General features: G+C 44.7%; 9 protein-coding genes, 1 long non-coding RNA gene and 1 pseudogene across 14 annotated transcripts; 6 read left to right on the top strand and 5 right to left on the bottom strand.

The window, feature by feature from the left end:
• Positions 1–28,132: 28,132 nt before the first annotated feature.
• Positions 28,133–31,792, top strand: LOC136520498 (signal peptide peptidase-like 5). Its single transcript, XM_066514040.1, has 14 exons — positions 28,133–28,441; positions 28,563–28,721; positions 28,818–28,929; positions 29,112–29,231; positions 29,393–29,544; positions 29,627–29,809; positions 30,060–30,094; positions 30,216–30,372; positions 30,452–30,505; positions 30,610–30,702; positions 30,790–30,932; positions 31,011–31,081; positions 31,193–31,276; positions 31,395–31,792. Exons 1-14 carry the CDS (start codon positions 28,313–28,315, stop codon positions 31,511–31,513), a joined length of 1,611 nt encoding a protein of 536 aa, XP_066370137.1. The 5' UTR covers positions 28,133–28,312; the 3' UTR covers positions 31,514–31,792.
• A 193-nt stretch (positions 31,793–31,985) lies between these two features.
• LOC136520499 (zinc finger protein ZAT5-like) lies at positions 31,986–33,264 on the bottom strand. The gene has a single exon (XM_066514041.1). It carries the CDS (start codon positions 33,203–33,205, stop codon positions 32,282–32,284), a length of 924 nt encoding a protein of 307 aa, XP_066370138.1. The 5' UTR covers positions 33,206–33,264; the 3' UTR covers positions 31,986–32,281.
• Positions 33,265–34,841: 1,577 nt separating this feature from the next.
• On the bottom strand, positions 34,842–51,457 carry LOC136524866 (lysine-specific demethylase JMJ17-like). The gene is made up of 33 exons (XM_066518112.1): positions 49,843–51,457; positions 48,063–48,120; positions 46,859–46,981; positions 46,015–46,072; positions 45,798–45,934; positions 43,922–44,080; positions 43,746–43,832; positions 43,318–43,488; positions 42,867–43,019; positions 42,589–42,774; positions 42,442–42,507; positions 42,210–42,305; positions 41,993–42,079; positions 41,743–41,859; positions 40,889–41,096; positions 40,732–40,796; positions 40,576–40,634; positions 40,359–40,490; positions 40,118–40,274; positions 39,710–40,039; positions 39,279–39,461; positions 39,136–39,197; positions 38,857–38,932; positions 38,602–38,748; positions 38,395–38,522; positions 37,932–38,052; positions 37,783–37,856; positions 37,557–37,701; positions 36,933–37,082; positions 36,164–36,259; positions 35,987–36,082; positions 35,685–35,896; positions 34,842–35,486 (listed from the first exon to the last, which is right to left on the bottom strand). The coding sequence occupies exons 1-33, from the start codon at positions 51,384–51,386 to the stop codon at positions 35,258–35,260; spliced, it is 5,712 nt and encodes a 1,903-aa protein (XP_066374209.1). The 5' UTR covers positions 51,387–51,457; the 3' UTR covers positions 34,842–35,257.
• Positions 51,458–53,071: 1,614 nt separating this feature from the next.
• On the top strand, positions 53,072–54,884 carry LOC136522013 (uncharacterized). Its single transcript, XM_066515796.1, has 2 exons — positions 53,072–53,352; positions 54,316–54,884. The coding sequence occupies exons 1-2, from the start codon at positions 53,148–53,150 to the stop codon at positions 54,627–54,629; spliced, it is 519 nt and encodes a 172-aa protein (XP_066371893.1). The 5' UTR covers positions 53,072–53,147; the 3' UTR covers positions 54,630–54,884.
• Positions 54,885–55,033: 149 nt separating this feature from the next.
• On the bottom strand, positions 55,034–57,840 carry LOC136519871 (uncharacterized; annotated as a pseudogene).
• A 380-nt stretch (positions 57,841–58,220) lies between these two features.
• Positions 58,221–60,495, bottom strand: LOC136519872 (clathrin light chain 2-like). Its single transcript, XM_066513264.1, has 3 exons — positions 60,139–60,495; positions 59,064–59,217; positions 58,221–58,967 (listed from the first exon to the last, which is right to left on the bottom strand). The coding sequence occupies exons 1-3, from the start codon at positions 60,417–60,419 to the stop codon at positions 58,539–58,541; spliced, it is 864 nt and encodes a 287-aa protein (XP_066369361.1). The 5' UTR covers positions 60,420–60,495; the 3' UTR covers positions 58,221–58,538.
• Positions 60,496–65,391: 4,896 nt separating this feature from the next.
• LOC136522370 (uncharacterized) lies at positions 65,392–77,956 on the top strand. Of its 4 annotated transcripts, XR_010775873.1 has the most exons (12): positions 65,392–65,964; positions 66,711–66,747; positions 67,331–67,492; positions 71,038–71,334; positions 74,209–74,362; positions 74,724–74,804; positions 74,882–75,018; positions 75,287–75,396; positions 75,513–75,578; positions 75,830–75,955; positions 76,069–76,119; positions 77,070–77,956. It is a non-coding gene; the product is annotated as an uncharacterized lncRNA (long non-coding RNA). The 4 variants fall into 4 exon arrangements; XR_010775872.1 differs by lacking the exon at positions 71,038–71,334; XR_010775874.1 differs by lacking the exons at positions 71,038–71,334; positions 74,209–74,362.
• Positions 77,957–92,574: 14,618 nt separating this feature from the next.
• LOC136524782 (predicted GPI-anchored protein 58) lies at positions 92,575–93,423 on the bottom strand. The gene has a single exon (XM_066518029.1). The coding sequence runs from the start codon at positions 93,421–93,423 to the stop codon at positions 92,575–92,577; it is 849 nt and encodes a 282-aa protein (XP_066374126.1).
• Positions 93,424–97,543: 4,120 nt separating this feature from the next.
• On the top strand, positions 97,544–101,948 carry LOC136519980 (uncharacterized). Its single transcript, XM_066513383.1, has 17 exons — positions 97,544–97,855; positions 97,973–98,092; positions 98,179–98,367; positions 98,483–98,590; positions 99,111–99,188; positions 99,331–99,423; positions 99,760–99,846; positions 99,942–100,043; positions 100,131–100,250; positions 100,348–100,410; positions 100,502–100,644; positions 100,776–100,869; positions 100,954–101,012; positions 101,092–101,134; positions 101,239–101,330; positions 101,446–101,515; positions 101,614–101,948. The coding sequence occupies exons 1-17, from the start codon at positions 97,634–97,636 to the stop codon at positions 101,680–101,682; spliced, it is 1,752 nt and encodes a 583-aa protein (XP_066369480.1). The 5' UTR covers positions 97,544–97,633; the 3' UTR covers positions 101,683–101,948.
• A 1,262-nt stretch (positions 101,949–103,210) lies between these two features.
• Positions 103,211–107,673, top strand: LOC136522991 (uncharacterized). Of its 2 annotated transcripts, XM_066516779.1 has the most exons (12): positions 103,211–103,541; positions 103,696–103,896; positions 104,654–104,737; positions 104,849–104,967; positions 105,102–105,203; positions 105,577–105,696; positions 105,794–105,859; positions 106,120–106,186; positions 106,341–106,394; positions 106,548–106,640; positions 106,856–106,888; positions 106,968–107,673. In XM_066516779.1, exons 1-12 carry the CDS (start codon positions 103,437–103,439, stop codon positions 107,064–107,066), a joined length of 1,143 nt encoding a protein of 380 aa, XP_066372876.1. In that variant the 5' UTR covers positions 103,211–103,436; the 3' UTR covers positions 107,067–107,673. The 2 variants fall into 2 exon arrangements, with proteins under 2 accessions (XP_066372876.1, XP_066372877.1); XM_066516780.1 differs by lacking the exons at positions 106,856–106,888; positions 106,968–107,673 and having other exon boundaries at positions 106,469–106,603.
• Positions 107,674–108,151: 478 nt separating this feature from the next.
• On the top strand, positions 108,152–112,893 carry LOC136522990 (uncharacterized). The gene is made up of 10 exons (XM_066516778.1): positions 108,152–109,006; positions 109,124–109,201; positions 109,324–109,416; positions 109,623–109,718; positions 110,205–110,258; positions 110,334–110,537; positions 110,780–110,911; positions 111,014–111,079; positions 111,797–112,099; positions 112,266–112,893. The coding sequence occupies exons 1-10, from the start codon at positions 108,401–108,403 to the stop codon at positions 112,734–112,736; spliced, it is 2,103 nt and encodes a 700-aa protein (XP_066372875.1). The 5' UTR covers positions 108,152–108,400; the 3' UTR covers positions 112,737–112,893.
• Positions 112,894–115,565: the final 2,672 nt, after the last annotated feature.

The following is a 115,565-nucleotide window of genomic DNA, read 5'->3' as shown; positions in this document are numbered from 1 at the left end:
GTCGAGCTCAACGCCGATGGCGCCGAGCATGGAGCGTGCGCCAGTACCTGACTGCAGGTCTCCATCGGGAGCGCGGGCAGTGCAATGATGGCGCCAGGGCAGGCACTAATGCACTATTGCACTATTGACTATTCTATCTCCATCCGTGTTGCGCGGAGAGAACTGCTCCTGCTCAGGGCCTAGCCTCGGCTGCCTGTGAGGCGTCAGTGTATTGGTTGTACCCCACTGCACAGTACGGTGCTATTAGGGCATGATTGGTTGGCCGAACCAGGCCGTCCTTATACCGTTTAGTTGTCTGACCTTATTCATATGGCGTGTTTGGTTGCTCTGCTCGTACCTTTCGCCTGTATCCTTTCATTCATCTGCCCTCCTCCATCCCGCACGACTTCGTCTTCTGGATTTCTCATTCCCTCATGGTGCAGGATGACTTTATTCACTCAGGATACATGGACCCATGCGTCAGACACCAAAAAAAACTGATGCATGCATGCAACCAAACACAACCCTGTCTCGTACTGAACCAACAACAAAGACAACCAAACACGACCACCTGCGCGAGCTCAACCCGACTTCTTCGGTCCTGCATGGCCTGGCCATCCTGGCTCAAGCCTTGCTCTGCAACCAATCACGCCCTTACTATACAGACGTGGCGCGAGTGTGAGTTGCGTCGTGTCGCCCTGCCCCGCCGCCATCATTGCATTGCCAGCGCTCCCGAGGTTAAAATATGTTGTAATGTTACATGCTGAGAATGGGAGTTGGTAACATCAAAATTAGACCTTGCAACTGCAGCTCATCTGCAATCAGTAACTTACTGATGCATTAGATTATCCAAGTAAATGCAGCTTATAATTTCCTCTATTTTTCACAACAGTGTTAACATTTTCCAATGAACATGTTTCAGGTCATAGCTGGTCTGATTGAGCATCGGCTAGGAGAGGATCTGATGGCCTACTATAACCAGCCACTTCTTGCTAGCCTGGTGTCCTTCGTTTGAAGGACAGTTAACTCATACTAGGGAACACAGGTTTACCACTTTTGCACTTTACATTAACCCTATAATGTTTTGGTATTTAAATTGCACTTTACATTAACCCTATAATGTTTTGGTAGTCAATAGTGCAATAGTGCATTAGTGCCTGCCTCCCTGGCGCGAGTGTGAGTTGCGTCGCGTCGCATCGCCTTGCCCCGGCGCCATCATTGCACTGTCAGCGCTCCCGATGGAGACATGCAGTCAGGCTAGGCACGGGAACACGCTCCATGCTCGGTGCCAGATGCCGAGGTCGGTGTCGGTGTCAAGACCTATGGCGCCGAGCTTGGCGCCATGTATTCTGATATCGAGGTATCGGCTACGTCAACGCCACCTATGATTCCCTACAGTGTACGATCAGGTACCTCGACGCCAAGATCTATAGCGTCGAGACATATTACCTTGGCGCCAGGACTTATGGCGCTGATCCCTAGGGTTCAAAGACGAGTTTAAGTCTCTCAGAAAGCTAAACGTAAATTTTCTTATGAAAAAAATGCTAAATAGTAAAAAATTGGGCACAAGGGAGTGTCAGTTGAGGTTTGGGCTAGACTAGACTGGACTGGGCTGGGTCTTTTTTCTTCCCTTCCTTCTCCATGGGAAAGCTGGTTTGGGCTGGCTGAGGCTGGGGCTGGGCTTTGCTTTAATTTATTTTATTTTATTTTTTTATGAGCAAAGTAAAACAACAATCTACGTACGGTACGTTCTCATATACATGCATCTTACCATATGAATCTTGCTACCAAAAGAGGGCCAGGCAGCGTGGCTACGTCGCTCGCTTTTTCCGACCATCGGATCGGTCGTGCAGACGGTCTAGATCGTGCGAGCCCCGATCTTTTTGCAAAACAAACCTCAAACTTTTGTCGAATCAACCCGCGGTCTAGGCCTCCTCTCAGTTTTGTTTTCAAAAAACCCCTCGAACTTTACTAAAATCAACCATCAATCCATGTCTTTACCGGAGCCATCACGAAGCTTCATGAGCGACGCTCGTCCCCTCTCCCCTCCGCCTCCTCCGCCAAACCGCCATCCCCACCCCTGCTCTCCACTCCACTCTTCGCTTGCAGGGTCACTAGAGCAGGCTTGAATCGCGGTCGCCGATGAGCTGGCGCGACGCACTGGCACCTCCTGCTTCATGTGATCTTACGGCTGCAATTCTTGCAGTTCAAGGTAAAAATTCTTTTCCTCTCTAATGTTTTGAGGATCATACAACATGCTATATATCCATTACTAAGAACCTTGCTATTCCCTTTCCTTTGTGTGTTGTAATCTAATATAGTCAGAATCTTCCTAGCCCTTCTGCTTCTCAATTTGATTAGCAAATGCAAATAGGATTAGGAAACAAGATGAGATACGCTAGCTAATTTTCACTCGTTATACAAGTATATAGACTTTCTTGCTGTTGAATTTATCATGTTTTTCGCAGGCTAGAAATTGTACAGCTAAATTGTTTTCAAATTACAAATTCAAAGAGCTATACAAGTATAGACAATCAAATTGTTTTCATGTACTATTAAACAAACTAATAGTTTACTGCATTTTAACATGCTATTACGTCTCTGATTACTATATTTCATCCTTCAAAAAATACCCACACTTCTACATATTGATTAGTTATACATTTGTTTCCAGATAGCTTACGGGTCATGACAGATTTTTTAGTCTAAAATAGTTCCATATCTCTTTAGTTGCGAGCTACTATTGAAGTCAAGGCATCAGACATCATTCACTTCACCTCTCATGGATGACCTACAAGATAAGAAATATATATGTCCATACCTATTTTTCTGTTATTGAACTCAATACTATTTAGTTCCAATGGTGTTGGAATCAAAGCTTACCATAGTTGTTGGTTGTAGCTATGTATGCATACCTATTTGGTAAGCTTACAATGGCTCCAATTTATATAATGACTATAAATTTTCATTGAGCTATGACATTTGGGAATATGCAGTGATGATTACCATCCATCTGTCTATTTTCTTTTCTAAACTAAGGTATATGGGAATAAGTAATGATGATTATCACTCTTTTATGATCTTTCTATTGTACTTTTTTTTTTAATTGAGGCATTTGGCACATGCAATGATGAGAACCATTAGATGTATATGGTCCCTTCTTCTATTCTGAATGAACTGAGGCCATTTGGCATATGCAATAATAACCATTGTAGTTCTGTTTGAAAGGATCAAGATGCCCAAGAGGGAGATGAATTAGGCTAATTCTAAATTTCTTTGCAATAATTAAATCATATTGTTAGGCCAATTAACCCCTTGTGCCTAGAAAGTGTTTCTAAAGTTCTATCGCATAAAAAGTCTTGCAACCTAAGTTCCAATCCTACTCTAGCATGGCAATTCTATGAATGTAAAGACACGTATTGAATTGCTGAAAGCTCTTGTTTGGTTTTGGTTAATTGATGAAACCCTAAGTGCTAACCTAGTTTATCAAAGTGATTATGAGATAGGTAGCACTACTCCAAGTGATGAAGCAATGACGAAGATCATGACAAAGGTGATAGCATGGTGATGATCAAATGCTTGAACTTGGAAAAGAAGAAAGAGAAAAACAAAAGGCTCAAGGCAAAAGTATAAAATGTAGGAGCCATGTTGTTTTAGTGATCAAGATACTTAGTGAGTGTGATCACATTTAGGATAGATAGCCGTACTATTAAAAGGAGTGAAACTCGTATCGGAATGCGGTTATCAAAGTGCCACTAGATGCTCTAACTCATTGCATATGCATTTAGGATCTAGTGGAGTGCTAACACCCTTGAAAATATTTGTGAAAATACGCTAACACATGTGCACAAGGTGTTTGCAGGGTTGAGATGGGTTTGGGTCCCTCTCTCCCTCCCGCCTCGCAAGCTCGGCGGGATTCGGCGCTTTTGGAAAAATGAAATGTCTATTTTCTATTGCGCCGGACGCAAAATTCTTGGTGGTTGGCACACTTGAGAAAGGGTGAAGAAGTTAGAGTTGAAATGGAGTTGGTCGAAATGATGCTGGCGTCGGTCTACTGACCGGACGCTGGGTCACTCAGCGACCAGACGCTGAAAGGCTGCGTCCGGTCGTGCTAGCAGAGAGGTCGCCAGTTTCGGTGTTGCACCGGACGCTGGACCTGAGATGCACCGGACGCTGGTTTCTGCGTCCGGTCAAACTGACGGGTCTGCATAGTCACTGGGGTTGAGCACCGGACGCTGGTCTGCGTCCGGTCAAGATGGACCGGACATGTCCGGTCGAAAAAACATGCCTCGGGGAGCTTACTGGAAACGACCGGACGCTGGGGCTTCAGCGTTCGGTCAGTTTTACCGAAGCATCCAGTCAGCTTCGTAGCCGTTGAAATCTGACGAACAGCGTTTGAAGCCGATGACGCGTGGCGTCCATCGGGCGACCGAACGCTGAGGGCCAGTGTCCGATCAGTATGACCGGAGCGTCTGGTCAGAGCCCGTTTTGCCCAGTGAAGGGGTATAACGGCTCTATTTGATGGGGGCTCTATTTATAGCCCCATGGCCGGCTCAAAGGATAACCCTTGCACATTTTCATTGACATAACAACCTTGTGAGCTTAGCCAAAGTTCTCCCACTCATCTCCATCATTGATCCATCATCATTGTGAGATTGGGAGAGAATCCAAGTGCATTGCTTGAGTGATTGCATCTAGAGGCACTTGGTATTCGTGTTGCGCTGCGGATTTCGCTTGTTTCTCTTGGTGGTTGCCACCACCTAGACGGTTGGAGCAGCGGTGAAGGATCGGCATGAGTTGGTGATTGTTCGTGGCCGCCTTCGGTGATTGTGAGGGGAGTTGTACCTTCCCCGGCGGAGCGCCGAAAGGTAACTCTAGTAAATTGCTCGTGTCATTGAGTTACCTCACTTGTGGGTCGGTTCTTGCGGTGTCCAATCGTATGGACGAGGTTTGTGAAACACCTCTTAGCCGCCGAACCACCAAGTGTTGGTCGACACAACGGGGACGTAGCGTGTTGGTAAGTACGTGAACCTCGGGAGAAAATCGATTGTCTCTTGTCTTTGGCATTCTCCCGGTGATTGGCTATATATATTCATCTTGTGATTGGTTCATCCCCTACACGTCGGTATAAATCACTCTACTCACTTATTTATATTCTTGCAAACTAGTTAACACAAGCTCTTTAGTGTAATTAGAATTGAGAGCTTGCTTTATTATTTATATTCATCTAGTTGAGCTCTTTAGAGTAGCAAGGTTGAGAGCTCTTAGTGAGTAATTACATAGCAAGTTTGTGTGCCTAAGTAATCATTGCAACTAGAATTGTTGGATAGGTGGCTTGCAACCCTTGTAGAGCTAGAGCAAGTTTGCATTATACTATTTGTCATACTAATCAAATTGCTCTAGTTGATTTGTAGATTTTTAAATAGGCTATTCACCCCCCCTCTAGCCATATTAGGACCTTTCAATTGCTCAAAGTAAATGTTCAAAGTAATGAGAGAAGGAGGAACGCTGTGATGTTTTGCTGAGATATCGGAGAGTCACCACTCTCCACTAGTCCTTGTTGGAGCACCCGTGCATGGGTGTAGCTCCCCCTTGATCCGCGCAAGGATCAAGTGCTCTCTACAGGTTGATTCTTCAACACTCTATCACGGTGAATCACCCACAAACGCTCACAACTTGAGTTGGTCATCCACAAGCTTCATCGAATAATCACCAAGCTTCCAATCACCACCAAGCCATCTAGATGATGATGATCACCAAGAGTAACAAGCATGAACTCTCACTTGACCACAATAAGTCTAAAGAGAAGGGTGGATACACACTTTGCTACTCGTGATCTTACTAATGAGGGCTCTCTTTGGGATTCTCAAATCTCAATCACCTCACTAGGACCTTGCTCTTGTTGGCACTCTCAAAGATGTTTCTCAGCTATTGAAATAAGCAAAAGTACCCCCACACACGACTGGAGAAAGTATTTATAACATGGGCTAAAAAACAAATCGTTATGTGCCTCTGCAGGGTGACCGAACGCGCCAGTCAGTTCACCCTGAACTCCAGTGTTTAAAGTGTGACCTGACGCTGGCCAGCATCCGGTCAGCACTGACCGGATGCGTCCGGTCATGATTTTCCCTCTCTAGAACCTTACTAAGTTACTAGAGTCAACCGGACGCTGGCCCTCAGCGTTCGGTCACTTCACCTCTTAGCATTCGGTCACTTCTAGACGACTTCACCTTGATCAAATTAATTGATCAGACTCTGCGCTAGCGTCCGATCACACCGAAGCTAGCGTCCGGTCAGTATTTGATCCTCCATTTAGTTCTAACTTTCGAACGTACGTGAATCCAACTTTCGAACGTATGTGAATGAAGTTTGCTCCAACGGATCTAAGGACATTTTAGGAGCTACCTAGTGCTAGGTTTAGCAAGTGTGCACCACACCTAACCCACTAGACTCACCTAGGTCAAGCTACCCATTCATACCCCCCTTAATAGTATGGCCAAAGGAAAAATAAAGTCATAAACTACTCTAAGTGTCTCTTCAACACCAAACGATACTTAGAACTAGTCCATCCTTAACCTTGTCGTCCATCCTTTGAAAACCAAAATGATTTCCATCGTAGGGGCATGACCACCATGATAGCCCAATTGATCTCCATTACCATGACCTAACTTAATTACCTCTGCAAAACACACGTTAGTTATAGTAATCATGTATTGTCATTAATCACCAAAACCCAACTAGGAGCCTAGATGCTTTCAATCTCCCCCTTTTTGGTGATTGATGACAAACCGCCTCAAGTATGTAAAAGAGTTGATGTTTTTAACATGCTTGGCTCATATAAGCTTTTGACAATAAGAACAAAAGAGTTAGGCAAGCTTATATGACCCAAGCCAACATGATATACTCAAAAGATATGAAATAAGCATGAGTACACGTAATAAAGCTCATTTGTATCGGAGTGAAATGCGGAAGCAAAGAAAATGAGCATAGCACAAGTGATATGACATATAAATAATTCAAAGTAGAGAGCACACATGTCATATATCACGGTCACGTAGATATCACTATCACATAAATATAGTTTGATGCATAAAAGTAAACATACGAATGCATAATAGTGTATCACACATAAAACTCCAAATGTAATAAATAGTCTAATAGATAAACTAAGCTCCCCCTAAGACTAACATACTCGATCCCTCTCCCCCTTTGGCGTCAAACACCAAAACCTAAGGGTCGGTCGGTGGGGCTACAACAGATGAGTCGGGCGCTGAGGTACGAGGAGCAAGCTAGAACTGAGTGCCATCATCATCTGAACCAGAGCTCTGAGCAGTCTGACCCTCTGTAGCTAGAAGCGACGCTGAAGCGGTCTGGGTCAGATCAACAACTGGAGCTACTGTAGACTGTGTAGGTATGACTAGAGCAACCGGCTCTGATGATGCCACTAAGGAAGAGAGCGTCTCTGTAGTCTCGGTAATAGGTGCAACTATAGAAGAACCTAGGACATGCAAATATGGTGGAGTAGACTGCCTTGTCAACTCACTAAAAGTCACTCCAAGACTCCTAGAGACTGAAGTGTCCGGCACTAATAGCGAGAAAGTCTGAGCCGGTGTGAAACCCGTCGGTAGAGGTGTGAACTGTGGGACTAACACAGGCGAAGCAAACCACTGGGACACCTTGAAAGATCCTAATGGCTAGAGGAGGGTAAATAGCCTATTAAAAATTCTACAACAACACTTAACAAACCGGTTAGATAATTATGAGGCGAAGCGAGAGTTGCGCTAGCCTACTAAAAATGCAAGCCACCTATCACAATTCTAGTTTATGTAGTTTCTATCCCCACAATAACTATGTCACTATACTAAGTTAGTGCGCCCTCAAAAGCTAACTAAAGAGCCACACTAACCAAACTAACAAGCTCTCACAACTAGCTACACTAAAGAGCTTGATAACTAGTCTGCGGTAATGTAAAGAGAGTGAGTAAAATAGTTATACCACCGAGTCAAGGAGTGGACCAATCAATCACAAGAATAAATACCAATAAAGACCAATCACCTCAGAATCAAATGATGACACAATGATTTTTTACCAAGGTTCACTTGCTTGCCAGTAAGCTAGTCCTCGTTGTGACGATTTACTCACTTAGAAGTTCACACGCTAATTGACATCACACGCCAAACCCTTAATAGGGTGCCACACAACCAACACAAGATGAGGATCACACAAGCCACAAGCAATTTACTAAAGTACCTTTTGGCTCTCAGTCGGGGAAAGGTCAAGAACCCCTCACAATCACCACGATCGGAGCCGGAGATAATCACCACTCTCCGCTCGATGATCCTCGCTGCTCCAAGCCATCTAGGTGGTGGCAACCACAAAGAGTAACAAGCGAAACCCGTAGTGAAACACGAACACCAAGTGCCTCTAGATGCAAACACTCAAGCAATACACTTGGATTCTCTCTTAATCTCACAAAGATGATGAATCTATGATGGAGATGAGTGGGAGGGCTTTGGCTAAGCTCATAAGATTGCTATGTCATTGTAAATGGCCAAGAGAGTGAGCTTGAGCTAGCTGTGGGGCTTAAATAGAAGCCTGCACGAAATAGAGTCGTTATACCCCTTCACTGGGCATAACTCGGGGTGACCGAACGCTCCGGTCAAATTGATCGGACGCTGGCCCTCAGTGTCCGGTCACGTGATACACGCCACGTGTCCCCTCTCTTTGAATACTGTTCACCCGATCTCAATAGTCAACAGTCGACCAGACGCTGTGGCATAAGTGACCGGACGCTGAGCCTCCAGCGTCCGATCGTTTCTAGTAAGGTTCTAGAAACGAATTTCTTCGACCAGACGCGTCCGGTCATGCTCGACTAGACACACCTAGCGTCCGGTCACTCAGTGACTCCTCTATGCATGACCATGTCAGTGTGACTGGACGCAGCTAGCCAGTGTCCGATCATTTTAGCTCCAGCGTCCGGTCGATGGCCGACGCTACACTTCTTCAGCTACTATTGACCGGATGCGTCGGTCCTACAGAGACCAGCGTCCGATCACTTATAGTGACCTCCGTCTTTTCTATCTAGGGCATCGGTGAAGTTCCTAACCCTTGCTCAAATGTGCCAACCACCAAGTGTATCACCTTGTGCACATGTGTTAGCATAGTTTCACAAACATTTTCAAGGGTGTTAGCACTCCACTAGATCCTAAATGCATATGCAATGAGTTAGAGCATCTATTGGCACTTTGATAACCGCATTTCGATACGAGTTTCACCCCTCTTAATAGTATGGCTATCAAACATAAATGTGATCATACTCTCTAAGTGTCATAATCACCAAAACAAAATAGCTCCAACCATTTATACCTTTGCCTTGAGCCTTTTGTTTTTCTCTTTCTTCTTTTCAAGTCCAAGCACTTGATCATCACCGTGGCATCACCATCATCATGTCATGATCTTCATTTGCATCACCACTTGGAATGTGCTACCTATGTCATGATCACTTGATAAACTAGGTTAGCACTTAAGGTTTCATCAATTTATCAAAACCAAACTAGAGCTTTCACACCTGCTCTATAGGTGAAGCAAACTATGCTGGTGGTTGTCCCTGACTCTAAAGTCCACTAGGCTGTAAAGCTAGAGTCATAGAAGTGGTGGTAGGCTGACCAAGTTGGGGTGAAGGCTGTTGTGGTAGAACCCCAATAGCTGTCACTACATGCTGCATAAATCTAAGGAGCTGCTGCTGCATGAAGAGCTACTGTTGATGCATGGCCTGCTGTTACTGCTGTATGGCCTGCTGCTGCCGCTAAAACTCATCCTGCCAAGTCTAAAACTATGCAAACATAGCAGCGGTCTCCTGAGCCTAGTGAGCCTGGTCCTGCCTCATCCGCTCAAGTATGGCAAGTAGAGTGGGGTCTGTCTACAGTACAGGTGGAGCTGAACTGGAGCTACCGGCCTTGTAGTCATGTCAATGTAGAGGCATCTGAGGAATATCCTGGTAGTCCTCATCTGAGATGTCACTAGGGCCGCTCTCGACCATCCCCTCCTACTGAGCATCAAGCTACTCCTCCTCTATGGCTGCTATACCCTTGATAGTCTCATCCTACTGAGCTACAGTCTCTGGTACCTCTGGTCATTGGCTCGGCTGGCTAGGTGTCCTCACTACACTATGTCGAATCATCTGAGTCATATTGTAAGCAGGGAACTCTATAGTGGCACCACTGTACTCTGCCAGCATCTCTGGTGGCCTCAAAGTAACTGTCCTGTGGATCAAAAATGTAATCCAGTGAGCATATGGCAGCTACCTGTGACCCCTGAACTCCTCTGCAATAGTATCCTCCATCTTTAATAGAAGAAGATCCCAAATATCAAACACTATCTACTACATCAGATAGTTTAGTAACCATAACTGTATGTGAGTCAAGCCCTTGCGATACCCCATCCTCAGAAGCAGTGTCCTCCTCATAATGGCATCAAGCACTCTAGCACTGGGAGTGAGATCACTGGGTGTCCTGCTAGACCCCTCGCTGAGTGACTCTATGAAGTAGTGGTGGACTAGATCTGTAGGGGGCACCATACTACCATGAGGGCGTCTGGGGGCGTTGTCTGTCCATAGCAAACCTCATGTAGCTGGACAGACTGTTCTTGAAGCTTGAGTATCTCTTTGACCCTAGTGCTAGTCAGCCTGTAATCTCTATCACTGAATGCAAAGTGTATGAATCTATGCTGTGGGTCAATCTAGAGAGAAGTATAGGACTGACAGACCCAAGATGGAACATATAAGCCTGTCCGTCTAAGTAAATTTATTAGCCCTAGCATGTAAGAAAGGTAGGGGCGAATGTGCTCTCCAGCTGCTGCAACAATAGTCTCAATGTTACACACCCTCTGAGATCTGAATACAGCCCCACTGTTAAGATATGCATTATAGAAATCTTCCTGCAGAGGTGTGTAGAAACCCTCTGAAGCACGCTCATCCTGCCTCAGTGGAACCCACTACTCAAAGTCCATGAATCTAAGCTGCTGAACCTGCTTGGCCATGGTAGCCCTCAAATCCAAGTGGGTCACTGGGGGCAGACCCTATGGTCTAGGCGGTGGACGTGAACCCCTCCGCTGAGTCTCAGACCTCGGAGTGACTGGCACAAGGGTACGTCTAGAGCGGTGAAGCTATGGCTAAGGTGCTTGCTCTGTCTCCACGGCCTGCTCTCCCTCCTGAGTCTACGCTGTTAGCAGTGGCTCCTGCTGTGACCCCCTAAGGCTGACTCTCATCCAAGACAACTTGTCGTCCCACAACCATGACAGTCCCAGCTGGACCACCATAACGGCGCTCAACCTGCTCTAGTGCAGCCCTCGTAGATGGAGAGAGCTGATCTATGATCTGGACTCCACTCCTAGCACCTCCTTCCTCTACACACTCTGCTGCTGCTGCGACTATGGCTGCTCTAGCTATATCTACATTTGGGTACTTTTGCTTCTTTGTTGCAAGTTTCTTCATCGCCTTGCCTTTTGGATCTGTAGGCAAGCGAGGCGGGTGTCTTGGATCCTCATCACCGGGACCACCTCCAACATTCTTGACATGAACCATCTGATGGATCTGAAAAGAACAACTGCTGCTGACGAAGATCAACTACCAACTGTCACTTCCAAGGCTTGGCCTCGATCCGTACTCGTGAGCTTGGCCTCAAGTGGACTAACAACTGCAAATAGGACCTCAATGGCACTGACTCACTGCACGATATAATAGAGGATATACAAATAATCTTAATTATTCATCTAGAGATACGCAACCCAAGGAAGCAAGCAATTAGGTATGAAATTGGAAATGAGGGCTTGCTACCTGATGAACCAGCGAAACGACGAGGAGAGAAACGGAACGGGGAACCAATGGGTTGGCAACTGGAGATTAGGGTTTGCTGGTCGACGAGGATCAACGACAGGGATTGTGGCGCTGAAACAGAGCAGGGAGGCGATGCTAGCATGGGAGTTGTGCTAGGGAAACAGTGGGGTGGTGGCTCAGCTCGGGTGCGGTAGCACAGGTAGGTTGTGGCGGCGTGGGCTATCAGCATAGCAGCGTGGGCAGGGCACAAGGAGCGGCGGCGCGGGCACAACGCGGGTAGGGCATAGGTGTGGCATAGGGAGCGGCGGCGTGGCAGAGAGTTGGTAGTTCTAGGGCAAGGTCATGGCGCTGTAGGGTTATAAGGGGTCCCTCGACCGTGATAGAAAAGGAAACAAGATAAGAAATTGAATCCCACACGTTTTCTACTGATCGGACACTCTGGTGGCAGTGACCGGACACTGCCACCTAGCATCTGGTCGATTCCAGAGATGTCCAAATCCCCTAGAATCGTGATCGAACACGTCCGGTGAACACTGATCGGACGCAGCCAGAGTCTAGTGCAAGCTACCATCGACCGGACACTGGATCGCCATCTGACCGGACGCTAGAAGAACACTATTTCAACGTCCGGTCACTCCTTCTCAATAGCAGTTCACCTCCTATGAACTGACCGAACGTTGGACATCAGAGTCCGGTGCAGCGTCTGGTCACCCTTTTTTCAGCAAATCTTCAAAGTCCTTCGTGCTGCATGTTCCCAATCAAGTCCCAACTCTATTAAGATCCAAATAAACACCAATTGGGACTGATATGAGTGATCTCTCTCAAACCCTCAAGTTTTTTAAAATATTTTGCCTTAGGCTATAATTTTTTAAGAAAATAGGCAATAAGAGGACAATTTAAGATAAACGACAAAGCAACATTCATGCATATGCAATGCAATACTTGAAAGTAAATCTAGTTGCTTATCAAGTTTGATCCAAGGTTATGCTTCTTCACACGCTTTACGGCGGTTGTCTTAACCATGTTAGACAAGCCCTATATGCATTACTAAAAATTAAACATGTTGTATATTACAATGTAATGCAAGGGACAATACAAGCTTATCTTCTAGTGAAGTTACTAAAATCAAGAACATTGAGCTCATTCCGCAATTGACAAAAAATCGCCTCATCTAGCGGTTTAGTGAAGATATCTGCCAGTTGATCCTCGGTCCTTACACCTTCTAATGATATATCATTTTTAACAATATGATCTCTAAGAAAGTGATGGCGGATATCTATGTGCTTGGTGCGAGAGTGTTGAACTGAATTTTTTGCAAGTTTTATGGCACTTTCATTGTCACACAAAAGAGGTACTTTTTCTAGAACTACACCATAGTCTAGCAAAGTTTGCTTCGTGTAAAGTATTTGTGCACAACAAGCACCCGCGGCAATGTATTCCGCTTCGGCGGTGGACAAGGCCACACTATTTTATTTCTTGGAGGTCCAAGACACAAGTGATCTACCAAGTAAATGGCACCCTCCGAATATGCTTTTTCTATCAACTTTGCAACTGACATAATCCAAATCAGAATAGCCAACTAATTCAAATATAGCTCCTTTGGGATACAAAAGGCCAATGCTTGGTGTGTGCTTAAGATACCTAAGGATTCTTTTTACGGTAATCAAATGAGTTTCCTTAGAATTAGCTTGAAATCTAGCACACATACACACACTAAACATGATGTTGGGCCTAGATGTGGTTAAATATAATAAGCTACCAATCATAGAGCGGTAGATAGTTTGATCAACCATGTTACCTCTCTCATCTAGGTCGAGATGTCCATTAGTTGGTATTGGTATCTTGATTGGCTTACATTCATTCATCTTGAATCTCTTAAGAAGATCATTTGTATATTTCTCTTGAGAGATGAAAATCCCTTCTCTTATTTGTTTGACTTGAAAACCAAGAAAGAATGTAAATTCTCCAATCATTGACATTTCGAACTCCTTTGACATCAATTCACCAAACTCTTTGCAAGAATCTTCATTTGATGATCCAAAGATGATATCATCAACATATACTTGACAAATGAAGATATGCCCATCAAGCTTCTTGGTGAATAGTGTGGTGTCGACCTTCCCGATGGTGAAACCCTTCTCAATGAGGAAGTCCCGAAGGCGCTCATATCAAGCTCTTGGGGCTTGCTTAAGCCCATATAATGCCTTGGATAACCTATAAACATGATTAGGATATCTAGGGTCTTCCAACCCGAGAGATTGATCAATATAGACTAGTTCATTAACAAAGCCATTTAAAAATGCACTTTTCATATCCATTTGATATAGTTTCATTTCATGATGTGATGCATATGCAAGGAGGATACGAATGGCTTCTAGTCTTGCAACCGGTGCAAATGTCTCTCCAAAATCCAATCCTTCAACTTGAGAGAACCCCTTTGTAACTAGTCTTGTCTTATTCCTTGTAACAGAACCGACCAAATCATAAGAACGTAAGTACAAAAACAATCACCGAAGTGATCAAATTCCTATACTTAAGCTCCCATAATCCCGATAGTCCGAAAATCATGAAGGATTTCAACCAACTCTCGACATACAAACCAAGACCATAGTGATTCAACACAACACATCATTCATTACAACATTTCACAAGTAGCATTTGGATTACATCCATCAGAGTTCAAATAAAATATTACAAACCAAGTTCAAATTTGCGGAAGCAACAAAGTTTAGTACATAACTTCATAGTTTCAAATACATTGCTAGATCTTAGTCATGTCCCACAAAAGCATCTTTAGGTACGAGAACTAGGAGAGACCGTGCCCAATGGTCTAGTCTTCATCCCCAGCCGGGAGAAGGCAATACTTGCAGCAACCAAAGTAGAACTAGTCATCTGCAACAGGTGGGAGATAAACCCTGAGTACAAGAAGGTACTCAGCTAGACTTACCCGTCAAAACCAGAAATAAAAGACACCAAGGGTCATGCAAGGCTTATGAGGTGGGCTAGCTGGACACAGTTGCATAAAAGAGCTTATGAACATAGTAACCAATTTAAACTTCACATCAAGTTTCTCATTATTTACCTGTCCACTAGATTTGCACTTGTACTAGAGCACTCACTTATTAGGAGCAAACAGTATTAACCATAGCAGGTATAATAAGGCTGTCATTATCATATCATCATTTCCGAACCATTATGTTATTTAGTGTATCTACTTTAGAGATAAGCCCATCAAGTTCTCACTAACCAGGAGAGACAGCGACTCGAATCGAATTACAACTCAGCTGAGGGGGTATTCCTAACTCTCACCCTGGCATACTTTGCAAGGGTAGCTATGGGTCACCTTTGGGACAACTCAGGAACTAAATTCGTAGGTTCGATCAGCGCCAACACTCTCAGGGATTACCCTTCTGCCAGGACGATCAGGACTTTTAAATTACCTGCCCTTGGACTCATGCCTACGGCTCCCTTCCGAGGCGCACTTTATACTTATCGACTCCCGGCCTAAGGTGAGCTACTCGGCTTCATGGTCGGTCATCGGACACGGCCAACTAAGAGAGAGGCATGCGTTCAACATGAATAGGAACAACTCCAAGATTCAGTCCTTAAACGACACAGACAGAGTCACTGCAAATTGACAAGCCTCCGTCCGATCTTCATTTCAAGTTAAGACAGGTTCTTTTTCACGATAGCAATTATAGCCAACCGTGCCATATGTATACTCCTATATCGCGTAGGTGACAGGAAATCACCTGACTTCTACCACGTTTAAGCAGGGCTAAGCAATATACGAACCAAAGCTACATAGGATTCAGGGTATCAATATCTGGACAAGGATTGGATAACCAATGCAGCAAGTGTTTGCATCCAACACCTAAACTTAATGCAACAATATATATATATATGTAACAATAATACTTTAACTGCATTTCGAAAATTAGGAGGCTTAATATGCTCCGGGGCTTGCCTTTCACAAAGTTGCACGGATGGTGCTTCGGGCACTCAACGGCGACCTTGTCTGGCACTTCTCCCGAGGGCTACACCTCCTGAACCTTCGGTGTTGGCTGCTGCTGCTCCCCGCTCAGTTCCTCGAATTCCAGCAGTGTCACACCTTCCGGTACACCTATTGCATGCCGATGCACAAGATAAATATCATGGATACATAAGGAATGACATAATGCTCATGATGAATGGATCACAGTAAGTGTTTTAACGAAAACATCACTGGACACTCGTTTACCGATTAAGAATAGCTCTATTCAAATCACTTTAAAACATGTATCTAACTTAACTTGAAGAACAAGATCAACTTACCTAACTTACATAACCTAAGATAAAGATGCTCATCTTCAGTTAAAGGCCTAACACCTAGGAATATTACCACAAGCTTAGGAATAGTAAAGGCATACTTAAATTAACAGTCAAAGTTTTATATGCAAACGAGCAGTTCCTTAATTCAATCACAACAAGAATTCTACAAATCCAAATGACTTGCAAGAGGACATTCTAGAAAGCTTATGAAATTCTCTACAAATCATTTGTAAACATCGAAGCATGATTCTTACGTTAACCAAATCGAATTCAAGTAAACCTAGAATCTGTCCAGAAATGACAGGTTTACTAAATTAATTATTTAGTGATGATGCAAAAGCATAATTGGACCAAACCAAGTTTACCAACTTGTTGCACATACCAGAGGAACATCAGAAAGTATAGTGTCAACTTCTAATTAGATTATTTAATGCCCTTTTCTAATTTATTTAGTTAATTAGGTGATTAAAGCAATATATAGTAAAACTATTCAGAAAAATCTACAAAAATTATAGTAGCTATCTCATGCTTCACATAGACTACCATAAAAATTTCAAAGCAATTGGACAAGCAGAACTTGCTGTATCAAAAATAACAGATGGCAGGGCTATTTCTAGCATAATTAGGAAACCCTATTGAAAAGTGTCAAGCAATAGATTTCTCATTTTTCCTAGTATCATTCTAGCATAAGAATAGCACTCACCAAATTTTACCTTTACTGGATCTATAGAAAAATTATGAAAATTCACACAAGTCGATCCATGCAAACAAGAGAATTTCCTAACTCCTACAAACAGTGTCCAAAATGTATGAAAATTTAACTATAGGCTGCTCATGATATGAGCAGTACACCATAAAAATTTCATGCCATTAGGAGCTACACAGAAAAGATATAATTACCCCTATTTTCCACATGATTAAAAGAGATAATTAGCAACTCCATTTTTCATAACAGAACATGGCATAAATTATATTTTTAATATAAACTAGACATTACCAGGAACTCAATAAAATTGGAACCACATCATTTGGATCTACCAACTAGGAGATACACATTTTTGAATATGTACTCAAATCTGTGAAAAAGAATAAAACAAAACAAATTTGAAACCCTAACCCTACTGCTGGGCCAGCCCGAAAGAACACGGCGGCCCACAACACATGCGCCAGCAAATGCCAGCGCGGCCCAGAAGCAGCGTGGCCTAGGTCAGGCTCCCGCCTCAGCTCGGCGACTGATGAGCGGGTCCCGCGAGTCAGTGAGACAGACAGGGGAGGAAGAAGGGACGACGGCGTAACTCATCGCCGGTGACAGCTCCGGCGAGGCCATCAGTGCCAATGTGTTCACCTCACTCGTGCGCACCTAGTGGAACCATCTATTATAATGATTGCAGCGGCTAGAGGGAGTGGCGACAGCCATGGCGGTGCATGACCACGGTTTGGCCGGCTCCGGCGAGGCCCGACCCCGTAGGGTGCGGCTAAGCTCGGTACGAGCTTCTAGAGTTCACTACCAAGCTAACCAAGCAAAGTGGAGGGGATGGGAAGGCCGCGGTGGCAATTGGCCGTGTGGAGCGCCAACTCCGGCGAGGTCCTGCCATGGCGGCGGTGGAGGAAATGGCGAATACGCCCTTACCAAGCCTCAAACGACACGATTGAAAGGTGGAGGAGGTAGAGGAGATCACGGTGAAGCTAGGGACGAGCTGGCCGATGTGTTTTTGTAATGGCGAGCAAGCATGAGCTCGTTGAAGTCGCTGCGGCGGTTGCTGCGGAGCTACGGGCGAGCGAAGGAAGCCGAGGAAATGGAAATTGAACTGGCGAGTGGTTGATAGGCGCGAGGGGGTGCTCAAGTCATGGCCAGCCATGCCAGGGCGTCCGCGGTGCATGGCAGTGCGAGCAGGAGACCGGCGACGAGTGTCACCCATGCAGCGCTCGTTTTCTGAATGTTGTCAATTACTGCAGCTCGCATTCAGTTAACGCGATCAGCCTGACAGGGCAACTTCGACGCGTTAAAACGGCTAAACCGTTGATCCATCGCAAAAACTGTGTACATGAAAATTGTAGGCCTACCTTCCATCTCCAACTTCTATTCAAGGATCATTGTCTAATTCGCCATGGATCAGAAGTTACATCAAGCCAAAGTTGGCTTGATCCAACTGAAACTGGACTTATGACTTAGCAAAATTTCTAAGTATGAAATCAGCAGGGAAATATGACTTGTGGGCCTTGTTTGAACATGTTCTAGCCATTTTCATGAGTTGATCATAAAACAACTTTTGTTCCTTGATAAATTGGCTACAACTTTGGTAAAGGGTGCATAGCCATGAAAGGTCTCTAGGTTGGTCTTTTGAATTAGTCAAATAGTGGCACTTTATAAGTCATTCTAAGTCAAACCTCCACTAGAGGGTATTTTTGTCATTTTGATCCACATAAACAATGTCCCATCAATTACCATAAGTGTAGTTAAGGTGTATTAGACCATGATTAACCACTCTACACAAGTGCTACCCCAACTTCTAATGATCACATGTGATGAAGCAACCAAAACAATCAATTTCACTCTAATGTTGCAATTCCATGTTTCACATGTTTCATGACTTGGTTGCAATTTTAAACTTGTCATATTACTACCATGTTGCCATGTTTCAAGGTATGAGAAACTCATGTTGCATTCACATGTTTCACTACTACCATTCACAAGCAATCAAGTATAAAACAAACATAATTGCGAATGTTGCATATGCATGTTTCAGTGACAATGGCATGATGAGATAGACGATGCACATGTTTATGAAATGAATTGAAATTTTGTGGAAGCCAAACACCTAGGGTGTTACAGCCCTCTCCCTTAGAAAAAAAATCTCATCCCGAGATTTGGAAAGCGTACCAATCAGTATAGAAAGCTGGGTAATTTTCCTTTAAATAATCTTCCCGCTCCCATGTTGTATCCTGATCACTATGATTACTCCAAACTACCTTGTATAACTTAACTACTCGCCTTTGAGTCACCCTTTCTTGAGTATCCAGGACTCGCACGGGCTTCTCCTCATAAGAAAGATCAGATTTCAAGTTGATTCTCCTCGTTGCTATTCTTTCCTCGGGAATACGGAGACACTTCTTCAGCTGAGACACATGGAATATCGGGAATATAGCTCCCATTTCACGTGGTAGATCGAGTTTATAGGCTACTCTTCCACTTTTCTTGATAATGCGGTAAGGTCCAACATATCGAGGCTCAAGCTTCCTTTTGATTCCAAACCGTTTTACTCCTTTTATAGGGGATACCTTTAGATAAACATGGTCACCTACTTCAAACTCAATAGGTTTTCTTCTCTTATCAGCGTAGCTCTTTTGTCTAGCCTGAGCGGCAGTCATATTTTTCTATATAGTTTGGACTTGCTCTTCGACTTCTTTTACAAAATCAATACCATAGAATCTTCTTTCTCCGGGTTCCACCTAGTTGAAAGGAGTCCTACACTTGTGGCCATAAAGAGCTTTAAAAGGAGCCATTTTGATACTCTCTTGATAACTGTTGTTATAAGAGAATTCAGCGAGAGGCAACCATTCCTCCCAAGAGCCTTTGCAAGAGATAAGACAAGCTCTAAGCATGTCTTCAAGAATTTGATTAACACGCTCAGTCTGTCCTAATGTTTGCGGATGATAAGCAGAACTGCGAATTAGATGAGTGCTAAGATTCTGATGTAAGCACTCCCAAAAGTGAGCCGTGAATTGCGGTCCTCTATCTAACACAATAGATTTGGGTACACCATGGAGACGTACCACTTGTTGAAAATAGATATCAGCATAATTATGAGGGTGATAGGTAGACTTGACCAGAATAAAGTGAGCATAATTCTTATTTTAGCTTGTTATGGCTAGTGATGAGCTCATTGTGTATCCTCTCAAGTTTATCATGTTTATCTCTAAGCTCTTTTTTAGAAGATTTGAGCTCCTTGAGTTTGGATGATATAACATCATTTGCTTCTCTAAGCTCAATACTAGTCTTTTCTGCCATATCACATTTTGCTAAAAGTGAATCATTCTTAGCTTCTAGCTTTTCATTCTTAGCTCTAGTCTTTATAATGATCTTAGTGTATTGTTTTAGCAATCTAGCAAGATCATCTTAAGAAGGTGATTCATATTCATCATCATCACTATCGCTATCATCATTACTAGTAAGTTCATCACCATTACTATCATCATCATTTGATACCTTGCGTTCACCCTTGGCCATAAGACATAGGTGTGTAGAGGATGATGATGATGGTGGCGGTGAAGATGATGAAGAGTCAATAATAATTGCGTCCACCTTCTCGTTGTCACTATCATCATTGGATGAGCCACTAGATGAATCAATGTTCGTCAGTCAATCACCGACGATGTATGCCTTTTCACTCGTCTTCTTCTTGTGGAAGTCCTTCTTCTTGCCATCTCTTCTCTTGTATGGCTTGTTTTTCTTCTTCTCATCTTCTTCTTCATTACTTGAGTCATCTTTCTTGCCCTTGTACTTGTTTTTGAACTTGTCTTTCTTGGGCTTGGTGCATTGGTGTGCTAGATGACCAAGTTCTTCACAATTGTAGCAATCTATCTCAGAGATTGGTTTCCTTCTAGAGCTAGTGAAGAACTTCTTCTTCTTGCCATCGAACTTGATGCCACTCTTGTTGAGCTTCTTTAGCATCTTGGCGGTTTTTCTCACCATGAGTGCAAGACTTGCATCATCAACTTCATCATCACTTGAGCTCTCATACTCAAGTCTTGCTTTGCCCTTCTCTTGACTAGCTTTGAATGCTAAGTCCTTGTCTTTCTTCTTGGTAGACGATGAGCCATCTTGTGGTGTGATATGCATATACATCTCATGAGCATTGATCTTTCCCAAGATTTGTGTCGGTGTAGTGGTGGAAAGATCACCTTGATGAAGCACATTCACAATATGCCCATATTTATCAATGGAGAGGACACTTAAGATCTTTCTTACAACATCGGATGGTTGTATTTAAGTGAGTCCAAGCCCATTGACTTCCTCTACAAGAACATTCAAGCGTGAGTATATTTCATTAGCACATTCTTTAGGAAGCATCTCAAAAGAGTTAAGCTTTTTCATGACAAGATGATAGCGTTCCTCACGCTCACTCTTTGTTCCCTCTTAGAGCGCACAAACGTCCGACTATAGTGCATGGGCGTCTTTGTGGTTCATCACCCGGTTAAACACATCTTTGCAAAGGCCTCTAAAGATGGTGTTTCGAGCCTTTACATTCCATTTCTCATAATTTACCTCATCGCCTTATAGGTGTGTAGCATCCTGAGGTTTTGGGAAGCCATGTGAGGCGGCTCTAAGTATTCCAACATCTAGAGCTTCTAAGTACACCTCCATGCGAATTTTCCAATATGGAAAATCATCCCCCTCAAAGATAGAAGGAGGTCCATCCCCGTGAGACATCTTTCTCTAGGCGGTTAAGCCTAAATATGTGAGCACGAGACTCTGATACTAATTGAAAGGATCAAGATGCCCAAGAGAGGGGTGAATTGGGCTAATTCTAAATTTCTTTGCAATAATTAAATCATATTGTTAGCCCAATTAACACCTTGTGCCTAGAAATTGTTTCTAAAGTTCTATCGCACAAAAAGTCTTGTAACCTAAGTTCCAATCCTACTCTAGCATGGCAATTCTATGAATATAAAGACAAGTATTGAATTGCTCAAAGTAAATGTTCAAAGTAAATGCTCAAAGTAACGAGAGAAGGAGGAACGCGGCGATGTTTTGCCGAGATATCGGAGAGTCGCCACTCCCCACTAATCCTCGTTGGAGCACCCGCGCAAGGGTGTAGCTCTCCCTTGATCCGCGCAAGGATCATGTGCTCTCTACGGGTTGATTCTTCGACACTCTGTCACAGTGAATCACCCACAACCACTCACAACTTAAGTTGGGTCATGCACAAGCTCCACCGGATGATCACCAAGCTCCCAATTACCACCAAGCCGTCTAGGTGATGACGATCACTAAGAGTAACAAGCACGAACTCTCACTTAACCACAACAAGCCTAATGAGAAGGGTGGATACATACTTTGCTACTCTTGATCTTACTAATGAGGGCTCTTTTTGGGATTCTCAAATCTCAATCACCTCACTAGGACATTGCTCTTGTTGGCATTCTTAAAGGTGTTTTTCAGTTGTTGAAATGAGCAAAAGTACCCCCACACACGAATGGAGGAAGTATTTATAACATGGGCTGAAAAATGAACCGTTATGTGTCTCTGCGGGGTGACCGGACGCTCTAGTCATGTTGACCGGACACGCCGGTCAGTTCACCCGGAACTCCAGTGTTTAAAGTGTGTCCGGATGTTGGTCAGCGTCCGGTCATGATTTTTCCTCTCTGGAACCTTACTGGAGTCAACCGGACACTGGCCCTCAGCGTCCGATCACTTCACCTCTCAGCGTCCGGTCACTTCCAGATGACTTCACCTTAATCAAATGAACTGATCGGACTCTGCACCAGTGTCCGATCAGTATTTGACCCTCCAATCACTTCTAACTTTCGAACGTACATGAATAAAGTTTACTCCAACGGATGTAAGGGCTTTTTAGGAGCTACCTAGTGCTAGGTTTAGCAAGTGTGCACCACACCTAACCCACTAGACTCACTTAGGTCAACCTACCCGTCCATATCCCCTTAATAGTACGGTCAAAGGAAAAACAAAGTCATAAACTACTCTAAGTGTCTCTTCAACATCAAACAACACTTAGAACTAGTCCATCCTTAACCTTGTCGTCCATCCTTTGAAAACCGAAATGATTTCCATCGTAGGGGCATGACCACCATGATAGCCCAATCGATCTCCATTTTCATGACCTAACTTAATTGCCTCTGTAAAACACACGTTAGTCATAGTAATCATGTATTGTCATTAATCACCGAAACCCAACTAGGGACCTAGATGCTTTCACTGTTGTTACTTTTATATGTAAGTTTCATTTAAAATAGCTATTAATTACGTTGGATATTAACAACATCACAATGATTAACGTTGTAAACAACATACTCATAGACATGTTCATTTAATTTCTTTTTTTTTATACCTATTTCAGCTCAGAATTATAAATTGTTGCTGCCTCGATTCAGTTTGAAGGAAGGAGTGAAGTGCTTATTTAGAAATAGACATGATCCTTACCATCAGCTAGGTGAAAATCGAAATGTTCTTTGATTTTGATGCTACTTCATTAGGGTAGCATAGCTTCAGTGCTTCACAAAATTCATTTCTCATAGTGATCGATGTTCCTGTAGCCAATTTTATTTTTGCAAGATCGAAAAATGCATATTTCAGCAAAGCATCCAATTCGAAATAGAAAATATCAATTTAGGTTGTGCCATGACCTGAGCATATCACTTATTAGCGATTATCGATTCTATTTCACTACATAATCTGAAAAGGGACAAAACCAAATGAATAAGTACTCCCTCCATTTCAAATTATAAGTCATTCAAAAAATTTTTGAGAGCTCAAGCATCTCAAGTTTGATAAAAAATTATATAGAAAATTAAACATCAAGCAATTTGGCTCCCGAACGATCAAGCAGGAACTGTTGGTATCTTTGCAGCACGATCGGCAATCCACTATTTCAGTCGGCATTTGGCTCTCGAACGGTGACCTATCAATTGGAGATAAGGCCACTACCAATAAGTCATATGTTATATTTTCCATCTCGATACATGGCCACCGCCAATACTACTCGCAGGTTCTCTACTGGAACAGCCCTAGCTGTCGCGGCAACGCCGCCACGCCTATGGTTTTCTAGTGTATGTGTAATTTTGGATCTGATGGAGTATTCTTCTATCTATCTATCTAATACATGAGAAAAAAATTACAAACTTTTGAAAAAAAAACCATGGACCAATAAAGATGTATGGCATGTGTATATGCATGTATTCCGTATGAAAATGAAAATGAAAATGATGACCATGACCACGCGATCGGCGTGGTACCGTACCTCCGCCGACGACGGACGGATTGATTGATGATGGATCGCCGGCCAGCCGGCCGGACACAGTACCAGCTGCTGCTGCTCTCGATCGATCTCTGTCTAGCTCATGCACCCGACGGAAAACCGTGCTGAGATATTATAGATGACGGCCGATCGGATCGGAGCGAGCTTACAGTAACAGCAGCAGCTTCCGATCGATCCATCCAACACCATGCATGCATGTACAGGTAGCTTGCTACTGCTAGCTAGTACTAGTACATACATGTACTCTACATGCATGCATGTATTAAACAAATAGGAGTATATGCATGCTTGCGCATACATGTACTCTACATGCATGCATGTATTAAACAAATAGGAGTATATGCATGCTTACCTTCTATGTGTTAGTGTCTCTATTCACTCCCGTCTCAGTCTCTCTAAATTTCCTATTTTTGTTTACCAATGACAAATTATCAGATAACGTATATAAAAATTACCTTCTCACAAGCACCCCTTCTAGGATTTTATATGTCTACTCCGTACTTATCAACTGTTGACACTATGTTATGTTGGGAACTACTATTTTGACTTTATGAGTTCGTAGATAACTTGTCTTCTAGGGTTGATCTAAAACTTTTTGTCATCACCAATAACTACACTACCTTCACTCTTAATAAAAACATTTAATAATCTATGCATACGATAGTGTTATTCTACACCCTAGGTGTATAGAATATTATTATCCATCTAGTAGCCAAAACTAACAATAAAATATTGAGTACTACTGAACCGCGTTTATTGACACGTGACTAATAAATACTACTAAATTTTGTTCAGTATAACAGTTTGGTTTAAAATATTACCTAGGGTGTAGAATAGCACATGTATCGATACCTATTTTGTTCACTATAACTTTTTATTTCATTTTTTTGGAGAGTCAAAATATCTAAGTTTGACCAAATTTATATAATAAAATAATAATATTTAGGATATCAACTAAGTATCATTAGATTCTTCATTAACTATATTTTTAAAGTACACCTATTTGATGTCATAAAATCTTTGTAATTCTTTTTATAATTTTGGTCAAACTTGAGATGCTTTGACTTTCTAGACTTATAATTTGAAATGTAGGGAGTAATTAAGTATCTTGAGTAATCCATAGCCGCCCTAGATACATATATGCTCTCCTTATACCCTAATTTTCTGGCCAACAAATAGTAGCGAATAAAAAGTTGATTTAATTTGTTTTTCGATGATGAGCATCACAGTGCATTTATATATTACATTATTATATTTTGCGATGAGCATATACACATGCATGCATGAATATATTCCCCCACTAGCTATGTCGTCTTTGCTATGGGGGTGTTGGTCGTAGATGGCTCTTTAAATTGTTGTAGTCGATCTTAGTTCACAGATATATGCCACATATTACATAAAGTTCACAGATACATTTTCATCATCAGAGTAGTGCTATCTAGGTTAACGCATGAAATCTTACTTAAGTGTTTGGTCATGAAAGGTGACCTTCATGAACAATGTCCTATTTGCTAACCCATGTGTTGTTAAATGTTTTTGTGACTCACATCCACCAAGTACATGTTTACACTCATGATCATTTGCATATGTACAAGGAAACATGCAATAACAAGCAAATGTTGCATATGTTTCAATCCAATGTTTCAATTGTAAATGCTTGTTTATGAATGCTTGATGCTCATGCTTATGCTATGCAAGTCAAGTTATGCAAGGCTAACACCTAGGGTGTTACATCGGTGACTCTTTTTCAAAGGTACCGGTAGGGTATCGGTGCATATATACCCAACAAAGCAATTTGCTTGTATACTCCCCATGTTCCGTGTCTCCTCTGTCCTAGGTAAAATGTAACGTGTATTTTGATTGGAAAAATTATACAAAATGGATTTTAACCTTCAACTTATGAAATGCTTTGTATTATTATTATTATACAATGCATTTATTATAAAATCCAACACATATGTGAAATTACATAGAATATAATGGTCCTTGAAGACAAATAATAAAAATCTGCAAATGCATGTAAATTTAACGTTTCCAAACTAAATAGTTAAGAGGTGATAGTAAGGTGTAGCTTTTCTAAAAGTACCTTCTGAAAAAGCTCGGGAAGCTGCTCTGAAGGAGTTTCTTTGCTTTTGGTACAAAATGCAGCTTTTGTTAACTTGAACAAACTACCCTGTTCGTGAGAGCTTATTTCTAGCTTTTTGGAGAAGTAAAAGCTAGAAGAAGCTCCCCCAAGGACTAGAATTTCTCTGCTTTTGTATAAAGTGCAGTTTTTGAAGCTTTTATTAGCTCGAAGAAGAAGCTACCCTAGTTGGGGAGCTTATAGCTTTTCGAGCTTCCTGGGGATGCAAAAGCTGCCTGAATCTCCCTTAAACAAGGCCAGAGTCATCAAAGGTTATAAAGTCTGGTTATTATATTGTTAAGCATAAAGCATGTGTGAGTGGAAGAAATATTTATTTGATCTTGATCATATGTATCCAGAAAAGATAGTAAAGCAGAAAAAACGACAATAAAGGTAAGGGGCGTATGTGATGTATTCATCTCCTACAACTAAAAAGAACAAAGTGTGGATATTTTTTGGTACAACATTTATTTTGGTTCGTCTGTCTGCCCACGCCTGCGATCCCACGATATCTTAATTACTGATTGATCGTGCCATTCTCCTTGATTGAATATTGCCTGTCATGTGATAGAGGAATCACGGTAAAATAGGAAGTAGAAAATTATTGTGCTATCCATATACACATTGCATGTTTGCATGCACCAGCATACATGACAACGAGCAAAAGAAAAGAGAATTAACACAAAAGAAAAGAGAATTAAGACAAAAGGAACCTCTTTGCATTTCTAATAACCTTGCCAAATCTGCCTAAATTTAGTTACTTCTCATCTTTGCATTTGCAAAAGGGACAACTTTTTTCTCCTTTTATTTGGTTTCACGCTCACGTGTTCCATCACCCTCGCTTGATGTTTCTTGCGTGAACCATAGTTGATGTCATCTGTCTTTCATGGCTCAGCCTCCCAATCCCAAGAGAAGGTCCCTACCTCTCTCGGACTGGTGATCCGGCCTGCTAGAGGATCTCATCGAGTCCATTGGACAGCGTCTCGTGTCAGGCCACGACGCGGCGTCCTTCCGATCCGCTTGTTCCTCATGGCGCGCCGCTGTCCCGTTCGCGACCTTCAGGCCGCTCCTGCTGCTCCCGTTCGACCCCGACTCGGACCGCGTCGGCTTCTACTGCGTCCCGGAGAAGAAGGTCTTGTCCAAGACGCTGCCCGACGTGCGCGACAAGGTGGCGTGCGGCTCCTCGTATGGGTGGCTGGCGCTCATGGATGAGGCGGCATCCGTGACGCTGCTGAATCCATTCGTCAGTGCCCGTGCCCCCCGCGTTGAGCTCCCGCCAGCAGACGAACACGTCGCGACGACGTCCTCATCGGAACACGTGTCTAGGGTCCACGGCCGGTGGGTCCTCCATCCCACCAACGGCTATGGGGACGCGGATGCCACAGACAGAGCCATCAAGCTAGAAGACATACGTACACTCATAATTTATTATTGGTAAAAACAGAAGGAGTGAATAGAGACAGCGACAGACATCAGGTATTTTTTTATGTCTGTTATCATGATAATTTATCATTGGTAAAAACAGGAGATGGGAGATGAGAAAGACTGAGGTTGGAGTGAACAAGACACAGACAGAGAGAGACAGTGGTGGAGTGGTGATAGACCGTGGAGTAGAAGGAACCCGATCTTAGGCCCGTTTAGATGTGAAAATTTTTAGCTTTGGATACTGTAGTACTTTCATTTATATTTGATAAAAATTGTTTAATTATAGACTATTTAGGTTTAAAAGATTTGTCTCGCTAATTATAGACAAACTATATAATTAATTATTCTTTTTATCTACATTTAATGCTCCATATATATACCATAAAATTTGATGTGACGAAGAATCTTGAAAAATTTTGGATTTTGGACTTACCCAAAAAGAAGGAAAGCGAGTCAACCCAACCCACCACCACCCCGAATCCCAAACGGAGGAGGGCACTGGGCGGGGCAGGTGGCGATTCGGCGATTCCCCTGTCACCGTCCGTCGTCCGTCGTCCGTCGTCTCCATCCCCTTCCATTTCCGGCGAGGGTCAAAGCAGGCTTCTTGCTCTTGCTCTTGGGGGTGGTTTGAGAGAGGGAGAGGAGATGGCCGCCGCGGCGGTCTTGGCGCTGCTCACGGTGTCGGCGCTGGCGGGGGCAGCTGCCGGCGGTGATATCGTCCACCACGACGACGAAGCACCCAAGATCCCTGGATGCTCCAACGATTTCATCCTGGTAAGATGAGAAAGTCTTCGTCTTTCCCCAACCCCAACCCACACCTAATTAAAGCAGCTGCACCCACCACTTCAGTTTAGTACTGAAATAGATTTTCGATTTCTTCCTGCTACTTGTCAAGGTAAAAGTGCAAAGCTGGGTCAATGGCAAAGAGGATGGCGAGTTTGTTGGTGTTGGTGCTCGCTTTGGTCCAAAAATCGTCTCCAAGGAGAAGCACGCAAACCGAACTAAACTCACGTTGGCAGACCCTATGGACTGCTGCTCTCGTCCAAAACACAAGGTGGTTTTTTTTATCCAACCACAACTTCAAGTTATTGCAGCCTGTCTTCCAACTGCCCAATGATTCCGTCCACTAAATGCTTCATCCTCGTTCTAGGTTTCTGGAGATGTTCTTTTGGTTCAAAGGGGCAAGTGCAAATTCACAAAGAAAGCAAAGTTTGCTGAAGCTGCTGGTGCTTCTGCTATAGTAATCATAAACCATGTCCACGGTGCGTTCAGCGTTGTCTTGTTTCCCTATCTATGACTTGTGGCATTGCTTCTTGTAAAAAATGTTATGTATCATCCTAGCCATGTTCCTTCAACATCACCTTGCATTACGTATTTAGGATATTAAAAACATCTTTGTATCAGTATTTGGTTTCACTAATTCTATCATGCATTTACTCTACAGAATTGTACAAGATGGTCTGTGAAAAGAATGAAACCGATCTTGACATAAATATACCTGCAGTTCTCCTGCCAAAAGATGCGGGTTCTGCTTTACATACACTTCTTACAGATGGTAACGCAGGTAAAATGTTAACTCACCATTATCACCAGCATTTTAATTTCCATGTGGAACATAAGGGTGTTAACACTTAACTGCCCCTTCCTTCACCTTTATGTATTTTGGTTGTTTGTTCTATCTGAAATAGCTTACCATGTACTGACTTATCCTTGTCTCTTCCTTAGTTTCTGTGCAGCTGTACTCTCCAGATCGTCCTGTAGTCGACACTGCAGAGGTGTTTCTATGGCTTATGGCTGTTGGCACAGTGCTTGGTGCTTCCTACTGGTCAGCATGGAGTGCTAGAGAAGCAGTTATTGAACAAGAGAAGCTCCTCAAGGTTCTGATCTCTACGCTGTGACACTTGCTCCAATATAGCTTCAACTAAAAATGATGTATTGACAAATGCACTTATTGTTAAGGATGGCCATGAAAGCCTACTGAATGTTGAGGCCGGAGGTTCTAGTGGCATGGTAGATATCAACGTGGCATCAGCGATAATGTTTGTGGTGGTTGCGTCATGCTTCTTAGTAATGCTTTACAAACTGATGTCTTACTGGTTTGTGGAGCTACTGGTGGTAATCTTCTGCATCGGAGGTGTAGAGGTGCATTTCTGACTATCAGTTTACTTACGGAAACATAATTTCGAAATACATGTTGTTATCAAATTAGTTGCTTTTACTCTCTATTTCATGGTACAAGTACCCTGAAGGAAACAGCCTAACAGGATGGTCTGCAGTTGGTTCACTGAACCAAAACTGCTTTGCTAGTTGATCGCTAAGCGAACTGTTGTTGGAGTTAATCCTTTACTACTTTTCCTTTCTTGAGGTAAAGCCTTTGTTTTTGTTTATGCAGGGTCTGCAAACATGCTTGGTGGCTCTGTTATCAAGGTACAGTGGATTGTCTTCGGGATTTGTTTCAGTCAACCATTCTGTTCAAGACCCTTGACAGCCAAGCTGAATTTTTCCACTAAACAAATACTAATGTTGACTAAATTGTGGAATCTTTCAGATGGTTTAAACCTGCTGCAGAATCTTTTGTGAAAGTACCATTCCTTGGAGCTGTTTCACATCTTACTCTGGCAGTTTGCCCATTTTGTGTTGCATTTGCTGTTCTGTGGACTGTTTTTCGCCAGCTTCCCTTTGCTTGGATTGGGCAAGACATTCTGGTGAGTGTCACCATCTGTAGTATTCGATGCCTCCCATTTTAGTTGTGAGATCAACTGATTCCAGACTCCGCACTTTCAGGGTATTGCATTGATAGTTACAGTCATCCAAATTGTCAGAGTACCTAACCTCAAGGTACTCAAACCGCTCTTGATTTTTGTCTTTCTGCTTTCTCTTGCTACAGCCTTTCTTGATAATAGTTGAGGTACGAGTTTTGTTTACCTTGTTGCCATGATCAGGTGGGTTCAGTTCTTCTCAGCTGTGCCTTCCTGTATGACATCTTCTGGGTGTTTATCTCCAAGAGGTGGTTTCATGAGAGTGTGATGATTGTGGTAAGCATGTGAAAGGGGATTCTGATATTTGGTGGGTCGATGGTATCCTGAATTTGCTGATTATAACATTTTGGTTTCTTCTGATAGGTTGCACGTGGCGACAAGACTGACGAGGATGGTGTGCCCATGCTGCTAAAAATCCCGCGAATGTTTGATCCATGGGGTGGATACAGCATCATTGGCTTTGGTGATATCCTTCTTCCTGGTCTTTTAGTTGCTTTCGCGCTAAGGTAAGTCTAGTCCGCAACCTGGCTTTTATTTCATGTGAATTCGGGTGATAAGTTTCTGTTGAATTGTTTGCTGTTCAGATACGATTTTGCTGCAAAGAAGGGCTTTCGGTCTGGTTACTTTTTATGGGCAATGGTGGCCTATGGCTCTGGTAGGTTTGAGTGGATGAGCGTTAGTCCACGCAGCAGGCAGAAGATTGAACCATGTTTTCTTTTCCCTTGTGGACATTAACTGGCTATTTCTTCTGTGGCCACATAATCAGGACTTTTAATCACATATGTTGCGCTGAACCTGATGGATGGGCATGGCCAACCTGCCCTTCTGTACATCGTGCCCTTCACTCTTGGTAATGGACATGGCTAGCTTGAGACTCTATTGGATTCATATATATGTAGATTATGAACGTCCAAGCAGGCCATCGCGTTGGGCTGATGTGTATGCGTGGATGTGTTTTGTTGGTACAGGCACCTTGATCGCACTTGGATGGAAGAGAGGGGAGCTGCCGAACCTGTGGGCAAGGGGAGAACCAGAGAGAGTGTGCACGCATCTGCATGTGCCGCTGCTGCTGACGACCCCAAACTAACCAGAGGCACTGCTGGGTCAGAATGCATGCTCCCTGACCCTGCGTCAACGGTCAGTAAAAACCAGCAAGGGTGCCCACTGCCGTGACCTCAGTTCCTTCCGGCAAATATACTAGTAACTAGTGACTAAATGTGTTGCCTGCTGGCAATATTGGTCAGTAAGAAGTTGTATTTTGGTCGAGACATTTGACTGATTTGTGAATTACTAGTGATTATGTAAGCAAGTTGTATTTGATGGAGATAGTTTGTTAGCTTGGTTTATATATCATCAGTTTGGGTTATCATGCCTGTGTCTGATCTGTGTGTGATGTGTATATATATAATAACTAGTGTAGATGGCAACATGCCAATAATGTTGGTTGCCATCTGTACTGTAGCAAGCAGTAATAAGTGCATGTACAAGTAAGACAAACAAAAGGATGGATAATATAATACACCCTTTGGTCCCAAAAAAAAACTGGATGTTTTAGTTTTGTCCTAGGTCAAGTTTTACCAAATCTATAGAGAAATTTGCTAACATTTATGACACTAGATAGGTATACCTTAATATTTGGGTGTATAAATTTGATCAAACTTTAGATAGTTTGAATTAAGACAAAACTAACTAAAAACAAAGTTTTTTTTTGGGGACAGAGCTAGTAATGTATAAATTCCAAAAATTAATATAATTACAGTAGTAAATTAGCTTGGCTCCGTCCCTCCCCATGTCGTCAACTGGAGTCAGCGTACGTCAGCAGCCATGGATATGATGGTTCGGTGAAGCTAGCTAGCTAGTGGCGAGACAAAGCATGCATCAACTGAACTGCTGGTTCATGGCATGGTGGCTTTGCCGGTGATGTCACCTCCTGCTCCGTCGACGGCGCTGGCAGCAGGTTGAGGTCCAGCTCCAGGTTGATGTTGCCCTCCTGCAGCAGCTTGCTACTGTCTTGCTCCCCCGTCCCCGTGGCGGTGACCACGCTCTCGGGCGTCGCTACGGCCGACGAGCTGGTGGTGAGCGGCCGGTGGCGCCTCATGTGCCCACCGAGCGCCTGCCCGGACGCGAACACCGCGCCGCATGACGAGCACTCGTGCGCCGGTCTCGTCGCCGCTGCAGCTGCTGCGTCGGTCCCCGCTGCAGCTGTGCGCAGGCTAAGCGTGGTGGTGACAGCAGCAGCCGCCTCCTCCGGCCGTCGCGGCTGCTGCTGCTGCTGCTTCTTATCATTGTTGTGGCTGGTGCGGTGTCCGCCGAGGGCCTGGAAGGAGGGGAAGCACTTGTTGCACGTCTTGCACTCGTACGACACGCACAAGCCACCTCCGGCCTCGGCGGCGGCGAAGAACCTGCGGCTCGTGCTCTTTGGCCTGCTGGCGGGTACCAGTGCCGGTGCCGGTGCCGGCATTACTCTTGCTGGCTCAACGGCGGCGGCGGGGCCCTGAGCGAGGAGGATGAGGCATTTGGCCATGTCCTCCTCCTCGTCTTCCTCCTCTTTCTGTGTGGTGGTGCTGCTGCTGCTGTGTGAGGAGGAGGATGAAGCGGCAGGCGACGAGCAGTGGTGTCGACGTCGCTTGCTGTTGCGCTGCGGCTTCAGCTTGGCGACGGAGGCGCAGGAGACGATGGCGCCGCCGGTGGAGTAGTCCGGGACCGACATCGGCGTGGTCGTCATGACAGATGAGCGCCTCTCTCTCCTCTCCTCCTCTTCCTCCTCCTCCTTGAGCATCTATTATATACCTATGTGCTTGCAAACAATAAAGGTAGGAGAGAGATGGATCGGAGATGCCGGCCGCTAGCTCCGATCCATCCACGACCAAAAATAACCCTGCTTTATAGGGATCAGGAACTGCATGCATGCAGATATAGCAGTGTCATGAATAGGGTTCTGGACGGCTCCTCTTCTCTTTTTATAGCAACAACCAAGAATTAACCAGAGGGAGAGAGAGCCCCGATCGCGCGCGCCATTCATTCCAACACAAATAATGACTACCTTTCACATATCTTAAACTAGTTGGATATCCCGCACATTGCTGCTGGAATCTCTTAGAAATAAAACTGTTGCATGTTTGAGTTGAATCATCTACACGTTCTTACATCTTTTTTTTTTTTAATTGTTGCATTAAGAGGTCGGAAGTAGCGGGATGACATGGCTATTAGTGAGAGATGATGTGGATGGCTTGCATATCGAGATAGAACTTGTAGTAGGGATTAGATTTATAAGAGATAGATTGACGGAATCAAACATTTCGTTATTGACAGGCACGTGCCATATACCACTGACGTTGTTCGTTATATGAAGACTTAAATCCGCATAGGCATATTCGAGTGCAAGGGATCTAACTAGTTAAAGCTAGAGTCGCTTCATGAATCCATTTCTACTTGATCACACAATTTAATACTCCCTCCGTTCCAAATTGTAAGACATTTTGGCTTTTCTTGATATATTGATTTTGCTATGTATTTAGATGTACACACTATATCTAGATTAAAAAAGGCAAAACGTCTTACTCCCTCCGTCTTAAGATATAAGGCACGATTTAACTTGGTGTGATCTTCAAGGTCATACTTTAACAGTTAATTTGTACTATTATATGTGATTTATGGCAACAACAAAGTATCATTAAAAAATATTTGTAAACACAAATCTAATGTTATCTATACTGTACTGTATTTTATTATTATTATTAGACTAATTATTGATAAAAAATAAGGAAGTTTGAATTCTGAAATACGTGCATGCCTTATATCCTTTGATGGAGAGAGTATAATTTAATTTTATAAGAAAACATAAGGCAAAGAACCAATCAACCTACCGAACCCTGATTTCTATTCATATTTTTAGCTTTCTATAGTCGTATAAGCCTTGCACAACCATCATCTCAATTGAATAACATCCATACATAAACATATGCTCCCTTTGTCTATTTTTAAATGTCGCTATAGTATTCGTAGAAAACATTTAGATCTCAAAATAAGTTCATCATGAAAATAAATCTAATAATCTATCTAGTGATAGTACCATAAATATTAATATTTTCTTATATATATTTGATCAAAGTTAAGTAAGTTTAACTTCTTACTTCTCAGGTAAAAATGGACGAAGTGAGTATATAATATTAAAGAAGGTCCTGCTTCTTGGGGACGGCAAGCTCGCTGAGTCCGGGCTGTGGCGGCTGCTGGAGATGGCAAGGACCTCGCCGGAGAGATGATTGATCCAGGCACTGGGGTGGGGTGCTTCCATCTCCAGCAATTGGGTCGTGAGTAATATACACACATTGACACATACATGCCCACCCATGCCACGGCTTGCGAGCTACTGCTGCCAATGTGCAACCATGCATGTATGTAACAGCACTCAACAATAAAAATTAGAAGTCAATGCTATTCAGCATAATAAGGATCTAACAAATATCAGTTACAATTCTTCCTTACTTTACTTGTCAGCAGCGAAATTACAAGAGTCAATGCTATTCAGCAACCGAAACCTCAAGAGTACCACAAGATCAATAACAATGTTAACATGACGGAACGAATGAATGAATGCTGGATTCCAAATTGCTACAGCTGCCTTGCTATCTCCTGGCAGTGGCTGTGGCGGGCTACAATTTTTTTGCTACAGCTACCTTGCTATTTCCTGGCAGTGGCTGTGGCAGGCTACAGATTAACGTACAACAACAGCAAATGGATTGTTATTGCTTCTAACCTAACTAAAAGAATCAATTCACAGTGTGAGGGAGCTAAGGCCTAGGCTGGACAGAGAGTATTGGTGCTTTGCACATCATAACAATCCGATGAAACTACTACGTCTTCTAGCTGTTCGATGCGGAACCCTTCTGCTCTCGCTCCACGGGCTACTATCAATCTCGTTATGGCAACTAAGAAGCTTTATTAAGTCTACCCTGGTCTGGGATTTCTCCTGTTGTCTCTTACACTTGTTAGCCTCCACCACCCTGTCCAATCTATCACAAGACGCTGGGGGAGTGTGAGCTCCGGCTCCTGTGCTTGATCTGCAGGTGCCAATGAAAAGTTGTCATTTTGGAGATGAGACAACCAAATATATATAGAAAGACGCACAAAAGCAACTGAATGTAACGGCGGCCTGCCATGCTAATGGAATATATATTTTTGTGTACCATGTGCATAATCATAAGCATGTGATCAAACAAATGGCAGGATGAAATGGCTACAAGTAATAATGCACATACCTATCCTCATCATGCTCTGAGCGTGCAAGTGATACAGATTTTTCACCATTATTTGGGTGGCAAGCAGGACAGAAGAAGGTTTCTGGAGGGGGTCCAAGCAAGTTGATGCAATCAAAATGGTACCACTCATCACATTGGTCGCATGCAATCATGGCCCTGTTATCATAGGGCTTACAGCAAATGCAGTAGAGGACACTGCGATCTCTCAGTAACTGCAATGAAATGTTGCAAGTGAGAAAATAACCCATCACCATGCATATGCTGAAGAAATAATGAGACCAGTATTATATAGGTGCATGCACCTTTAGTTCCTTCTCAAAATGAACAGAGAGATTTTCCCCTTCAGCTATAAGTCCATACACAAGATCCAGTGCAAGCTCACCACAATCACATGCAACCTGTATCACAACATAGTCAAGGGTATCAATAGTGTTATTTCCATCCTGGGAAACAAATTGTAGAAGAGACCGAAACCTCACCTTCTCTGCTTTAGCCAGCCACTGCAGGCTGGTTTCCTTTATTTTACTAATCTCCAACTTGAAGAAATCCTGATCGCATATTTCTAAATGTGAACCCTGAAAATATCAGTGCAGTCAGACATATATCAGGGAAGATAGATTCATATAAATTGATGGTACAGAAATATACTGTGCTGACAATGATCTCAGGTGAATGTTGGTACCAGATCAGCAATAGGACCAATCTTAAAATGCCAGCTGTTTTTTTTTTTCCCTTGAACAGGTCTAAGGGATTTAGGGTTCATTCCACATGTGGAACAAAATTTTGAACAGCATAATTCAATACTTTAATTTTCTCTGCATTTTTTTGATGGAAAATGGCAGGAGCTCTGCCTTACATTTAAGTAGCAATATAAGTAGAAAAACACAGTCTGATCAAGCAGAGATGCTGCAGCTATGTACAGAACTACCTTAGCCGAGGATAAGCAAAACAGACTCAACACTAGAAAAACTCGAAAGTCCCTATTACAGGTTTCGAAAAGCATGACGCCACTGTTCAATGTCTTCCTTTGCTTGTAGCGCCACCGTTAAAGGCGTGGAGCATTCATGTTGACCTAATATGTTTCCTCTGCATTTTAGTCCTCCACAATGGTATCAGGTATTACTCTCATTGGCGAAGGACCTAAAAGGGAAATTTCCACATCTCCCCACAACCCTACCCATTACTGAACACCTAGAGATGACCTTAAAAGACAACTCTAGTCTTTACACAAAATAAAAACTGTATTACCTCTTTATCAAGGCACAGTACTTCTTGCATCGATGTCTTTTTACCACCATACAAGAGTTTATGTATTTGTTTCTTCCACAAATATCTGCTCAACACAGACTCAATTCTGCAACTGATATAGTGATCATACAAGCCAGAAGCTGATGTCGCCTACCAAACACAATAGCCAAAAAAAATAGTTACTCATGGTAAACAGCAATAGCACATTTATTAGTTATTTTAACATGGAAATCAATTCACAATTGGAACCATGTAACATAATGTTTAAAAAAGCACTATAGGCACTATGCAGGTGGTTGGGCCTCCACCTTGTGCCTAGGCGTTGCAGGGTGTTTGTACTTTTTGTGGGCTCATAGAGTAATACCATAGCGTATCAGAACAGAAAAAAAGGAAGATATCAACATGCATCCATAAATAATATGATTGAAGTTTATCTTTCATCCTCTATAATTTTTCCAATTTTTTAGACATATATCAAGTCCAAAACATCTCTAAGCGGGAAAAAGCTAGACAAAACGCCTGTCAGGCAACGCAGTGCAGCACTGCCCAGCGCCTAGGCATCGCCTTTTTAAACAGACCAAGACCAATGGCTTTTCAAAATGAGAGAAGTTTGATAATGATCACCTTGAGAGCAACTAAAAGAGATTTGAATATGACAGTAAGATCTTCTCCATGATAAGAGTCTGAATCATCCAGAATTTGCATCAAGTAGGCATTCAAGTTACGAGCCTTCTCGACAATTTCTTTTAGTAAATTAATTTCCTCAATCCTGTAGAAGTGAGTTTTAGTTGACCAGAATAAGAAACCTGAATCACAATTAAATGTTCATTTTCAGGAGAAAAAAAATTACCCAGTGTATAAACCCTTTGCAGAAGAGATGAGTTCATTAAGTGCGGTAAGTGCAGGACGGTTTCCTTTAGACATCTGTATCATTTACACGAGTATTAGACTATAAGTGAAATCATCGCCGTAATGGGAATTATCAAAATAAACAGTTACCTTTACAGGTATTTGGTTCTCTAATTGGTCCTCACACTGCAAAAGTGAACAAAATGAACACATCCATTCAACTGTCATTTGTGTAATAGCAGGCAGGTTTTCCACGCAAGAATCATGGTACCTGAACAAAGAATCATATGTCACCACTTACCAAAAAAGGCAAAACAGAATTGTACAAAAACAAGTGGCAAAACAGAATTGTACAAAAACAAGTGCTAATAAAAAAGATATTAGCTTTGACTAAACTATTCAGCACTCTTGACTTAATGCTAGCAACTTGCATCTTTGAGCACTATCTTTTTCCATTTTAACATCATGACTTGAGCAGAGAAAGATCAGTGAGTGGCTCCTACAATCTTTTTTCTCTTTTTATAAAATTTATATAGATATATACCACAGTAGGGTTTTCTCCTCAAAAGTAAAAAATAATAATGGAACATCAACCCAAGCAGCAGGACTTTACCAGTCTTGACAAGTCACACATCTAGATGCGAGCCTATCTCCGATGTCGCATAAGCATAAGGCACATAATCTTTTCTTCATACAATCCTCAGCATATAATGTGCAAACATTAACCAATGATCCTCTTATCTGAAAGGAGAAATAAATTAGTCAAAAGTATTTTTCAAGAAAAAGAACTGACAGAGGAAACCTTGAAATAGAAACCAACCTTTACGAGTATGGAGACCAAAGAACTATTATTTCCATCTAGAAGTAGAGTACAGTGGCACTGATTGAGCCACTCTTCAACCTTTTTAACCTCAGCAACAACTTTATCCATCTCAGGGCAATCAAATGCAACAGACTGGCCATTGTCCTAACAAGATACAGTTTCAAAAAATAAGGACTAGCATGTAAGTGTCTTCGTAAGGCCAAAGCCCACTGTGTGGATGATATATTGCAAATCTAAAGTAATAGCACATACTCTGAGACTTCGCAGCCTAGCCCACGACTGGCCATCAGACAACATGAAGAAGGTGTTACATTGCTCTGTCCATAAACTGAAAGGAGGGAAGATTTACTATTACATGAGAAAAGTACAGATGACAACTGTAAATATGAAGTAAGTAGACTAGGAAGAATTTAATGACTCTAAAACATATCTGAACTGACAAGTCACACATACAGAAAGGCTCAAACTTCCATGTTTCTTCCAAAAATGCTGAGATGACTAGCATACACATTTTGGATAAAATTAGCTTACTTATGCTTGTTTACAGCATCCTCCAGCTTGGCAGTTATCATAGGATAAGGAACATCAACCTCCTGAGACAGGAAAAAATGATAAATAAATCATAAAACAAGTGCATGGAAAACAGAAAAGGCAGATCACTTCAAAACACTAACCTTGAATTCTGCTAAAATGCTTTCAACATCTTCCAATTTGGATTTTGCAGATGTCCCAGAACCACGAAGCAAAGTAAGTGCTTTTCTTAGACAACACAATGCCCTCATCAACAATGTAACCAAAGAACAATCTGATAAGCAAGCAGGAAGGTGGACTGCTTCTTCAATTAATCTATCAACATCCTGAAAGATCAAATTTAGCTCTTTGCAAACAAGGACAATAGTTGTTTGTGCTTTGCAGGTTCACAACACAATTGTGGCTATTGAAAAAGCATGTGTCAAAGCGAGAAATAATCTTGCGAAGATAACACAGCTTAAGACAGCAAACCAAACTTTAAATTTATAGTTAAACTCAAATAATGAGTAAGAATGGGACAGCTATTTTCCCAGAAACTCACGTATAAAAAGTCCTATATTGAATAACAAATTACCTGCAACAATGGAATCATACAGCACAGAGACAGTGCATCCAATATCCATCTTAGCATCAACAAAGAATCCTTCAGTTCCCGAAGAACCTTGAACTCAAAACCAAGAGATAATCCAATTTCTATTTCTGTGTTCATTTTACCTTGCAGCTCCTCCAATTTTCTTTGAAGTGTGTCAACTGTAGAGCCAATACCATTTAAATGAAGTAAGGTTCTAAAATTGTTGAGTAGACTTAGTGAACTGCGTTCCCATTTTTCAACATTGTTGAGAACAGAATTAAGTGCTGAAGTGTCAAGAATGACTTTCAAATTTGCAGGCTGATTGATTAAATCCTGTGATAGAATGAAGAACAAAGGTTAAGTATCCCACTACAAACAATTATTCATATTACTAAGACAGATTTTGTGAACCTTGATATCTTCAACTTTAAGAAAGTCTCCAAATGTAAGTTTATTGCAGCTTGGTCTCAAATAGGCCTGACATTTGTCTATCCACAATTTAGCAATATCAATCTCTGCTTTCACATGCAGTTTAGACGGAAGGATAACTCTTATTCCCTCTGAACACCTGCAATTCAAGAATATATTTGGTAGGGTGACATTCAATTCAAAAGCACACGAACATATCAATTCACTTCATGGCTACTAGTACCGCATATGGTCTTCAAACTCAGAGAGAGAAGCTGATTGCTCAAGAATAAGTCTAGCCTTCTCTTCCCAGGCAGTGGCCTCTTTGAGCATCCGAGACAGATCATCAAATGGTTGCTCCTCTTCAATAGTTAGCCTGGCAGGTAAGAAACTTAAGAGCGACACATAGCTAGATAATCATTCTAAGAATACTTATAGGCTAACAAAACAAGTAAACTTACATTGAAGCTTCTTTTAAAACTTCTTCAACCACCTCCATTGGCATTACTGTTGCAAGTGCCTATTACATGCATGAATGTATGATCAAATTCATAATCTGTCTAGGCATAAAAACATATGTTCACCCTAGACAATGGTGCAGAAACTACCAAACACACCTCAGATGCTTGCTTCCTACATAAGGACCTCTTTAGTTCTTTCTCCACAATAGGCAATTCATCAACTGCGTAGGATAATAGCTCTTGTGAAAATGATCAAAACAACCAAACATTTCAAATACAACAATATCCATGGGGGGAAAGTATTCAAGCATGCCTTTTACTCCTAGTAACTCTGCTTCCTTCAGAATGCCTGTCAACTCCTCAACAACATTGTGATAGTCACTCCTAGCATAAAGTTTTCCGAGTATGTTCTTAGCACGATTCACCCAAGAGCAACAATCTGAGTAACGTTGCTTAAGAACGTTCAGCTCTGGAATGCTAAACTTGGCACCATCCGCAGCAAGGAGGAAACCCTCCAGCTCCTGGAACATTCACAATACAGGAATAGAACATCTAAATTCATCCCAAAAAATATACTCCCTCCGTTCCTTAATATAAGCCATATAGTTTTTAGCATCAATATTAACGCACGGCTTGGGGAAGGATGTGAGACCGAGGAAAAAAAGGAAAATCAGGTCATCTTCTCTCTCCCAACCAGATTGCTTTCTAAATCTAAGGGATTGGTTGGGACATGTGCTATGTACGGTGGAAAGGTTTCTAAACTAATGGGTGTGGGAGCTAGGGATGAAAACGGATCGGATACGGACGGATACCACCGATATTACATTTGTTTTCATATTTCTGTCCGGATTCGGATTCGAATACGGATAGTGTCAACTATATCGGATAGGATACGATCGGATATCGACATCATAAATATGCGATTTGAGTATTCAGATACGGATATGGTATCGGATGTTGGATATCCAGACTCGGATACGGACAGATCTCAACCCCTCTAAACGGATTCGGTTTCGAATACGGTCGGAAAATATCCGTACCGTTTTCATCCCTAGTGGGAGCTAATACGTACCTATATTTTGGAATTTTCTTTAGAAATCTATATGGCTTATATTAAGGAACGGAGGGAGTATATAATAGAAGAAAGAAAAAAGGAGGAAAAGCCACCTTTAGATCAGGGAAGTCTTGGAGACATAATTGACAACGCGTTTGCCATGATTCCGCATCTTTCCACAGCTTTGAAATAAGATCAATCTCTGGGAGTAGAACTCGAAGTTGTATTATCTAGCCAGGTTTAGGAATTGTCAGATATACCAGTTCAGAGTATGAGTTTATGCAGAAACATATGAATGTCAGAGCAAATCAGATGAACTTCAAAAATCAAGTTGACAGCAAAAGGTTCCTGAAAAAGACAAACCTCTGATTTTAGTTTATTGAGGACATCTATGTCAATAATGCCCAGTTTATTCTGTTCAAGGCAATCCCTTGCTTTCTTCAACCAGGACTGCAGCCAAAATAAGATGTAAAAAAGTTACACTTGCTATTTTCTAAAATGAATGTGGGATAAAATGAAGAGTATGCCTCTAATAATGTAGAAAAATATGAAAGAGATTATCCATTTTTACACCATATACCTTTGCAGAAGATAACTCCCAAAACAAAGTCGATGATTCTGTTAGCTTAACTGGGAATTCTGAAACCCTCGAGTATAATGTTTCCAATTTGTCTACCTAAGGTAACATGACAAGAACCATTGTAAAAAGAGCTCCATGAAAGAGTTGACAGAAGAATACAGGATGCAAAATAACTGTGTTCTGTCAACTACAGAGAAAAGTGTATGGCTGTAAATTAGAACAAGGGGCTTACTGTTAAACGAGATGATAGCGCATTGTTTACTTCATTAATCAGCATTTTTCCTTCCTCTGCATACGCCTGCAGTAGGTAGGGGAAATTGAAACATCACAGTTATTTTAAGGCCAAGTACAAACTACAATTGTACCCAGGGTGGCATACCTGCAATTTTGTAAGACTAGGCTCATAGCACGGGGCACATTTCATAGCAACTAATTCTTCTATTTCCACATAATTTACTTTTTCAGAGCAACCATCTTTCAGAAAGTCCTCAATTTTGGAGAGACATTTTCTAACACCCAAGGCCCAGTTCATAGCTTCTGTTAGTCTTACTGTTATGTTCCGGACCTACGGCGTACACATTACTACAGTTAATATAAGTCATATAATACTTGAAGACATGTAAGCAAGTCACAGCATGCTTGGTCAAAAAATCATACAGAATCCATGGCATGGTCACTCCAAAGAAATTGTTTAGCTTCTTCTAAGGCAGTGGCATAAGATCTTTCCAGGAATGGCATCTGGAGAATATGTTCAGATTTCGAAACCCAATCTTCTGCAAGCTGTGCATATGATATGTAGCGACCTTTGACCTAGAAAAAAAACAAATAAAGCGTGCCTTAGAGAAAGGTACGAAGGAAAACACAACAACAACAACAACAACAACAACAACCCAGATGTGCATAATATTGATCCTTTACGAGGCATATTTCAAGACCAAAACATCAGACGACCATGCTTTCATGGTAAAAAGAAGCATGGATAATTGGATAATAAAATTATAAAAATGAGCAAATCACTCCAAGCATACTTTAGTCAATAGAGAACTAAATGCAAATACTCAAAATATATCTTCTTGACAGAGCCATTCTATTTTAGTCAATATCAAACCTTTTTAGACGGCACATAAACATCATTGAGCAAGTGTGGATTCTGCATAACATTGTCCCTTGGGGGACTAACCAAAGAGACCTGGCAAGCTAAATCCCCCAACTCTGCAAGGGTGTGTCGATAAAGTAAGCAATGCTTCTCTGGACTGCATTCACAAAGGTGCTTCCAGTGCTGGAAAAAGAAACAAATTCAATGATACTTAAAATACTTGACTTAGATCTAATAAAAAGAACATTTGACATCACTGCATACGAAATATGGCTCATTAAACATTGTTACAGGGAAAAAATCAGAAATACTGAGCTGAGTTGTTCAATATAAAAAAAATAATAATGAATGAGCACATAAATATGGCACGGTTAAGAACTGAATAGGCAAAACAGTTGCACGATAGCCTCCTAATTAATAACTCTGCAAGACAGACACACCTCAAGGCAAACATAAGAAGACACCCTACAGTTACAGGAGACTGCTGAAAGATACAGATACTGTCGACAAATAATGCATGTAGGGTCCTGCATGATAAAAAGTTTCACACTGATCAAAAGAAACAAAATGAACCTATCAGGACATAGGATGGAAATTTACGGTGCTGTACAGCTACCTCTTCACTTCCAATAAAGTTTGGATTGATCCTTGGCAACATTGGGCTAGATTTGACAATCCCATTAATCCAAAGCTCTACTCGACGTCTTCTCTCATTTATAAAAAGCCTTTCTATTTCTCCCTTCAAATGGGGAAGCGACTCAGCATCCACACCATTCTGTCCAACATAATGAACATGAATTTAGGGTTAAGAAGCTAGTATTACACATGTTATAGTTACTATAATAAGAACAATGTGCAGCAAATTAAAATACCATTGCAAAACCTATTCATTACAAAATACCTCAAGACGGTTTATGGACATTGGCTGGAGTGTTTTTTATGGAGATTCACCAAATTTGGCTTCGGTCTTAGTCACTGCTAGGGATGAGTTGAAGTTGTGGGTCTTGGCAGGAGCATGAGGTATTTCGTTCCTAGTAGCCCTGCCGCCCAAGACAGTTTAGGTCTGGTTGGTCTTGGGTCGGTTTGTTTCTTGCTGCAAGGGTGATATTTAATCGGTTTTGTGCTAGAGTGCGTGGGTGAGTACCTGTGGGGAGCGTGTTCAAGAAAGATAATACAAAATTGTGCTTCAGACAGAGGGTCTTATAATCAGGCATCCATTTTATTCATTACAACACAGGATGAGGATGTTAACATCACGATTGTAACCTTCTAGGGACCAGGGCCAAAACTAATGAACTAAAAGTTCTTCACTGTTTGACATGAAAAAAATATATGAGTAGAGAGTTAGTTTATCCTGACATGAAACAATGTTGAAAGCAGAGTATATGGCAAGAATTAGTAGATTGATTAGAGAGATACATGGTACATGTATATATAGGTAGGGATAGAGGCGGCTTATAGAAACAGAACCGTCCTCTCCCTTACCAGGTACAAGTCAATCTACAATACGTGCCGGACTTGGAGTCCAAGGCGCATAGCCTGGCTAACTATACCTGGCCACAAAGCCCAAGACAGGTTGTCTGGCAAATGTGATGTGTTGTGCTCTCTATTTGTTTTGCCTAGATCGGGTCGTTGTTCCATTGTGCTTTGTTTATTTTCTTCTTTAATGAAATTATACTACATAGTATGAGACAAAAATGAAACAATAAGAAGCATCACATGGTCACTGAAGATTTCAGTGGCTAGTAATTATCCTCAACAAATGGAACATCAAAATTTTGTATCTTAGGCGGCAAAGAAGATAAGAAGTTCACACCCTGCCGCAGTTTTGCTATACATGGCAGTTGCCCAAGATGGTAGTGCTTCTTTTAGACAACATAATAATAAGTACTATTAGATTAAGAGTTAAATGCACCAAAGGTACATAAACTTATGCGGGAGTTTCAGATAGGTCCATCAACTCTAAAAGTTGATTTTAGGGTGCTTCAACTTTTTAAGTTGTTCACCGCAAGTATATACTGGTCCACGTATGCATCTAGCAATGACATGGCATGCTGATTAGGCAGTTTCCTGTTAAGGCATTTTGTCGAGCAGGTCATGGACATGTGAGGACCGGTATGGACACCAGCGCCACGCTTGTCGAAGCCAGCCGCGCACCCCTGCCCCTATGCACGCACTGCTCCGGCAACCAGCAAGCCGACCGTGCGCGCCACTGCCCCCACACTCGCCGAACGCTGCCCCCCACAAGCTGCACGGCACCAGCCGGCCGCTCCCGTCCTCGCCAGCACCCCGCATGCCATTCTTCCTCACCAGCGAGAGCTATGAGGGAAGGTACATCCCCACGGCGGGGGCGCACATCCGAGACGCGAACCCAACGTTACTACCTGTTAGTCTATTTATTATATATATATATATATATATATATATATTGATAGTCAAAGCTAAAAAAAAACAACTGGCAGGAAGCCTAAAATGAGTAGGAACTTTCTAACCTTTGCAACCACATACAGAAGCTCCTCATGTGACAAAACAGGTGCTTTACGGTATAAGCGATATAGATCAGCCCCAATTCCACCATGAGGTAACCAATCAGCAGGGGCAAAATTTACAGCCTCGGCACAGTTCAAACCTGAACTTTGAATGATACATTTAAAAATTTGGTACATGATAATATCTGGGGGGGGGGGGGGGGTGACTGGCCTGAATTACCTAAATTGAAGCCACCATGGAATGACCTGGGGAAGGTAATGACAAAGTTTCCAGGTTCCTGAAGAAAGCCAACAAAAAAAAGAGGACGAATGAAATATACCGGTAGTCCTTAAAACTTTTCTGGGGATGTCATCTAGGTCCACGAACTACTAATTTGAAGTTTCAAGTCCCTAATAAAAACCTTCCTACTCAGTGTTAATCCACCTACTTGGCATCCCTACCATCATCTTAATGTTTAACACCTTGCTAGAATACATGGCAGCATAGCACGCCTTCTAAGCATACACGTCAGCATATCACACCTTGTTAGCATACACGTTATCATTGAAATGGTAAACCACCTAGCTAGCATAGGGACATGATGAAACTGCAGATTAATAGTTTGGGGACCTCGATAACATCCTTGGACAAATTTAGGGACCACAGGCACGTTTTTCAAGAAATATCAAATCGAATACTCTAGCTTTTAGACAAAAAAAATACTCAACCATCCTAAAACGAACTAGGCAGCATTACAAATATGAAGAAATAGGCACCCAAATTCGAGTCGAAGAGGACTCGAACCTGAGTGATAGGAATTTACACACACCTCCAGTCAACTGAGCCAAGCTCAGTTCTTATCTTCTAAACCTAAGAAAACCCGGTGATATTTAATTTCGGTAGTTTGACATATGGAACAAAACCAGTAAAGGAATACTTGTACAATTATGCACAATCAGAATTTTAAGAGTGAGAAGAAAAAATTCCATATCATTGAACAATGCTAAGATCATGTCAACAAACATCCATGAATACCAGTTGTATCAGAATGTATCTGATGTGAGGAAACAAAGCTTCCACCAACCTGCATCACGCTATAAACTGGAACGCTATTTGCTCGTAAAATAGATGGATTCAGCATTGTGACAAGGTGAAAAAGCAGGTCCGGTTGTGCATCAAACAGATCAGGTAAGGCCTGGCGCATAACCTGCAGTTGTATATATTAAACATAAAATTACAAATAATATAGAACTAGCAATTCTCGCAGACAGCTGTGAGCAGGATTTGGTAACAAAAATCACAGGGTAAGTGGGTAACACCGCATAGAGCGGGAGCTCTCTGCACTGGGTACGCCCTTTAAGTGGGTAACACCGTGTATGTTTACCCCCTAATATCAATGTACAAATATAATACTACAAGACAATGCATTATTATTGCACGTCTCCTCTTTCAGAGGATCAAAGATACTCCAGAACAAATAATCAAACTTTAAGATACAAAGAATTCAAACAAGAATGTATATAGATCAAAAATCGATCTATAACTAGTTAACTACCCCCAAGTACTATAACCATTAATGTTTTCTGATAAATAGTAATTGCTTCTAGTAGTAAAAAGAATTAAGCCCATTTTTGGCACATCAACTCTTCTTTTTGTTGAATTTTGACCGTCAGCTATAATACCGTCAAAATTTAGCAACCCAACTATCAATACTGTTTTATTTTGAACTAGAGCCTATTTTCATTGATTTTTAGACGACTTAGCAGCGGTTTTTCTGCAAGTTGCCTCTTGTTTTTTGGCCAACAAGGCCATGCAAAGAGAGAGAATGACAATCTCAGGTCAAAAATGAATGGTAATGATAGTTGAGATACCATTTTTTGATGATATTGGAGTTAGGGTCAAAATTTGACAAATAGAAGAGTCGAGGGGTCAAAATGGACTTCTTTCTAGTGAAATAAAGCACAATTTGTATTGGCAAGGCGCGTCGAAATTTCTGTTTCTAGATGGGTGTGTGTTGTGTGTGTTTGGACAGGGCTGCTATTCTGCCTCGCCCTTTGTACCTTTTCCTCTCTTAATGAAATGACACACAGCTCCTGCATATTCGAGAAAAAAATGAACTCCAATTCCCAGTTACTAAGACAGAAAAATTCAAAGATTGTGGAGTTGTACAAGAAGTCAAGAACAAAATATAAGGTATTCCTACGTGTGTGAAGATTGATACCCGTACATCAGAACATTGCAGTTTTATGAACAGAGATATTGATGTTGTCGGCAATGATGTATTATACCTGCTCAAAGGCATTTGCTTTTGCTCCAGGCACCCCATACCAATATTTTGGCTCACCCCTGAAGCATAACAAGAATAATCACATTGTGATATAAGATGAAGTGACTACATGTTTTGTTAACATACAACTTCTTATATAAGATCAGAACATTTCATCCATTCATAAATATATGATGTTTTAGAATCTTTTCCTGTCCAGGAATATATGATGTTATGTGCCTTCAAGGATATTGTCTCCTGGCCATAGCATTATAAGATAACCACGACAAATACTCTTGCACAGACTTCAATGGCACACCGAAGCATGCCACCGTATTGTTGACTAGGAGCTTTTTATAGTGTGTGCATGCCATCATGTGCTGCTACAAAAATGCTAAAAAATAAATTGGAGACTGCATTGAACTCAAGGCTTCTGGCCGTACATGACAAAGGCTCTTTACCCTGATAAAAAAAAGTCTTTTAAGCATCAATCTGCATAGAATGATGCAGCACTGTGGGTCAAGTAAGTCTATAATTCTTGTGAAAAAAATTCTCAATCATCACCAGAAGTTTACCTAATGCTAATGACATGTGATGCTCTTAAAGTAGATGAACACGACAACAATCGTTTTTCTCTTCTTCTTCTTTTACTGTTTGATTTCCTACTTAAACCTATCCACGCATTGCTGTGGTTAGTTGGGTACTCAAGCTTACTATCAGAAACTAATGAAGGTGCCCTTCGTTCGTGTTTTCTCAACTTTTCGGCAGTAACATCCTTCACAGTACTTGATCATGGTGGAACTACTACTTCCAAGGTACTCCCTCCATCCCAAATTATACGTCATTCCAACTTTCTTGGAGAGCCAAAGCATCTCAAGTTTGACTAAATTTATATAATACAATAATATTTATGATACCAAATAAGTATAATTAGATTTTTTCATTAATTATATTTTCATAGTATACCTACTTGATGTCATAAATCTTTGTAATTCTCTCTATAATTTTGGTCAAACTTGGAATGCTTTGACTCTTCAAGAAAGTTGGAATGACATAATTGGAATGGAGGGAGTAACTGTGTTTCTCTTTGATGTCTAATAACACATAAATACTGAAAGTGGAAAGCATGGAATATAGAAGATTAGTTTTCACACGAACCACTCGATGTCTTGACCTAGCTAAATGATCCTAAATGGATCATGATCAGTTAAAAAATGGGGGCATTTCTTAAATGAGCTCTATAAAATTTTCAGAACTAATGAAATTAACCTATGAACCAGAAAAAAAAATTAAGTGATGAAAGTTGCATATCTAAACATGCTGCAAGCATGAAAGCAGAAGGCCCATGAATGTTCGATGAATGGTATGTGCAGGTTTCTACGATCTGTTCCAAATTCTCTTCAACTACAGAATAAGGAAGGTAACTTTTGGATGTCCTTAGGCTTTGTTTGGCTGCACACAAATCCACCCCAATCCACGTGGTTTGGGAGGGATTGAGGTGGAATTTAGTTTAAGTTCCACCTCAATCCCTCCCAAACCATGTGGATTGGGGGTGGATTTGTGTGCCGCCAAACAAACCCTTAGTGTTAAACGTATTTACAAATCCACCTATCTAAAGTTCAGTCATTGGCACTGGCTTACTCAAAACGTAAGACAAACAGATTTACATGTTCTCCAAAAATTAATCATAATATACCAGTGCAGCAAGACATAGACGGGGAGACACTCGATAGTACCATTCTTACTATTTGCAAGAAGCTAGTTGGGGGGGGGGGGGGGGGGGGGGGGGGGGTTATGCGTACCAATGCAAATAATTTATTGAATAGAAACAGTGGTCCTCAACATGCCAACAAAATGATGAAAATAGCATCCCTATGTAGAGCCATGGGACCATTACACCAGCAATTTTATCCTTGACTGTCCTAAGAACTGAGCCAGGCAGATTTGGAAAATTGTTCAAATTCCACGGGCTTGAACAGTACTTCTGCCACGTTTCTAGGTCCACAGATGATGGCACTGGATCACCGAGACGAGGAAACCCGCTCCCATAAATTGAAGTGTCCAAGTCACTCCCGTACATAACCTCTAGTTCCCCTACCTTCCCCTCCACAATCTCCCAGAACTGCTTTTCAATTTGAACACAGTTGGGATTCCTCTGCCCAAACCATCTCTTTCTCATCCTCTCGTCAAACCGCCGGAAAGTCTCAAGCAAGCAGGACTTCCTCCTTTGGATAAACCCAAAACAATCTCTATCAGAGTTCAGGCAATCTGAGCAATACCAGTTCCCTGGAGGCACTCGCTCGAGGGGCGGTGACAAACAGTACAAATGCCAGCCTTTATCACAGCGATCACATAGGAGCATGACATCCCCATGTAACCCGCTACTACACTGCTCACAAACTTGATCCACTTCATCATTAGACACGGTAGACGCAGCACCAGAGTTTCTCCTTTTCCGCTTCCGGACACCAGCAGGCGCCTCATTGACTGCAGTAACCGCAGCATCAAAGTTCCTGCTCTTCCGCTTCCGAGCACCACCAGATGCCACATTATTTCCAGTGATGTCACCACCACTTCCATAACGACCATGAGATGTCCCTCTGCCTAATTTCTTGCGGGAGGCATTCCTCCTTTTCCGGCTTTTAACACCTGTAACCTCCTCAACCATCTCCCCGGTATCAGATTTGTTGCTCTCTTCATCCTGTGAACCAGAAACAGATGGCTGATCATCAGATTCAGCGCATGGCTGCTTTCCCTTGTTCCCATCCTGGTTGGCAAACTTCTCGTAGTCATAAAGATGCTCGTAATATAGCTGCGCAAGCACGTGCTTGGCACACTCTGATATATGCATTGGCGCCTTATCGTCGACGAGGCGGACCACGTCGCCCCAGCGCTTCCCCTCACAGGCACCGTCGTAACCGCCGAAGCGCTTGACAGCATGGAACAGGCGGCAGAGGTCGAGCGGGCGACCATCCGAAAGAGCGGGCGACTTGGGAAGACCCTTCCTGCGGCCCCGGCGAGGTGCGGAGGAAGCCTTGAGGAAGCGACGATAGTCGAGGAGGAAGGTGTCGGGGTCAGCGGGGGCGGGTCGGGCGAGGAGGCGGTGGATGGGCTGCCTCTTGGTGGGGAAAGAGAGAGAGTTGAAGTCGAGGGCGTGAGGCGGGGACCATGACGACGGCGGGACGATGCGGCAGATGCCGTAGGGCTCGGCGAGGGGGCGAATACGGGCGACATAGGCGAGGGGGTCGGCGAACTCCTCCTCTGTGGGGTGGAAGACCGGCGCCTCAGGGACGGAGGTGGGGGTGGCGGTGGCGGTGGCAACGGCAAGAGGGGGGCCCTTGCCCATGGGCGGTTAGGGTTAGAGGTCAGCGAGAAATGGCAAGTGAAGTGAGGAAGAAGGGGATAGCGTTGGGCTGGCTCAACATTTTTTTTTTTTTTTTGCCACTTTTGGATTGGATTGGGCCTATTTCTTCCTTTTTTTTTCCCGTGTCTCGTTACAGATTTTTTTAGAAAAAATAAACATTATTGTAAAACAATCCATGAGAGTTTTTCAAGTGGCTAAAGAATATTGGTAGCACGTTTATTGAGTTTTTTCATAAAATTCCTGAATCTTGATCTAAAATATATAAGGGCCCGTCTGGATCCTGAATTGAATTCATTCTAATAATTACAATTTAGACATAGATTAATTAAGCTAATATAGTTATATATGGAATATATTTGTATATTTATTGTTAGAGACATACTTATATGTTGCATTTCTATTGTAGGGAAGTGGGTTGAAGAGTGTGCTATAAGTTGGAGAATAGAATTACACCATAATGATCTATAGGAAGAATGCACATATGTACCCAGAAACCAACCAGCGAACAGGTCGATTGCCGCCTGGTATCAGCTACTACGGGATCTTCTACAGCTTCCACACACTTGAGGCTCGAGGGCAAGCAAACACCAACAACGACGCTACTGTAAGCTACGTATAAGGTTGTAATCCGGAACAGTTGTTGCTCAGGCACCGCCCAGAACCCATGGCTCCGTCTGTTGCTCCACCGGCGATGTCGCCATCTGCTGCTCCACCGGCGGCATCACGTTCGTCGACGCGTCTCGTGGGAGGCCACGCCGTCGCTGTGAAGCTAGCATGTTCTTTCATCTTTGTCCCATGGGTCAAAGCACGTTGTTATTTCATCATATTATATTAGCTCGATAGACGTCTGCAGCCCGACCTCCAGATTTCCATAATTATATTCGGACTCCTAACATGGATAGCACGTACGTGTGTGTACCTTGACGTTGTCTTCTCGTGCACGTTATATATACCACGTATATGGTCAAATCACCGCTGTCCAAAATTAATCATATCCAGCGACTTTTTCCGTGACCAACCCAAATTGTCACATCTTGCTCATACGGAGACTGTTATTTCCTTCCACGTAGCGCCTCCAAAACTCCAAAATAATTCTATTGCTTATATTTCCTTGATTTTGAAACACAGTAGCACCTCCGTATTCTCGTGCTTGCCTATTTTCAGATTCAGGTGTCAACGCACATGACCAAATACGTTTTGGAATCGGACTCCGTATCACGATAGATAAGAGCTATTCTAACTCGTATAAGCATGGATTATATATATAATAAATCCGGATGAAAAAAAAAACTCTTCATTATCCGGTAGTTAGAGAAAGACGGACAAAAAAAAAAGGCTAGAAATTTTGCATCTTTATTATTATTAGGTATAGATATAGATAGATATGCACAGTAAAATTAATTTGATCTTGATGGTCTTATTCTGAAATCTGAACAGATTAAGTTTATGCTAGTTATGCACACTGAAATTAATTTGATCTCGAATGTCTTTTATTCTGAAATCTACAAGAAGAAAACGAGAGTAAAAAACACATTAAGGGGTGTTGCGAGAATCAAACTCGCGACCTCTCGCACCAAAGCGAGAATCATACCACTAGACCAAACGCCCTGTTTTTTAATAATTTATGCTAACAGTTATTAATTTACTAGTAATACGCCCATTCCCAACTCGGAATACGTACTCGGGAGTTTGGGTACCGGATTTCTTGAACCTTGGTCGCTACCTTCCTTCCCTCTGCCTCCCATGGCCACCGAGACTATCGCCGCCGCTACCCTCGGCACCAGGCGCCCGTGTCGTTCCCGCACTGCCGCCTCCTTCCTCTCCTTCCGCTTCCGTCCCACACCGCAGCTATCAGGCGCCGTCGCCGCCTCCGCGTCCCTCCGCTGCAAGGCCAAGGCTCCCGAGGAGGGCGACAGCAAGGCCTCCGCCGCCATCGACGACCAACTCGGTAACTATCTCTAGACCCCGGATCCTGTGCCCCTCCTTGCTGCAGCAACAGCTAACGGCTCAAGACCTATGAATCCCCTCTGTCAGATTTTCATTTTCCTACCAAACCGATCTCATCCTTTCAACTCTAATTGAATCCAACTGGATCATTGGACCGCCGCCGCGGCTACTTGGAGTGTAAGATCATTAAATTAATTAACGAGGGGAAACGATTTTCAGTTCACGCCTTTCCCTACTGGCTACTGCAGATTGCTGTGCTTAGTTTATCATCAATCACTATGAGGTACTAATACCTATTAGTATTTGGCGGGCGTGATAAGGACTACTACTACATCAGCAGCTGCCTGCTTATTATCCACAATGCTGCCTTTCCCTACTCTACTCATAAACTAGACTAACTGTGTTTATTCTTCCTTTTCCTCTACTGAGTGAGTGTGTGTTCTAGAGGTACATTACATTTTAACATGCAGCAGCAGCAACAGCAGGGTCCTTTTCCTTTAATTTGCTGCTCTTCCCATTCATTATAAAAATAATAAAAGTATTTTTCTGCGGCTTAAGCAATACATCAGGTGCGTTCCTGCAGAGTCTTGACATCTATGGTTGCATTTCATGACATTCACGGTCGCAGTGTCTCTTGCCATTTCCTGAGCATTCAGTATATATAGTGCAGCATTAGCACACCTTTCAGGTAGCCCATCACATAGTAAACAAACCTTGTTAGGGAGATTCTCTCGAATATCGTGTGATTGCGCCCTTGTCTTGGTTGTTTCGGTGATGTCCAGATGGGGGGATGGCTTCCTGTGCCCTTGCGGTGTATGAATCCGCATGTGTTCCCACAACCTGCTTCTCTTATGGTGCCTTTATTTGTCACACCCACTACGAATTCAGTTTGCATTCAACGCAAATCGTTTGGCTGCTGTGATGACTGAGACTTGACATGGCTAACCATTCTTCCTTTTTACAGCGCTGGATGTAGCAGAGTCGACCTGGGATGACCTCGTCCTTCGCTGCGAGTCTCCGGTGCTCGTCGAGTTCTGGGCACCATGGTGCGGCCCTTGCCGTATGATGCACCCTATCATCGCAGACGTGGCGAAAGCATATACCCGCAGGCTGCGGTGCCTCAAGCTCAACACTGACAAGAACCAGGAAGTGGCTATAAGGTATGGCATCAGAAGCATCCCCACCATCTTGATTTTCAAGAACGGGGAGAGGAAGGAGACGGTGATCGGGGCTGTCACCGACACCACGCTGGCAACAACGGTCGAGAGGTTCTTGTAGCCCACCCACAGGCTATTTGCTCGCCATCTGCTGAGACAAGGAGTGGAGCATGTCACACGACTCACGAATGCAGCCTGAATCAAAAGTAGGAAACGTGAACATAGACTGAGATTGCATACAGGACTTGTCTAGAGTTTTTTTTTAAAAAAAATAATTTGCTAATAATTGCTGTCGTTGTTACTAATACCACCTGTTGCAAACATGAAAAGAGAGAAATCAAAACATCTTGCTATGCATGGGACAGATGTTGCATTATTTCCCTTTGTGAAAAGATGTTTGCCATATTTGTCATCATCATTTTTTTTTTCGAGAAGTCTTGCCATCTCACTTCAGGTTCTACCGTTCTAATGTAGTGTAACCCGCTTTTTAACTGGAAACCAACCATATCACATCATGCACGCATCTTTCAACTCAAAATTGAAGGCGTATTTTATTCATTTGTATTATGTATTCGATTCAACCACACATTCCATACAAAAAGTCATATTGCATTGTATCGTAGGACTAACTAAACTGAGCTTATGTTTCTCTCCTCGCTTGAGTTGCTACAAGCAGAAGAGACAGAGGAAACTACTGTCCTGTAAATCACATCCTAGCTGCTCATATTGATTCATCCGGCAATCATGATTCCTGATAGGTAGCTCATATAGGCCCGCAGCTACTCCGCCAAAGCAAACAACTGTCTATAACCATCGGCCATGGTAGTTGAGCTCTGATATGCACGATGACAGCGCCTCCCTCACCATCTTGTTGTCTGCTTCCACATATAGCACATCTTCGAACAAGCTCTTCGCCTGCTCCAGAAGCCTCACCTTATCCCTGCTGTTCCGAGGCCGCAGATAGGACCGCTGCTGCAGTGCAGTGCCCCATCTGTAGAGAGCTGCAGTGCCATAACAGTTCCGCATCAGCAAATATATCCAACCAAAACCACCAAACATGGCTAACAACAGAGCATTGTTGTCACATAACCTTCTGGAGCATAAGTGTTGCTTCTCGACAACATGGCATCGAACTTATCAATTGCAGCCAGATACACCCGGTCAGCGTCGACTGCTGCTTCCTGCATCAATGTCTCAAGTAAATGCAATCAGCATGGAGACATTGCAAGTAGCCGTCACAAATAGCAAGGCATAGAGTAACATTGGATTTTCTAGCAAATTATCACTGTTTCTCGAACAAAATTTTGCCTAAGTGCATATTGATTATTGGCAGTTTGCATTCCTAGAGCACAAAACAAGACCTTCCAGTTCATCATAGTTGACCAAAAAAATTTGCAGCTCATACCGGTCCGATGTCAGCAAGTAATTGTGCCCGGAAAATAAGTGCCAGTCCCCAGTTGTACAATGCCTTGACGTCACCCGAATCAATCGAGAGGGCCATCCTGTAGCTTCTGCCAGCCTCAACAAGGAGGCTTTCACATTCTTCACATACATCGACAAGAGCAGATGAAATGCTCTCTCTGCTTAAGATTCTCCTATCTACCTTCCTGGACCGTGAAACACGCTCCCTTCCATTCAGAAAAGCACCGCTGTTGGCCAAGAGTGTCCTCAGCTCGCGACTAATCTTGAGCTTGAGCTCTCCGTGGAGGAGGTACGTGTTCCCTAGCTGACCCACTGCTACCAGGCTTGTTGGCCTCAAAGCTACAGCTGTGGAAAGGAGCCTAGCTGACTTGTACAGCAGTGCATCTGCAGTCTCTTCGTCAGCCATGGCCATCATGGATTCCCTGGCCTTACTCAAGATCTCTGCAGCTTCCTTGACGTTTCGGCTGAACTCCTCGCCATCCGAATCAGCAGAGGCGCTTTCCTCATCATATAAAGGATGCAAACCAGAAGCATTATCGACAAAGCGGTCATCAGTCCTGTCTTGTGCTTCACTCACCTGGCTACCACCGTCGCTGCGGCGCTCAATCTTGAACCTGTAGGACCTGTCCCGGATTTCAAGCGTCCTCTCCAGCAAAGATGACTCCATGGATTCGGCGGAAAACCTAGTAGAACCACCTTGAAATGGGCCATCATTCTGCACACTGTCACGCCGGTGCCTGTGTTTGGACACCAGTCTCTCCAGCTGAGCATCCCCCATCCCCAGCGTGGCCTGAGCACCGGTTCCTGCATCCTTGGATCCGTTGTCATCCTCGTCAAACTGCAGCATGTCAAGCGGCCTCCCATTTGCATTATCGACTATAGACGGATCAAATGCAAAAGGCTCTTGTTGCAGAGTAGAATCCGCGGGCTTATTATTCCCAATTTCTTGTTGCTGTTGAGCAGCAGCAGCAGTAGCCTGGTTGTTGGGATTGGCCACGACTTGAACATCTGAAGTGTTGTTGCTTTTTGCCGGCTTCTTCCTTGGCGAGCTGAGGCTGAGGTCCCGCACGGCGTGGTGAGCCCAGGCACCGAGATAGTCGGCGACCTCCCAGAGCGGTCCGAGCGCATCTGACACGGTGCGGCCGGTGTCGCCTTGTTGCGTGGCCACTCTGGCGGCGTCGGCGACGGCATCGCGCAGGCGATCGACGGCCTGGACGAGGAGGCCCGGGCGGGCGTCGGAGAGCAGCTCGTTCCTCAAGGCGCGGGCCTGGGCATCGAGATCGGCGAGGAGGGCGGAGAGGCGGCGGGGGGATTCTGGCTGCGCTGAGGAGGACAGGTGCCTGGCTGCGAATCCAGCGGTGAAGGCGGCCGCGAGGAGGGGGAGGGGAGGTAGGCGGGCGAGGGAGAGGGAGAGGGAGAGGGCGAGCGCGGCGGCGGGAGGAGCACGAGGAGGCCATGCGTCGTGGGCTGCAGCGGGAGGGGGAAGGGGAAAGGGGTGTCGGGCGCCGCGGCGAGGTCGGCCCAGCCGTTGTACGCCGACGCCGACGGGGAGGAGTAAGAGTAAAAGTAGGCAGAGGGACGGTCGGAGACAGCTGAGGCGAGGCGGAGTGGATGTGGATGGAGGAGGCCTCCTCGTCCTCGTCCTCGACCTCGACGGCGAGAAAGGGGGTCGGGTGGCGAGGAGGCTCCGGCTGGAGGTGGAGGGGGAGGGGGAGGAACTTGCAGCCATCGGACAGGATAGCTGGATAGGAGACAGGACAGGGATGCACTCCAGCAGCCCGCTGCAAGTGAAAGACCATCTGCTACTGTTTCAACCAAGTGATTTATTTCAAATCAAATTTCTCCAAATTTCGAATCATAGAGCACTCTAGCATTGTTTCAAAATCAAATTTCTCCAACTTTAACCAATAATCTTATATGAAAATAGACCAGCATCTACGATATCATATTAGCTTAATTAAATCTTCCACAAAAATAGGACGTATAGATGTTGATATACTTTTTAACGTTTGGTCTAAGTAAAAGAGGCTTGGCTTAAAACAAAGCTAAAATGATCTATAAGTTGGAGTAAAGCAGGCAGATTTTGTGAGATTTATCAAATCTCATTTAAGTAGAGGAAAAACATAGCATCGCAACAGCACAAAGAACCAGTCAGGATCCATCCTGAATGAAGAAAATCAACACAAGAGAGATGTTCATTCCACTCACGACTCGCAACAGAATATATATACACAACTACTAGTAGTAAGCAAGCATCCCCAGCTCAGATAGATCAAAATGCACAAAAATATACTCCATAACAATACAATCAGTTTTAATAACAAAGGAAAATTTCCAAACACTTGGTAGAAGAAACATAATACAGCCACCAAAACATACATCCTCCTAATACAACCTTATTATTACCATGAACCAGGATACACATGCCCCTTCTCTACAAAATGCAATAACAATATATAGTAATGTAAATGAATCGAGGTGCCTTAACAAATACACAGTGCATGTCTCCACCATGCCGGAAATTCACACGTTTTCAGTTTCACCACCACCGCCTCTGCAACAACTCTAAAAAGAGATTTTTCACATCCTCCTACCATAAATGATTTGGTTAGGCAGCTGCGATCGGCTCAGTTGCTGCTGGTGGTGCTGCTGCCGGCGCTGGTGCCGCCGCAGCGGCCTTTTCCATCTCAGGGACACTGCCATTGGCAGGGGCTGCTGGCTTAGCTCCATCCTTTCCAGCAGCGGCTGGTGCTCCATCCTTTCCAGTGGCTGCAGCAGGTGGCGGAGGTGGCTTCATGTGTGGTGGGGGAGTGTGCTTCAGCTTCAGCAATATCTGCCGCATCCGTGCCATGTCTGTTGGCTTCCCAGGCTTTGGGCCTTGGATCACCACGATCCCAGGCTTCTTCTCCTTCTCCTTATCTTTCCTAGCCCCTCTCTTCTCGATGTTAGCAATCTCATGTGGGATAAGTTCTGATATCGCCTTCCAGTACTGCTTATCCGCACCAGCATGGAACTTTTCCTGGTTTGCTAGGAAAAGCTGGCGACAAAGCAGCAGAATAAGAAAATAAAAAGCAGCCAGGTTTTCATCTTAAGAAAAACAGACAAATAGGATTATACAGGGTCCTAATCCTACCTTCTCCCTGTCACGGTTTTGGCCCTTGCTTGTCTCAGCATTGAGCTTTCTCTTCTCAACAAAAGCTTTCTTAAACTCTTCAGCATCAACGATGATTTGGCTCCTCAGCTCCTTCTCCTTCTTCTCCTTTTCCTCAAGGTGGATAGCATTTTGTCTGTTGATCATTGGTGTTAGCATACACTTTGAAGAATGAAAGATAGAGAATACCAGCAACCATTATTTAAGACTGCCCTGCCATTTTATGGAAGTGCAAGCTGAGAGTAGTGAACATAGGTAAATAAAATAATACACAGCAAGGGGCAAATAAGAACAACATCAAGGCTTACTCCCAGGAAGACTATCAGGATCACTAATAGTGAAGACATATATATCAATCAAAACACACAATAAACTAAACGAGGAATTGCTTGAAGGTATAAATTAAAACATGGTGCTGTGCTATTCCAAGGTTGAATACTGACGCTCTAGTGCATATTATGAAGCAGAAAATAGAGTTGGCAAGACACATAGCTGTTCAGTGGGCAAAGCAAGCTTCTTGGCCTATAAGGGAAAATAACTAATAACAGTAGGACCAAACCATGCACAAACAGTGAAGCTAAAGCTTATATGGTTTAACAAAGCAGCAAGGTAGCCCCGATGTATTTGTGTTTTGCTGTAATGACAACCAACTACTATAACAAACTAAATCCTAGATTCCACTAGCCCCTTTTTTTAAGCATGTGCATGTCACAGTCTAGCCAAATGCAAAATGAGGTTGCAGACGAATTAGATTTTCATCGCTTATGTAGAATTCTAATCCAGACAAGCGCAACATCCTATGCACTGAATTTTGAGTAGATCACCAATGGAATCTAGAAAAGCGCACGGAATTGCATGCCACAGCCATGAAGTGGTCGTGTAGTAGTAAGTACCGACGAATTCATCTGTGAGGTGGTGAGATCTATCAAAGACTGACTGTAGGTAGGTCGGCGCGGCACGATCGGATCCGACCCGAGGCGTAGATCTAATGTAAGCAGACAGCGGGTGCAGGCAGATCTGGGCAGCAGAAGCGAGAGGAAGGGAAGCGTTGCCATACCGGCGCCACTCGCGGAGCAGGAATCCCTCCTCGCGGCCCATCTCGGTGGGCGGCGGGAGGACGGGCCCACCGTAGGAGTCAGCGGGTGCGGCAAAAGGGTCGTCGTGGAGGTCGCCGTTGGAGTGGGGCATGCCGAAGGGGGAGGGCGCGTAGGCGTCCGGGGAGGCCGGGAAGCCGTCGGCGGCGGGGGCGGGGGCCGAGCCGTCGAAGTGGAGGAAAGGGTCGTCGTGGAAGGGCGCGGCGGCGGGGGAGGAGGTCGGGGACTCGAAGGCGGTGGCCATGGCTGGGGCTGGGGATGGGAGGGAGGTGGGTGGCAGGTGGGGTAGCGTCCCTTGATCTGAGGTGAGCCGAAGCAAATGGAAATGGAACGTCGAGCGAGGTGAGGCTGATGAGACCCGAGGGAGGGAAGAAGAGTCTCTCGAAGCGCAGGCGCCGACGCCCACATGAACGAATCATTCACAAGGACCGTATTGCCCCTGGTTGGTATTATGCTGGCTACACATTAAGGGTGTGTTTTGGTTGAGCTGTGGCTGTGGGGAAAAATTGCTGTGGGCTGTGAGCTGTGGGAAAGCGGCTGTGGACTGTGAGCTATAGAAAAGCTGAAAGCTATTTGGTTAAACAAGTATAAAATATACATTTTATCTTTATCTCTCTTGAAACAACTATGGAAGAGCTTTTTATTCCACCAATTTCGAAAAGCAGAAAGCAGAAAGCCAAAAGCCAAAAGCAGAGTCAAACCAGCTTTCAAAAATGAACTACGGAAAAGCAGCTGCTTCTGAAAAAGCACACTCCAAAAGCAGCTCCTTTGGTTGAGTTTTTGGTTTTTGGGGCCAAAAGCCAAAGCCAAAAGCCTAACCAAACACACCCTAAAGCCCTTTTGGCACGGCTCATCCAAAACGGCTTTACCGGTGAAGCCAGAAAAATTGGTTTTTCCTGACTTCTAGTTCATTTTAACCCTGGCTTACAAAACGACTTCACGCTACAGTGCCTCGATTTGCGCAAAATAGATGAAGCTGAAGCCGGCATAAGCCGTGTCAAAGAGGCCCTAAAACGCCACCCCCACAAGCAAGACCATTTGCACGTGCATGTTTTGTCCATTTACACCAAGTATTGTGCATTGCATGATCGTGGAGCACACCATAAAATAAAAAATATATATATGTACTATACACTTTATATTTTTGCCTAAAAAATAGGGGTTAAAATCTCGAGACTATGTTGTTTTTTTACACCAAGTATTGTGCATTGCATGATTGTGGAGCACACCATAAAATAAAAAATATATATATGTACTATACACTTTATATTTTTGCCTAAAAAATAGGGGTTAAAATCTCGAGACTATGTTGTTTTTGGACATCATCAAAACACGTTGTATATTTCTGCTAAGAAATTTATGAATTTTTTTTCATGCAAAGACGGGTATATTGACGTGGAGCACCAGGGTCGCGAGCGATGTTTGCGCTAGAGGTGGGATGTTTGATTTGGGGGTGTTCTGATGATTTGTGCATTTGATTTGTGCATTTGATTTGGGGGGTCGCGAGCAATGTTTGCGCTAGAGGTTAAAGTCGAAGCTTCTGCTTCCAAAGACTCGACTGGTAGGAAATCATACACAAAAGGCCGAGTGTTTAAGTGGGATGTAGAGTATGTGTCACTGACACTAGACTTGCTGTTGAAACATCTGTCAACTGAAATGAATCTTTGCACTAACCAGATACCCACTGTTTGGTTCTTTGACAAAAGATTGAATGAGGATGTCAGACTAGTTGATGAGATACAGATGGTTGATTTGTTTGAAATGCATAAGGAGGAGATGAGCTGCCAGGTTATAGTAGGTGTATTTGATAGTGCAATTTGTGTGGAACCTGAGTTTGATGCACCGCAGCCTATCTGTGTGGTTCCTCCAGATGATGCAGCAGAATTAGGCACTCATGATGCTAACATGCCTAAACAACCCAGTAGTGGTGGTTTTCACTGACCATATGTACAATAACTTCATGAAACACTTCTCAGGGGATGTTTTCACTGACCATCTGTATCCTGCTGCAAGGAACTACACAGAAGGCATGTTTAGGTGGCATATGAAGAAAATCTTTGAGTTTGCTCCGACTGCTATTAACTACCTTCAGAAGCATCATCCTAGGATATGGTACAGGTGTGGCTTCTTTAAGGAGAGTAAATGTGATTATTTAACAAATAATGTCTCTGAGAGCTTCAATGCTTAGATCAAGGACTTCAAAGGACTGCATATCCATGAGTTAGTTGACAGGATAAGAGAGATGATAATGGAGAAAAGGTACATAAGGAAGAAGATTGCATAGAAATGGAGAGATGGAATCCTTCCTGGTGTCATGAAGGACTTGAACCTTATAAGCAAAAATCTGAAAGTTGTGAAGGTTAAAGTCAGTGATGATGAATTTGTAGAGGTAACACTGCTAGATGACTGGAATAACCATAAACGGCACACAACTGATCTTAAGAATCAGAGCTATTCGTGCAAGGAATGGCAAGTAACTGGCAAGCCATGCAAGCATGCCTTGGCTTAGATCTTGTCAAATAGAGGTATGCAGGTAGCTGACTTTATGCATGATTATTACTTTGTTGCTAAGTTCAGAGCTGCCTATGAAGGTAGAGTAGAACCAATGCCAGACAGATCCCAATGGCCACAAGTTGATCTTGGATACAAGGTTTTCCCACCACTACTAGAAAGAGCAGCAGGTCGCCCAAAGGTTGTGAGGCAAAGAGGGTGCCTAGAGAATAGGGCCAACAAGAAGAAAGTTAGATGTAAAAGGTGTGGAGGTTTTGGCCACTTCTCCAAGACTTGCAAGCTTGAAATGGTTGGAGAGGATGGTGAGACTGCTAGCACAAATAAAAGGTTAACATGAATTTCACTGATCTTCTGCCATTTGTATTCTTTTCATCAAATAAAAGGTTAATATTAATTTCACTAATCTTCTGTCATATGTGTGTACACAGGAAGAGACCACAAGATGATACTGCTGAACCATCGAAGGTGAAGAAGAACAAAGCACCAAAGAAGAAGAAAACCCCTAAGAAGAAAAACACCTCTAAAAAAGAAGCAGAAAAAGGATGCTGCTGCTCCTCTAGCAGGGGTTGTGAGAAGCCTGATGGACCTCCTCTCTACTGGACAGTGAGACTGTGATGGTCTTTTGAAATGCCTGTGATGGCCTTTTGTAATGCCTGTGATGGCCTTTTGTAATGCCTGTAACGCTTGAATCGATGAACTGGATGTACTAGAACAAGTTGAATCTGGATATACTAGAACAAGTTGAATCGATGTACTGTTAGCTGTAATGTCTGTGGTGGCCTTTTGTGATGTCTGTAACGCTTGAGTACTTGAACAAGCTTGAATGGGTCATATTCTATGCAGTTCTCTTCAGTAGTATCTATTGCTTTTGATGTCATATGTGTGATCATGTACCTATGAATGGGTCATGCTCTATGTAGTGCTTGCATGGGTCATGACCTATGAATGGGTCAGATAGAAGCACTGCATTATACAGTCTGTCACTTGGTCTCATACTTCTTAGGGGTCATGCTCTATGCAGTGCTTCTATCTATCATGTGATGCTATATATTATACAGTCTGTCGCTTGGTCATGTAATCATCAGATATTATAGCTCATCACTTGATCATGTTCTAGGAGCATCTGAGCATATACATGGAAAACTACAGAATGGATGAAAGTACAAGAAGCTCATCAGCTTCTATCTTTCCTCACAAGAACTGATTGCTCAGTACCTCACCAGAACTGATCATCAGCTCATATCTTTTGTCATCACGTACTCAGTTAAACCTGCCATGTTCTTTTCACCAGGATATTTGTACCGATTTCAACCTCCAGAGCACAAGTATGAGACCAATTGGATTAAAACCAGAGCACAAGTATGAGACCAATTATTTGAAAAACTTTCAAATTCCATTCATCAAGTTTAGGCACTGGTACATTCAACAGATAATGAAGGGTGAAAGCTTACAATAGCTAAGACCAACAGAAGCTACATTGCATACAATTCACTACTTCCAAAGTTTGCTCATAACACAACCAATAGCTACACCTACACAGACTGCTGCTATAACAATATAATCCATCTTGATCTTCTGAACTTGCGCCTTCACTAGCGAAAGATCAATCACAACACTATCAAGTTTCTGCTTCATTTCATTGAGTTCTAGCTTCAGGTCGAAAATGAGCTCGACAGACCCATGTCCACCTTCTCCTGAACTCAAATGGCTCACCTTCTTCGATCGATCCTGCTGATGTTGCTCTAGGTTGCGTAAGAATGCAACGAACTACGCCTTGGACATTATGATGCCACGTGTTGTTGGGTCACCCTGCATCTCACAAAACCCTAGCTGCATAAAAAAGGGTACCCCATGAAAAACATCTAAGAAACTCCAAAATGAACACAAATTGACTTACTTTGATGTTGTTTGGGCACTTGACGAAGGTCTTGTCATAAGTGGCACGCTGGTTGCTTCTGATTCGTACCAACTGAACTCGGCAATTCGGGCACTCTACGAATGGGGGTAGCATAAACATCCCACCCTTAAAAAGTAGTAATTTCATCCCCAAATCAAATGCACAAATCATCAGAATACTCCCAAATCAAACATCCCACCTCTAGCGCAAACATGGAGACGAAGGATGCAGAAAGGGTACCTGCTGCCGCTGTCCTCCATCACCGCCGGAGCAGTGGACGCGCACAGAGGCCCTACGACTGAGCTCCTCGCCATCAGGGTGCCTCCATCACCTCCAGTGGACGCCGTTAGGGTTTGTCTCTGTCGCCACCACCTCCAATCGCCGCCGCCAACCACTCCTCGATTCGCCGCCACCGCTCACGCCTGGATCACCGCGGAAAGCGATGGGGTTAGGGTTTGGTTGGAGGGATGAGGGGAGAAGAAGGGACGGTGGCGCGGGCGTGCGGCACAGAAGGGAGAAGAAGGCGAGAGAGGAAAGGGGGCGACTGAGAAGAACCCTAACGATGGCGCGGGCGTACCTTATCCTCTGGTACAGGGGCATTATGGCCCAATACCCAAATACGGTGCCTGCAGGTGGGCCCGTCTACGCTCCAACCATAGCAAAGGGCAAAAGAGAGGAAGAACCAGAATAGCAATGGCAAATTTGCAGTAAGACGAAAAGTAACGACGTTCTTCAAAACTCGAAAATTTATAATGGCAAGAAACCAAATAAACAAACAAACAAAAAAAAAACCCCACTTGTTATCGTCTCCGCACCCCTAGTCACCCCACCCCGACCATGCAACCACGCAACCGCGCCCGCCCTCGCCAGCTGCTCGCCGCGCGGTCGCCGCCCGCGCCCGCAACCGCTGCCCAGCCTCGTTGGGCGCCCGGCTCCGCAGCTCCCATCCCCATCGTCCTCAGCCGCCGCTTCCCATCGTCGCCCTCGCCAGCTGCTCGCCGCGCCGTCGCCGCCCGCGCCCGCCCTGCACCCACGACCGCTTGAGAGAACCGCGCGGCATCTCCGAAACGGAGGTGGATCTGCGTCACTACGCCGTCGCCGGCGACCTCGCCCCTACGCCCTCGCCCTCGCCCTCGCCCTCGCCGTCACTGGCTGCTCGTCGCGCCGCCTCGGCGCGCGGGATCTCCGCAGCGGAGGCGGATCTGCGTCGCTACGCCGTCGCCTTCGACCTCGCCCTCGACCTCGACGGGGACGCGTCCAACTTCACCACCTTCCTCCAGGCCTCCCCCGGTGGGCATCGTCCGGCTCTAGCGCGATCCCCTCGATCCGGCGACCTGGCCGCCGGCGCAACGCCGCCGCGGAGACCTCCTAGACACATCCTGTGAGCTCCTCTCTCCTGCCTCTGTCTTTTGATTTGACAATCCGGATCCATTTTAGTGAGGTACCTAACACTCTACTACTTACATTTCCAAATCAAAGAACAGCTCATTAGCTGCCGTGCTTGGTACACTGAGACGTGCAAATGCAAATATGAAGTACCCACTTACAATTACTTGCAGAAAAAAAATTCAGTTGTAGAGATATATTCATAGGTGACGGAGTCACATCGGTATAAATTCTGGTTGAGAAGATTATTACTCTGTTAGCATTGAATGAGTCATACAATTGGATTCCTTTCTCCTAAGCATCACACAAAAAAAGGTTGTTAAATTAAGTTGAAATCCATTGTATGCATTATGCAATAACAAATTGTCATCAAATACAACTGAAAATAAGAGCTGTTGCTTAAATGTAGAATCATGGATAATTAGAATGGAACCATTGAACTATTCCATTTCAAACGGATGACTAAACAACTAGAAACCCTTTACATACTCTTGTGTCCTGTCAAACAGTTTTTGCAACATCATTCATCTGTTCAATTGTATCTTCTCATATGTAATCTCTAATTCATCAAAGAACAATGCTACGGTACTACTCTTGCTGATATATGACATGCCACGGTGACAACGACACAACAGCCAATTCAGCTTCAATACCACCAATCATCGTTCAGCAAGTGCTTTGACCTGCCATGGATCCAGGTGTCCTGTCCTACAGAGCTTCATCGTTTTTTTCCTTTTGCAGAGCTTCGTCGTGGCCATCTGCAAGGACCAGCAAGAAGGTTATCACCAACATAGAAACCCTTGGAGCTGAATTTTCTTTCTGAATTCCAGCTTTATTGATATGAGGTTGCATTAGCCATGAGAAGGAGCACTTGTGGTCACAGTTTTAGAATTAATCGCATGTGCCTAAAGTCTGTGCATTGGAAATAGTTATTAGTAGAAACTAAAAATTTATATGATACTGTCTACATTCACATTCCTAATGAATCTTAAATAAAAGCAAGACTCAAAGCTTCTTGTCTGATTGTCTCAAAAATTATGATAACCAAAGTTTGTTTAAGAAACAATTTAAGCCCTTTGAACTACACAGCATGGGTTTTTATTTTTTTAAAGATACTTATTGCAATATAATTGGACGAAGAAATATAGCACAAGATTTTTACAACAACAACAACAAAGCCTTTAAGTCCCAAATAAGTTGGGGTAGGCTAGAGTTGAAACTCAGCAGAAGCAATCAAGGTTCAGGCACGTGAATAGCTGTCTTCCAAGCACTCCTATCTAAGGCTAAGTCTTTGAATATATTCCATCCTTTCAAGTCTCTTCATGTTGGGGATTAACAGCAACGTGCCATTGTTTTCTCAGCATTGTAGTGCCAATTATTGGAGTGGTCAGTGAGCCGCCTGGACGTTGTCGGTGAGCAGGAACTGAGGAATAACCGCGACGTCGAAGCCGTTCCGAAACCAAGCTGCTCACCGCAGCTACTCTCCCTGCATCGAGCGCCCTCTACCTGCGTCGTGGCCCACGGTGAGCCGTCAATCCTCCCCAAATGTCTTAGTTTGAAACTCGGTTGCATTACTGAAGGTCTAAGCCAAAGTGAATTGACATTACAAGTGCTATAAATAAGGATCAATGCTCGTCAACTCTGAATGTCTGTAATATTAGCGTTAGATCTTCATACTCGGAGGGAAGAAATTAATATCATAGCTACTGGAGTTTTTTTACTTCTGAGGTTGCAACGAATTATAAGCCTAATGGCTGGTCAACTCCTTTTTATACGAGGCTACAGTTATGATTTTTTTAGAAAAGGCTACAGTTATGATTGCCTACATTCGGTCGATTATTTGTTGTGAGTGTATAGCTATTCACAATTATTAAGAAATCTCTAGCACATCTTACCTAGATATCTGTGCTTTTCTTTTTTGTCAGTTTTGTCCTCTGACGAACATAATTGACCTAAAAGATACTCACACTAGAGTAAATGCTCTTTGGATGGTAAAGACTAAAAACACATGCGAGAAGGAGCTAAATGATTATTTTTGTACTCACTGCAATAGTATTGTGCTGATCTTACAAGGAACCTGTTATGGTAAGTGGAGCCGGCCCAGGGGCCCACGCGGTACCGGGTCAGATTAGATTAGATTGGTTTGGTTTGTTAGGAAAGAGATAAATTAGATTGATTCGGTTAGGATATTACTTAGGGGTCAAGTAAGTTGTCTCTATAAAAGAGACCATCATGTATCAGTTAGAGTAAAGCAAGAAGCAACAATTAAGTTGCTGGCTTCCCCTGGGAGCCAGCCGTTCCTGCACTCTCTCCCTCGCGTGAACAGTGACCTCGCTACTGTAGCGCCACGAGAGTTCTAGGGCTGCAGCAGCAGCCGCCGCACTCTCGCCGCCACGGCCTCTCGCCGACGTCGAGAGTACAGACTACGTCCCCCCCTCTTCCACCCCTATAACCTACGCAACAACGCCGGTAGGGTATCAAGTCCTATCAATCTGGTATCAGAGATCTCAGGTTCGATCATGTCCAGCCATCTACCGAGTTCTTCCCACCCGCCGCCGCCACACACCCACCCGCCGCCACCAGCGCCTTCATCGGCGCTGCTGCCCCACACATCAGGCGCGCCGGCATTGGGCGCGCTGGCGTCCTCAGGGGTGATCGCACCCTCTGCCCCGGCGCCGTCGTCTCCCGCCTCCCTCGTCCTCACCCCAGATGACGGCCGCAGTCCTGGAATTAGGGCAGGCCGTGGCGGGCATCAGGGCCTTCCTCGTCGGGCCCTATGCACCCCAGCCGCAACCGTGGTGGAGGACCCTGTGCTGCAGCAGGGGGTCCATGGCTGTGGATGGCATAGATCAGCATGATCTTGTCGATGCCACCGCCGCCGACGAGACTCTCAAGCACACCTTGCACATAGAGGAGCTCCTGCAGATCACCGACTGCAACCAGCTGCGCGGCTTCGACGAGGCACCAGCGGCCGTCCACTTCGCCGAATCGGATCGGATCGGATCGGATCGATTCCGCTGTGGTTGCTGCACCGCCGTCCTTAACGACGTCGCCAGTAGCACCATCGACAGCCATAGTGGTGCCAGTGCAGTTCCACACTGCTACGCCACTTGCTGCATCGGCGCCTTCACCAACAATGACGGTGTCAGCTACGTCGTTGCGCTCCTCTTCCCCCGCCATGGTCACATCACCAATGAAGGCCCCGGCTGCCACAACTCCGGCAGTTTCATCACCAGCTTCGCCAACAACCCCGCCGGCACTAGTGTCACCAATGCAGGCGATCATCCATGCACCGACATTGGCGGACATGGTGCCTTTGTCGCTGCCTCTACGAGCCGCAGCACCGATCCCTCGAGCAGGGCCGTGGCTGTTTGCATGTGCTTATTCTCCGCCGGCTCAGCATTAGGCTTTCAAAGCTCCATCGATCGCGTGGAGTATGCCTCCAGCACAGCCCCGCTCTGCTGCACCCATAGCGGGGGTGGCTGCTCGTGGAGAGCACCATCGACTCCTCGTGCAGGCGCTCCATGGATTCGAGCCGGGTGGATTCGATTCCAGGCAGATCAGATGGAACAGCCAAGTTTAGCACCTCGAGGAGGAAGGTATGGATCGTGCACCACTACAGAAGCAGATCCCATGGGACGGAGTTGATTTTGGGGAGCCATATGCCTTCCGCCTCGACTACAACTGCAGCATTGGTCTCCTTCAGCAGGTCTGCCATGGCGATCTTCTCTGGACTGCAAGGTCTTTTGCTCCAGCAATCGCCATAGCTCGAGGACGAGCTGTCTTGGAGGGGCGGAGTAGTGTTATGGCAAGTGGAGCCGGCCTAGGGGCCCACAGTACCGGGTTAGGATATCAATGGCATTTAAGGAATTTTGGGATCAAATTTTTGGAGAGGTAAACTGTCTTCCCCATCTCATCTAACAGAAGACTAACAGAATGGCAGCTAAGGGAAAAAACACAAAACGATGGCAGACAAGATAAGCACTAATTTTTTATGGTGGCGGATAAGATAAGCTCTAATTTTTTATGGCAACAAGGAAAACGCTACAATTTTTTATGGCAGTGAACAAATTTTCTCCATGTATTTTGATGGTAGTTGTTTTGAATGTTGGACGTTCTCTGTTAAGGGACTGGCGTAGTACTGTACAATTGAAATTGAAATATATTACTCCATACTCCTACATGAGGATCCTCACAAGATAGTGCAGGTTACCAGCAACGACACGCGTGCCTCGTGGGCTGACGGTGACACCGACACCTCCTGCCGGCCACCTCGAAAGGCATGATGGCACTGTTAGCAGCTTTTACTACTTTGGAGTGGATCCAGACGGGCAAGTGGTGGGGGGCCCACCACAATTGATTCGATCCCAGATCTCGATTGACCACCGCCCTCTCGGGTTTTGTGGCGTGGCGTGCCGCGAATACGTTATTTGTTCCGATACGTGTGCTAGCGGCCAACCTATTTTATTTTTTATATGCAGTATATATATATATAGTTTTGGAAAATGCGAAAGTCCTTCCCCCTAGCTTTTATTGCCGCCGCTCTGCTCCTCCCATCCCCATCTCTGTCTCTCACTATCTATTAATAGAGGGAGAACCCACCGCTCCCTCCCTCAGCCCCACCATCACAACTTTCTCTTCTTTCATTCATTCACGCCCGCGTCCCAAGATTCCTGCATCTCTCTTATCTTCACCCGCGTTTTTCATCTTCTGCTGCGAGATGATGGATCCAAGACTCTGCGAGATGATGGACGCGAGACTCTTTGGTTGTGCACTACCGTCGGCCGGGTAAGATCTAATCCTGGGCCTGTTCGTTTACCTTGAGATGGAGGGATTTGAAGGGGGTAAGAGGGGATTTTGATTTGTAGAGGATTGAATCCCTCTCAATCCTCTCTAACCCCTTGGTTTTGGGAGGGGATTTTGATTTGTAACACCTTGGTTTTGGGGTCAAAAGAACATGGCCTAACAATCAGAATAGTATCCCTAAACTATCAGAATAGTCCTATTCCATTTTACCTCTTAGCTCGGTTTTTTGTGGTTGATTGATCTCGCGATTTTGTTTTTGCAGTCGAGTCAAGTTTGCAGTTTGCAGGGAATTCCGGCCTGGCCTGCGTGGCAGCGACGGAGGGTTGCGAGGCCCGATCCGAGCGGCGGGCCGTATCGGAGCGGCCTCTCGACTCGGGGCCATATCGAAGCAGCCTCTCCACACGGGGCCAGATCGGAGCAGTCCACCTCTTTCACTCCCTCCCTCCCACCGCTCACGCACCTCTTTCACTCCCTCACCCCTTCGCTCGGACGAACACACTCACTTAGCCGGAGGCGACCACCGCGACGGCAACGAAAGCTCCCCGCCGTCTTCTCGCAGGTAAGCGCCGCGCCCTTCCTCACATCTTTCCTCTTACCTGTAGCTCTCTAGGGGGGTATTTAGGCTGGGTGTTGGGCTGGCTGCGAGATCCGGGGCCGCGAGATTTAGGGTTTTTAGGTTGGATGACTATTAGCTTTGGCGGCGGCGGCGAGATCTGGCGCCGCAAGATCGGTAAGGCTCGTCGTAGGGGCTGTTGCCATACCAGCAACATCTGGTTGTCTGTATCCAAAACATTGCTAGAGATATTTAGGATCTGGGTGTCTGTATACAACATCTGGTTGTCAATATTGTCTTTTAGGCTTAGGTGATCCCTAGTTTCAAGATCCGGGTCTGCCAGGTCAGACTTTTCTCCTCGCTTTCTAGTTTTTATCTATATGATTCTTGCACCTCGGGCAACAAGCTTCTTATTTTTGTGTCTTCTTCTGTCATTCTGTTTGGCAAAATGGCATGTTTCTGTTTGTACCTCACCATACTGTATTATTCTAACCTTCTTATTTTTGTGTCTTCTTCTGTCATTCTGGTTGGCAAAATGACATGTTTCTGTTTGTACCTCTGTATTATTCTCTAGCACTTTAAGACAGACGCAAGATATGGATATCCAAGTCCAACTGCCCCTGCCCATTCCCAATGGTAACAGTTAACATGAATTTGCTGTTTTGCTTTTTCATTTGTTGTCAACAGTTATGGATTGTTTGTTCAAATTCTTACTGCATTAAAACTTACTGCAGTGGTTTTGTCATACCTGGCATATGATCAGTATCGGTTGGGTGAGGACACTGTTCACATTGAGGGTGCCATCGATCTTGATGAGTTTGTTATGTTGAATTTCATGGTTGATCACTCCTTTCCACATATGCAAGCAGATGAGAATGACCTCGTCTTTTACCCAGGAGAGACTGATCAGAGTCTGCACATTTCTGTTCCCAGTGACAAGACAAAGAAGTTTGTATCGTCACTGTTGGATGCTCTCCGGGAGAATGAGAGACATGTCATATGTTTTGGAGAGTTTGGGTGGAACAATTTATTGGTGAGCAGATCTACTGGGAAAGCTAAGTTTCATGGTGTGGCCTTGATCACAGATCTAGTTGGACTTGCACTGGATCACCAGCTTAGGCTCAACTACACCAATGCCCATACTGTCATTGCTCACCTGTTCGTGAATGATGTTCCTGATGATATAGGTGCTCTCTTGGATCTTATGCAGTATAATTTTGCGGAGAGATCACTATTTCTTATTCATTCCTCGTTGGTTTATGCTTGGCCATTTGAGGAATGACATAGCTTTGTCCACCATTAAAATTAAAGGTCTCCATCAAAAGATCATTATTGTTTACCTATGCCCTCCAATGCAAAAGAGTAAGAGGGAAAGCAGCTCTCATTCTTTGCAGAATATTATGCAGCTCAACTGGTGGTACAACATTAAAAAGCGTGTCAAAAAGCTCCTTGAAGAGAACAGAGTGGTTTGCCATGGAAACCAAAGAGAAATGGACAGGAAACAGTGATCTCTCTGCAAAATTATACTGCATAAGATCCAAGAGAGTGCCTATGTCATCAGGAACATCATTCACGAACAGGTGAGCAATGACAGTATGAGCATTGGTGTAGTTAAGCCTAAGCTGGTGATCCAGTGCAGGTCCAACTAGATCTGTGATTAAGGCCACACCATGAAACTTAGCTTTCCCAGTAGATCTGCTCACCAATAGATTGTTCCACCTAAACTCTCCAAAACATATGCCACGTCTCTCATTCTCCCGGAGAGCATCCAGCATTGACGATACAAACTTCTTTGCCTTGTCACTGGGAACAGAAATGTGCAGACTCTGATCAGTCTCTCCTGGGTAAAAGACAAGGCCATTCTCATCTTCTTGCATATGTGGAAAGGAGTAATGAACCATAAAATTCAACATAACAAACTCATCAAGATCGATGGCATCTTCAATGTGAACAGTGTCCTCACCCAACCGATACTGATCATATGCCAGGTATGACAAAACCGCTGCAATAAGTTTTAATGCAGTAAGAATTTGAACAAACAATCCATAACTGTTGACAACAAATGAAAAAGCAAAACAACAGATGCATGTTAACTGTTACCATTAGGAATGGACAGGGGCAGTTGGACTTGGATATCTATATCTTGCGCCTGTCTTAAGAGTGCTAGAGAATAATACAGAGGTACAAACAGAAACATGCCATTTTGCCAACCAGAATGACAGAAGAAGACACAAAAATAAGAAGGTTAGAATAATACAGTATGGTGAGGTACAAACAGAAACATGCCATTTTGCCAAACAGAATGACAGAAGAAGACACAAAAATAAGAAGCTTGTTGCCCGAGGTGCAAGAATCACATAGATAAAAACTAGAAAGCGAGGAGAAAAGTCTGACCTGGCAGACCCGGATCTTGAAACTAGGGATCACCTAAGCCTAAAAGACAGTATTGACAACCAGATGCTGTATACAGACACCCAGATCCCAAATATCTCTAGTAATGTTTTGGATACAAACAACCAGATGTTGCTGATATGGCAGCAGCCCCTACGACGAGCCTTACCGATCTTACGGCGCCGGATCTCGCCGCCGCCGCCAAAGCTAACAGTCACCCAACCTAAAACCCCTAAATCTCGCGGCCCCGGATCTCGCAGCCAGCCCAACACCCAGCCTAAATACCCCCTAGAGAGCTACAGGTGAGAGGAAAGATGTGAGGAAGGGCGCGGCGCTTACCTGCGAGAAGACGGCGGGGAGCTTTCGTTGCCGTCGCGGTGGTCAAAGGATTATGCTTGGCCATTTGAGGATTAGTACTATGGGCAGGCAGATACTAACTGTACCAGAGCTTGAACTTATTGAGCCTCTACAACTGTTACTCTTTCTCAGGAATTGTCCCGCGCACAGGATGGAGCATTATCAGAGATTTCAATAGCTTGGGTTCTGAACGCGTCACTCATGGTCGTTTTCCTTTGATCCCCGTGATCCTTCAGTGGGAGCTACACTTGAGGGGTCACCTTTGGAGGATCCCTGCTCGTCAAATGTATGGCTGATTTGGAGAGAAGTTTATTTGAAATCTAGCCTTGTGAACTGTTTGTGGTCTTAGTATTAATTCAGACTTTGCATGTGATGTGTGTTAAGTTGTTATTGAGGATGTCTCTATGTTAGTGGACCCTTCTATTTATTTACCTCTGGAAATTGTAACGTCAAATGGATGTCTCTATGTTAGTGGACACTTCTATTTATTTACCTCTGAAAATTGTAACGCGTACTATTTGTCATTTTGGTACTAGTGCATTTCCCTGTTGAGCTTGAATTGCTTTCCCCTTCTCCTTTTGTCTATGTGAATTCTTCTTCTGTTGCTGTTTGTTCTAGCCATTATCAATAACTGCATGAATTGACAGTTGATACCAATGGCTGAGTTGTTTTTTCTCTACTGCATGCTACAATATGTGGTCCTTGAACTGTCGGAGTACATTAGAAAGGTATGTACTGGAGCTGTTTGCTTATTTGCAAATGATTCAGCATGCTATGTCATTTGATGTTTTTTTTTTGTGTACAGGAAAATCTTGAGCCCCTTATTGAATATGTTGCTGAGTCTTTTTGGGACCAACTTGTGAAGTCTGAACGATTGAAGAGTATTCAGGCCTTCAAACTTAAGTACCACCTCATGTCAATAAATCTGATGTTCCAGAAAAGGCAAGTAACTTATTTGCTCCTTGTTTTGCTTGTATGCAGTCACAACTTCACACCAGTGGTAGTATAGTAGTATGCTTGTGCTTGATAAATGAAACTTGAGTATATCACATTTTCATTATCAATCAACCTTATGAATATTTAGCTATTTGAAGGATGATTGTACTTCTGTTACTTAGCTAAATGAAACCATTATTATTTAATTGTGGCTTAGGGTGCTATGTACTACTATAGAGTCAGACAATGATCGGTTGGCCTGTGTTCTTGTTAGATTGTGGAGAGTGCAGAAACAAAGCAAAGTACTGGTGTGGTCGACATGAGGAAGAAACCAGACAAAAGAGGTGCGGATAAGGAACACGAAGGTTATTTTATTAAGGACAGGTTTGTTTGTTTCATTTTCCTTGTCTGCTGCCTATTTTGTGTTGGTGGGCCCAATGAAGTTTTGGATTCCATTGTTCACTTAACCAACATGATATTCCTTTTCTTTTCCCTTTTAGTGAGAGTTGATTCTTCTACACCAACAATGCGTCAATGCATTCACAGCAGCTATCTATCCCAGCAAGGTATCTCAATCTTATTCAAGTGCAGATGGATGTCCAGTTCACTTTGTATCTAACATTTATTTGCTAGCTTTTGCTGGTTAGATTGATGATAATTTTTCGAGTGTTGTTTTCACTGCACTATCTGTAGTTTCTGAACTTTGAACCATACTTTGAATCTTGTATCTCACTGATATTTTGTTATTTCTTCTGGCATGAATCTGGTGGGCTTGCGGATTGTGATGTTGATGATAAATATTCGATCTACCTCCCAGAAAGCCTGTTAATGCTGATGAGGCCCAAGTGGTGGGGAACAGTACGGATGGTGGTAGACATTTCATCTCACAAGACATAATCAAATCAAAGTATAGGTGATGGTGTCCTTACCCCAGCAATCTCAGGTGGATACTACCACAACAATCTTTTTGATTGCGACTCATGTTGAGCAAAATTGCAGTTATCAACCTTTACTATATGTTTATCATGCTTCATTCTGCTTGTTCTTTTCTTGCAGTCCTCTCATCTATGTCTGGATTACAAGTTCGAGCTACTGGTTTAGAGCATAGTAAGTACAAATCATCTCTGAACTCATAGCTCTTGAATCTTGGTGCAAAAATATTGAAAACACACCTGGTTGTTATGGGAGTACTAGTGGTTTCAAATTTATAGCAGTATATAAATTCGCTTGATGAATAGGAGTACAATAAATTTCTAAGACCGAAACTTGTGTGCTCAAAATTAAAAAAAAAAAATACTACACATTTTTGATCCTCTGTTCTTTTTTGTAGTCCTTTTTGGTCCCCTTCTCTGTTTGCTGGCTGATAGTCTGGTTCTGGGTGTGTTGGTTGTGTCATTGTGTGTGTCTTGGCCCTTGGGTGTGTTGGAGCCTTGAAGGTGGGGAGTTCTTTTCTTCCTCCCCTATGTACTTTCCCTTTCTTCTTAAGGAAATGATAACACAGATCACCTGTGTGTTTTAGAGAAAAAGAAGAAGAAGAAGAGCAATACATTTCTATAGTTCTTGAAGTGCAATGCTGTTTAGAATGTGATTTTTTAGACGGAGTTCATAATAGAAATTGGAATGATAGTTAAGCGTATAGTTGGTTATAGTAAGGACAATTAAAGCACTAAGGGAAGCTCCCAAGTCTTACAAAATTTCACTGTTATTGTGTTTTAGAGAAAGAAAAAGAAGAAGAAGAGCAATACATTTCTATAGTTCTTGAAGTGCAATGCTGTTTAGAATGTGATTTTTTAGACGGAGTTCATAATAGAAATTGGAATGATAGTTAAGCGTATAGTTGGTTATAGTAAGGACAATTAAAGCACTAAGGGAAGCTCCCAAGTCTTACAAAATTTCACTGTTATTGACATTCTGGAGTTTGTTTCTCGATGGTATAGAAAATGTATCAGAATGTTCTAATATATTCATTATCAACAGGGCATTGTCTTGTTGAAATATCTAACGGAATGATTTTGTGACCACTGAAGGTTTTAATGTGATTATACATTTATACTCAGGTATACAGTTGGAAAGATTACACCTATTCAGAGACGTGCAATGCGAGCTTCTGATTATGGTCCCAGAGCAAGTTTCTGGATGAACTTCCCAAAAAATGGATCACGGCTTACTCCTTCACATCATGCTGATAATTTTAAATGGAAAGACTACTGCAAACCTAAGCAAATTCAGTGAAAAGAACATGAGGCTCTACAGATTATATGAGAATAACTTATAGTGGTCATAAACAATATAGTCTTTTTCTTAGAAAAAAATTAAAGTAACTTAGTTAGGACCATAACAATGAGAATGCTTCCTTGTTTGGGCACCTGACAAGTGACTCTACCGGTACTGCTGTGTATTTCAGAACTTAATAAGATCTACTTGTGTATCTGTGTAGAAATTTGAGGGAGATGTTCAAGATTGATGCAGCGGATTACATGATTTCCATTTGTGGAAGTGACACACTTAGGGAGCTATCTTCTCCTGGAAAGAGTGGAAGTGTCTTCTTCCTATCACAGGATGATCGATTTATGATCTAGACTCTGCGGAAGTCTTCTACAACAACATGATTGCTCTGGAGTTTTCCTGGAAAAGCATGCTCGTAGTATTGATTCCATGTACAATCTTCTCCATCTTATAGGTACAGAAACACGGCTGTACAGGAAGGGCCCTTTATCACCTAGGGTCCTAGAATTTTTTAGTATGCTCTACATTGAGGAACCTTTTGCCACCAAGTCCAGTCAACATCAAAACCCATGTTATCTATGTAAACAGTCCGATTGCGTAACTTTGCTTTGTTGTAATGTAACTAATCCTATGTGCAATCCTATAAAAAAAAATTCTTTTTTGCAAAAGCCTTTTCCTCCAGCAACGTTTCTTTTACCTATTATTAACATTGTATGAAGCAATATAGGTGCTCTGGAGGAGGATGCTTTGAACAGTCCTGAAGGACTGGTTTTGGTTCAGCGAGCCAGTGATCAAAATGATGCTGTCATTGGTTCTCATATAAGGGGAGCCCGTCAGTTTTGAGGAAGTAGATCTCTTGCTTCCAGGCACCGCAAGGCGAGTTATACTGTCGTTATATGCATGTTCCCATGATTTGTTGTATGTTAAATGCCAGTGCAGTGTAAGGCTGACTAGAAATTATCAATTTTATCAGGCTCCAGATCCAACTTGGGGTTAACATGCCGGCGAGGGCAGAACAGATGGTTCAGGATAATGACAGTGAGGCCAATGGTCAGGTGTATGATGTGGTGCTCTACCTGGGAATAATTGATATCTTGCAGGAGTACAACATAAGGAAGAAGATTGAGCATGCTTACAAGTCCCATCCAATATAACTCAATTGTTAATATCTGTCGTGGAACCCAATTCTACTCAGAGCGCTTCCTGAAATTCATTCGGACGATCTTTCCTGAGAATTCATAAAATAAAATCCAGTAATTCTTCACCTTCAGGAGCAAAGTGGAAGAACCATTGTTCAACGTGCATTGTTGCCCTCTGCAAGTATTCTTTTGCTACGTCCTTGATTGATTCTCTTTCTTGACTTGCATTCATCCTAGGATGGTTCCCTGTGGACATTTTGAGCTATGTGATAAGAGAATGTTGGCCTGATCATGGTAAGGTATAGCCTGGTTTCCGGATTATAGGAAGCAACCGGTATCTCGTTCTACATCAAACACTGACAGGCGGTATCTCGTTCTACATCAAACACTGACAGGCGGTGTACGCAAAGCCTCCGTTTGGTTGCTTGATATCCATGGAAGGGATGGAATATATAATATTTGGTTGGATGGATCACTGGGACAAGCAAATCTATGGATAAAGAATATAACTCTAGATGGTGGATTTCCTGGTCCGAAAAAATATAGCAGACTAGCTTATCCATATCTTATCTTTGTCATTAGTAAATGAATTAAAGAATATTAGTATGTTATATTATTACTTAGTAATTATGATGATAGGATTAGTTTTGATAAGTGCTAACACATTGATTAGTGCATGTTTTGTGTGCTAATTAGGATATTAGTGGTGCTAATTAATATATTTTATTTTAAATAGTGATTATCATGACAAAATTAGTATCAGTGCATATCTATTAGTGTTTAATTAGTTGTTTTTTTTAAATAATAGATATAGTTAGTCAACTATTTTCGTCCCATCCACTTTTATCCATCCAACCAAACAGAAAAAATGGTTCGTTCAATCCATCTAACCAGACCAAATATGCATCACGGATATCTTTATCCTAATATTCGTCCTCCAACCAAAGGCACTCTTAGTGGATAAATGTAACTTGAATTCCGCGCTCTAAGTCCATTGTAGTACTGTATGTGTAAACATATTTTGCGCAAGGCCATATTCTGTACGTAAATTTAGCTTTTAGATTTTGGAAGTTTGCGCTTGGAGATGCTCTAAGCCTATTCTGGTGAAAACATGAATAATATATAGCATCTCAAGATTTTTCTGTTTTTTTTCCCCAAAACATGTTTTCCAACTTGCAAAAGGGTATTGGGAGAAAAAAAGAAATGCATCTCTCACTTCCAATAAATCAAATATTGGCCTCACAAGTTTTTTTGGTTGCCGCATTCTTTATTTTTCTCCGCACGATATAGTACATGTCGATCATTGCGCTCGCAAGAAACAGGTCGGTGTCCAGTCCAGCCTTCACCACGCATCCATGATCCATGTACTGCCTCTGCAACGTGGCCTCCAACATCACCGCCAGAAGCACATCACTTGATGATGCTCCCAAAGTTCCACCCCACGCCATGTCGGCCCATCTCGTCGCACCCGGCGTGAGTTGGACAGGTTCCCAAGACCATCCAGGACGGCCATCGCGTGCCCGCGAGCATGCGGCAAGTGCGGCGGCGTACGTGAACCGCCGGTCGACCCTGAACACCGCGGCGGCCGCGCGTGAGAACGTACGTCGCCAAGGCACTGGTCATCCGGCAGCAAGATCGATGGTTCGTGTAGGTGTCCTGGCCGCCGCCGCCCCTCAGCCCCTCCCAGCCTCCCGCGCAGGCCTTGTCATCGCAAAACTAGAGATCCAGACTCCAGAGCGGAGCGCCACCAACAGGCCGTCAGACAGATCGGGCGCCTCCAAGGGGTGGATTGCGGCAAAAGAACGCGCGCGGAGACGGAACAAGTGCGAAAAGATGGGAAAGAGATCCTGAAGATGAGTTTTTCTCTAAAAAAATATGGATGGAGAAGGGATACGAGACACTCTTGGAATGCTCTTATTACACAAAGAATTCTATAAAAATGGTAAGTTATTAAAGGCTAATTCTCCTTTTGTTTCTACTTGCACAAGTTCAAATTTTGCATAATAGAAGATGATAGCATGCTCCGTCCGTCCATTCTACATGTATGCTAAATTACTAATAAAGTGGCGATACTCATACTACTAGCGGAAGTAAAAATTTCGCATTTTGATCCTTTTTGGATTTTTTTTTTTTTTTTTTTTTTTTTTTTTTTTTTTTTTTGCAAACAAACTCCTGACGAAACCATCCCTAAAGATAAAGATAGACCCAAAGCTCGGCGTCTTAGGAGGGTAATCCTAGCAACGTTACTCAGCGTCATGTCTGTGCACGTCAAACCCCTGCCATGAAGGATTCGACAAGGCAATAGGCCCCACGGACCTTGGCGTTGGTTCAATTTTTTTATATACTAGCAGATTCCCGTGCATTGCTATGGAAGACAAAATTTTCAACGCAATAAAAGTATGATGAAAAGAAAATAGTGGGTCGGGAGCCTCAATTTTCCTCGCAATAAAAGTACACAAAAATATAGTGGGTCAAAATCAACAGACAACGGCAAAAAAAAACTTAGCTTAACAACATACTATTATGAACCACATTCAAATAAATAAGCATCGATTTTTTTTGTATCACTGTCAACACGTGTCAAACACAACCACAATTAGAGTATCAAAAAAAGGGCTCGCAATAATCATAGAGAGCATCCTTACAAAATCTGTAACATTAGGCATCATATTTCATAGATAATTAATTTTGCAACCAGCTACAGCTAGCCATATACCACGCTAATGTGCAAGTGCAAATCGATCCTTCGTCAGAACACATCACTACTTGCACAACAAAACTATTATAGCTGAATCCAAACAGGGCTTGAGTCCAAAGCGCGTAGCACACATAAACTTTTGTGGTTATATTACTGTGCGACTATAGCCAGTACTCCTCCAGCTTCTGCTTACCACTCATCTACAACCCATCCATACAATAACACTGAGAACTTATATGTGTTATTATGATCTAGGGAAAAAACTAAACATGATTTAGAAAGGCCCCATTGATCACGCATCCAGCCAGTTTATTCGGCATCAAATCAATAGGAAAGGCAAAGAATAGTAGCTATAACCGAAATGCAATAGAGCCTCTTCTTAGAAAAATAGATATTAAATGTTTAATAATCACCAATCTGAACTACCAAGGTTGTTAATTATTTAATGTTTCTCAAAACAATTCGACCCTAACATGATAAGATGTTTAGAACATCTGAATATGACAGCATGTGTTTTATGAGGTGATAATAGTAATACCTTGGCTTTTTGGAAGTGGATCAGCTGCCTCCTGCTTGCTACCAGTAAGCTACACTGCAGATTACAAATACTCCAACATGATCTTGGGTTAAATTAGTACAGTGTACATGACACAATGAGATATAACTGCAAATAGTTGGGTCGAGGTAATAACTGAGTATATTCCTAATAGAAGCAAATAGAAAGAATGGTAATTGAAAGGAGGAAGCCAACAACCAAGATCAGTTATATGCCTCACTAATTAAAAGTACAATGAACATTAAAAATAATGTAACATATTAAGCATGTTTGACGTAATTGAAGATTGATGTTTCTCCTTGAGGAAAAATAATTTGTTTCCTGATAATTTGGCATTATCTAAAAGCACACTTCAGCATTCCGTTGTAGTCAGTGTGGACCTATTTTTCTAGAGATCTATGCATGCATATATGAGCACCTTTTCTGAAAAAAAAAATCAGTGATGAGCTATTCATTATCTGACAACTCAATGTGAGTACTGATGGGAAAGGTTAAACTGCTATTCAGTCTAACCAAGCTTAATTAACAGAAGGATTGCTTTTGGGAAATTTCAATTTAGTTAGTAGAATTACTAAAACAGTCGCGGAATAGATCCCAATGAAAAAATAGCAGCAGCATTTAGCTAAAGCATAGGTAGTAGTGGTTAGCAGGGGCTATAACTAAGTATAGATGCATCATGTTTGAGTGCCTATTTTCTGAAATTACAACTCTGGTTCAACGGTCCTACACTGTTCCTAATCTGGACACCTAAATTTTTGTCTCATTACCTGCAGCAGAGATCTGCAAGGGACACCTGACAACAGAATGGCCAGCTTCACTTTCTAAGCCACTGATCATGCACATATAATCACTAGGTAAATGCCCGTGCATTGCATCGGGTGAGAAAAAATTATCACGAGATAATATATAGTGCCATCAACATCCAATTGCCTAAGGATCAATTATAGATGTCACCATCTTTTGCAGGCACCTCTTTTACCTATCCTTCCATGCTATGAAGCTTCACATGAATAGAACTTCGCCTTTAATTTAAGGAACAACGTATCAATGTCCAACAATGAGTATTGTTTGAATAGATTGTATAAGGTGCTCATCAACTAGCTCTTCCTGTGGCTTGAAAAATTTCCTGCCCTTCCGATCGGATTTATCAAAAATAGTTCTTCATATGCTATCTCCCCTAATATTTTAGAACTCAGGCTTGACATCAATCTTAGAAGATTCATCGGGAGACCAGAAAATATGCAGTTGACGTCCCACCAATTCTTCCAAGTGGGAGCAGAGATATCACAACAAACACTATAGCCCTGTTTGGTATAATGCCAATAAAAAAGATCTGTGCAAGCAATGCAGATGAAAACAAAAACTACAGTACACTGACACCAGTCTATTAAAATGTACATTTTGAATACACTCGCCGAATTGGCACATACATCCTCATTCCTGGTAACTCTCAGCTCCAGAATGTTGCTTATCAGCAGCATTGTATTTGTTCAGCCTGTCCATGTATGAAGACACCTTTTGATCTGCTCTCCCCGTCTTGACTCATCTTCCAAGTCTAATCCTCACTTGTACTGTCTCTTGTCAGTGCTAGAATACTTTTGCAGGCACACTCTTACATGGACTTGTGGTAGGGAAGAGAGTGAGCTTTTCTTGACTGGACTGCAGAGACATTCCAGAATATAAGACAGAGGGAACTGTAAAATCTCCATCATTAGCCAATTTCTTCCCCGAAGAATTTTGTAGGCACGCTCTTACATGGACTTGTTGCCAATCCTACTATAGAAGCATTTGAATCTGACAACCTCATACATAGGAAAAGCCATGTCAAATACTTGGAATCATATTAAAGGAAGTAATGCAATTGGAAATAATAACCTTTCAACATTATAGATAGGCTTAATTGTGGCATGCTTTATTAACCCCAATTAATAGTACATGTCAGTGAGGGCCGTGGAAACAATTACATTATTCTGAAATCTAATCCTATAAACCATGTAATGGATTGAGTGCTCAGGCCCACTAAGCCAAAGCACGAACTTTATGTTAGCACAAATAACACCATTTTGCATAGACGCTGCAAAGAGTCTGACAACTTCTAGTATTATGAGGCTCCTTGAATAGCTTGATTGCGCATTGCATGGTTCCAGTCTCCATGTTGACAATGCTCTCAAGAGCTGAACAACATCAAATACTGTCTATTTAATAGATTGCCAGCATCTAAATGTATCGTGACATCAGTTGGTTGATTAATCATTTAAAGCACCATTGCAATTCCAGGTTTAAAAAGAAGTAGCGTCTAATAATGTGTATTGACTGCCACCCAAAGGCAATAGCTATTCCACTCTAATAATGTGTCGGTGGAATAGAGAAGTCAACAAATGACATAGCAATGGTTTGATGAGACCATAGATACATCACATTGCTCAGTTTCATGTATCATGGAAAACTTTCATTGATGAACATGTTTTTTACTCTGTTCTTCATGCAGCCCTCTTTCAGATAATCAAGACTGCATCAAGCACTGGTCTACTCTGGGGATAGAGAAACTGACAGCCAAGGAAAGATCTGTCTTCCCATAATGCCAGGCACACCAAGCCAAAGGAATCAGGAATCTGAAATGCACACTTTTAATCATGGCTCTGCTTCACCTACAGTGACCAGACCATCTGCTCTTGGTCTGCAAAATGCATCACCACAACAACAATAATTCGATTTCATGGCTTCAAATATCATGAGCTGAGGAAAATATGAAAGCAAAATATTTAGTGAGGTAGCTGATTATCACAGGATACTGCTACCATCGATGTGTGTTACCAGAATATAATTTTGCAAGCTAACAAACATCCAGCATTTAGGATAAAACAATTATGTACCATCAAATTTATAAAAAGGAAAGCCTCACTTCACATCAAACTTAGTATAGCATTTTTAAACCAATACTACCAACTTGCTCGAAATACAGGGTCAGCACAGAATAAATACAGAGAATAAGCCAAGTGGTAATAAATTTTCACATGCTAAAATATTTTCTCTTTGTTAAATAAACAGTGAAATTGTCTGGTGAGGTGCTTGTGTTCTCACCTAGGTCACACCTCTTCACCAGAAATGAAATAGTAGCGTCCAATACCACCAAATTGTCTGCCAAGAAATGATGCACAATTTCAGGTCACGCAATATAAATTGCAATTATAAATCAAGGTCTTCCATATATCAACAACTCATCTGCATTTGGACCAAACTATTTTTCGCAATGCATAATCTGAGAGACTAATTCTGCAGACAGAGAACAAAGGAAGCGTAGCAGCCCGACCACCATTTTTGCACTTCAGGAACACAAATCTACTCTCAGTAACAACAACCTATAGACTGTAGATAGAGTTTGACTATTTTTTTTTGTCTCGTGTAATCCATGAATTAATTAGAATCAAAGTTCTAGCTATTAACCGAGTTACATGTCCCAAACAAACTGAATGCATCTACTCCGAATTGTAGTTTACGAACTGTTTCCAAAAGATTGTTGTGCAAAACAGATGCCCAAACAAAACATGTTACAAGCTAATTGATTTTGTGATTTACTCGAAAAACAAATCATGACTCCTAGAGCAAACCATAGAGTGCAATGTTACGGCACCGTGACTTGCTACGGAGGAAGTAGGGAGGGGAGATTGCTGGCCGGGGCCTGGTGACCCGGCGGCGAGCGGGCGCCGTGCTCGGCGCGGGGACAGGAGAGACAACACGACTCGGGGCTAGGAGCCCAAGGGAGATTAGATCTCAAACCCAGGCTGCTCCATTCATTCGGGAATGTGTGTGCTATATAGGCAGCTTACAAACATAACAAACTTTCCTAAATTCACTCCTTGCCAACAATTCAAAGGGAACAAAGCAAATCGACTTGATCAACTAAATGAACCGAGTAACCTGGCTTCAGGAGCTGTGGTGACCGCGCCCTAGGCGTTGTGCCGCTCGGCCAGCTTCCTTGGTGATCAGCTCTAGCCACTGGTGCGATCCCGACGGTGGTACTGTTTTCCCACCATAACCTCTCCCCCCCCTTCGGGAACAGCTCGTCCTCGAGCTGAAACGAGGGGTGGGCAGCGCAGGAACGCGTCGACCGGCTCCCATGTTGCCTCTGCTGCAGGCATGCCAGCCCACTTACACCAAGATGTGCTAGGCTCCACGACGTAGGCTGGAACGGAGGATGCGCTCGGGCTGCTGCAGAGAGCGTCCATGCTGGAGTGGAGGTAGTGTCGGAGTAGTTGCCGGGGGAGTGCCGATGAAGGGCTTGAGGACGCCAACGTGGAAGACGTCGTGGATCCGGGCGTTCTCCGGCAGTTGTAGACGATAGGCCACTGGCCCAACACGTTCCAACACCTGAAAAGGCCCAGCGTATTTGGGGCCAAGCTTCTTGTGGGCGGCCGGAAGCAGGGACTGGGTCGTGCGGTTGAGCAGACGAAGCCAGACCCAATCCCCGACGGTGAACTCCAAAGCACGGTGATTAGCATCGTAATGCTTGCGTGCATATTGCTGCGCCTGCAGGAGCGGGTCGCGGACTTCCACGAGGAACGCGTCGCGTCAGCGCGAGCAGATCATCGATGGCTTCGGTGTGAGCAGAGCCCTGCTCATACGGTAGCAGGGACGGAGGGGGCCTGCCGTAGACAACCTGGAACGGCGATGTGCGCAGGGCGGAGTGAAATGAGGAGTTGTAGCAGAACTCCGCCCAGGGCAACCAGTCAAGCCACTCACGAGGACGGTCGCCGGTGATGCAGCGGAGGTACATGGTGATCACTTTGTTCACCACTTCGGACTGGCCGTCGGTCTGAGGATGGAAGGCAGAGCTCATGCGCAGCTGTATCCCGAAAAGCCAGAACAAGTCTTGCCACACACGGCCTGTGAAGACGGGGTCACGGTCGGTGACGATCGACTCCGGAAAGCCATGGAGCCGGATGATATCGGCGAAGAACGCGCGAGCGACAGAGGCTGTCGTGTATGGGTGTCCCGGCAGGATGAAGTGCGTGTACTTGGAGAACCTGTCAACCACGGTGAGCAGCACACTCTTACCATGTACCTTCGGGAGTGCCTCGATGAAATCCATCGAGATGTCGGCCCACACCCGCGACGACACTGGCAATGGCTGGAGAAGGCCGGCCGGGTGCAGCACCTCAGTCTTGTTGTGTTGGCAGGTGTAGCAGGCCTGTACGTAGTCGTGGATGACCCGGCGATCATGTTCAACGGAGAAATCAGCATGGAGGCGCTGGAGGGTCTTTTGAATGCCCTTATGCCCCACCGTGTCGACGAAATATGGTCGGCAGTCTACCTAGGGGTATACCCAAGGTAGTAGATTATCGGCAGACAGATGCGCAAGCCACAAACAAGACGGTGACGCAAGACAGACACGAGGTTTTATCTAGGTTTGGCCACCAAGAAGGCGTAATACCTACGCCCTACGTCTGATTTGTATTGCTGTATGTCAATGAGAGATGATTTTTAGAGGGGTCCCCTGCCCACCTTATATAGTCCGGAGGACATGGTTACAGATCTGGAAACTAATCCTAGCCAGTTATAATTGCCATATGTGGCCAGGATAAGGATTCCTATTCTAACCGACCTAGGATCTTGATTGATCGCCAAATCCGCCTTGACTCCTTGCGCGGGACTCCGATCAGGTTGGCCGGGCCGCACGTCGTCTTTTGGTGGACCGGACCCACCGATCCGGGCCAGCCCAAGCTTAGCCATAAGGGTATAGGGGTTAATACCCCCACACACCATGTGGGCGAGCTGGAGGATGTCGGGCAGCAGCAGAGACGCCTCGGGCACGAACACTCGTCCGTGGTGGAGAATGAGACCCTCGCGGACACGCCACGCCTCACCGCGATCGCCGGTGGCAGCAGCGTCCCTCAGGGCACTGAGTTCAGGGGACGCCGTGATCTCTTGGCGCAGCTCGTCGAAGAGGTGGAAGGATGGGCTGGAGAGCGCCGTGAGCGATGCAGATTCCAGACCATGGGCTACACCCTCCAGGCTGGGAGCAGCGCCTTCCTGGTAGGCCATAGCGTTGCCATCACGACGGGACAAAGCATCGGCGACCGTGTTTAGCCGGCCCGGTCGATATTCCACCCTGAAATCAAAGCCAAACAATTTGCTAATCCAGTGGTGCTGGCGTATCGTGGAGAGGCGCTGGTCCAGCATGAACTTGAGCGCGTAATGATCTGTGCGCACGATGAATGCGCGACCCCACAAGTATGGCCGCCAGTGGCGCACTGCCTGAACCAGGCCAATGAGCTCACGCTCATAGGCGGCAACTTTCAGGTGCCGCGCCGCAAAGGGCCGGCTGAAGAACGCCAGCGACCCGTCTCCCTGGTGCAAGACGGCGCCAAAGCCAGACCCTGATGCGTCGCAGTCCACGATGAAGTCCTTGGCGAAATCTGGGAGTTGGAGGACCGGTGCAGTGGACAGGGCGGCCTTCAGCGCCGCAAAGGCCGTGGTGGCCTCCTCTGTCCACCGGAACCTGTCCTTCTTGAGCAGCAACGCCAGCGGGGCTGTGATGGCGCTGAAATCCTTGATAAAACGCCGGTAGTATCCGACGAGGCCGAGGAAGCTGCGCAGTCCACGCGTAGAACGCGGCAGTGGCTAGGCGGTGATAGCTTCCACCTTGGCACTGTCCATGGCCATGCCATCGGCCGAAATAACATGGCCCAAGTACTGGACCGACGAGGCTGCAAACGCGCACTTAGAACGCTTGACGTGGAGGTGGTGCGCGCGCAGGACGTCGAGGACGGCGCGGAGATGTTGGAGGTGTTCGGTCCAGGACGAGCTATAGATCAAGATGTCGTCGAAGAAGACGAGCACACACCGGTGAAGGAACGGCTGCAGGACAAAATTCATTAGTGCTTGGAACGTGGCCGGAGCGTTGGAGAGGCCGAATGGCATGACCAAGAACTCGAAATGGCCATGGTGGGTGCGGAACGCCGTCTTGGCCACGTCGTCGGGGTGGACTCGGACTTGGTGATAGTCCGAGCGGAGGTCAAGTTTGGTGAAGAAGCGTGCGCCACGGAGCTCGTCCAAAAGCTCCTCGACGACCGAAATCGGGAACTTGTCCTTCACTATGGCGGAGTTGAGGGCGCGGTAGTCCACGCAGAAGCGCCATGACGCATCCTGCTTCTTGATGAGCAGCACCGGCGCAGAGAACGACGATGTACTTGGGCATATGATGCCCTGTTTGAGCATGTCGGCGCACTGCTTCTCCAGTTCATCCTTCTGGAGTTGAGGGTACCGATAGGGCCGCACCGCCACCGGTTCTGTGTTGACCTTGGGGTAGATGTGGTGGTCACACGGGCGTGCCGAGGGTAGGCCGGTCGAAGAGGTGAAGACGTCTTCGTACGTGCTCAGCAGCTGGTCCAGCAGTACCTGTTCGAGCCCACACGCCGCTTGGACGCGCGCGGCGTGGAGTCAGCCCGTCGGAGGAATGTCGGTGCGGGTGGAACCAAGCCCCTTCCAGAGGACTCGCCGGCCGTGGTGCACGAAGGACATGCATAGGTCGTCGAAATCCTAGAGGATGGGACCCAGTGAGCGCAGCCAAGAGACGCCAAGCACCATGTCGTGGCAGTGCAGGGGGATGGCGAAGCAGTCCACCGTGAAGAACTCCTCCCCGATCCGCAAGGCGACGTCGCGGGCGAAGCCCTGGCACGCGACGCGGTCACCATTCGCCACGGTGACGTGCGCGCCGTGGCTGTCTGAAAGGTCCTTGTTGGTTTTGGTAATTGAGTGACAACCTAGGTGGACTAATTGTGTTTATGTGAGATACACAGGTGATTAGTCCACAGGTACATGTGTGTGAGCAACATATGCCATGAAGGTGAAAATGGCTTGGAGATGTTGCAAAGCTCACACATGTGATGATGAAGGAGCTTATTGCACATGAGACATGACATTGAGTCATGTGATCAAGGTGGAGAAGATCAAGACATGACTTGGCTTGATGGACCGGTTGCAAGCGTGAAGGGCAAGTCGAAGGCTTTGGAGTGATGGACCGCGTGGCGGTGAAGCTTGAGCAAGACTTGACGCCGATGGACGATGGCAACGGTGAAGAGCAAGTGGAGTCAAGATCGATGAACCAATATGATCAGGTGATGATATGAAGTGGATCATATCATTGTTGATCGTGTTGGTGCATGTGTTGCATCGACATTGAAGGAGATGGAATGGAATGCGCAAGGCAAAGGTATAACCTAGGGCATTTCATTTCACCGGTCATAGGTGTGTAGAGAAGTTTATGACCGGGTTTAGGATAGATGGCCGTACTATCAAGAGGGGCAAACTTGTTTGCATATCGGTCATCTAGTGCCACTCTAGTGATCTAACTTTGCATTGTCGCTAGGATCGAGTGGCGTGGCAAGTTGAGTGGCTAACATCCTTTGGGAAATGATTGTGAAAATGCTAACACACATACACATGATGGTGTACACTTGGTGGTGTTGGCACATTTACAAAGGAGGTGGTGTTTGCAGGGGTGAGATGGGTTTTGGGTCCCTCTCTCCCTCCCGCCGAGCTTGCGAGGCGGGATTCGGCGCTTTCGAGAAAATGGAATGCCTATTTTCTATTATGCCGGATGCAAACTCTTGGTGGTTAGCACATTGGACCAAGGGTGAAGAAGATAGAGAAGAAAGGAATTCGGTCTCACTGTTTAACAGTGACCGGACGCTGAGTCCGAAACGACCGGACGCTGAGGTGGTGCGTCCGGTCAGGCTGTCGGTCGGCACAGTGCTTAGGGTTAAGCACCGGACGCTGGGCTGTGTCCGGTCGAGTTGACCGGACGCGTCCGGTCATGCTCGGGAGCTTACTGGAAACGACCGGACACTGAGGGTCCAGCGTCCGGTCAGTTGAAGTGCTGCGTCCGGTCGGCAGATGACCGTTGGGATCGGAAGATGACCGTTGAACGCAGGGGACACGTGGCGAGTATCGCGTGACCGGACGCTGAGGTCCAGCGTCCGGTCGATCGGACCGGAGCGTCCGGTCGGCCCGAGTTTTGCCCAGTGAAGGGGTAACGGCTCTATTTGCCCATGGGGTTATAAATAGAGGCCATGGCCGGCCTTGGGCCGGTAGCTGAGCACACTAGAGCCTTGGTGGCTTGTGTAGTAGTGCTTGGGAGCCCTCCATCTCACACATACATGATAGTGTTCATCCGATAGTGTGAGAGAGCGATTCTAGTGCGATTGCATCGTGAGGTTGCATCGAGTGGCACTAGGTGATCGTGTTGCAAGCCGGTGGTGCTTGTTACTCTTGGAGGTTGCCACCTCCTAGACGGCTTGGTGGTGGTCTCCGTCGAAGCGCGCAAGAAGCTTGTGCGGCGCTCCGGAGAAGTGCTTGTGAGGGGCACTTGTGCTCGCCCCGCGGGAGTCGCGAAGAGCAACATTAGTAAAGCGTGTCATTGAGCTACCCTCACTCAAGGGGTAGGTTCTTGCGGCGCCCGACGTGCGGGCTTGGCGGGTGATGCCAATTAGCCGCCGAACCACCAAGTGAGCGGTCGACACAACGGGGACTAGCGTGTTGGCAAACACGTGAACCTCGGGAGAAAAATCATCGTGTCAACCTTGTTCTTCCCGTTGGTTTGCATCTCCGTTACACAAGCTTGCGTTTACTTTCATATACATTAAGCTTGTGTTGTTGCTTTTGTAATTAGTTAGCTTGTGTAGCTTGCTAATTACCTTCATGCTTGTGTAGCATAGAAGTAGCTCCCTTGCGTGGCTAATTTGGTTTGTGTAACCTTGTTAGTCACATTACTTAGTTTATGTAGCTAAGTCTTTGCGCTCTCTAATTAGGCATTGGTTGCCTTGTTATTGAGCATTGCTAGTGAGCTTAGTTAGCTTTGTGCTTTTGCTTACTAGCATGTGTAGGAGCTCCCTTGTAGCTTAAAGTACTAGTGGCATAGGTTTGTGTGACCTTGCTTCTAGAATTGGTTAGGAGAGCTCTAACTAGCCCGGCACCTTTGTTGCATAATTGTTATCTTTGCAAGGTGCTAGTGAACATATATAGTGGGGGTATAGTCTTGGCTAGACCTATAGTTTTAATTCCGCATTTGTATCGGTTAGCCGACGCGATTAATTTTAGAAAAGACTATTCACCCCCCCTCTAGTCCGCCATCTCGACCCTTCACTGTCCCGGAAGCAGAGGCCGGCGCGTCGGGCGGCGGGAAGGCTGATGAAGTTGTGCGTTGATCCGGAGTCCAGGAGCGCCCTAAACTCGTGGGCACCGATCTGGACACAGAGTTGCATAGTGTCCTCCGTTCGAATTCCTGTGATCGCAGAGAGGGAGATCAGGGGCTCCTCGGGGTCGAAGGGCGACTGGGATGGTGCCGCGGTCGCCGGCACGGTGTCGACATCTTCGGGTTCCTCAACGATGTAGTCCGACGCCTCGAGGAAGAACAGGCGCGCACACTTGTGACCGCGCACATAGGGCTTGTCACAATTGTAGTAGAGCCCTTGCTTGCGGCGCTCTGCCATCTCGTTCGGCGTCAGTCGCTTGAAGGTGCGCGGGGCCGTTGTGGTCAATGATGATGATGATGATGATGATGAGGACACAGCACCCTGGGCCGACGCTGGTGCCGGCAGCGCCGGCTGTCCCCCAGTAGTGCGGCGCGGTGCACGACCCGGCGGTGTAGGCAGGGCAAGGAGAGCCGAAGCATTGCGCCTTTCGTATGCACGCGCCAGCCTCATGGCGCACTGGAGATCCTATGGGTCATGCAACTCGACGTCGACGCGGATGTGGTCTGGCAGTCCGCCAGTGAAGAGCTATGCCTTCTGGAGTGGCGAGAGGTGGCCCGCGTGCGCCGCACGAGCCTGGAACACGTCCATGTACGCGTCCACCGTGGACGTGAATGGTAGCCGTGCCAGGTCGGCCAAGTGGTTGGTGCTGAGCAGAGGTCCGAAGCGCTGCTGGCATAGCCCCCGGAACTCCTACCACGTTGGCCGACCGGTGTCGTTCTCAAGGACAAGGTACCACTGCAACGTCGTACCGGTGAGATGGTATGAGGCGAGCCAGACTCGATCGGCGTAACGCGTCTGCTGGCTAAAGAAGAACTGCTCGCACTTGTTCAACCAGCCGAGCGGGTCCTCTTTGCCATCGAAAGTGGGAAAGGAGAGTTTGTGGAAGCGAGGAACGGTGTTGTCGGCTGGTTCGGGTGGCAGGTATGGTAGTGGTGGTGGGAAGTGCCTGGGGGCAGCGGACATGGCAGCGGATGGTGGAGGAAAAGGAGCACCCTGCATGATGGAAGATAGGGATGGAATAGGTGAGGGTGATGGTGGGAAGGAGATGTGCGCGATAGGTACACCCATCGATGGTGGTGGCGGTGGAAGGGACGACATGTTCCCGGCCGTGGCAGAGGGTGCGGCTGTTGGTTGGATCGGCTGCTGGAACTGTGGTGCGGACAAGTAGCGCGAGGAGGGATGGCCGGGCGCTTGCAGCACTGGGGTGCCGCCATACCCAGGCAGCCCGAACGGCGAAGACGCACGTGGCGATGGCTGGCCCTCAAGGGCCGAGACGCGCAGCGACAAGTCGCCGATCTGACGCTGCATGCCGTAGATGGCCGTTGTGAGTTGGTGGAATGCCTCCACGGCCGAGAGAGGCTGCTGCAGTGCTTGCGTACCCAAAGGCAGAGGCGCCGAGGGTATGATGGCGGTGGAGAAGTTGAGAATGGACGGCGCGGCGGTGGAGCTGGTGGGATCGGCATTGGTGGTGGCGGCAGGTGCGGCGGCGGAGGCAGCGGCGGAGGGCGGGATGGGAGGGATAGGTGCCGAGGACGACATGGTCTCTTATACCATGTTGTTATGGCACCATGACTTGCTACGGAGGAAGTAGGGAGGGGAGATTGCTGGCCGGGGCCTGGTGACCCGGCGGCGAGCGGGCGCCGTGCTCGGCGCGGGGACAGGAGAGACAACACGACTCGGGGCTGGGAGCCCAAGGGAGATTAGATCTCAAACCTAGGCTGCTCCATTCATTCGGGAATGTGTGTGCTATATAGGCAGCTTACAAACGTAACAAACTTTCCTAAATTCACTCATTGCCAACAATTCAAAGGGAACAAAGCAAATCGACTTGATCAACTAAATGAACCGAGTAACCCAGCTTCAGGAGCCGTGGTGACCGCGCCCTAGGCGCTGTGCCGCTCGGCCAGCTTCCTTGGTGATCAGCTCTAGCCACTGGTGCGATCCCGACGGTGGTACTGTTTTCCCACCATAACATGCAACCTCTTGATGTCTCGTCTCCTAGAGTCCGAGGTCATGACGAGAATGATGCTGCAGCCCCTTCTTTGCCACTGCCTCTTTCTGTGCTGCCACTGCCATATAACCGAGCCATGGATCCTGAATTGCAGCCTGCTGTGGGAACCAGTGGAGGTGCTGTCGACGTGGAGGTTCTTGGAAAGCAATAATGGGGCAACACCTGCAACAATGGGGCAAGATAATGAATCAGCTGTAGAGTGAATAGATCGGCAATGGTGTAGTCCGGCGCCTCGATGTCATTAGCTGGCCACGTACCCCAAACCACCAGCGAGTTTTCTAGCGAATTGACGGCATTACCTTGGTCTCCTCCCACGGTGCGGTATACTGAGGCACCAGATCTGTCGATGGGGCATGTTGGATGAGCGGACGTGTGAGGTGGGAGTCATGGATCGGAGTGGGAGCGGGGTAGCAGGGGAGCTATGGTGCCGTTGAGGCCTACCGCGGCGGACGTCGAGACGTGGCGGCGGTAGGGGGCGGGCAAGCATCAGGAGGGCGGCGACGAAGGGGAAGCGGAGGAAGACGAGGCAAAGCTGGCGGTCCCCGGGCTGGGAGAGGATGCGAGTCAGAGTTTGCAGCGTGGAAGAGCTAGAGAAGGGGATCGTCGCGTGAGCCGCCATGGTTGTCTCCTAGCCGCTGCATCGGCGGCGGTGAGAGTGCGGGAGGGGATCAAGGGACGGACAGGAGAGGGAGGCGAGGCCTGATGTGCCATGAGGGGCGCTATCAGCACTGGGGGCCCACCTGTCGGCGCGGTAAAAAACCACGGAGGGGCATGGAGTCGCGAATGGCTTCACCATGTCGGGGTAGACGGGTCCGTTAGAGGTTTTTTAGTTGTAGAGATTGAGAAAGTGTGTAGCCTTATTTTTTTTCTCGAACGACGCAAGAGACCTACGTGTCATTTCATTAAGAAGAAGAAAAAAGGGGCTACAAGGAAGACGTCAAAGACCAATCCTGAATCCCCTACCAGAAAGTTACAAAGGGAGGGTCAAGAGACCAATCCCACATAGCACCAAAACTATAAAAGAAAAAACGAGTAAACCAACAAACACACACAATCCAACTCAGCTCAACAAAAGAGAAGTGTCTAGCCTTATTATTATTATTATTATTTGTTTTGACAGTAAGGTTGACACATGTCACATCTAGGAAATATAACTTGACTGGGCCAACTGCCATCGATGGTGTCTTTTCTGCTTAAAGTTGTTTTTCAAAGTCCAAATAGGATTCAAGAAATTATCCTTGAATAATCCAAGCAGGTCACTAATGTTGCTAATCAGTCTGAGTTTAACATTTAGGACAAATATATAGCATGTCATCTGCTACTGCGCACTAAATCTACAAGAAATGCAGGGGAAAAAATGAACTGAGTTGATGGCCAATGCAACATGAAACTCAAAGCAATTGAGTATTCTAAAAATCTCTACTACTGTTGAAACCAGGAGGTTATAGCATGTCAATATCAGACTCCTAAGCATTATTTTTGTCTACTCAGAGAACCGATCCAGATTAAGGAAACAAGCAACTAACTCTGCCAGCACAAAGGCACATGGTAACCTGCTGCTCTGACCCTATACATAACTAAAAAAATATACTGGCTCAAGGATCAAAGAAAATTAAGCTCTTGAACAAGTTGTAATATCACAGTTTGGCAACTTAACAAATAAATTGGCCAATATAAAAAACCTTGCGATAATCAGGGTGCAGATTTATTACCAGAAAATCACCAAAATAGCTTGAGTTCTGAGTTTCAGGTTGATACAGTCAGAGAAGCACCAAAGTAACTCTGCATGAGATAAGGAGATTGATAGTCAGTGTGACCCAATCGGTGTGAGATCTGAATGGCATATTAGATTATTATAAACAACCGGAGCCGCTCATCTAGTTTAGAAAACAACCTTCTAGCATTCTTTGAAAATACACAAGCATTCTCTGAAAATACACAATACAGAATCTCATACAGGAAGTGAGTTCATGCAGTAAAAAAATTGCATATCCAAATGTGAATAGAACTACCATTCATTCAGTAACATCTAGCAGCAAGGAAAATCTAACTGATAGACAATAAGATATCGGCACAAATTAAGGCACATCGATCATACGTTATGAGTTACAATATTTAGAGAATACTCATAAAGGACACGTAACAGCACAAGACATGTGATCAGTCAATACATTGGCGGTACACCAGCAGCTTCGGCGGCATCGGCCCTTTCCCGCACCAGGACCTAACAACATTGGCGGTGCTGGTGATGGGCCCCTTCATGGTAGCTTCCCGATAGAGCGGCGATGGCCTCATATTCCATCACCGCCGGCGGCCACGGCGCCCCCATCCCGATCTATGGCTTCGGCGAGCTCGCATCAGTTGCCACGTCATCCACCTCGTGTGTGCAGTAAGGGTCGGCGGCACCTCATCGTCCCTCGGCTCTGACCTCCCACGGCGATGATGCGGCCCTCCTCGCGGCGACGACGCGACCACCCCATCAGACCCTATCGGTAGCAGGCAAGGAGGTCGACCCGACAGCAGGCAGGAGCCATAAAGCTAGAAGACAAGAGGGACGTGTTCTTCCGTGAGATTGCTGCTCTCGGCGCCGCCTGACGCTGCCGGGCGCGAGTGCGTGGCCATGGCCATGCTTGGGTACTCCACGGAGGTCGCGTTCTGCCGGGTTGGAGTCGACAGCGCATGGACGCTGCTCGACACCAAACTGGAGTTCTCCATATGGTCCATCGTCCACTGCCAAGATAAGTTCTTGGCGATCGACTGCACTGGAGAAATCTTCGTCTACAGCAGCAACGCCACCGGCGCTACTCCAACCGCGACGTTGCTGCCATCGCTGTCGCCACCTGCGGGGCTCTGCCACCGTAGCTACTTGGAATCAAACGGTGAGCTGCACATTGTGGGTGCCATGGTGAGCACGTTCCACGAGACATAAAGCTTCAACTACAGCAGCGCGATCTACAAGTGCAACCTCTACGAATCGTATGTCGGAGTGGTCTAGGGTGAGGGACATCGGTGATCAGACATTGTTCGTGTCTAAACATTTCAATGAAAACTTCAGTGGAACAAGTGTATCCAAGTATAATGAGAACAAAATCTACATGTCTGAGTCATTGTATGGGAATCCATACAACTTGGTCCATCGACTGGAGATCGTTGATATTGCTACCGGTGCATCCGAAGTGAAGCCCGTTCAGAAAAAGATGCAGGGTTCCGAGGCTCTAGGTTGGATTCGACCCAATCTCTGGAAGCTCTAGAGTTTGTGAGCCTGCGACGCCGCGCACTCCGTGACTGTGTTAAATTCATAAACTTTGCTTTTTGGATTAAATGTCACTTTAACGTTGGTATTTAATTTAACAGTATTGTTATCTTATCGTGCGATCCGTGTGTTTTTAGTCTAAATTGTTAGTTATCCCGTAGCAACGCACGAGCATGCTACCTAGTATATATAGAAATTCAAAAAGAAGATATCAAAGCAAGTCAAGACGAGCCGAGCCGAATATAAGCACCTCGCGGGCCTCAAGCCTTTTCTCTCTCTTTTTTTAGCAAACTCAAGCCTTTTCTCTTGAGAGCCTAGCTCTCGACTGGGCCAGAATAAAGCCCAGTTTGTCCCATTGGGCTCTGCACGCGCAGAACCGACCAACGCACAAAGCGAAGCAAGGCAAGGACACACGCCAACCGGCCCACCGCCTCTCCTCTTCCCGTGCCCGCACTCGTCTCCTCGCGACCACGCCGCCGCCGACTATGGCCGCCGCCGAGGTGGATCCCAGCCCCAACCCGGCGCCCACCACGGCCTCCGACCTCCCCAACGGAAGCAAAACCAAGGCGCGGGAGGCCGACCGCCGCCGCCGCCGCCGCAAGGCCAAGAAGAAAAAGTCCGCCGCTGAGGCCGATGCCCAGGACGCGGACGGGGGAGCTTCTGGCTCCGACGCCAAGGAGAACGCCGATCCCAACCCCGAGCCCCAGGTGAGCGACTTTCCGCGGCGCATCCTCCGTACCCACCTGGGAATTAGGCACGCACGGCTCGGGGCCTAAAACCTAAACCTAGGGTTTCTGAACGTGCTGGATTTGGATTTGCTGCAGGTGGAGGTGGAGATAGAGTACGTGCCGGAGAAGGCCGAGCTGGACGACCCTCTCCTCGATGACTTCAAGGCCATCTTCGAAAAGTTCACCTTCAAGGACGCTGCCGCAGCAGCGGCCGAGGTATTTGGAATAGGGAAGTGTTTCTTCGGTCGGTCGGTCGATGAGCGAGCCTAAACTGTGGTGTTCTAATGTATGTTCGCTGACAGGATGATACGAAAGATGAGGGTGCCACTGATGCCATAAAGAACGGCTCAGATGATGACGACGACGAAGACGATGAGCAGGAGGCAAACAAGAAGAAGGAAGGAGGGCTGTCCAATAAGAAGAAGAAGCTGGAGCGCCGCATGAAGATTGCAGAACTCAAACAGATATGCAACAGACCTGACGTTGTAGAGGTGCACTCTTCTTTCCAATCGAGTGAACCCACAGCCAGCAGTTTCATTTTTGCTGATAAAAATCCATTACGTATAGATCATCAATATTCATATCATATTTTTTTTTCAATTCCAGGTCTGGGATGCAACTGCTGCAGATCCAAAATTGCTTGTATATCTCAAGGCATACAGAAATACAGTACCTGTCCCTAGACACTGGTCTCAAAAGCGCAAGTTCTTGCAGGTTTGTGACTTTCAAGTTTCAACACGTCTATTTGGTTTGAATATATGGGTGCTTATATTTGGTGAAATTAGTCAGTATACATACATATCGTGTTTGCATTCTCTTCTCAGCGAGTCATTGATGGTGTGGGGGTGTGGGAGCGAAATGTCCATAACTCCATATGGTTTCACACCTCTTATACAGATACCTAATTCTTGCAGGGATGGCTGTAACTACTGGGGCGGCTGGGCTTGCTGGTGCAATACTTGAGTGGGTTCTGTAGTCTATGTGTTGGATCATTGAAACTAGTTTATTTCACATGAGGCCCTCTTCAGTGGAATGGAATAGATTAAGGTCCAGCTAGAGTCAATGGCCTTAAATATTAATTCACACCACAAATACAAGTGTTTTCCTTTCTTTCTTTTTTTTTTTTTTTGCAAATCTTACTGAAGTCTACATATTTAAGACACCAATATTTTCTTATTCATCTGTTAGTTATAACGTTTCTTATTCAATTTACAATGTTATCTTGTTGTTTCAGGGGAAGAGAGGTATTGAGAAACAGCCTTTCCAGCTTCCTGACTTCATTGCTGCAACTGGAATAGAAAAGATAAGACAGGTAACTTGCTTATGGTATCTCAGTAATTTACTTCCCTCTCTGCTTATTCAAACTTTTTCTTGGGGGAACGCTGCAGAACTATTCATACCAGTTTGGTGCCATGAACATGAACCGCTTAATGGATTTCTAAATGTATACACAGGCTTATATTGAGAAAGAGGATAGCAAGAAGTTGAAACAGAAACAGCGGGAGCGTATGCAGCCCAAAATGGGCAAAATGGATATAGATTATCAGGTAAACTTCTTTCCACCCACAAAGCGTGAAATGTGAAGTAGTTTGTGGCTTGTGTGCATCTATAGGAGTAGGACCAGGAGCAGACATATGTCTACTTTGTACTCTCTTCCTTTGTCATATATTCTCATGCTATCTTGTTGTCGTCATGCCTCCACATCTGATCTTGATTCCTTGTCTTAAGGTCGTGACCAGTTCATCATAGTTTTTCAGATTACTAGCAATTACTGGTGTTGCTGTTTCATGAAGTATATTTGTGCCCTAGATTTGGCTAGTTACCTGGTCTTGAGATGGCTGTCACACAGATGGATTGTCTAACAATAAATTTGTTCTTGGCAGGTTTTGCATGATGCGTTCTTCAAATATCAGACAAAACCCAAGTTGTCTAGTCATGGTGATCTGTATTATGAAGGCAAAGAATTTGAGGTACGTATGTTTTTTGCGTTATAACTGCAACCAGATGTCAATGTATGATTTTGGTGTGATAACACCATGTTCTTAACTTCTACTTCATTCAACAGGTTAAACTGAGGGAAATGAAGCCAGGCATGCTGTCTCGTGAGCTTAAAGATGCTCTTGGTATGCCTGATGGTGCCCCTCCCCCATGGCTTATAAACATGCAGGTTTGTTCTTTTAACCTGAATTCAGCTGTTCTCCTATTGATAATGCCTTTGTTACTGGCTAACTTAAATCGTTGTATAACGTTTCAGCGCTATGGTCCACCTCCATCTTATCCCCAACTGAAGATCCCAGGTCTAAATGCCCCAATCCCCCCTGGTGCCAGTTTTGGTTATAGACCAGGGGAGTGGGGAAAGCCACCAGTTGATGAGGTATGTTTTCTATTGAAAGTTTGAAACCTTGCTTTTACACTGTCTAGATGTACTCAAGGTTCCTTTCCTAAGCTCTTGTATTGTTTCTTGCAAACAGCATGGACGTCCACTCTATGGAGACGTTTTTGGTGTTCTGCAGCAGGACGAACCTAACTACGATGTATGTTTCACTTTACGTTTTAGTGGGTAAATACTGCAGAGTTCAGAGCCAATTTAGAAGCAGAACTTATTTGTTTTCTTCAACCTTGCAGGATGAACCTGTTGATCGCAGCAAACACTGGGGAGATTTGGAGGAAGAGGAGGAGGAAGAAGAGGAAGAGGAGGAGGAAGAGGAAGAACCAATGGAAGACGAGGAAATGGAAGACGGAATTCAGTCTGTCGATACTATCTCAAGGTGATTTACTATATTTCTTTCTTTAGTGTTTTGTAGGCCCTTGGTTTTCCGTTTCTTTAGTGATGCAGATGCAGTAGACATGTGTGCCTAACTTTTTATTTATTTATTTATTTATTTTTGCCTCCAACCAGTACTCCAACTGGTGTTGAAACACCTGATGTTATCGACCTTCGGAAGCTGCAGAGGAAGGAGACTGAGAAGCAGGCAGAACGGCCACTGTACCAGGTAAGTAAATGTTTGTGGTATTGGTGGGGTTTGTGGTATCTTTGTTAGTATTCGTTGCTGATGTTCCTTCCTTGGCTCCTGAAGGTTCTTGAACAAAAGGAAGAAAGGATCGCCCCTGGGACACTATATGGGTCAAGCCATACGTATGTCTCCCTAACCCTAATACCTCTTGCATGTCCCCCCTTGGTTTTGTATCTCATGCCGTGTGTGCTCGCTTTACAGGTATGTGCTGGGAACACAAGATAAATCATCAGCTCCGAAAAGGGTGAGTGTTGGAGCTGTCCCCCTTTGGGTGCTCTTTGGAGCTAGGTCGTTTCCCTGATGTTTGATAATTGATCTTTTTATAACTTCTGTTAAATTTGGTGGCAGGTGGATCTGCTTAAGAATCAAAAGTCAGACAAGGTGGACGTCACCATCCAACCCGAGGAACTGGAAGCCATGGATGATGTTCTGGCAGCCAAGTAAGGATCACTCCGCCTGATGTCTTTGTTCAGTTGATATTGTTGGTTGCTTTTTTTTTTCTTCTTCTTCCAAGTCAAAACGGTAATGAATTATCCTCTTCCGATAATGCAACAGGTATGAAGAAGCGCGAGAGGAAGAGAAGCTTCGCAACCAAAAGGAGGACTTCAGTGACATGGTGGCGGAGGTATGTACTATTCTGTGACCCAGTGATTTCTTTTATGTTTTGATTTCAATAGCTGGCTGATTGACTAGTGGGCATCATGGACACTTGACTCTTTGTAGAATGCTCACAAGAGGAAGCGGAAGCAAGAGAAGGACGGCAAGTCGAAGAAGAAAGAATTCAAGTTTTAAGGGTGATATATATAGGTCTGCAGGGGTGGTTGTATGGTGTGTTGTATTAGGATCCTCGCGTCGATCTTGCGAGCGAACATCACCTGGCTGTACTGTGAATTTTGTACGCTACTAGTACGTTAACATCTGTCCCCTTGACTCGACTGGATTGTTGCTTGTTGGATTGGCTGCTGCTTGTTTTTTTGCAGACATTTGAAGCACAGTGTAGCTGTTCCAAATATGGTTGTACTATGGTTTAGTTGTTGCGCTCTGACAGTTGGCCCTTCCGTTCCGTGTGTCTGACTGTGGCTCGTCTGCCATCATCTCGACCTCTTTTGCTCCAACCAAGAGGTCGGGTTCATTCGTCACCTGCCTGCATTTTTGGTTCGCACAGACGCAGCGCTCAAAGGGCATTGTCGCTTTAGAGTACTGTACGAGTTAATCTTCACTGGAATATGCTACTCTCTGTAAGATCTGTACGGTTTGGGAAAAGCTAGCCGGCTCAGTATATTTGATGATTGATTAACAATGTTATTGAACTGTAACGCTACCATTTTATCAAAGTCTACTCGCTTAGCTTTTGAGTCTCACGTATGTTTGGTAGATAAAGTAAGGTAATGATATGAAGAACCAATTGGGAAAAAGCTTCATTGCCCTTATGGTTCTTTTATATAACATTTTATGTGTAGGAAATACATATATGAGCTGCCAAGTTTCTTGCATTAGCCTGTAACTAGGTTTGCAAAAGGTGATGGAGCACGTAATAACGAAATATTCTGTCTATCCTTTAGTAGAAACGTGAGGTCTATACAAACATGGCGGTGAGTATATATGCAACATAAGAGCGTCTTCACCGGAAGTAACTTTATATATAGGATATAAGAGACCTTTGCTCTAGCAGATTCCCAAAATCTCATTCTGATTTAGGAGAGAGAGAGGTCTCCTCTTTCTTTAGGACTTAGGAGAGATAGTGGTGGATTTAGAAGATGGGACAAGAGATATGTTGAGCTGTTACATTTCCTATTTAAGACATAGAGGGTATAAGAGTTTTGGTGAAGATGCTATAATATAGTAACTGAACAAGACTTGTCGGACAACCAAGCAAACCGATGGCGGTGAGCCGAATGGGGTGTGGATGATGAGTTCCTCCCTCATATTATCTGCATTGCTATTTTTTGAGAGGAAATTGTGAGTTAGAAGGATAGGATCGTAGATCTCTATAAAAAATTAGTAGCCTAATTTTCCCCCCCTTGTGCGGTTATGCCTAAAGAAGGTACTCGTACTAGCATGGATATATGGTAGTGGTAGGCAGTGATTGGTTTCCCTCTCCTTTTTCTCTAAATCTTCTGAATATAACAAGGATAGAAATAACGGGTGAATGGGAAAATAACAAGGAAAGAAATGATGACGCTGTTGTTGGGTACAGTGCGTACTAGTATTGTTTGGGCACTTGTTTGGCAGAGTGGGGTTTGGTTTGGTTGGTTATTTTCACGGACCGACCGGCGGCCGCACCGAAAGCGCAAATTTGGCGGACAGGAAAAAAAAAAAAAGGGGTAGTGGGGGTTGATGTGCTCCCTTCACCGTCTTCTTCCTCCTCGTCCTTAGTCAGTCCCCCCTACCCTGAGCGGAGCCGGAGCGCCACCTTCCTCTTCCTTTCCTTCTAGAAAGAAAGAACTAGAACCCTCCCTCCAGAACCTTCAAGCCCAGCCCTTGCCATCCTCGAAGCTCGCCCCGGTCTCCGCCGCCGCCGCCGCGCCGGCCCCGGCCTTGCCCACATGAAGCACCAGCCGCCGCCGCCGCCGCGCCGCTGGGGCGTCGTGGCGGCGGTCGTCGCGCTCGTCCTCCTCGCCTGCCTCCAGATCCAGTACCAGCACCTCAAGGTCGCCCTCCCTCCCTCCCTCCTCCGTCCCCGCCTGTTCTTTCCATTTTTAGCTCTCTTCTCCCTCCCTCCCTTATTTCTTCTTCACACGCGGGCGCTCTGTGGACGCTGCTCTCAACCCGGATACACATGCTGGTCTATCTTATCTTCTTCAGGTGGATCTTGGCAAGGCCGGCTTTGCCTCTGCCACGCAAGAGAATAACGCGATCCCCAGCCGCAATCGCATTCGCTGGGGGACCGCCAGGATCAGGAAGGCAGCCACCGGCGCTGACTCCTTGCCGCGCGGGATTGTCCAGCGCCACTCCGACATGTCCCTCCGCCCGCTCTGGGAGGACGATCCTGCTTCCACCCACAAGGTACTACTACAGCCTTTCGCTTTCTGGTTCTAGTTTCTCACTCACTGCCAGCCTCTTCCCACTGCTTCAACCAGTTCACGCTCCGCGCGCTAGCTCGCGATGAATTATTATTGCTACTTGCAAAGCTGCTTCTTTTCTGCGATGTATGTATACTGTACGTGAAGGGCGGGCATGGGGCAAGCGGTAGAGTCCTACCGCCTGCGACTGGAAGGTCCTGGGTTCGAGTCGTGGTCTCCTCGCATTGCACGGGCGAGGGTAAGGCTGGCCACTGACACCCTTTCCCACACCCCGCACAGAGCGGGAGCTCTGCACTGGGTACGCCCTTTTATGTATACTGTTCATGCCAGGAATCCCCATTTTTACTCACCCGTCACCCCTGCCCTTAGTTATTAGGCCACTTCTTTGCTGATGATTGCTGTACCCCCTTTATTTACACGTGCATAACTGAATTGGCAACGGTAATGGTGTGGTTGGTCAATCGCAAATAAACAGTGGAAGACGATAGGGCACCGGTAGAAGCTGAAGCTGGTGGTTAAGTCAACGCTATCGTCATTAACTACTTGATGCTGTCCAAACCATTCTCAGCTAAAGATCTAGTCCATCCTTGTAGGTGCTGTATATAATATAATGTGCCGGTTACTCGTTCGACTATTAGTTGTTGTCACATCTTGTTATCTGTTCTGCCTATCAAGTTACTATTCTCCTCCAAAACAAATTCAGCTACTTCATTTGCCATCATACTCCCCTTTACACGCAGAATAAAAATGGTGACCACAGTGCTCTCCTCGCCATGGCAGTCGGCATCTCCCAAATAAAAAACGTTGACACTATGGCTCGTAAGGTCTGTGCTTCTCTCAGGTTATCCTTTCCCTTACCCTTAGCTGTCTGTGTTGTTCAGTAAAAGAGAAGAGAGTTTCACTTAATACAATCTGTCACCATTTGCTTTCTTTAGTTTCTGAAGGAAAACTATGCAGTCATGCTCTTCCATTATGATGGAAATGTAGATGGATGGCGTCATCTTGAGTGGAGTGAAAAGGCCATACACATCCTTGCTCACAACCAAACAAAATGGTAAACTTTATGAAAGCACATTGTTCTGTTAGAGTATATGGTAGCTGCATCTTTGATAGTCCTTATGTGCAGCTGTTTGTCTTCCATCATATTCTGCCACATCTCAGAAGAATGAACAAATATTCCTTCTGCAGGTGGTTTGCTAAGCGTTTTTTGCATCCTGATGTCATGGCTATCTATGATTTCATCTTTCTATGGGATGAAGACCTTGGAGTGGAAAACTTCAACCCAAGAAGGTATGCATGATGGTCATAATCCTTTTCCTCTAGTCAGCCACATTACACAGTGCTCACAGTGGAACCCAAACTTACCATATTGTCATCAGCCATTTCCAGAGCAGATCCATTAATTGATTCTCATACTCTTTTTTGCTATGGCCTGGTAGCTACCAAGCATTAGTCGGATAATATTTATTTGAATGGAGATGAGCTTAGTCAGTTTGAGCCACTGTTTAGTGGGATTTATTCAGATGGAAATTGAGTAAGAACTTTGAGCAATAATATCATTCACTTCCTTTCGATTGTAGAAGTTTTCTGGGAATACATCTATGATTAATTTGTTTTTTCTGTTCAAAGACGCTTCCTCATCTCTCATGTTGTTTGGTCCTAGATATCTTGATATAATGGTTTCCGAAGGCTTAGAAATAACACAACCTGCTCTGGACCCTGATCTATCAACCGATATCCACCATCGGATCACAATCCGCAATAAGATGTCAAAAGTTCACAGGTGCTTCTGTCTTTCTAATTTTCAAAAAAAAAAACTTTCTGTTTCTTTTTAAAAATCTTTCTATTCTCTAAGAAGCACCTTTTCACTTTTTATGTAGGAGAATATATGACAATCGGCCGAGTATGAATTGTTCTGATGAGAGCAAAGGACCTCCTTGTACAGGGTATGGATCAAACCTTTATCCTTATGCAGTTGCTTTATCTGGAAGATACTCTAAAAATTATTGCTTCACATTGAGATAGTATATTCCTATTTATGTTAGTCCCAAAAGAGGACATTGTTGGATTATATGTTTTGGACATTTGATTTATATGAAGCAAAATCACATCATGCAGCTGACTTATTCTTGACCCATTATCTTATGAACTATTCCACCACACTCTTTCAAACATTTAAAGAGGTTTGATTTGCATTCTTGAATAGGTGGGTAGAGGGCATGGCACCAGTTTTTTCTCGCGCTGCTTGGAAATGCGTATGGCATCTAATTCAGGTGCAAATATTATTCCTCTAGCCTGTTTTTTTTTTTAAAAGATTATTGTGATAATAAAGTGGTCAGTGCGAGTCATTGTCTGATTTTATTAAGTGTGAGTGGAAGGTCATGAATTTTAATAATCAATACACTTGTTTAATCTCTTGGGTCGCAGAACGATCTGATTCATGGATGGGGCCTTGACATGAAGCTTGGCTATTGTGCTCAGGTACTCAAGATATGTTAACAATCTTAAAAGATATTTAATAGGAGTCTATTGACTATTGAGGCATGCTATTTCAGCTACCATGTCCTTTGTTAAACAAGATGGAGCGCGGACATGATATTTCAGGGTGATTGACACAGTCACATGATATTTCAGGGTGATCGAACTGAGAAAGTTGGTGTAATTGACAGTGAGTATGTTGTTCATCAAGGGATACCATCTTTAGGAGGGCCATCGCTTAGCAGCAAGGTACTTCTCGTAACAAACTACTGTTTTTTTTAAAGAAATTTGGTGTAGTCCAGTAGGAACCAAGGACAAAGTGTACTGATTCCTGCCAGAGCATCCATTTCGCCTTGTTGTGTTTTCCTTTTACCCTAGTTGGCATATACCTGCATGATAGTAACTGTCATGATTGTGCAATAATAAAATTTACATGTGCCACTACTGACATCTTGTTGACGCAGACACCTCGAAGATCATTGGATTTGAGGACCCATGTGAGTATAATCTGTGGCATTTTCGTCTTCCTGGATCAAGGATTAAAAGTTGCCATTGTACTAACTGTTGCTTTAATAGATACGAAGACAATCATCGGCTGAGCTAGAGAGGTTCAAAGAGCGGTGGAACAGGGCGGTAAGGGAAGATGAAGGATGGAGGGATCCTTTCGATTCTTGATTACTTTGAGAGCAGAGTGTGACAACATCTGATAACAAAGTTGGCCAGTGGCCAGTCACAACAGTAGAGAAGCGGAGGTCATCTTGTCTGAGAGCTACATGTGGGCCCTGCTTCATGTCAAAAACAGTTGGTTTGTTATAGGATGATGTGGTTATAGGATGACGAGTTACACACACCATAATTTTATCCTCATGAGGCAAAAGAAGTAGCAGAAACATTATCATCGATACAAGGAGGAGCTGATGAAGAAGGTGAAACCAACCAGGGACTTCAAACAGTGCTGTAATTTTCCCTTGAAATATCTGTTCTGCTAGAGTTGTATAGTGACATACATGATATACACACTTGTGCAGTTATTTAATGAGGAATCTTACGTACATAGCCTAGAGCAGTTTCCCATTATTATTGTCTTGTACCATGTACCTCCTTGTCTATCTGAATTCCATGAGTCAGAAAGAAATAGTATGAGGTCTGTATTTTTTGTCAAATTAAGAGGATGGCACGGCATATTTTTGTGTTACCGCACCGAGGTTGCCGCTCTCTTTATTTATCAATGGATTCTGTATATGTACATAAACAATGTTTTGAGTGTCATTCAACTTACCGAGATTGTAGCTGTCTCTCTCTGAATTGGACAGAAGCAGGGTGTGTTTCTTGGGGGTGGAGACAGTAGAGTCCAGTCCACACACTATATTGGATGACCGTCCTGTTCGCTTGGCTTATAAGTCGTACTTTTTCAGCCAACGAATAATATTTTTTTCTCATAATAAATCAGTCAACAGTACTTTCAGCCATGACTTATCAGCCAAGCGAACAGGGCATTCTCTCTCTGGGTGTAGTATCCAGTATGGCATTGGCTTGGCATACATGGTTCCCTTCATTCTATTTGTATATACTACTATATATCGATTAATTGTCAAGATTGGATGTCTAGGGTTTGGTTGGGCATGATGCACATTCCATTCCCTTGTTGCTAAGCTTGTCCAGACACTGACAGTGTGTGTAAAAAGAAAAGGCTTGTTCTGACAGTACAGTGACAAGAAAAGCCCATTACCGATAAAGCCCATTCGATACCCAGCCCGGCCTGCTGTAGTGGTCAGTTCAGGAGCAGGCTGAGGCGGAGCGGCGGCAGCAGGGTCTCGCTCACCGCCCTCGTCGTCTGTCGAGAGGAAGAAGACGAAGCGAGGGACAACAGCAGCTCCAGCATCTTCTAGATGGGATTCGGTCTCTACTAGGTTTTCGTCTCCCCTCGATTGGTTTGGATCGGATTGGATTAGGGGTGCTTCATTTCATCCGATCCCCATCGACTTGACCTGGTTCTGATCTCGACGACGATGCGGAAGCGGGATCTGGGCATCCTGCTGCTCGCCGCCTTCGCCGTCTTCTTCTCTCTCCACCACGAGGGCGACTTCTCCTTCCGGGAGTCCTGGTACCACCTCACCGACGAGGACTTCCCCATCAAGTACGAGGCCGACCGCCTGCCCCCGCCGCTCGTCGCCGACCTCAACGGCGACGGCAAGCCCGAGGTCCTCCTCCCCACCCACGACGCCAAGATCCAGGTCCTCCAGCCGCCCCACGCCCGCCGCCTCAGCGATGACTCCGCCTTCCACGAGGCCCGCGTCATGGCCGACATCTCCCTCCTCCCCGACAACGTCCGCCTCGCCTCGGGGAGGCGACCCATCGCCATGGCCGTCGGCAACGTCGACCGCTCCTACAGGGCCGGCGAAGTCAGGAAGCAGGTCCTCGTCGTCGTCACCTCCGGGTGGTCCGTCATGTGCTTCGATCACAACCTCAAGAAGCTATGGGAGCACAACCTCCAGGACGACTTCCCTCACGCCGCCCACCACCGCGAGGTTGCAATCTCCATAACCAACTACACTCTCAAGCATGGAGATGCAGGCCTCGTCATCGTTGGAGGAAGGATGGAGATGCAGCATCATGTATGTTCATGTTATAACTCTCTCTTTGCACTACTATCTCCACCTGCCTATCTGTTTGCCTACATTACATCTATGTTGCCAACAACTTGCCCTTGTATTAATTCATTCTCTTATCAGTCAGCAGATCTCTTCGATGAATTTATGATACCAGAACACAACACAGATGACCACCGTAGAAGCGCCAATGAGAAACAGGTTATTATATTGCTGTGCTTTTAGCTTTTCATCTTGTTAGTGTATTCTATACCCTACAAGGCTACAAGCTCCTTGCATGATTAACTGATCAACACCTAACCCTGTGTTGGCGCTGCATGCAGGGCTCAGAGACTGGCAATGCGGACCTGCGCCATTTTGCCCTTTATGCCTTTGCTGGACGTAGTGGCGACCGTAGATGGAACCGGAAGAATGAGGTGCACTGAATTCAACTTCTCATTTTATTTCATTTTTTTTGCCTCCGCTGTAGTAAAAGATGCTCATCTTTATTTCGAGCCCCCCCCCCCCCCCCCCCCCCCCTCAGCATGGAAAACTCAAATTTTGCATGGAAGTACTTAAAGATTACTGTCTACAAAGGCCTGCCTTATATATTCTTTCTATGTTTTCTCTTTTGGCATTGCAGAACATCCAGTCACAGCCATCAGATGCTTCTGTGATGTTACCACAGCACAATTACAAACTTGATGTTCATGCCCTCAATAGTCATCAACCTGGTCAGGTGAAGACTGTGTTCTCCAATCTTAATAGCAAATAAGTAGGAGCAGTGCTTATCTTTGTGCAAGTCTTGTTTCAATGTTTCCACATGCTCTTTGTTGCTTGGTTTAAGTATTTTCTCATGGGTTGTCCTCTGACAAAGTTTGTGTTTACCTGAATTCTTCAGTATGATCAACAGGAAGTCTGGAATATAATGTTGCCATCACTTTATTCTTGCTTGGCACCTGTAGCTATCATGACCTGAATTTCTTACTTATCTGCACACTTCTTAATGGCAACACTGTTCTAAACTAAAAGTGTGTTACGTTTGGACTTGAAAGGTAGCATGTCCTAATGAAGTTTGCTTCCTATTTGTGGTTTGATGTGAGAATATACATGTCAAATGTGCTGTTCTAGCTTATTTTTTTGACCCAGGCAGATGCTAAGCATTTAGTTCACACAGTGGCATTTTGGCTAGTTGGAAACTAACCTGTCACATGTTAATTTTCAGTTTGAATGTCGTGAATTCAGAGAATCAATCCTTGGCGTCATGCCTCATCATTGGGTAAGAATAGTACTTGTTTTCTTGTATTTAGCTTTCATGGAACTGTTGAGCTCAGGTATGAGCCCTCCTTTTCAGGATAGGAGAGAGGATACTACCCTACAACTTGCACATTTTAGGAAGCATAAAAGGAAACAAGTTAAGAAAACGCCTGGAAAGGCTGTTATTAATACCGTGAACAAGCCCATTGAACACAATCCACCTGGGAAGGATGCTTCCAATAGAATAGCTAGAGCGCTTGGGAAGGCTGCAGATATGGCTAGCTCAAATAAAGCCAGGAAGGTATGACACATAAGCATGGCTATTACATTTCAGAATTTGCCGTATCTTCTAGCAAAGATTGCAGTCATCTCCCTGAAGCATCATGGATAGCCTTGCATCCTTGCCGTGCACACATACTGTGTGTTGTCTGTTTGTTGCACTTCTGTTGTTAATTTGTCCAAATAGCTTACAGTGCTCACACAGAATGAAGTCAAACACCTCATGGCTTTCTACTGAGGTGAAACTTGTTTCTTTTACTGCAGGCACAGAGGATGCAGTATGTTCCGACAATCACTAATCATACTCAAGTTTGGTGGGTTCCTAATGTTGTTGTTGCACATGAAAAGGAAGGGATAGAGGCTGTCCATCTAGCTTCTGGACGTACAATATGCAAGGTCTACAGGATATGTCCCTGTAATTTTATTTTACTTTAATTCGATGCAACCAACAGTATATCACCTGACCTTTTTTTTTTTTGAAATTATTCTCATTTCCAGCTTCATTTGACCGAAGGAGGCCTTCATGCAGATATTAATGGAGATGGAGTTCTGGATCATGTCCAGGTGCGTTAGGAGTCTATTTACACTGGAATTACTTTCCTTCATGTACCGACTTTTTCTTTGGTGGCTCTGGGCAGTTGAAATATGGATGTAATTCATATTTTCTGTCCATAAATTTGAGAATAATTTGGGATGTCTGGATCCATTGAGTACTGTTCTCATAAGACTCTGGTCTCCTGTATATAGATGTTTATGCAACCATTAAGCAAATGACTTCGAGTGCTTTAGGGATTCAAATTAAATCCTTCTCGAAGGAGAAGTACTCCTCTCTATCTATCCTTATAGTTCGATTTGCTTTTATATCGTTTTATCCCAGTATGTCATAAAATGACTTCAAATGATTTGTATTTCTTGGATGTGGATTCTATTGTTATCTTGTATATCTCATGTGTAATGTGCAAAAAATGTGCATGCATTAATATAATGGTACAGGAATTTCCTAAGCTAAAAATTGAAGTATCAGACATTTTGTTCACTGTAAATTTGATGTCTAAAACTTGATTTTAGGAATGACAGAATTAACATGTGCCATTAGGGACCCAACTTAGAGCTGTTTTAGTATCTTTTACCTATTTGGTTCTTGTTACTTTTAAGGTGATTGACATACATTGGGCTGAGCATTTGTTTCACACTTGCTAGCTGCAACTGCAACAATGTTTTGTTTATTGTTGGGGGCATCCACTTGTAGAAGTAATGGCTGATAGTGATCTTTTGCTGTAGGTTGTTGGTGGAAATGGTATTAAAGAGCAGACTGTCGTGAGTGGATCAATGGAGGTGCTGAAACCCTGTTGGGCAGTTGCTACATCTGGTGTGCCAGTGCGGGAGCAACTTTTTAACGTCTCTATCTGCCATTACAACCATTTTAATATGTTCCATCATGGAGACTTCTCGAGAAGTTTTGGGAGGACATTTGATACAACTGGTTTAGAGGTTGCGACTCCTATCCTGGTCCAGACAGACGATGGCCATAAACACAGGAGAGGAAGCCACGGTGATATCATCTTTTTGACAAGCCGGGGAGAGGTCAGCATTTGTACACTGACTATTCCTTTTTACAAGTTGCTGTGACTACTGATTTGTGTGTGTGTGTGTGTGTGTGGGGGGGGGGGGGGGGGGGGGGGTGGGTTGCATGTTGATGAAACCTTGATCCCTATATCCGCAAACATTGATGATGTGTTTGTGATTGTAGGTGACTTCGTACTCCCCTGGCCACGATGCAGTATGGAGATGGCAAGTATCATCAGGGGCAACATGGTCCAACCTCCCATCTCCATCGGGAATGATGGAGAACATAGTGGTGCCTACCTTGAAGGCTTTCTCCCTGCGCGCCTATGACCCGAAAGAGGTGATCATCGCCGGTGGCGACCAGGAAGCCGTGGTGCTCTCTCCTTCTGGTAGCATATTGGCCATGATCGAGCTCCCAGCGCCTCCCACTCACGCGCTGCTCCTGGAGGATTTCTCTGGTGACGGTCTCACTGACATCATTCTGGTAACATCCGGTGGAATATATGGATTCGTGCAGACAAGGCAGCCTGGGGCTCTTTTCTTCAGCACGCTCGTGGGGTGCCTGATAGTTGTGATCGGCGTGATATTCGTGTCTCTGCACCTCAACTCGTCGAACGGCGGCAAACCCAGGGCTTCCTCGGCTGAATACAGATGATGTAGAGAAACGGTTTATGTGGTAGAAAACTTGTATGCCCAAGGTTTTGATATGCTAGGTAAGAGACATTTGGTAATCCTATGTTATAGTCTCATAATAATACTGATAGCACAAGCTAGGTTTTTTTTTCGTTGTAATGTTGTATATTGTATGGTTATGAGTGGGAGGGCAGAAAAAACTAGGGTTGCAAGAGTAGGTTCAACAAAATTAGGTCCCAACTACATTTGTCATCGCAAGCGTTGGTGATAGTTTCCAAACTGGACGTGTTGACCTGTAGCTACCCTGGTTTTAGTTGTTGATGAAACCAGTGGGAGCGCTTGATCGTGGATTATAAGCTGCAACAATATTTTTCTCTCACACCAAATCAAAAATCAGCCAGCAGTACTTCTGGCTTATAATCCACGATCGTTTCAGCCGAAACGAACAGGCTGAGGATCGATACGAATACGATGGCTCAAGAATATGCTAGACATTATGAAGGTTGATTTTTATTCATAAATATATAGAAGAAACAAAAAAGCAATGCGGAGGTAACTACACGAAGAGGCTTTTCCGTGTAAGAGTATGTAACCCTGAGTACCAACTGCAAGATTGAATTTAAAAAAATGAAATGTTGTTATTATATGCGTAGGTGGCTGACTAAGTGGACAGGACTCTTTCGGGGAAAGAACTCCTTGGTATCTATCGTCTTTCTTAAGTTGCCCACCGTTTTCCGTTCCATCTTAGGTTAACGTCGCGTTGCTCATCGTCCTACATTAACGTCAGGCTATCGACGTAGCCAAACTTGGTTCTCGAATAGTCATTGAGAGCATGTTTTTGGCTGCTTGGCCAAACAAGTTTTTCTAGCAAGGCAGAAATATAGACCATCGATTTTGAGTGTCCGGTGGTTGACAAATTGTGTGAGTTACTTACTTTCTCTATTCCAAATTATAAAACGTTTTGGATTTTTTTTAGATATATTGATTTTGCTATGTTTTAGACATAATGCATATATTTAGGTATAAAATATAGCAAAAGCCACGTATCTAAAAACAAAGCAAAGTGTCTTGTAATTTAGAACATAATGTTTGTCTTGATAAAATGCAGGTGACAGTACATGTTCACCTATAACAATGCTGTATTATGTCGTAGCGTGCGTTCTCTTCTCTATTTCTATTTATCTATTATTATACCACCGAAAGAGAGAGAGAGGGTTTCGTCCACGGGACTTTCGTCTCACGAAGGAAGGGGCTCCGGCGTCACTAAGGACTCTCCGGCTCAAAACAAAAACGGGTAAGGTGTCTGCGTGACGACCGCCCTATCTCCCACTTGCTTCGCGGCCCCATCTCCACTTCGCGGCATCACGCACGGCTGAGCGTACATAATCGGGCTCCCTGGCCACACATCCACTTCACGTACATGATCACGCCTCTAATTTGCTTGCCATGCATGCATGCGGCCGGCAAACAGTTGAGCCAAATTCCATGCATCTATGGTTGCATGGATGACACGAGGCAGCGAGCGGCCGGTAATTCTTTTTCCTTGGACACAGGATAAGTGATGTTTTAGATTTGTCCTAATAGCTAACATTAATATTGATGACATAAAATAGGTAGAATATGAAAATATATTTCATGATAAATCTAACAATACTTATTTGATATAATAAACATTAGTAATCTATCAATATCTACACACCTAAAAAGATTCTAAAATCATCATCTACCCGGTGATACAAATCTTGACCCATGCTCATGTGACCATGTCCGATATGAATCATAGTCCACTCAGAGCTCACACGTCCGTGGCCTACTCGGTTATGATACAAAGACCGGATCCATGTGTCCGCATCCAATAATGAAGTTTTTAGAGCTCACGCGTCCACGTCCGATTACTAAGGTCAATTAAAAAATTATGACCCTAGTGCAACGCACGGGCATATGTGGAAAAAAAAGGCAACGCCGCAGCCCACGCGTCACGTCAGGGGTGGGAAGAGAGATGAAATATTTAGGGAAAACGGTGTTTTTGCCCCTGCCCGGAAGTTCAATTGTGATTTTACCCTTATTTTTTCAACTTTGTGATTTTACCCCTGTTATTTTGAAACGAAGGAGCAGTTTGCCCCTGGTTTGGATGTCCGTTATTTAGAGGCTGATTAAACGATTTAAAAAAAATAAAACACATAAAATCAGATGCGAAATGACTGAAATACCCTTATCACAGTTATCCCATCCGCAGGGGCAAAAACACTGTTTTCCCTACTTTTTTCTCCCTGCAGTCCGCAGGCAGCATGCGTGTGGCTTCCTTCCTCTTCATTCTTATCCGCTCGTTCTCTTCGTTGCTATCTGCTCGCGACTGACGCGAAAGCTCCGTGCGGACAGAAGACCGGCGACCGCGCCCCTGCGTCTGCCGGCCATGGCGCTCCGGCAACCTCGCGCCCGCGCGACGGTGGCCCTCGGCGACCTCGCCCGCCGGTCATGGCGCTCCGGCAACCCCGCATCGGCGCGACGGTGGCCCTCGCGACCCCGCGCGTAGCTGGGCGGACGTCACGGCATCGGCAGCGGGCGCGCAACCGGGCGAGGAAGGCGGGCGGTCGAGCGGCCGCGTGTAAGGAGGGCGCCGTGGTCTCGTGCGGGGCTGGACGTGGCTCCCGGCGGCGCCCGACGGCGGCTCCCGTTGGCGCCTGGCAGCGGGTCTCCGCGCCGCCTCCTCCCCTCCTTCCTCCGCTCCTCCTCCCCACGCATGCTCCCGTGCCCGCCTCCTGCTGCCCCACTGACGGCGCCGCACCCGGCCACCGATGGGGCCGCCCCGGGCATCGTTGCACGCCTCATGGGCCTGGAGTCCTAGCCCGCC

The sequence above is a fragment of the Miscanthus floridulus genome, chromosome 18, assembly GCF_019320115.1.
Source record: "Miscanthus floridulus cultivar M001 chromosome 18, ASM1932011v1, whole genome shotgun sequence".
Classification (NCBI taxonomy): domain Eukaryota; kingdom Viridiplantae; phylum Streptophyta; class Magnoliopsida; order Poales; family Poaceae; genus Miscanthus; species Miscanthus floridulus.
Note: the sequence above shows the minus strand (reverse complement) of the source record. Positions and strands in the feature narration are given on the sequence as shown.

Bases quoted from the DNA above. Each gene is read 5' to 3' on its own strand.
- LOC136520498 (XM_066514040.1), top strand. From the start codon at position 28,313: ATGGCCGCCGCGGCGGTCTTGGCGCTGCTCACGGTGTCGGCGCTGGCG. The intron at 29,232-29,392 runs GTAAAATGTTAA...TCTCTTCCTTAG, and splicing joins TCTTACAGATGGTAACGCAG to TTTCTGTGCAGCTGTACTCT. The intron at 29,545-29,626 runs GTTCTGATCTCT...CTTATTGTTAAG, and splicing joins AACAAGAGAAGCTCCTCAAG to GATGGCCATGAAAGCCTACT.
- LOC136520499 (XM_066514041.1), bottom strand. From the start codon at position 33,205: ATGCTCAAGGAGGAGGAGGAAGAGGAGGAGAGGAGAGAGAGGCGCTCA.
- LOC136524866 (XM_066518112.1), bottom strand. From the start codon at position 51,386: ATGGGCAAGGGCCCCCCTCTTGCCGTTGCCACCGCCACCGCCACCCCC. The intron at 38,933-39,135 runs GTAAGCTAATTT...CCCTCCTTTCAG, and splicing joins GATGCTGTAAACAAGCATAA to TTTATGGACAGAGCAATGTA. The intron at 38,749-38,856 runs GTATGTGCTATT...GTATCTTGTTAG, and splicing joins CTAGGCTGCGAAGTCTCAGA to GACAATGGCCAGTCTGTTGC.
- LOC136522013 (XM_066515796.1), top strand. From the start codon at position 53,148: ATGGCCACCGAGACTATCGCCGCCGCTACCCTCGGCACCAGGCGCCCG. The intron at 53,353-54,315 runs GTAACTATCTCT...TCCTTTTTACAG, and splicing joins CGCCATCGACGACCAACTCG to CGCTGGATGTAGCAGAGTCG.
- LOC136519872 (XM_066513264.1), bottom strand. From the start codon at position 60,419: ATGGCCACCGCCTTCGAGTCCCCGACCTCCTCCCCCGCCGCCGCGCCC. The intron at 59,218-60,138 runs GTATGGCAACGC...AATGATCAACAG, and splicing joins CTGCTCCGCGAGTGGCGCCG to ACAAAATGCTATCCACCTTG. The intron at 58,968-59,063 runs GTAGGATTAGGA...CTTTGTCGCCAG, and splicing joins AAAACCGTGACAGGGAGAAG to CTTTTCCTAGCAAACCAGGA.
- LOC136524782 (XM_066518029.1), bottom strand. From the start codon at position 93,423: ATGTCGTCCTCGGCACCTATCCCTCCCATCCCGCCCTCCGCCGCTGCC.
- LOC136519980 (XM_066513383.1), top strand. From the start codon at position 97,634: ATGGCCGCCGCCGAGGTGGATCCCAGCCCCAACCCGGCGCCCACCACG. The intron at 99,847-99,941 runs GTACGTATGTTT...TTCATTCAACAG, and splicing joins ATGAAGGCAAAGAATTTGAG to GTTAAACTGAGGGAAATGAA. The intron at 101,135-101,238 runs GTGAGTGTTGGA...ATTTGGTGGCAG, and splicing joins AATCATCAGCTCCGAAAAGG to GTGGATCTGCTTAAGAATCA.
- LOC136522991 (XM_066516779.1), top strand. From the start codon at position 103,437: ATGAAGCACCAGCCGCCGCCGCCGCCGCGCCGCTGGGGCGTCGTGGCG. The intron at 103,897-104,653 runs GTACTACTACAG...CTTTACACGCAG, and splicing joins ATCCTGCTTCCACCCACAAG to AATAAAAATGGTGACCACAG. The intron at 106,641-106,855 runs GTACTTCTCGTA...TTGTTGACGCAG, and splicing joins GGCCATCGCTTAGCAGCAAG to ACACCTCGAAGATCATTGGA.
- LOC136522990 (XM_066516778.1), top strand. From the start codon at position 108,401: ATGCGGAAGCGGGATCTGGGCATCCTGCTGCTCGCCGCCTTCGCCGTC. The intron at 109,202-109,323 runs GTTATTATATTG...CGCTGCATGCAG, and splicing joins GAAGCGCCAATGAGAAACAG to GGCTCAGAGACTGGCAATGC. The intron at 110,538-110,779 runs GTATGACACATA...CTTTTACTGCAG, and splicing joins GCTCAAATAAAGCCAGGAAG to GCACAGAGGATGCAGTATGT.